This window comes from Melopsittacus undulatus, chromosome Z, assembly GCF_012275295.1.
Source record: "Melopsittacus undulatus isolate bMelUnd1 chromosome Z, bMelUnd1.mat.Z, whole genome shotgun sequence".
NCBI lineage: Eukaryota > Metazoa > Chordata > Aves > Psittaciformes > Psittaculidae > Melopsittacus > Melopsittacus undulatus.
In genome coordinates, this window is record NC_047557.1 from 36,434,822 (window position 1) to 36,537,482 (window position 102,661).

A 102,661-nucleotide genomic window follows, 5' to 3' on the forward strand; every position below is an offset into this window, starting at 1 on the left:
AGCGGAGTGCTCAGCTTTAGTACTGAGTCTGTGCAGGAGAAGGCTGTGCCATGTCCTTGAGTAGCCTCTGGCTGTGGGAAGAGGAGATGGATCCTTGGGGCTGGCAGGAAAGGAGCAGTAAATGCCTGCTGCTCCAACCAACACTGTGGAAATTCCCAGAACATGAGGTGCTTCATCTCATGTACAACCAGGTCTGCTGCCACAGCGAGAATAAGGGAAGATACACGGCGGAGGCTGCCAGAGAGCTTCTTTTCACTTGCAGTCTATGTCTGCTTCACTGGATGGATTTAACTCTGTGTCTGACAGTGATCTTGGAGCACTTTCTTTTGGCAAGTTCTGCCTGCAACGTTGAAGACTCCAGACAAAACACATGTTCATTTGAAAAGGGGATGGTCTATTAACTTTCTGTCAGCAGCTGACCTCGAGATTTGGTGCTTCTCAGCTTACAAGTGAAAACACCCCTGTACAGAGCTCTGTCCCAGTCCACAAGCACTGGTAACACCAGGATTCCCTCCGTTTCAGGAGAGATCACACAGACGAAGAGCGCATGCTTGATGATCCTGTGCCTGATCTTCTTAGCCGCTGTTGGTGAGCACTGACCACCCCCCGCTTGTGGTAGCACAGACACACTGGGTGAAAATTTCAGATGAGGGAGAGGTACAGGAACCTGTGTGGAGGCCTCCAGCCTCCCTCTTCTGCAGCTCTGGGACCTCCCTACACACGGATCAAAGCCAGCCCAAAGGCAACTGTGGATGCACACAGCATTAGAAAGCGAAGTGAGTAGGGTCCCATTCGAACATAAGAACCAATGTTCAAAAAACAGCAGTAACCTTGCTGACTTGTGCCCTGGGCCACCTGAGAATGGACCTGGGGGGCATAAAGACCTGCTGTGCTCTGTCTCCATGTCATGTGATCCAAGGCAGGCAGGAGCTGCTGGCCCAGAGATCCTGCTCAGGAAGTAGCCCAGGGGAAAGCTCCCAGGAGACGGCCCCTCCATGACCCAAAATGAAGCAGAAGCAAGGCAGTGCAGCCATTTCCACCCTGTTGTCCTCTGCCCAGGACACTCTGAGCATCACTGGGATTGTGCTGGGTGCTGGTGCCCCACACTTTGGATCACAGGCTGAGATGGCTGTGCCTCCTGTGCCAAGGCATGCTATACCTTGGGTAATTCCAACAAAATAGCACATCTTTCATGCCTGCCAGGTGCCTCTGTGTGACCACTAGGGCTTGTGGCTACCCTAGTCACTATCTTTTCTCCTGACCCCACAGGTTCCCTGAAGATCCCTGAGGTTACCCAGCTTGCTGTACTCTGCAGTGGAGTTTCTTCCTGGTTGTACAAGAAATTTCTTGTGGAAAATACACTGGGCTGTGCCCCTATCCAGCTCTGCACACAACTCTAGGGCCTGCCCAGGTTTCCCACTATGTCATGGCCTGGACTGCCTGAGAACAGGTAAGTCTGTGGGGCAGAAAACCAGAGAAAGCCCTGTTCCGCTCTGTCTCCATGCCATGTAATCCGAGGCAGGTGGGAGCTGCCGGCACAGAAGCCCTGACCAGGAGACAGGGCTGGGGAAGGCTCCCCGAAGACGGGCCCGCCATGGTGGGGGCCAGGTGGTGCAGCAGCAAGGTGTCACAGCCGTTTCCACTATGTCATCCTCTGCCCACCGGGCCCTTCTGTATCGGCCTGGCCTTGGGTGGGCATTCCAGGGGCCCTGTGCCGATCAGAAAGAGGGCACAGGCTCCTCCAAAGCCCTTCGCCTCTTCCCAAAATCCCGGCAGCACTAAGAAGTCCCCTGGGCTGCTCTCTGCATCAGAGGCCCAGGGAGAGAGACTGAGCTGTCCCACGGCTCCGCTAGAGGCTGCCCACGCAGAGTTGCACAGTGTCTGCAGGAGGCACTCTAAGACAGCTCGTGCAGAAGACCAGCAGGGATATCCCCGAGTGCCCTCCCCACCAGGACCCCGGGCTGGCACTGGCAGCAACAGTGCTGGAGTTGGACTGGGGCCTCATGGGGCCTTCCAGCGACTTCCCCAAGCTCCACGACTCCTGCTCTGCATAGAGCCCTTGTCAGCTTTTCCACCGTGTCCCCCACCAGCCCCGAATTAGGCTCTGCCAGTGCTCACAGCAAGCTGAGGCCCCCAGGAGGAACAAATCCTCCATTAACACACCTAATGTCCACGCTGTGGGCAGCTCTCCTCTTGGAAGGGGATCTCGGTGCCCCTTGCGATTTTGAGGGAGCCTTTCTCTGCCACGTGCTGGGGAGAAAGCGGGCTTCTCAACCCCAGGAGAATTGCCTGTCCAAGGCACAGCCGCGCAGGCAAAAGCTGAAGCCAGTCCCTGTCAGAAGTGCTCCCTCCACAGCCACAGTGCCACAGGACAGCACGACCTGCTTCCAGGCAGGCAGCCGTGGAACTGACCTCATACCAGCCCCGGGAGACAAGAAATGAGGTTATGGCTGTGACATCATAATAGGGCACGAGGCAGAATGGGAGAGACACTGCTGTTGTCCTGGTGCAGCCCATCTGGAGCCATCACAGCCCCGACCTGAGAGGCAGAACTCGCTCCTCTGGCAGCTGCTGCGGGAGCCAGAGCATGTGAGCTCCTGAGCCTTGGGGGGCCTGTGCCGGGTGCTGCTGCCTTACTTTACACCTCACACCTGGGCCCACAGGCCAGGGGGACTGTGGCTCTTGTGCCAAGGCACAGAATCATAGAATCATAGAACGGTTAGGGGTGGAAAGGGCCTTACGATTGTTTGTTTCCACACACACACCCCCCACACCACACCCCACCCCCCCCCGCCCCCATGGGCACGGACGCCTCACTCTAGACCATGTTTCCCAAAGCCCTGTACAACCTTGTCTTGAACACTGCCAGGAATGCAGCATTTACCGCTTCTCTGGGCAAACTGTTACAGTGCCTCACCACCCTCACAGTAAAGAACTGCCTCTGTTTTAAGTTTGAACCCATTACTTGTCCTACCACTACAGTCCCCACATGCTGTCCCTTGGGTGACTCCACTAGCACGCCATCACGCCACCTGTGCCTGCCAGGTGCCTATGTGTGGCCACCAGGCCTCATGGCTGCCCTGCTCCCTACCTCCTTTCTCCTGACCCCACAGGTTCCCAGAAACTTCCCTGAGGTTTCCCACTGCCCATTCCTGGGATTCTCGCTGCCTCAAGGCCTCCCTGACCCCTGGGACCCCTGACTCCTCCTCCACAAGGCCCCCACAGCTGGACCAGAGCAGGCAGGCCAAACGACGGTGCATGGGAAGGCCCCACAGGCATGGGGGAAGCATGGCAGGGGGCTGAACCAGGAGAGCTGAACCAGGATCTCTCTGGAGCTCTGGCTGCTCCTCGAGGGAGGCTCCTGTGTGCAGCTGCCACATAAGCGTGCATAGATCACACTGGAGGATCCAGCAGCCTCAGCAACGGACAAAAGTGCCCGTCACATCAGGCACAAGCCACCTGAGCAGCTTGCTGCGCCTCTGAACTGCCCAGACGAGTTTCTCCCTGCTTGTGCAAGGAATTCCTTGTGGGTAGTGCCTTGGGTTCTGCCCCCTCCCCGGTCTCCACACACCTCTGGGGGCTGGAAAAAGTTATCAAGATACTGGTTTTGCAACCAGCCATTGAATGAACGTAACGTTCAGAACAAGACCACAAGATGGCGGTTAGGACACCCGTTTTTGCAAAAACGTGTAATAAATCACTGCTTCACTGCTGTGTCTTGCCTGGGCCTTTACAAGAAATGTTTTTAAGTTTCCAACAGGCCTGGCCACGTTTCCCGCTATGTCTTTGAGCCGGCCTGTGGAGCAACATTGCTCTGCTCCACGCTAAAAACCAGCCATGCTCCTTGGCTTGGAGGCTTTTCCTTCCTTTTGTTTCTGGAGGAGGAGGTCTCCTTGTCCCCTGCCGGCAGCATTCATTTCCACTACCTTCCCATGAACCTTCACTCGATAAATGCAGGTGTTGGACGACTCACCCCAGTTGCTCCGTATGGCAAGTCTGATAAACTGAAAAGCCCTGGAAAGCTCATTCTGCAAAGCAAACATAGCAAAGAGATGTGTCACTCGTGGAGCTCAAGGAGCAGCAGGAAGCCCCATGCGTCTTCCTCTGCCAGCCTGGCCCTTGCTCTGGGAGGTGCACTCCCACCCTGGCCTGGCTGACAGCTTCTCCCTCCTTCCCTTCTCCCACCCCTGTGCTTCTGCAAAGCAAAGCCCTGGACCGAGTGAGCAGGCTGAGCCGCTGCACAGACCTGAGGCTTGCTGGGTCAGGGCCAAAATGGAGCCTGGGGAAAGTGCTGCTGCTGCTGGGACAAGGTGCTGCTGTCCCCCCCGCCACTGCCTGCATGGCTGAGGCTCGGTCCCTGCACTGCCACCCCTTCCCTTCCGAGTGGCCTCTGTGCTGCAGAGTGGCCTGGGAGCACTGCTGGGCAGGGGCTGTGGCAGCACCTTGAGGCTCCTCCAGCTGCATACCCAGCAGAGCTCAGGCCCAGAGATGTGGCCACCCTGCAACTGCCGGTGGGGCATTCCCACGGTGCTGCCTGTTGGCTTTCACCGCCTGACACTGTATTTTAGGGCAGCGTGCAGCACGTGTGTCGCTGGCAAGGCCACAAGAAGCAGCAGGCACAGGTGGGGAGCTCTGGGCAGCTGCACCTCCAGTAGGGTCCATATGGGTCTTACTCTGCTTTTGCTACCCTTGCTGAGGGCTGCTTCGCCCAATCCTCCATCTCAGCCACGTCTGCCTCAGCCAGGATGGGAGCTCTGCCCCTTGAGGGACCGTCAACATTCCTCCCGCCATGGACTTGCTGGCAAATGTACGTTTCTGCCCTGATGTGTTGCCCACGCACACTTCCCAGACCTGCAGAGGGAAGGTCTGGATCGGCTGTTCCGCTATGTCATAGGTGAAAGTCCCGAGCAGAGTTTCCTCTTCCCCATCCATTCCCTTGGGAGAGAAAGCACAGGGTAGAGGTCAGGCTCATCTAAGCCATGAGAAAACATGCATGCCGGGTCTGTGCCTGCAACCCAGCCCTTCTCACATGGCACCAGTGCATGCTGGTCCAAGATATGGTGGAGATGAGCTCTTGAGCTAAAACGCAAGCCTTAAGATGGGATGACACCACCCTGCACGTTCCACCAAATGTCCCCCCCTTGGGGCACAGCAGTGCTTGGGAGAGACCACAGAAAGCAGCAAGCCCCCATTACAGCTTTTTCCCATGGCTGGAGCCCAGCCCCCAGTGTCCAGCAGAGACTTACAGAGACGGTGAAATCTCGCAGGGCGCTGCTGATGCCCCCAAGCCCAGAGGACACCTTCAAGGGATGCTGCACAGTGATCGCTGTTGGTTGGACTTGTGTGGGCAACCGAATGTCCACCTGGCTCTGAGGTGCTTGGAAAGGCCAGCAGTATCCTGGGGAAATATCCATCTGCAAGCAGAGGGCAACAGCAGTTACTGGGGAGGGTGTGACATGGCCCGTGCTGCTACCACTGCAGCCAGTAGTACTGGTGGCAGAGCACTTGTGCTCAAATGAGTGGTGAGTTGGGAAATGGAAGAAGTGCCCAGACGTCTTCCCAGATGGGAAAAGAGGACTTGCTCAATTCCCTGGGAGAGGAAAACATCCATCTTGAAATGTCTGATAACCACACACCTGAGCCAGACCTCTGGAGAAAGCTCTCTCTTTGCCCAGCGCTCTGCATCTCCCCTGACTCCTGCCATACCCTATCTAAAAAGTGACGTTCGGAGCTGGGGGAGGCAACTGGGATTGCTAAGGGAAATGAGAGCATCCTAGAATCATTCAGGTTGAAAAAGACCCTTGTGGGCTACCAAGCCCACAGCTGATTTAAGTCCCTAAGTGCCACATCTGCATGCATTTGAAATACCTCCAGGGATGGTCACTCACCCTTGGCAGCCAGTTCCAGTGCTTGACAAGGCTCTCAGTGAAGAAATTTTTCCTAATATGCAATCTGAACATCCCCTGATGCGACTTGAGGCCATTTCCTCTTGTCCTATCACTTGTTACTTGGGAGAAGAGATGGACACCCTACCTCGCTACATTCTCCTTTCAGGCAGCTGTACAGAATAATAAGGTTTCCCCTAGGCCTCCTTTTCTCAAGGCTGAAAAACCTCACTTCCTTCCACCACTCTGAGAGGACTTGTTTTCTAGACCCTTCACCAGCGTTGCTCATCTCCTTTGGATGTGCTCCAGCACCTCAGTGTGTTTCACATCACAGATGGGGCCATGAGAGGGCAGGAAATGGGGAGAGCCCCTGCTGTTGTATTGCTGCAGCCCAACTGCATCCACCTCACAAGACCATGACCATCCCTGCCCTGAGCCAAATTTCAGGTGACAGAAAGATAAGCACCTCCCTACAACCTCTTTTCAGGTAGTTGTAGAGAATAATAAGGTCTCTCCTCAGCCTCCTTTTCTTCAGGCTAAACAGCACCCTAGGGGCTTGCCCTCCACCTTACTAGGGGGCACAAAAGCAGCACTGAGGCTCTCTGCTACCATACCTGCACAAAAGTATCCAGATGGTTTGAATCACAAGCAAAACGGAACACACTGCAGGGCCACATATAGCTCCTGGGGGATCTCTGCAGGTCGATGACGGTCCCTGAAGGGAGAAGAGGGCAACTGACTGTGAGAGGCCGCAGGCTCCAAGGGTCTGGTGGCTCTAGGGTATTTCTAAGGCTGCCTACCAGTCCCCCAGCCCTGTGCCCTCAGAGGTGATGCAGGCAAGAAGGGCATGCCGATGACCAGTGACAGTGTCTCTCTCACAGTGTGTGCACTGAGAGGAGGTTTGCAGGTGCCGGGAGACTGCGAGTCCCCATGGGAAGGGCAGGGGGCCGAAGTTGAGGCCCTGCTGTGTGGAGCACAAAGGACACCCTAACCACTTGCTTTCAGTCCCCAGGAAAGCTCGGTGGAGTCTGCAGCATGGCCTCATTTGGGAGTGCTAAAGAGGAGCGCAGCACAAGACCTGCCTGCCAGCATCCATACCTTTGCTTTTCAGAATCCAGGCAGACATCTGGATGCTCTCTTCCAAAGGCATTGCAGACATTGCCATTCTTAGGTCCTGAAGTTCCTGGGGAAATGAAACGTGCCAGACAACCACCTCAGCAAGGATGTTCAGTGTGAGCGCGGAGTGCTGGCACAGAGCGAAGGACGGAGCCTGAGTCAGGAAGCACAAGACAAGCCTTGTCTGAACAGCTGCCAGGCTCAAAGCCTTCTCAGGAGAGTGAAGACCTGGCAACACAGTTCGTGTCCACAGGCAAGGTGTGGGTCTGGGCCCAATGGCCTTTTCTCCACCTCCATACTGTCCAGCTCAGCCTGCTGACAGGCTCAGACTTGCCAGGGCCAGATACTCCTGAGAGGACATACAATGTCACTGCTCTCTGGGGCCAGGACAGAATTACTAGAGGCTCCAGTGCACCGGTAGAAGGATTTGGGCAGTTCTCCACTGCCAGACATGCCCAATTAAACTTGGCCAGGGGAAGGGGCATTACAGCAGAGAAGCTCAACCAGTAGAAGCTGACGTTACAGCAGAAACTCAACCAACCCTTGGTGAGGTATGGGGTGCAGAGTGAGGAGGAAAACTACACCAGCAGTCCCAGGAAAGCATCCTCTGTGGGGTCCTGCCCGTCCCAGCCCTCTTTCCCACGTGCAGGATCACCTTCTCCACACTTCTCAGGTCTGCAACCAGGCTTGTAACCGCCGTCCTCAGCTCTTGCACCCCCTCCGCTTGTTTCCCCAGCATGCTGAATGAGTTCCTGCAGACACCAGAGCGGATCTTGTCAGAGAGCTGCTCAGCCCCTCTTGCACCTGCAAGCTCAGAGGCAGGCAAGTAGAGACGCAGGTGCTCGAGCCGCCTTTTCTTTCCCTGCTTTGTGAGTGCTTCCCTTCACCTCCAGCTTGAGCAAAAGGCAAAGAAAGGGAAAAGCACAAGCCCTGGGTACCACACTTGCATGGGAGTGCAAACAGCACAGGCCCAGCTGCCACTCCTACACCAAATGAGCTTTGGAACGGGGGAGGGCTCTTACCGCAGAGACGTCAACTCATTCACAGGCTTGTCTGGCATGACCTGAAAGGGAAAGACTCTCTGCTTGAGTCCCAGAGCTGCAGGGGCCCTGCTGAGCCAGCAGCTCTAGAAGGGCATAGCAGAAGCTGCTGCTGTTTCTCTGGCTCACGGCCTGGAGACAGAGGGTTTGGTGATTCTACCCACCCACCGTCCACAGCATTCCTCTGCAGGACCTTCCTGTCCCACAACAGTCACTGACCTCTGACACCTCCTGCGGCAGCACCATCCATATTGGCAGAAAGGTCCCAAAGTAGGCACCAGCTGCAGTTCAGCATGAGAGAAAATTTACTATTGTTTCTAGTGATCCCCATACTCCTGCTGTCTCCTCCCACACCAGGGTAGCAAGAGGTTCTCTCTGGGGTGATGTGAGCACCAACATGGGGCTCCATGGGCTGCGAGACAGCCATCTCTCTGTCCCTCCCCCTGATTGGCACTGCCGAGGAGCCTCAGCTCAGCTGGCGCTGCTTCCCAAGTGATGCCCAGCTCTGGCCCTAGCTGTCACTATCTCTGGTTCCTCCAGCACACCTCTAAGAGTAGAGCTACAGGAGCAACCAGGTTCTTATTTCTGTGAAAGACCCTCTCTGGCCTCCATTCACAGCTTTGCAGGCTGTTTTCTCCATCTAGCTCTGCCCATCTGCCTTTTGCACACACACGTCCTGATCATGCAGCTAGGCTGGAAGTACATCCTGCCTCTATGCATGGGTCTGCAGACTAGGCAAGTCATTCTGGGGCACCTTGTGCACAGCCTGTCCGCAGACGAAAGCTGTACAAAAGGAGAGACCTCTGTTCAAAAGGGTCCTACTCGCTTAGCCTTCTCGCTGTGTGCATCCGCAGTTGTCTCTGGGCCGGCTGGGACCTGCATGTAGGGAGGTCCCAGAGCTGCAGAAGAGGGAGGCTGGAGGCCTCCACACAGGTTCCTGTACCTCTCCCTCATCTGAAATTTTCACCCAGTGTGTCTGTGCTACCACAAGCGGGGGGTGGTCAGTGCTCACCAACAGCGGCTAAGAAGATCAGGCACAGGATCATCAAGCATGCGCTCTTCGTCTGGGTGATCTCTTTCCTGAAACGGAGGGGATCCTGGTGTTACCAGTGCTCGTGGACTGGGACAGAGACCTGTACAGGGGCGTTTTCACTTGTGAGGCCATGGCACAACCTTCTACTGCACAGGCTTGGCCCTGACGCTGAGCACTCTTCTGTGCTCAGGGCAACCCTGGTGGCCGAGCTTTCGGCCACTGACACATGCAGCAAGTGGGGCTGCTGAGGGGTTTTGCTTTCACTGCTTTCCAAGCAGCTGACCCAGCCCTGGCAGCTGCCAGCAGGAGCTACGCTCTTCTGGTCCGCAGTACTGCCAGCCTCCCCCAGCCCACCGCACTCCCTCCCAAAGTCCACAGTGAACACGTGCTGTACTCACACACTGCAGATGCAGGCACTGAGGTATCGCTGGGGGAACAGCAGAGGTAGCGCCAGATGACCAAGAACGATCAAGACCACACCTGGCAAGTAACCAGACAAAAGCCTGAGGAGCCTGCTTGAGCACACCCACTGGGATGAGCGGCAGACACCGCAGGAGCTGGGCACTGTTCCCAGGGCAGGGCGATCTCTCCCCAGCGCGGTGGCTAGGGCAGGGCCAGAGGGGGCAGCTGTGTGCACTGTAGGAACAAAGGAGGGAGGGCCAGGCAGCATCCCTTGCAGGCACATCACAGACGGTGTGTCCCGGGAAGGAGGGCAGCGGGAGGTTTCAGGCTCTGGGCTCCCACCGTAGGGGTGTACCCCATGGCCGCTGGAGGATCCCAGACGGATATGGAAACAGTAGCCAGCGCTGCGGCAGTCACATAGCTGAGCTGGTGCAAGGCTGTCCTTGGAGCAGGATGATGCCGGCTCTGCAAGGATGTTGTGTGCAGCCCCAAACATGGGGTGACAGGCGGCCTCTCGACCTCACCTTCTTTGGCTCAGTTAACATCAGGGGGAGGCAGGAGGGAGCGGGAGGATCTTTGGCATCTTTCCTGAGAAAGTTGTCCACCCTGACTGTGGTCAGGTGCTAACAGGCTGTGAGCGTTCACACTCCCCTTTGGATTCATCTCCCAGCAAAAAAATGCTGGGCAGATGCACACTCAGAGCCGGGCAGCCTGCAGTCCCCAGTCTGCTGCAGTCATGCCAGCATCATCTCCTCCAGCTCCAGGGGAGTCCAGAGCACTTTGCAGGGGATAGCAGAGTTGCACTTACTCTCATCGTCTTGTGAGCTGTCCCCGCAGCATGCAGGCTGCTGCTGGGTCATGGCCTGGACCGCCTGAGAACAGGTAAGTCTGTGGGGCAGAAAACCAGAGAAAGCCCTGTTCCGCTCTGTCTCCATGCCATGTAATCCGAGGCAGGTGGGAGCTGCCGGCACAGAAGCCCTGACCAGGAGACAGGGCTGGGGAAGGCTCCCCGAAGACGGGCCCGCCATGGTGGGGGCCAGGTGGTGCAGCAGCAAGGTGTCACAGCCGTTTCCACTATGTCATCCTCTGCCCACCGGGCCCTTCTGTATCGGCCTGGCCTTGGGTGGGCATTCCAGGGGCCCTGTGCCGATCAGAAAGAGGGCACAGGCTCCTCCAAAGCCCTTCGCCTCTTCCCAAAATCCCGGCAGCACTAAGAAGTCCCCTGGGCTGCTCTCTGCATCAGAGGCCCAGGGAGAGAGACTGAGCTGTCCCACGGCTCCGCTAGAGGCTGCCCACGCAGAGTTGCACAGTGTCTGCAGGAGGCACTCTAAGACAGCTCGTGCAGAAGACCAGCAGGGATATCCCCGAGTGCCCTCCCCACCAGGACCCCGGGCTGGCACTGGCAGCAACAGTGCTGGAGTTGGACTGGGGCCTCATGGGGCCTTCCAGCGACTTCCCCAAGCTCCACGACTCCTGCTCTGCATAGAGCCCTTGTCAGCTTTTCCACCGTGTCCCCCACCAGCCCCGAATTAGGCTCTGCCAGTGCTCACAGCAAGCTGAGGCCCCCAGGAGGAACAAATCCTCCATTAACACACCTAATGTCCACGCTGTGGGCAGCTCTCCTCTTGGAAGGGGATCTCGGTGCCCCTTGCGATTTTGAGGGAGCCTTTCTCTGCCACGTGCTGGGGAGAAAGCGGGCTTCTCAACCCCAGGAGAATTGCCTGTCCAAGGCACAGCCGCGCAGGCAAAAGCTGAAGCCAGTCCCTGTCAGAAGTGCTCCCTCCACAGCCACAGTGCCACAGGACAGCACGACCTGCTTCCAGGCAGGCAGCCGTGGAACTGACCTCATACCAGCCCCGGGAGACAAGAAATGAGGTTATGGCTGTGACATCATAATAGGGCACGAGGCAGAATGGGAGAGACACTGCTGTTGTCCTGGTGCAGCCCATCTGGAGCCATCACAGCCCCGACCTGAGAGGCAGAACTCGCTCCTCTGGCAGCTGCTGCGGGAGCCAGAGCATGTGAGCTCCTGAGCCTTGGGGGGCCTGTGCCGGGTGCTGCTGCCTTACTTTACACCTCACACCTGGGCCCACAGGCCAGGGGGACTGTGGCTCTTGTGCCAAGGCATAGAATCATAGAACCTCCAGAAACCTCCACACCTGCTTGCTCTGCACCCAGTGATAAGAGCACAGAGCTCCTTACCAGCGCGGCTGGGGCAGGAGTTCACAGCCACCCCGAGCTCCTCACCTTGCCTTTTGGTCTTCACTCCCCTTGGGTCCTTCCGCCCCGGGCCCAGCATCTGCCACTCCCCCCTGGCACTGCCACTGTTTGCTGGCCAAATTCTACCTTCTTTTATTTTAAAAGAGCATTAGAAAGCCATCTTTTCTATTGTATTGGCTAAAAGAAATTTCCCTCTAACCCTTTCAAGAATTTTTCGTCCATGTAGGAGAATTACAGATAAAGAACAGGAATGGGGAGGCAGAAGTTAATACTCTAAAAGATAAGTTTCTTGCGGGAAGTCTTTGATTCTGCATCAGTTTTCTTTTAAATCACAACAAATTTTAAAACCACATTCAGAACACTGGGAAGCAACATCAACGGTAACATTTCCTACTACTTGAACAGCAGGAGATGAGACTCTGAACTGAACAGTGTACTGCTGTAAGTATACTCATGAAAGTCAGAGACTGGAAAACTAATACTGTTCAAAAGAAAAATAAGATACATAGTATTTGTCTAGAATATATCCTTTATTATTTGCAGTCTGTATAAATTTTAATACATGATTGAATTTCTACATCATTATCTCTGTTTAAGTACAGCCTGGTCTTTTCCAACAACCCAGTCAATTGCACCTTTATGATGTAAAGTCAGTATTTATGAAATATTGCATATGCATCTATGAACTTAGAAAAATAACATGCAAAGAAAACTATTACTGTGAAGCTGGTAAAAAAGACAGGTAAAACAGTCAATCCCCTTTTAGTGTGTTACGGCTTTGCACTAAGTGTCAGATGTCAAAACAGTTTAAAATGCTTCTTGTTAAAGGCACTTACTGCTGGTTGAACTTTCAAATTTAGTTCTATTGCATGAAGACATGTATCTCTGAGATCATACTTTCATAATACAACAGTCCAAAAAGGCAGCAAAAAGGGAAAAAGGGTGTTTATGTTAAAAGTATGAAAATACTAAAAATTAACACAACCTTTCAGGATTTGGTCCTTATAAAACAGGCAACAGCATTCAGGCAGTAGGAGATTTCTTCTGTTATATGCTAACAAAATAATTAATATCCCCAAAAAAATGAACTCTTTCAGTTCCAGTGTATAGATATGTTTAAGTAGAATAGCGTACCCTCCAACACTACCCCCAATAAAAATATAACTTTTCAAGACTAACTACTGCTCCACTTTGGCTGTGAAGGAAGAAAACTTAAAAGAGCATTATACATGCACATATTAGCAAGCCTACAATTCTGTGTCCCGGTATCTGGATGGCTGTCCATAATAGCCCTTCTTAGAGTGGTCTGATAGCTGCCGACGGTACTCCTCCTCCTCCTCTGCATCACTGCCATAACTGCCACGGTTCTCTAGGTAAGGTCTAACAGGAGGTTTCTGAGGTTCTGGAGGTCTAGAGCTAACAGGGAGTGAGAGAGAGAGAGAGAGAGACTCTTTACTTCTAGTTTGAAAAATAGTTATGCTTAGCAATGGCTTAATGGCCATGCACAACAACCTAGAAAGGCTCATGAAGCCCCTTCTAGACCCTAAACAATTGCATGGTCATGATAAGCCTATTTGAAGAGATATTTCCATCAGGAATTTCATGTTCAGATTTGATCTATTCAGTCTATCTGGAGGAATGCCAAATGTAGTATTACTAAACACCACCGCACACACACCCACGAAGTGCTTAACAGAACTTTATTCCCTGAGCACAGAAGTTTTCAGCCACTCCTGCTACTTCAACTGACATTTTCCTCAATTACTTTTGCATCAGATTCTTTCTATGCCTGCTGCTTCTTTTGCATCCCCAGTTTCCTGTCTCAAAGTCTTCTCATCTGACATTTCTTAAATTGGCAGCCTTCTCTCCTCACTCAAGACTCTCAGTAGAGCTCTTATCCTTAAAAGTGGGCAGAAATAATCCACACATTTGGGTTTTGTACACTGTGGTGCTACCCATTTAATGTGACACTAAGCAGATATATAGAAATAAAGTCTGCCAGGGAAAGGCATTTTCTCAGTTTCAAAAGCCATGATTTTTGCAATCCCTGGTGTACAAAACCAAGACATAATCCTCCTTCCCCATTATCCCAATACTTAATACTCTCTTGAATCAATCATTAACATTCCCATAGAATGGCAATAGCACTGATTTCTGTATGTAAGCAAACATTCCGTGTACGTGGTTAAAGATTACACTACTTCTAAAAAGCTTCTGAACCTATTAAAAAAAAGACAGTTTTCTGAACCCACCAAGAAAATCTGAAAATAATCACTTAATTTTTGCATTTTAGATTATATATTATGACATCATCATCTATTGGCTGTTACTAAGAGATGAGAAAAACAAAGTTCTGCAAAGCAGAAGACATCATACAGTGTGTTAGCTTTTGCACAGGTGACTGCTCAAGTCAGAAATAGAGTGTGTAGGGTAAGAAGACACCATGGTCAAGCTGTCTAGAGGTCACTGAATTTTAATGAAAGACTGCTACTACGATGAGACTTGATGAGTGACCTCAGACAAGTTTCATCCTCACTTTTCATACCCAGACATCACATCTGTAACTGAATGAACATTTAAGTGTTATTAAGTAATTAAACCAGCAATTTTTGTTAGGATAGACTAACAGTCATCAGGTGTTCAGCACAGAAAGAGTAGATATCAGAGGATGTGAATGCAGAAAAGCTGAGTAATACTGATCTCGGAAAAAATCTAGTTCTGCATGTAGTTCAAAAAAGAAGAGGTGACAGCACGAATGAATAGAAATTAAAAAATACTCTGAAAAACAAAACGAGTTCACTGAAGTTTTGACCCATCTTACAGTAATCTTTGAGGCACAACAACAAAGCAATATACCAAGCAGGATTATTTGTATGACTGAAAACTGGCAAGATCAGCCTTCCTCCTCCTGGTGAACAATCACGACAAAATGCTTTAAACTGGGTACACCTTACCTCATAGGCTGAGGCCAGTTCTGTTCTGACTTCTGTGTTTTGATAGGGACAGCATAAATATCTGGGTGCTTCTCAGCTATCTCAAGCTTGAAAAGAAAGTATGAGAAAAATAAATGTTCTTTTTAAGTCTAACTATTAGGGACCCTAGACGGTACATCTAGCAGATCACAGCTAGATCTGAAACAATTAAAGCACAAATTGATAACTATGTTATTCATGTTCCTACAATTATATGATCCTTTGCTGGAGTTGTAATACCAAGTGCACGTGAAAACAATGAACTGCCAAAAGCAACAGGATTAACAGAAGTCAGCTTTCTATAGTTACAGTAGGAAGCCTTAAAACATGTCCTCTTTTTACATCCAATCCACACAAGAGTATGTCTGAATGTGTGGTTTCCCAAACTTTGCTTCCCAGAAGCAACACAATGCAAGGGCATGATTTGCATTATTCAGGATGCAGGCTGTTCTATCTGGTGGAAAGCACAGCAGGGGGAGAATGCTTTTCTTCATACCCTGGCATTCTGGGCCTCTTGTAGCTCTTGCATTCTTTGCTTCCTTGCCTTATGATCCATCTCCTCAAATATTTTTACTTTCCTCAATACAGATTTTGGAGTATTTTCTTGTTCACTTCCTTCCTCTTCCAACTTTGCCTCCTCCTCTGCAGGTGGGACTGCAGGCTGAGAGCTTCTCAGGACGGGACGCCCAAAGGCAGGTTTCACAGAAACAGGTGGTGGTGCTGCTTTAGCTGATACAGATGAAGTCTCACTGCCGACAGCAACATTACTTGATCTGGAGTCATAGTTCTTGGGGAAGTCATATAGATCCTCTTTGTTTTGTAACTTTCCCTGTAAGTATAAAATAAGCAAAGTTGACATCAGCAACTTCATAACTCTCATTTCAAATTAAGGCTTTGATCTGAAATTAGTAATTTGTCTATGCATTTCATAGTGTCAATCTTCATCCAAAGAAACACTTGCAAGTTATTTGAGCTGCTGCAACATTTTGGGCGTACGCTCATATACTACACATCAACCTACAGAAGACTAGCACATTTAGACATGTTTGCCCCATTTGTTAAGGATTAACACAACTACAACATGTGCTAGGGGAGAGCACAGAGAAAACTGCCCTCCCAAATTATTTGTCAGTACTACCTAATGTAGAATATCACTACGAGGAGAAGTGCACAGGACCCAAACCTGTTTTCTATTGCATCTTTTTTAACTTACACATGTCCTACTCTGCTCAATCTCTGTTGTTAAGTCATACTTCAATATATTCTGAATATATGCAGTATGAAAGGGCACCCATCCTCATGAAGAAAAAACTTTGGGTTCAGGGTACACCAGGAATTGCGAAAATAGAATTTGGTGTCAATTTTTCCCCACTGTGTCACTATTCCTGAGCAAGGTTGGAATAAACAGTTACCATGAGTTTCTAGTGGTGGAGACTGATTTCAGAGGTGGTAGATTCTGATTTTGTGCTTCACAATAATGGCCATCAGATACACTTTTCCTGATGATCAGCCTACATGTGGTCTTGTTGAATTAAAAAGGTGCCTTTGAAATTGTTAACAGACTTTCTTATTGTATAAAGAGACCACATATATTTGAAAAGAACTGTTATCCTTTTTCTGTCTGATTTCTGCTGCAACACCCCAGTCATTCCTTTTCTCTGCACTTACAATGTTTTCTAGACTCTAATCACTACTGTTGCTCTTCCTGATGTCCCACCTGGAGAGTTCTCTGGGAAGAACGACTTTGTATTGAGGTTTGTTTCTACAAGTTTACCTTAGGTGGTTCTGGTTTGAATGCTGGAGGTGGACTTGGTTCTCTAAGGATCTCCCTGCTACCAGCTTTTCTCAACTGTGCCCTTGGTTCTGGATTAATATTTTTTAAGCTCTGTGAAAGAAAAAAAAAAGATATAAAAATCACTGCAGTACCCACTAATTCAATAATTTTTACCCCTCGCTCAAGTTTACTATTTTGGGAACAGTAACCAGGAGTCAAATGACTGTCAGCAACCTGACCAAAATCACTGCAGATATAATTGCAAAATTCAAGGTGATGAGACCTCATCAGAAAACCTAGAGTTAGGCAGAAAAGCAGAGCTATTGCCATTTTACTCTACACAGTGCAGCTCTAAACACTAGCAGAGTTAAGATAAAGCTGCAGTTTAAAAAACTCACTTTTAAGCCATATGTACAGGGCTTTCACAAAGTCCAAAGTACATTCCTGTTGAAAATCCAGTCATCTCGGGGGTTGGAACTAGATGATCTTAAGGTCCTTTCCAACCCTAACTCTTCTATGATTCTATGATCTCACCTCCTCATGATGTACAGGTTCAGAGGATCGGTTTACAGATGAAATCCTTGGTTCATCCAAAGGCTCATCAAGTTCATTGTCAGTGTATGCACCTCCTTCTCCATCTGTATCTTCTAGGTCACTGATCAAGCGACTGTCACAACTCAAATAGTCAGCACCCATTGCAGTAAGGTAAGACATACGATCATCTGCATCATCTTCCATACTGTCCATCTACAAAATAGTAAGAATTAAGAAGATTAAATATATAAGAATTAGACTCTAGTTAGGTCTTAGCATCATGCTGAACAACTCCTTAATAACAACTTTGCAAAACTGAAAATAACTCTAATGCAGAATCAGAAAGGAAAGTTCTGTAAAAGTTTATCCTTCCTAACTATTCTCCTCTAGCCACAGCACTAGAGATGAAAGCTCCAAAGGTTAACAGAAAGAACAGTAATAAGTAATCTTTTGTTACCAAGAAAGACATCAGCAAATTATATGTCTAACCTATCCGACATTGGCAAACAAAATTTTGAAGAGTTTTACAGGCAAATAATGTCTAGAGACATCTGTACAGCTTAGTACAGTATGGACTGACTGCTTACCTTTCCTTCTGATACCCATACTGCTTCTCCTTGTTGTTGCTGAATTGTATCTTTCAGACTACCATACCAGCTATCATTGGCTGAATTCAGATTGATGGTGGCTGCAAGAATTGGAAGGAAAAAGTATATATACACAACAAATGCCATGTGATCCTTTATCCAGTCTTTGCTGTTTAACATTTTTTGTTCTAGTTATGTGAGAACAGCCATTTAATTTAGATCATTGAGAAAAGCATGATATTCCTATTGTTTGTCCATTTCCCAAGCTTATTTAAGTCACTTATCATTTGATGACAGTATGCTGATTCACAGTTTCTTTTGTATTAGAATCTGGCACAATAAGGAATTTAGGAAAAAGCCAAGCAAGGGACTGCTTATGATCATACCTTCACATCCTTTCAGTTCCAGCCTACATGAGGTAATATACAGAGTAGTAAGTGATATCTCAAGACTTACACAGTCACCTCCACTACTCTCTGGGTAAGCAAGTTAGACACATATTCTTCCTTACCTGTAAAGAGGTGGGAACAAGTTTTCTTCAGTTTGTTTGCTTGCTCATAAAGTTTTCTAGAGCTCTTGTTAGATGTAGGACACAGCCTTTGTCTCATGGTTTTCACACCCTGCTTACTATCTGGGTTAAAGAAGATTACAATTGGAAACCACTGGGTATAATTTAGCAGGTCCACTGCTTTAGGAGTTACATCCAACAGAGCATGTTTATCCTGTTAACAAGAAAGGCCTATCAGTGTGCTGCTTGTGGAGAACAACAGGAGGTAGCTGGAACATAGTATCTTAGAAAACAAGATATTTTTTGTCCAAGTAAGAACAGAACTTGGTGGAATTTTCCCCCACAGTTATATGACATTCAGAAGCCACAGCAAACAGCCTTTTTCTTTCAGCTCAATTTTTCTGAACAGCTTTTGCCTGGATGTCCACATTCTTACATTAACTAATTCTTGTGTTAAGTGCACTTATTCCACTTTTTTTTTCTTAATAGATAGTGAAAGTTCCCTGGCTTTTCTCTCTACCTCCCCCTACCACACATTCCACTACCACAATAGTTCTGTTAACTGTAAGCTTTTATCTATACTTACTAGCTGAAGCAAATCTCACTTTTTTTCCCCACATTGATATTTCCTTCTCAGATATTTCTAGTGCAAAGATGAATGGGGATTTCAAATATGTGTTCCAGTGGGGCCTGAACTCTGAACAGGCTTCTACATGACATTCTAACCCCTCTGTCATTGGTTTTATTGGGCGCTGGGCAAGCTGTGGAGTACATTCTTTTTGCCCAAGCTTTTAGGCTTCTGGATTAATATCTATTTACCTGATCTTTAAACAGTACTAAAAAAGAGCCAATGCAGTCTCGGTGGATGCCACTTAGTTGTCATAGTCACTTCCTGTTCAGTTCAATAGTAGTTCAGTTCAGTAACTGAGGCAATCTAAACCATTAAGTTTCTGGTCACAGTAGAGCAAGAGCACTGCATGACAGTAAAGCCTCCACGTCAAATTCAGAAAGCATGCAGTACACAGATGCCCAACTATTCAAATTTAAAATGGACTTAAGATAGGAGAATTTAATTTCTAATACTGGGTTCACCCTCCTATTTGGAGGATAGCTAAGAAAAGTATAAAAATCGTTGCTGAACAACTCCAAAACAGATGCAGTGAAGATGTGAGGACTCTACAAGTTTTAAGAGCAAACAAATCAAATGACATGCCTTTGATCATAAGCAATTTTCACAGAAAAATACTCCACCTGCTCAATGATTTGCATCACAGTGTTCAAGCGCACCACCCCAGTTGACTTCTCTGAACCTGCATCTCTGGGCTCTGTCTCTGCAAAGAGAACATTTTAACTTATCTAGAGTGGCCAGGCAGCTGCGATTATTAAGTTATCCCTTCTCTCAGTTAAGGATGGTAAGAAAGCTAGGAGGACAACTTACTTGCTGTCTGGTACAGGTGAGGCAAGTCATTTGACAACTTCTCCATAGCAACATCTGCAATAGGGCCAAATACTACCACAGGTCTCTTAAAACCAGCTGAAAGAAAAATATTTGCAGAAAAGCAAAGTCAGATAAGACTGGTTTGATACCACAACCAAAGTGGCACAGGTGAAACCCTCAATTACTACACAAGGTTATGAGTAAGTGGAAGATATTAAAAAATATATTTAAAAAAATCTTTCAAAAGTTTGTGCAACAGCATAACTCACACAGAAAGGTATTTTTATCACCTGAGAAAGCAAAAGAGATTGTTTTAACAGCTTCCTTATTCTCCCTAATGAAGATGTATTGAGAGGATTCTGCATTCTGAAAACATGCAGATCTTCAGTAATGTTTCCATCCAGCAAAATAGCATGAACTGTGACTAGGAGGCTTTGTTGGAATAAACATACAAATGCTAAATCAACTGTAGGGCAGCTTGAAGAAGCAAAGAAATGCAAAATTCTGTTATGCTTTTGTCAAAACAGGCACAGAGACAGTCTTCAAAAGTTAATGGGGGATTGCCATTCTGTTGCCCAGTCTTCATCTTGACATCTGGGAGCACCTTTAAGATACTTTATATTATTTATTTATTTTCACAATAATATCTCGTGTGAATATCCTGAAAATTATCTTGACTTGCTCAACATCACTAGCAATAGACCTAGTTTAGAGTTACAGATAATGGACTACATTAACCTTGATTACACTTGGACAATCTCCTGAGAATACTTGGCCTTTATTTGGCCTCAAGGTAATGTGTACTACCTTGCTATTTATGAGCAAGCTCATTTTTGTGATCATATGGATTTTATTTTCGGAGCTAGCCAAGGGGAAGCTGAGGAAACAAGAAAATCCTGCTCATTTTTTTTTTCCTTTGCTAATTTTTAACCTCAAGTTGCTCAGATATAACACTGAACACAAGTTGTTCAAAATCACTTACTCAGCTAACCAAGTATTTGTACATGAAATCAGCCAGCAATAAATAGGCAGCTAATTTACAACACTGCCACTTACCCTCACGCAACTGAACTCGCTCGTAAGCTGGGAATTTTGTGCTCACAGATACAACAGCTGTCAGATCTTCACGACTCTTCCTCAGATTCTTCTTCCCTCCAGATCGCTGACCACGTGTTCTCCAGAAGTCTGCCCTATCACTTGAGCCATCTTTTTGGGCATTTTGAACACTAGCCATCTGCTCAGCTCTAACAGAGAAAGCACAATGTTCATTTCTACAGAACTACTCAAAAAGGATAAAAGTGCTTTCACTGAAGAACAACACGCTTTGAATTTGCAACAGGTAATTTTCCAGATGGCCATGAATGGCTGAAAGAATGGAGAAGTCCAGGTTCTTTTGGCTTGGAACAAAGTGTCAGAAAAATGCTCTGACTTGCCACAGCTACAAGACTGGTGGGCAGACATGAGTCCCCTTAAACTGGTAACTCTCAAGCATAAATAAAAGAATGCAGCTGCAAAGAGGTGGTGAAAATCCAAGTCAGAACTGAAGGCCTAAGAAATTACTGTCACTCTTTTATTTTCTATTAGGCCTTACAAGTCAAGTTACTACAGCATACAAACAAAGGCTAGTTTTATGAGATCAATTAACAGAGAGGACAGAATGTACTGACTGAGAAAGAGGTGGGGGAGTTGCATAAGCAGCATATTTTGGGAACTTCAGTACAATGCAATTGTGAGCATTTTTCCCCTCCATGTTCAAGTTACAACCATCCTTAAGAATGGAAAAGCTATAGTCTAAAAATACTGTGATTTTTTTTTGTTGATGAATTAATACTTTCATGCATTGTGCACATCTGAACACTTTCTTTTCCCTCACATGAATTCTGACTAGGAAAGCTATTTAAGCAAACAGTATTGCTGTGCTTTACTCAGTATTTCACACAATAATAAGGACTACAGCTACCAAGAAATTATTAACCTTGGAATAAATTTTTGAAACATTTTTCATTAGGATATACAAAAGAAATTCAAGCACTTAAGTTCCTTAAAAAAAAGATTAATCAGAGTATTCCTGCACACACAGTCATGAGCTTCCTAAGGTATAGGCTTTTTTTGTTTCATTTTATGAGATTTGTTTGGAAAAGGGGGGTGGGGAGGAGGGAAGGAGGGAAGGGTGTGGTGTGAGGGGAAGAAAACTAGGGGAAAGGCAAAAAAAGGAGCCTGCACCCATTTTCTAGAAGACGAACTGAAGCAGCTGGTCCATGCTTCGTTGATTGCTGAGACAGGAGCTCTAGCTCTGTGTCGCAAATACCTGATCTACTATATGTAGGTAATGCCATCTTCTCTCATCCTCGCTTCACCTAATGCCATGGGGTTCTATAACCTACAGTTTTACAGGCCTAGTAAGGAAGAAATATATGCCAGGAAGAAAAAACTTTTGGAAAAAAAATAATCTTACTTCTAACAAGGGGTAGGAAAACAGGGTGCCACCTTACCTGCTCTTATTTGGAATGATGCCCTTTTCCAGATCACTTCCAATTCTTACAGCCAGCCAGTTTCCCAGTTTGCCATCATACAGTGTATCAACTACTCTAAAGATCTCGCCTCTGGTGAATGCTAAGCTCTGTGGTGACTCTTTTTCACACTCAAAGTGAGTCCTGATGAAGAATGAATCTCCTCTGCCACAGGCCATGATGTCTCTGTAGACTAAAACAGGAATTCCCATTTATTTACTCTTTCAAGTATGAAAGAGTATAAAGCTGTCATTCTAGAGAACAGTTTTGAAGTCCTCCCACACACACACTTAAAAAAACCCCCCAGAAAGAGCCTTCACATCCATTGCCCTTACACATACTTTATCCAGTGTTCTATACTTGAACACATATAGTCCTTAAAGGTACTTGCACCTTCCCAAAGCAAAAGGCAGCTTCAATATTACAGTGGGCTCTGTCTCCAACAGGAAAGCAAGAGGCTTTGCTTGCTTCTTAACTGTTCATCCATAAACCTGTCCATTTGCTGCTGTCTGACTGAATCCTTTATGACTGCCAGAAAAGGAATGCTAACATCATAAGATCTTAGGCCAGCTGGTACAGACAGAAAAGCAGAAGGAACAAGCAGTAAATTGCCATGCTTCAGGATTAAGCATAGATGCTATCTGCTAATAATGAGAGATGGAGAAGTGCTCTGAAAAACACATTACGCACGCACACCTGTATGACCCTCATGGTATGGAATATAGCTATCTTCTAAAGGACTGAAAAGGAGGATAACTAAATGCTATCAGGAATAAGCACAACAGAGATTATTGGTGGTTCACTGACAAAACAGCTTCATAAATATACACACATTTTGTTCAAAGCACCTACCTTCATATTTACTTTGAGCCAAAATTGTTACTGTTTCACCTTTGGGAATTTCTAAGAGATATAAAACAGCGTCTTCCCGAACAATGCCTCTGAAGTCTTGAGTGTTTACCTAAGTACAAAAACCAACAAATTATATATCAACACCTGAAATAAAAGGAGTAATGGTAGATTTTTGTTTCATGTTAAAAAAAAAGAAATCTTAAATACTCTTTTCCATTATTATACTTTATTTTTTAAGGCAATATTGATGTGCACTGCCATAAGAAATATTTTATTACAGCAGTTAACAGCAATCTTTCTCAAGTAACAAAGTCTCGAATGTGTACAGCTAGACTGTTTCTTTAACAGGCTCCAAAAGACCTTGAAAAATCAAGGCTATCACAAGAGAAAAGAGCCAGAAAAAAAATACATTAGTTTCCTATTTTAATTTTCAGCAAAAAAAGAATGTAAGAGGACAAAATGATGTAGATTATATAATTCAGAAACTGGGAAAATAAATAACTGTTTCCCAAGGAAACTGGAGAAAGATGAAAGAGGAAAAATATCCTGGGCTCATTTTTTCCCCTTATCCAACACTAGGAAGAAGCATTGTATAGAAAATTTATTCTCCTATCGTGTATAGAAAATTTATTCTCCTATCTTGGGACATTTTTCTTGATTAGTATTTTTCCTACTTATCCCTTTCACAGAATCTTTTGAACAAACTAAACCTTGGCATGCAATCTCCCTCAAAAACTCTTTTCTTCATCAGACACATACACTTCTAAAACAATCACTTGACTTCGTAAGATCATAATTTCTTCCATATTTCCACTAAGAAGAAAACAAAACACACAAAGGTGATTTGCATTCCAGACACATACTTCTACTCATACCTTAAGAATCTGATCTCCTTCCTGCAGTCCCTCCTGATCAGCTGAGGTGCCTTCTTGAATTCCAGCAATAAATATCCCTACATCATTTCCACCAGCCAGTCGTAGACCAACACTGTCCCCTTTCTTGAATCTCACCATTTTTGTATTAGGACTACAGGATTTACAGACAGGAAAAGGAAGTAAGGCCAGATGTTAGGCATATGACAATAACAGGTTGTCGAGAAAAATAACTGCAACCCATTCAACAAAATCAAATTAATAATATTCTTGGTCCCTTTCTTTCACTCTTTAGGCTATATTTACCCAGGTAAACACTGAAGGAAGGAAGCAGAGAATTTGCGTTTTTCAGAGTGCAAACTTAACTAGGAAGAGGATCTAAGCAGTATACACAGACTTGACAGAGCAGAACAACTCCCTGTTCTTGAAGTCCCAGAATAGTCCCCTATGTACTAGATCCTCTCTCAGAGGTGTTTTTTATTGTGAAAACACTTTGAGTTGCAAATAATCATACTTATTGTTCTTTCCTCTGTATGCTTAAGAACTGTCATATGAATTAGATGTATACCTATTTTATTTGCAGTTTAACATGTCTGTTACACGGAAGTCTTAAAGTTCTCTTGTAATAAGAAGTATTTCCAAGTACACTCTATTGGTGTGTTAACAATCAGTCCTTTCATATTGCAGTGGGAGATGGCACTGAACTAGGCTCAGCTTTTTTGCTATCAGAAAAGCTGTATGTCTGAGTGACCTTCCAACACAGAGGACAGTACTTATCTGTCAGCCTTTCTCAGTAATACCCTAAGCCTGTATTATAAATTCCCCTTCACCAAAATAATCACTTGATTAATTTGCACATCAATGACAACATACGCAGAGTCCAACCCAGAAAAGATCCAAGAAGACAACCCATTTAAGAAAATACTCCAAGCTACAGAATATGCTCAAAACCTTATCTCTAGGCTTCTCCTTACAATCTCAGTGCTCCTCTCCCTTCTTTATTCAGAAACTCTCAAAGGAAAACATGGAAATTGATTTACTATTAATACAGTTTGAAACTTTCAGTACCTAAATTATTAAAGAATCAGCAGTACTAGGTTCTATCAGAGAAAAAGCCCCACGCGAGTAAATTCTGGAAGTAGCATTTGGTTCGCTTCTAAGTAGAGGCCAGAATTGCAACAGGCTTGCATCTGAAGAAAAGTATTTCTGCATAGAAGTTTCCAGCTTGTATAAAAACACACGTATGTTTGGCTTTGTCTTGCAAGAAGCTAGTTTACAAATTAAATGGAGGACATTCTCTTTGTATCTTAGTACTGTGGGGAAAGGGAGGTTTGTCTTTTGTGTACACATAAAATAACAAAAGAGGTGTAAAATACATTTCCATAGAATTGCACAGGTTAGAATGGCCCTCTGCTCACAACAGGTTGATCAGGACCTTGGCCAGTTATGTTTTTGAGTATTTCTGGCTGAGGATATAAGACAACCTACAAGGGAAAGATGTTCCAGTGGTTAATGACCTCATAATAAAAGCTTTCCTCTTGGTATCAAGTCAAAATTTGCCATACTTCAGTTTGTATCCCTTGCTCTTTGTCCTACTACTGTACCCCACTGAGTATGGCTCCATTTTCTCTACACTCATTACGTATTAGTTCACTGAAGACAGCAATAAGATGCTCCTGCAGTCCTCTTCTCCAGGCTTAACAAACCAAGTTTTCTCAGTCTTTTCTCCTATGTCATACAATCCAGTGTATCATTGTATTTCTCATCTTGGGGAGCCCCAAAATGGACGCAGTACTCCAAATACTATGCTTCAAGTACTGCCAAAGAGAACAGAATAAAAATATACCATTGTGTATGTTCCCATGCAAACCCAGAAGCACAGTTCTGTATCTTCTGGGTAGAAGGCAAGTCTATACTTCCAGGCAGGTACTTCTAAACCTAAGTTTAACTCAAATTTGGTTGGTGAGAAACCATGTAATCTCTTCTTGGCATTAAGCTATAAAAGGAGTACCACTCCAATTAGGCAAAAAGCCAGAACTTCAAAACCAAACCCATGCAACTAACAACCAGGCAGACGTCACTGGAAAAACACTCAGTGCAAAACACAGCAAGTGCTGCCTTACCCATATATTGCTTCATCTTCAGGGCTGGGTTTAAGAATCGTTCTTGTAACTTTTGGTTGAGATGCTGGATGTAGAAAAGCCAACAGAAGTTACTGAGCTATTAAAAGAAGTTGTAAGTGGCAGCAATTTTTAACTATTTGATAGCAACCAAAGCCCTCCAGGCCAGATTTCAACTTCAAGCATCCCTTTGACTAGAACAAATTTACTCCCCTTTTTTAATTCTTGAAGAAGAACAAAGTTCAAGGGATGAATACACAACTCTTTCAAGTCAGATAAGACTTCAGGTATAGCTTCATTTGGTTGCTTACAGCAATAGGCTAGTAGATGCTCTAGTAAACTACTTGCTTTTTGAGGTGGTAATTCTGATAAACAACTGCCTTCAAACAATCTCAGGTGTTTCTTCTCTTCCTGCACCACTAAGCAAAGACAGACCTTGTCTCTGTGAGTAAGGATAGGGTTAACAGGAAAAGTATACTAGATATGTCAACATGACTGGGTAAGTAGATATTATGTGGCTAGGGGAAAAAAACAACCAAAAGCTTCAGATTCTGACCTGCAGGGTCGTCTTGGTACTTCAGTTCTTTTTTTATGTCTACAGCTGTAATAGTAGGAGTAGCAATGTCACTAGTCGACTTGAATGGTGTAGGCATTGCTCCCATCCTGGACATCCTACTAGATGGATCATCTTTTGCACTAAAAGAAAGAAAAAGAAAAAAGTGTAGTGAAATTGTATAAGAATGCCATGTATTTTAATAATTTCTTTGACAAGCATTAGAATAGTGGATTACAAAAATAGTAGAAGTCACTTCTTACTTTGCTTTCTCTTTCAGCTTTTCATTGGATGAATGCGAATCTAGATCAGAATGATGTAATCCATCATCTTGAGGGGAGAATGATATGTTAGACTCTACTTCAGAAATGTCTGTGGAGAGAACAACAAATGAAGAAATGCAGGATTGTTTTAAATTATCTGCACATGCCTCTGATTCCACATTATTTACAAAGCTTTCACATTTAAAATAAACTGAACCTTTAAACTTACTCTCATTACAAGTTGGATTTGACCAGTATTCATAAAGTGCCTCTTAGAGCTTCCACTCCCCCATCACCCTGCAAATATTTCAGGAAGGTTTCACACAACCCTTAGGAAACACACATCACAAAACTACCTTGAGCATAACACACACTCATTAACTAGTGTTAGGAGCCTATTATTTGGGGTCACATATAGGTTCCCAAGCAGAAGACCATGTTCACGTTAAGAGTCACCCATCATTGCTTTTCAGTGACAAAAGAAACAGAGTAGTCCTTAGACCTGAACCGTACCTGTCTTCACAGTAAAACTTACAAAAGTTGCACCCAGTTGCAACTGACTTGTTATTCAGAGAAGAAAGATTGACTTTGCTAGGCCCAACAACACTGCTTCTATATGCCTCTCCCAAAATATAATCACGTGATTACTAAAAAATTTTTCTTTCACCTAAAGGAAGTAAGCTTAATGCTTAATTGACCATTACTTAGGTTTCTTTGTGTTTAGTTATATTTATCAAGAACCTAGTTCCACTCTGCATAGAATTCAGAACTTTTTATCCACATTGACCTCACCATCCATTTCCGAGTCACTGTCGTTCAGTGAAGGAATGTTGAGCAGTGTCTGCTTTCTGTCCCTAAGGACAACCAGTTGGAGCTTTCCCCGTGACTTTTCAATCAATTTTCGGGCATCAGCTAAAGACATGTTCTCTGTCACTGTACCATTGATCTGGACATAAAAAGGCAACAATAACATGAGCAAGTAAACGAACAAATCCATACTGTGCTCAAGTTTAGCAGTGAACTTAAATATAACATGACTTTCTCCAAAGTAACCACTATAACAAGTGCCTGCTAAACAGCTAGCAGTAAAAACCAGAACAGACCTTGAGAATGATATCTCCTTCATGAAGGTTGCCATCTTTGGTCGCTAGGCCACTACAGGTCATTTCTTTTATGAAGATCTGACTTCCAAGTCGGAGACCGTACTCTGGAATCAGGGAAATAATCCACTGTATTTTAGAAGATGAGTGAGGATGCATTTTTTTAAGACAACAGTGTATATGCAGCACACTTCATTACACCATGAGAAAATTTAAAAAATGTAGATCTAGTAAGCCCACTTAACCCTAGGCTAAGTCTTCTTTCTCAGTGCTGTCACTATAGTGAGAACAAACAGCAGTCCTAAACCAATCACAGATGTGTGATTAGTCTGTACCTTCAACAGCATACAATGCCTTTGTTCTGGAGGTGCTTATTAATATGCTGGACTAGATTCTCTATCATATTTTGCATGGTGTAGAGAGGGAAAAGGGTAAAAAACTGCTAAAAGAAGAGTGATTTGTTTTTTTTTTGTTTTTTGCATGCTGACCTGTCCTATCTGTAGCACAATAAGTGTTTCAATTGTTTCAAGCAAAGGGCATTCCATGCCCCCTTTATTCAATTTGATCCAAGTTACTTGGATCAGTATATTTACTATTCAAAAATAAAGGAAACAGTCTTAAAGCACATGATCCTAGAACAACAGAAAAGAAACACTTATCTTCACCCAAGTCTTGGGATAGGACAAGGGGTAACGGGCTGAAACTTAAACAGCAGAGGTTTACACTGGATATAAGGAAGAAATTCTTTACTGTTAGGGTAATGAGGTGCTGGAATGGGTTGCCCAGGGAGATTGTGAATGCTCCATCCCTGGCAGTGTTCAAGGCCAGGTTGGATGAAGCCTTGGCTGATTTGGTTTAGTGAGAGGTGTTCCTGCCTATGGCAGGGGGGTTGGAACTAGATGATCTTGAGGTCCTTTCCAATCCTAACTATTCTATGAGTCTATGATTCTATTATAAGGTGGACACAGGGACTGTGAAAACCTAGACCTTGGGCCCACTGTACAAGAGGATCTGGTTCAAGACCATCTTAAGAACCTGAACGTGCACAAATCCATGGAACCTGCTGAAATCCATCCGCAGGTCCTGAAGGAGCTGGCGAATGAATTTGCAAAGCCACTGGCCATCATATTTGAAAAATCATGGCAGTCAGGTGAAGTTCCTGATGACTGGAAAAAGGGAAATATAACCCCCATTTTCAAGAAGGGGAAAATGGATGACACGGGGAATTACAGACCAGTCAGTCTCACCTCTGTGCCTGGCAAAATCTGGGAGCAGATTCTCCTGGAAGGCATGCTAAGGCACATGAAAAACAACAAGGTGCTGGGTGAGAGCCAGCATGGCTTTATTAGGGGGAAATCCTGCCTGAACCAATTTGGTGCCCTTCTATGACAGGGCTACAAAAGTGATGGACAGGGGTGGAGCAGTTGATGTCATCTACCTGGACATGTGCAAAGCATTCGACACTGTCCCACATGACATCCTTGTCTCTAAATTGGAGAGACATCAATTTGATAGGTGGACCGCTGTGTGGATAAAGAACTGGCTGGATGGTCACACTCAAAGAGTTGTTGGTCAACACCTCAATGTCCGGCTGGAGACCAGTAACGAGAGGTGTCCCTCAGGGATCCGTGGTGGGACTGGTCTTGTTTAACATCTTTGTCACTGACATAGACAGTGGGATTGAGTGTGCCCTCAGCAAGTTTGCCAATGACACCAAGCTGTGTGGTTCCATTGATACGCTGGAGGGAAGGAATGTCATCCAGAGGGACCCTGACACACTTGTGAGGTGGGCTGATGCCAACCTCATGAAGTTTAACCATGCCAAGTGCAAGGTCCTACACCTGGGTCAGAGCAATCCCAGGCACAGCTACAGGCTGGACAAAAAGGAAATTCAGAGCAGCCCTGTGGAGAAGGACTTGGGGGTGTTGATTGATGAGAAAATGAACATGAGCCAGCAGTGTGCACTCACAGCCCAGAAAGCCAACTGTATTCTGGGCTGCATCAAAAGAAGCGTGACCAGCAGGTCAAAGGACGTGATCCTGCCCCTCTACTCTGCTGTCGTGAGACCTCACTTGGAGTATTGAGTTCTGGTGTCCTCAACAGCAAAAGGACATGGAACTGTTAGAACAAGTCCAGAGGAGGGCTACGAGGATGATCAGGGGACTGGAGCATTCCCATATGAAGACAGGCTGAGAAAGCTGGGGCTGTTCAGCCTGGAGAAGAGAAGGCTGCGTGGAGACCTCATAGCAGCCTTCCAATATCTGAAGGGGGCCTACAGGGATGCTGGGGAGGGACTATTCATTAGGGACTGTAGTGACAGGACAAGGGGTAATGGGCTGAAACTTAAATAGCACAGGTTTAGATTGGATATAAGGAAGAAATTCTTTACTGTTAGGGTGGTGAGGTACTGGAATGGGTTGCCCAGGGAGGTAGTGAATGCTCCATCCCTGGCAGTGTTCAAGACCAGGCTGGATAAAGCCTTGGGTGATATGGTTTTGTGTGAAGTGTCCGTGCCGATGGCAGGGGGGTTGGAACTAGATGATCTTAAGGTCCTTTCCAACCCTAACTATTCTATGATTCTATGATCTGCTTAAAAAAAAAGAAAAATTAAAATTGCATTTGATATATTCTTCAGAGTATCCATATGAATGACAGAATCCTTATGGAATTACTACCTATATATAAAACTTTACAAAGACACCTTAAGTTTCTCCTTATCTGGATACCTATCTGTGTTATCTTTGAAAGCAGAAACATTATACACAGGGAAAAAAGAGGAAGGAGGGAAAGGGATCCTTGCAGGAATCCGTGAAAAAAAAGGTTCGCTCTTGTGTGCAAAGATTATGTGAGCAAAAAAGTCTTACAAATCATAACAGATTTGAAAAATAAGAAAAACACCCACAAAACTTCCACAAACCAAGACACTCCTGCCAAAAAAACGCCAACAAAAACAAAACCAACAACCAACTCTCCCCACCTCCAAAAAAACCCAACAAAAACAAGACACAAGAAAACCCCCCAAAACAGAAAAGACGTACAACTTAATCTCAGATACACTTTACAGCACAAGAGTATTTCACATCAAATGAAAGATTAGGCTTTTAGCTTTCATTTACACACTCTAATACTCAGCTTGGAAAGGCTGTTTCACCTGTTAGTATTTCAGTATTCTTTAACTACATCCTGAAGTATGAGAACCAAACAACTCAACAAACCTTGGAACTGATTTAATTATACTGAAGGACAGAAGTGCATTATTCAAGACAGAGCCTCCTCTTCACCCATTGTAGCTGACCCTTTTATACATGTGCCAGCTGCAATCTGAATCATGATCAGATCCATGTTTCCCACCAGAACCAGAACAGGGCAGAGATAATGGAAAATGAAAGGACACAGTGGCTTGAACGGACTGAAATGATGTGGGTGAACAATTCTGTGTTCAAAGGTAAAGTTCAAGGTGCTGGGGCAAAAAGCACCCCAAACCAGCCACAGAAAATAAAAGAACAACCTAAGCAATCAGTTTGAAAACTCAATAAAAACAGAGAATATTCAGCTCCTTTCCCTCCCTGACAAAAGTAACATGTTGTATTACAAGACAGTTCCTCTCTTCCCCTACTGTACCTTCATTGTGTCTGCCTTTAGTTAAGAGAACACTGATTGGTCCATTTTGATCCTGTGGTCCTACGTACTCATACCGACGGTGTATTTCAGGAGAAGGACTTCGGGAACGAAGTCTGTCCTGACTTCGACTCCTCACTTCCCTCTTGTATCTAGGATCAGGTTGAGATCCATGACTATAGCTGGGTGGGCTGTAGTCTCCTCTGTAGTTCTGTTCATAGCCACCATCCCTGTCAATGCTCCTTCCCCTGCTCCGATCTCTTCTATAGTCTTGATCCAAGCTCCTGTCAATGCTCCTACCACGACTTCGATCACGGCTGTAGCTGCATTCCCTATCACGGTCTCTGCTTCGGTTACGTCCTCTGTCTTGTTCATCTTGATAGCTCTGATCCAGGCTGTTTCCCCAGCTTTGGCTGCGCCCTCCATTACCACTATGCCAACTTCTGTCACTGTAGCCACTTCGAGCACTTTTGCCATCAAATTCTGCATGGTCATCTACTACATCTAAAGTTCTGTCCTCATAATCAACGGAGGGGAATCTCTTCAGTGCAGCAGCCTGCACTTTCCTTGGTCTTTTCACAACCTGTTCAGTGCAATACAGAACAAACAACCAAAAAAACCCTCTTATGGTCAGAATGTGAAATTCAACAGATGAATATTCTTCACTCTTCAAATGGGGGGTAGACAGGAGGGTGAGAACAATGTTCTACCTACAGAACAACCAGTAAATTAATTATATAGATGTGTGAATATATAGATATGTGTAAGAGACACTTACTAACTGGGCGGCTAAAGAATAGTAGAAGAAATAAAAAAAAATCAGATTAGCAACCGCATACTTTTACCTCTGCAAGAGTATCAGTAATAAATACTTATTTTCCTTTTTAGATGACTTGGAAAAAATGTGACAAGCCCCCATAAGAGGGAGCTGTAGATGCCTCTCAACTAATGAAAGCCAATCTGAACAGTGAATTCTTGGACAAGGTTTGTTATGCAGGACATCATTTGCCTCACATAACTTTTGTTTTTTCTAACTACCACTCATTACACACTAAAATTGAAGATTGAGGATATACATTTTGCAACAGAATAACTTTATGATGCTGTTTAATTTCCACTTGTTTCACTTGCAGAAGCTGTGTCTTTGGGCACTATATTGGGCAAAGGCTTGATCTGCTTTATGTACTTACTGTACAACTATTAGAAGAAAACCAAAATCTTACACAGGTACATACCAACGTAAATTGAACACATCCATAATTTACTTACAATGGTTGCAACTTTTCCACTTTTCCTAAGCTGCTGAACTGCAAAAGAATGTGGAACGTTTTCCATTGGGGTCCCATTAACTATGACCACCCGGTCATTTTCTCTGGAACAGGAAGGAGGCAAAAACCAAGAGAATAAGAAAAAAACCCCAACAACAGAAACAAACAAACAAAGAAAAAAAACAGAAAAATATTTGAGTCTTCGTGAAAACTGGAACAATCTATCTTTTTTTCCAGGGGAACCTTTAGATTCTGTTCACTTTAAGAGGGAGATTTGTTTTAAAACTGTGTTTGTTATACAAGCACTACAATACCTGAATACTAGAAGAAGCTTTTAGTATGTTTAGAAGCTAGACTTTGGTAAGGGAAGCAGTGTCTATCTTTGTACATGTACTATGCCCATCTTAAGTACTTTGCCAGAATGTCAAAGAAGATTCTCTTTTAAAAGTATTGTGACGACCATTAATTTTTTTTTTTTTTAGTTCTTTGAAAACTCCTTGTCTTTCACACCTAGTGCTAGGGGTTTGGTTTTTTTTTTTCATATTGACATAAGAATTTCAAGAGAGCTTCAAACTGCTGTGGCCATAGTATCGTTCAGACAAATCCCGCCAACTATCACTCCAATACACTTTTCTGAAAGACTGGTGTTCAGGTCACATCTACTCTGAAGAAAGGTGACTGAAGAAGGAGAAAGGAGGAGAGGGGAGGAACAATGACACTATAACCCACAAAAAGTCCGCCATGCTCTAAAACATAGGCCAAAAGAGATTACTAACTGGGCAATTCAGACCTCCTGCATGTCAAATAGACCACTAAGACTTAACTCAGTCACCCCCAGGAGACAGTCCCACAATGAATGATTAATTGAAAAAACATTTTCTTCCAGAATGGCATTTCAGCACAAGAAATGAAGAAGATGAAAAAAAAAGATAATTAAAAAAGCTACCACTCCTTTATTAGTTTATTCTGGTTTCTACTCAGTTACTAACCTTACAGTCAGACCACTAGCTTAACCAACTATTGGTTACTGTACTGTTTTATGCTAAATAAAAGAAACCTTTAGTACCCATTATTTTCTTTTCATTGTAATCAAGTCACATCACAATTATCTTTTTAAATAGATTACATTCTTTAAGCCTTTCTTTGTAAGGCACCTTCTCCAATTCCTGAATGATTTTTGTGCATCTTTTCATACCTTTCCAACTCCTTTTACTGAATGAGTATGCCAGAACAGCATGCTTTATTCCTGTATCAGTTTCATCTGTGCTTAAGTGAGAGCTAAAATAGTTCTCTTCTCTGTCCAAAGATGGTATCAAATATTGTAACACTACCTCAAGAGCTCCCATCTCCGTATGCTTACAGCAGGACTGCAGGCTTTTAATTCCCTCTCCACTCTGAAGGTTAGATCTATATTCCTTGGTTTGCTGGAGGAATGGCTTTGCATTCAGTTTTCTTCAGAATGTATTTTATCTGAATGTGCCCAAACTGCTTGGTATTACCTTATAATCAATTTACCTAGTATCTTTCATAATTTACCAAATCCAGGTAATTATAGAACAAAATGGATGATAGTGGTGTTGTGTAAGGGTTACTGCTATAAACCAAAGAAATTGCTTACAGAAGTAATCCATCTGCTGGACCACCTGGGAGAACATCCGAAATGACTATTGATGTTTCACCATTTTCAAAAAGAGGGTTATCTCTGCCACCAGAAACTGCAATCCCAAATCCTCGTTTTGAATCCTTTACAACAAAAACAAACACAACAAAAATCAATCCCATCTGTACGTATTTTGATAAGGAGAAACAAGAGTAACATGAATGCTCCTGTAATGGCACCCTACCTCAACATTATTAAAAAATATGATAGTTGTGTGCAGAGAGTTGCAGGAATACACAGCACCTCTAGATTTAAAAAAAGAAATGCATTTACAGATCCATGTAACAAGACAGTATGTTCCCATGTTCCAAAACCTCAGTCTATAGCCTTGTGATAGTAATTAAGCAAAGGAATCACTAATTTAGCCTGCATTTTGTTCCACCATCCCACTAGTTATTCATATCAAATTTACTGTCAGATAAATCTATTTTGTTAGTGATGCCTGGAAAATTCTAACAGCTTTTCCAGGATCTCATCTTTATCAATAATGCTATCTAGTTTGTAATAACTACTTACTCTTTGACCAGACTAAACAAGATCAGGGCTGATTACATAAAGCAATCAGTGAACTTGTAAATTCTCTATAATTATCCTCTATCACAATCAACTATTTTAAATACATAATTTATGCCAAACTTATAATCATAGAAATATCAGATTCGTAGAAGCCCTAAAATGGCATTCATAAAATCATTCACAGAATCAGGGAAAAACAATTAGGGTCTGAAGGAAGCACATCTGTAACACTAGAGCCGAGAACTGCTAGTATAACTGAACTGCAGACAAGAAAGTGTGTGTAAAACCATACATTTTGTTAAACACAAAGGTTTATGTTTATCAGTTATTTAGCATACACCTCCTATCACTATAACATACAAATTATGCTGCATTTAACAAAATGTTTTAACACAGTGCCAAAGTAATACACCAAAATAAAGTGGTGCTTTTCACCTAACTCACACTTAGTGTGCAGTTTATCAGATACCAACTCACGTTTCACCAATGTCAATACTAATTGGTTATTCCTTTGAGGAATTTTAAATAGCACTTCACTTACCACACCTTTGTTTTACAGGAAGCAGCTTGATGCTTTGAGCCAGAACAATACAGATTCAAAATAACAGTAAAACTCAATGGTAGTGGCTGAGGCACCAAGTCCAATAGTCTTTGCCACTTCAGTAGTTTAAGCCTGTCTCTGAGGCAAAGAAGTAATGCTCATTTACACAATATTCAAGATCTGAAAACTTGGACATTACAGGAACTAAGGTCCAGTTCTGCCATGTTTCTCCTATCTACCCCTGTAACCTAAACAACAATTCTTTCTCAACAATTCAGCACATAAAACAAGAAAGATCACTATTTTACCCTAGGTCATCCAAGTTGAGTTCATTGCAGAACATGTGAAAAGATGGAAGGAGCACAGTAAAGGTTACTCACTGAACTCAGATCACCAGAACAGTTGAGAAGACCATCACCACCAAAGTGTATATCCTGTGCCACTGTGTGGCAGCCTAGCCATTGTAAACAAGTGGTCTACTATGACTTAGAAGGACTCTATACAATGAAATGGTTCCTCTTTTCTCATAAAAATTGCTAAAAGTGACATCTGTAGCTCACACACTTTAGAATTTGGCTACAGTACTTTTCTGCTAGATTCTACATTGGTAGATATTAAAGTATATAAAAAAGAAAAGCAGTGCAAACATGTTCAGTTATTATTATAAGCTTGGACATTAACTACAACTGCTTGATAGAACCATCTGCTATATGGCTGGCATGTGGTACATGACATTGTCACGACCAAAAATCAGCAAATATATTAACACTTAATTTGTTAATTTAATTTACGCTCAACATTAAAGAGTCACACTATTGTATGAGCAACTAACTGGCAATTAGCCTTAAAAATGGAAAACATACGTGATCTGGACAACAAATTAATCCTATTCCAGACTAAGATATGCTAATAACATCTATCATAAAATATACTTAAGAGTAAACCAGGGCTTGAATATTTGTAAACTAAAAATATAACAGGCACTCACTCACCTTTTGTAAGGTCACAGTGTACTGTTCCCATATCAGTTCTTCCATGCCTGGGGCCTGTTACACACAGAAACCAATTTGTAAAACACAAAGCATACAACTATCTCAATTAAAATGTGAAATATCCTATTAAAACATAGGTATAGAAATAATACGCATACTCTGATAATTTCATAGTTAGTATGAAATCTATGTATTTCAATTAATTATGTTTTTTTTTAAATATTAATAGGTCCAGAGTGGTAGAATCCCTTCACATTTCTCCTATTTAACAGCTCATTCCCATTTTCTGTAAATGTATTAATTAGGAAAAGCATTTAATTCAGATCATACCGGCATTATACAGCCCCACTTCAAATAACACACAAAATACTCTCCACTCCAGTATGGAGTAAGTTTAGCAGTTGAAAGTGAGGCTTTCAAAATGAACTAGCCTTCAAATCTTTTGCTTCTTGTTCATGTGGATTTAACAAAATGTTCCTCCACTATGAATTACATAACCTAGTATTTAGGTTCCACTTGAAAAATTAAATTTTACAGGAAAGCAGTGTGTCACTATATAGCACTGGTATATTCAGTTTTGTGACACTTCTCAGAAAATTCTTTTCCACATTTCCAGTTAAAACTGATCCTGAACTCCTCAGTTTATCTGATATAACCTGAAACGTTTCCAACATCACAGCTTAAAATATAATACAGAATAATCATATGGTGATGCATCATATAGTATACAGCCAACCCCTTCAGTGCCTTTAAAATGAAAAGAAAAATGAACCACAATGTTTGATGCAATGCAAACATTTCAAAATCCGAAGCATCCACTGCAGAAAAAAAATCCAGAAATTACATGAGTACGTACATGCTATAGGTTTATCTGTTTCTACTGCCAGAAGTGGTAATCTCTTTCAGAAATTTGTTAAGAATTTGCTTAGAAAACTGAAGTTCAGACAGAAGCTCAGTTTTGACTTAAATGGTCTTTTTAAAGGCATTAAAGGAATTACTGGCACTAAACTCAAAAACAATAGACAGAGAAGTGGCACAAGAAGGGTATGCCTGTACTTTGAAGCACTCCCCCTATTTCCAGAGAAAAAGCCTTCTGAAAGTACACAGCATTTTAGCAAGCTATGGACATTGTCACTGGAATGCAAAGAACCCTACGGTGTATTCTTCAGTGGATTCTGAGCACCTCAAAGAGGAACTAGGTTTACATTTTCCATTGCACATTCACTGTATTAAAAAACAAACTTAAAACACAAGTCCTGGTCAGAATTCCTGAGGGAATATGCAAGTTATTCAGCATTCTTCAGGAATTTTGTAACGCTGAACTGTGTTAAATTTCCACTGTTCTCTCAGAAAATGCACAATGCTCTCCAGTTTCCAGAACCTTCTGGATGTTATTAAAATTCATTAAAAATAGCGGGAGCAGAGGATGGATTGTATTAGAAATATCAGAAGTATTTCTAAATTTCTGCTTGTCTAGACCAGACAAGTATGAGTCACATCTATAATTGTTAGCGTTATTATTATATTAGTATGTCTCAGGTCAGGGAATTACTCTGCTGAAGCATATGGTGAAGTTATTTTATCCGATATTCCCATTTAACCAGTTGACATGTCTAAACCTTCAAATTACTGACACTGAACTGTCTCACTAGATACATTCCCTTACAGAAAGATATTTCCAAAAGTAAAAATTTTCTCCTTAACTAAGCGCTTTTTCTGAGCTGCTGTCATGCTGCCATAAATAGAAGTGACTAGGCTTGCTCGTCCTGCTTGTATGAAAACCTGTAAACAGTTTACTTACTAGTGACCCGTAGCTCCACCATCATTGTCCTGCTCTTCTACACGATATATTTAAGCTCTGCAGAAAACCAGTCTCTGCTAAAGAAGGGCCTCAGAGCCTTTTTAAATTCTAGCTGACTTAATTGAAGAAAGTTTTAGAAATGAAAGAGAGCATCAAATGATGGGTAAAATCTGAAGCACAAGCAGGAGGGATCAAATTTTGTAGAAGCAGGGGAGATGGAAAATCTTTTCTATCCTTCTCACTGCATAAAAGCCTCAAAAATTTACATATGTAACAAGAACATCACTTATATTCAGTTTGTACTGTATGCAGTTCTTACCAACACTACCTCCCAGCCTAGAATACTCAGTCCAGCCCTGTGCAGGCAAAATAGCAAGGCAGGCAGGATGCAATAGACCAGAGCTTACTACCTGTGGGGACAAAGAGCAGCATAGTTGCCTTACTCTTCCAGGAACTCTAGCATCAGGTCTTTCAATATACTACCTACTGAAAGAAGGCCTGAGAAAGGACAACTTGTTCAGTACAGTACTGCACTGAACAAGCAGTCAATACTGCTGTAGTCAATACTGCAGAAAAGGAGTAAGAAAAGCACAGTAAAAATGTCAGAGACAGTTTTAAGGGTATGAAACAGGTAAGTTTACAGAAATTTTCCTTCCAGAAAACTAGGCCTGCCACGAGAAGTGGCAGAAGTAACACCTTCTGTACAATTTGAGAGATGTAGTAAATCAAAGCATCTTAAACTAACAGGCTTATTCTGCTCAGACAAATAAGTCTCTTGGTATCTAGTAGGAAAATAAGCAGTAAGAGAAACTACTCTCTACAGACACTACAATTAAGATTTTGCAAGATGTTGAGCCCTGTAGTTTCATCTCATCTGTGCCTAGAAGAAGTTCCTTAGTGATTACCTCAAACACTTTAGGTATAAATTTTGGGGGTTTATTTTTAGCTTGAAACTGTTACAGACCATTAAACAAAGGTTAATTAATTAATTCACTTTTAAATTCATAAGGGATTGTTAAACTAACATTCTCAGAAACTGATCCTTGGGAAACTCTCCCATTTGCTGTATGCTATGTTAGTGAAGGGAAGTAACACAACCTACTTGCAAAGCTGATTTTGTGCAACAGAATTACCAAGACAACAGCACTAGTTCTGCCATACTGATAAAGCTATGCAGGCGCTGTAACATAGTTCAGAGAACAAAATGGTCACCTTGGAAGCCCATAAGGCAGAAAACACATCTGTCGTCCCTCAAATCTCGAAGCAATAATCTCTTTAACATTATAAAACGTACTTCTGCTTGCCATTGCCACAATGCCAACCCATACTGACAGATTAATGGAGAAGATTGAGAGGGAGGAAGAAACAACAAATGCTACAAATCATCAGTTGAGGACTCAGTCATAGCTAAAGTTTAAGTCTTCAACACAATCATGGTATTTCTGTATTTCACATCTAATAATATGACTCTCATCTGAATGCATCGAGTGATGGGTCACAAAAAGTCTCCATCACCTTGCCAATTTCTTCATATTTCACAATCATATTTCACAATGTGTTTTTTGAGGAAACACAAAGGGGTCTTGAGCAGCCTCTGTATCCCTTTATAGGATCACAATTTCACTGCGAGACTGCACACCAAAACACTGGAGAGAGAAAGGCAGGCAAAATGGTTATGAACCCCTCCTCCAGTTGGTACTAGTAACTGTCTTGCAAGTCTACCCAGGTTTCACAAAGATATCAAGCTACCTGCAGTAAATGCGTATTACTAGAATTAGCTAGTCAAAATTCATTAGGGACTAAAGTCAGTCTATTTCTAATTAGAACACTGTAGCCAGGATTTACTTAAATCTGCCTAATGCTCATATACCGAAATGACAGGTGCTTTCTACATACCCAAAATAGACTGCTTAATAGAATCTTTGGCAGGAAACTAGTCAAAGTGCTAAAATCATCTGTGTGCTATGAACAGGCAGCTGTTGCAACTCCCACTGACAGTCATCAGAGAATTATGCAATTACTTGCTACCACGGATCACCAAAACCAACTTCATTCACACTGAAAGAAGAACAAAACCAGAAGACCTGCCACAACAGTTATCTGGCTATAAAAGTGAACTGGAGAAGGAAGAGGTTTAGGAGGGGGAGAGGGAGAAGATTTGGAGCAAGATGCAACAAAAAGCAACTCACGCGCCCTTTCAAAATCCCCAACTTTTTGACTGCATGTGACCACATTCTCTGCAGAGCTTGAGCTGTCTTCATTGTTGCAGAATATAATCTGTGAGGCGATGCTGTACATCCCCGCCTTTTCATCTGTTTCCACCACTCAACCTGGTTATGTAATTCTAATACAATAGTGGCCTACATACTCAAATCCTGCCCTCAGTTTCACACAGAAACACATCAAAACCACAGTAGAGAAATCTACTGGGAATTTATCTCTCGCTTTAAGAGACCCCAGGAAAAAGCAATACGGTAACCTTCTGTTAAAAAAAAAATCAGCCTCAGAAACAGACTGATGTGTAGCAAGTTGTCTTCTTCCAAGCACATAGGGGTTCACCCCATCAGGAACCTACTTGAAGTTTTAGAGAAAAAAAGCTTAAAAAGCACAGTGCAGATTATTTGAAAATTCATATGCTGGCTATAATATTCTACAGTAAAAATTATCATTTGACTCTATTATCTTGAGTAACACTGTGATTTAGCAGCCTCTACCAAATAGCAAATCTTATTTATTTAACTGCTGAATCCAGGAAGTCCTTATGCAGAAATAACCATACACATTTGAGTAACCCCTTCAAAACTGCATATGTAAAATTAAACACTTGTGAACTGCGGACTTGGCTCCAGCAAGCAAAAAGGGAAAGAGAATAAAAATTACAATAGCTACAAATAAGAGACATTCTCTCTGACCTTACACTTTTAGTAAGTTATGTGTAAAAATGACAAGCTAATCACACAGCCAGACAGATGACTTTATTGAAAAATAGGTGATGCTATCAGTTCCAGCTGTGCTGCATGAATGCTGTGAAATTTAATAAGCCTTAAGCGAACTTTTCCCTGGACTTTATGCAAGTTTCACAGGCTGTGAACAGATAGGAACACACACCAAGATCAGTACATAATACTAACCAAAACCTCCAGTCATAGATTGCCTTTTTCATTAGTGGAACAAATTTAACTGTTGAAGAGTAAGAATTCAGAATGCAATGGAAAATGTGGAAGTTTGGGAGGTGGGTTTTTTGTTTGTTTTGAGGGGGGCTTTTTTTAGGTTTTGCCATTTAAAATCAAGTTTGAATACTACATCCTGTGTTTTGACTGTGACCTCATCTCTGCACTAGCCAGAAGAACTAGGATGAACACAGGCTTGCACCTTCAGCACTAACTTGCCAAGGTGAACTCCATTCAGCCTGCACCAAGGGGGTCCAGGAAAAGCACACCAACACCAGCCTCTGATCAAAGCTTCCCTCTTCTAGAGCACATATCATATCATATCATATCATAGAATGGTTTGGGTTAGAAGGGATCTTAAAGATCATCCAGTTCAACCCCTCCACTCAGGTGAAAAACCAGCTTCCTTACCTAAGCATAGTCTCCCCAGCAAAAAAAGTAGTCAGAAGTCTTACACCTAGCATTGTCTGTTTGATCTCTTCCTCTCTACAGATGTGCTTTCATGAAGTATTTGGTACAGCAGATCTTTGCTTAGGATGTAGGAGGGAAATATGATCCCCCTTTTCAAGAAAGGGAAAAGGAAGACCCAGGATACTACAGTTCATGTGAGAAACTTTTTTTCCCCAAAAATGCATTTAGAAGCAGTAATCTAAAGATAAGGATTATCTAAAAAGACCTATTTAAAGAAAATATAAATTCAGCATAACATTTCTAATCATTTGCTCCTCATAGACATGGTGAGTTGAATGTCATTACACAAAAACACAAATAGAACTGGTTTTAATGCAAAAGAAATTATGTAACCAAAAACTTCTAATCATATTTCACTTGGAAGTTACACTAATCACTTTGTATAGTTTATAAATTCTATCTACAACAGTTTGAGCAAATGCTATGCAAGTATGACATGCCTATTCCAGGCATTCAAAGACCAAACTTCTTGAGTTGCACAAAAACTTTTAAAACCATCAAATGAGAACTGTTTACTAGGCAATTATTACGGGTTTTTTTGTTTTACTTCTTTTGGGAGGTTTGAATCTGGCATGACAACAACACCCACAGTCATCACTTGACACTGCTCAGCACTATTTGACTGTGAATTTTTATTCCAGTTAGCAAAATGCTTTCCTGAAGAATACCCAGTGCCAAAACTGTCAGCAGAGCCAAGAGCGCAATTCAGACTTCTTGACTTCAAGCTGAATAGCCTTTCCACTGAAATGTGTTGTGCAAAGAAGCAAACATGCAGGCTGGGAGTTGGATTTGATGATCTCCAGAGGTCTCTTCCAACACTAACAATTCTGTGACTTTGTGATTTCCTCTGTATTTATCAACCAGAAGTCTTACAACAGCCCCTGCCATAGGAAAACAGGGGTCAACCTTCTCCCATTGTGGGACTTTTAACCAGCCAACAGATGAGGAAAAATTCCAGGGATGTCAGAACTTGTATTCATTTCTACCTCTCATTGTACAATGACTCCAAATGCCTTCCAGACTGCAAACTGAACTAAAATCCAGTCCTACGCAGAACTGATGAGATGAAGGGCAACAGCACCGCTCACCAGACCATTGAGAACATTAATCGACAAACACTTCTAGGTCTCATTTGCACTGTAACTCTGCTACTAACATTTGTTGCATAATGCCCAGATTTTCTAGTGCACAAGGACTGTTGAAAAAAATAAGAAAAGGAGATGGAAAAAATGCTGCATATGCACAGAAGACCTCTGCTGATCTGGAGCTCTGACAAGTTGTGTGCTTTTAAATTCAAAATATATCACTTAATCCAGCTCACAGCATGCCAGTGACAAATTATGCTTAAATGTAACAAAGGGTACCACGCAGTAACCCCACAGCAGCAGACCTTGAACTAGCATTCTTTGAATGGTTCACCCACGAAATAGCATCTGCAGTTGAAGAATTTTTGCAGAAATTTGCAACATATCAAAATAGAAGTGTGTGGCTTGAGTTTTGCAAATATTCAATTGTTCCGCAATCCCCAAAAAATGAAAGGAATAAGAAGTAACCTGGACATCAGTTACTTCTATATTCAGAACCAGTACAGAATGTGGCAGAAGGCATCCTTTTGCTGGATTACTGAGTAAAGTGCTTAATCTCTGAATACTTTTGTTTCAACTTTGTATTAAAGTAACACCTAAATAAAACTGGGGAGGCTGCATGTATACATATCCGAGTAATGCATACACTAGTCTCACCTGAGTTAAAAAAAAAACAACTGTTTTTTCAAGGGAATTTTTACCTGTCCATGCCAGGAAGATACTGACTAGGAAAACTGTGCCTCCTATATATTTAAAGCCAAACATTTACCAATTACATTGAACATTTTGATAATGCAGGACAAGCACTTTGAAAGGAAAAGGGATAGGTTGGAGAGTATGGAACTCTCTCTGGGGACAGGTGAGCAGTTAGCAGAGAGTTTGTGGGTCAGGGTTAAAGGGAGAACAGCGATGGGGGACATTACTGTGGGGAACTGTTACAGACTGCCTGATCAAGAGGACTCTGTGGATGAAGCCTCTACAGACAAATAGGAAAAGCCTCACACTCACAGGCCCTTGTTCTCATGGGGGACTTCAACCACCCTGACATCTGTTGGGGTGACGGTACGGCCTGGCACAAGCAATCCAGGAGGTTTCTCGATTGTGTGGAAGACAACTTCCTTCTGCAAGCAATAAAGGAGCCGACGAGGAGAGGTGCCCTGCTTGACCTCGTGCTCACCAACAGGGAAGGGCTCGTTGGAAATGTGACTCTCCAGGGAAGTCTTGGATGCAGTGATCACGAGATGGTCGAATTTGAGGTCCTCAGGACAGTGAAAAGAGCATGCAGTAAGCTCACTGCCCTGGACTTCAAGAGAGCAGACTTTGGGCTCTTCAGGAACCTGCTTAGCAAGGTTCCATGGGATACAGCCCTAGAGGGCAGGGGGGCCCAAGACTATTGTTTGATATTCAAGGATCACCTGCTACAAGCTCAGGAGTGTTGCATCCCAACTAGAAGGAAGTGCAGCAGGAGGGCCAGGAGACCTCCTTGGATGGATAAGGAACTGATGAGGAAACTTTGAAGGAAAAAAGAGGCTTATAAAAGGTGGAAGCAAGGACAGGCAGCCTGGGAAGAATACAGGGATGTTGTCTGGGAAGCCAAGGACCAGGTTAGGAAAGCTAAGGCCCAGATAGAATTAAACTTGGCTAGGAATGCTAAGGATAACAGCAAGAAATTCTAAAGGTATGTAGTGAATAAAAGACAGACTAGGGACAACGTGGAACCTCTCCAGAAGCTATCAGGAGAACAGGCTACCCTGGACTTGGAGAAGGCTGAGGTTCTGAATGACTTCTTTGCCTTGGTCTTCACTGGCAAAGACTCTGACCGTACCACCCAAGTCTTGGAAGGCAGATGCAGGGACTGTGAGAATGAAGACCATAGGACCACTGTAGGAGAGGATCTGGTTCAAGACCACCTTAAGAACCTAAACATGCACAAGTCCATCGGACCTGATGAAATCCATCCGCAGGTCCTGAAGGAGCTGGCGAATGAAGTTGCAAAGCCACTGGCCATCATATTTGAAAAATCATGGCAGTCAGGTGAAGTTCCTGATGACTGGAAAAAGGGAAATATAACCCCCATTTTCAAGAAGGGGAAAGTGGATCAGCCAGGATGCTACAGACCAGTCAGTCTCACTTCTGTGCCTGGCAAAATCTGGGAGCAGATTCTCCTGGAAGGCATGCTAGGGCACATGAAAAACAACAAGGTGCTGGGTGAGAGCCAGCATGGCTTTACTAAGGGGAAATCCTGCCTGACCAATTTGGTGCCCTTCTATAATGGGGCTATGGAAGTGATGGACAGGGGTGGAGCAGCTGACATCATCTACCTGGACTTGTGCAAAGCATTTGACACTGTCCCACATGACATTCTTGTCTCTAAATTGAAGAGACGTCAATTTGATAGGTGGACCACTCAGTGGATAAAGAACTGGCTGGATGGTCGCACGCAAAGAGTTGTGGTCAATGGTTCAATGTCCAGCTGGAGACCAGTAACAAGAGGTGTCCATCAGGGATCGGTGTTGGTACCGGTCTTGTTCAACATCTTTGTCGCTGACATGGACAGTGGGATTGAGCATGCTCTCAGCAAGTTTGCTGATGACACCAAGCTGTGTGGTTCCATTGATACACTGGAGGGAAGGAATGCCATCCAGAGGGACCTTGACACGCTTGTGAGGTGGGCTGATGCCAACCTCATGAAGTTTAACCATGCCAAGTGCAAGGTCCTACACCTGGGTCAGAGCAATCCCAGGCACAGCTACAGGTTGGGCAAAAAGGAAATTCAGAGCAGTCCTGCAGAGAAGGACTTGGGAGTGTTAGTCAATGAGAAAATGAACATGAGCCAGCTTCAGTGTGCACTCACAGTCCAGAAAGCCAAGCGTATCCTGGGCTGCATCAAAAGGAGTGTGACCAGCAGGTCGAAGGAGGTGATCCTGCCCCTCTTCTCTGCTCTTGTGACACCTCACTTGGAGTATTGTGTGCAGTTCTGGTGTCCTCAACAAAAAAAGAACACGGAACTGTTGGAACAAGTCCAGAGGAGGCCACAGGGATGATCAGGGGACTGGAGCACCTCCCATATGAAGACAGGCTGAGAAAGTTGATGCTGTTCAGCCTGGAGAAGAGAAGGCTGCGTGGAGACCTCATAGCAGCCTTCCAATATCTGCAGGAGGGCTATAGGGATGCTGGGGATATACACTTCATTAGGAACTGTAGTGATAGGACAGGAAGCAACGGGTTAAAAATTAAGCAGGGGAAGTTTAGATTGGATATAAGGAAGAAATCCTTTACTGTAAGGGTGGTGAGACACTGGAATTGGTTGCCCGGGGAAGTTGTGAATGCTCCATCCCTGGCAGTGTTCAAGGCCAGGTTGGATGAAACCTTGGGTGGCATGGTTTAGTGTGAAGTCCATGGCAGGGGGGTTGGAACTAGATGATCTTGAGGTCCTTTCCAACCCTAACTATTCTATGATTCTAATAAAGGGAAGAATCAGGACATTCTTAAAACATTCAGAGTTCAAGCCATGATTTATCTTAGAAATAGGTAATGAAAAACCAAGGTGGGGTGGTTTTCTGCTTTTGTTTGCATGCTTTCTAGAGGCTTTCTTAGGCTCACTAAGTTTTCTTGACTCTAGAAACACACCTTTAGAAGTTTCACAGAAGATCAACACCTATTTTTATCTTTGGTAATGCAGGTTTCTCTTCCCAAACACACATCTACCTGTGTATGGTTTAGCAAGACACTAACTAAACAGCTTCCTTTTGACCTCAATGCTCTCCACACTCCTCCTGCTCAATTACATGTGGCTCCCTGACTCTCTCCATGAATTCTGCTGTTTAGTTCTTCAAAGTAAGCCAAAACAGCTTCCTAAAACATCAACAAGTTGCTAATCTTTTCCTACTGGATTACTCTATTGCTATATCTACACATTTTTAAACTGTCTTTTAAATGTCTCCAGGGATGCCGATTCAACCATTTCCCCCGGGCAGCCTGTTCCAACACTTGTCAGCCCTTTCAATTAAGTTTTAACCTGATATCTAATTTAAACCACCCCTGACACAGCCTGAGGTCATTTCCTCTGTTCTATCACTTGTTACCTGGGAGAAGGTAACTGGAGAGAACAAGGCACCCTCAGACTCCTTTTCCTCAGGCTAAACAACCCCAGTTCCTCTGCCACTCCTGAAAGGACTTGTGCTCCAGACCCATCACCAGCTTTATTGCTCTTCTCTAGACACACTCCAGCATGTCAATGTCTCTCTTGTAATGAGGGGACTGAACACAGGATTTAAGGTTAAGGCTTACAGTGGCTCACCAGTGCCCAGTACAGGGGGATGATCACTGCTCTGGCCCTGCTGGCCACACTATTGCTGATACAGGCCAGGATGCTGTTGGACCTGAATGCAGGACCCAGCACTTTGCCTTGCTCAACCTCATACAACTGGCCATAGCCCATCAATCCAGCGTGTCCAGATCCCTCTGCAGAGGGTTCCTACCCTCCAGCTGATCAACACTCCCAGCCATTTTGGTGTCATCTGCAAATTACTGAGGGTGTACTTGATTCCCCATCCATATCACTGCTAAAGGTACTAAAAAGAACTGGGACCTGTACTGAGCCCTGGGGAACACTACATGTTTGCCAGCTGGATTTAACTCCATTCACCACAACTCTTAGGGCCCACCCATCCAGACAGGAGCAGGGAAATAAAAGCAACACACAGAAAATTTTTAATGGAAATATATGAAAAAGTGGCTTTAAGTCACTTTATGAGAAAAAAACATTAAAAAATAACATAATAAACATAAAAAAACGTGCTTTTTATTCTATCTTTGATAAAACAACAATTACTATCCTCACACGTAGATTTTACCCTAGCATCCTCATCACCATTAACAAGTTACGTATCTTGTCTGTTTGCCCATATTCCAGAAGAAACATTGATGAAGGCTTTTGCAGGTATTATTGTAATGCCAGGATATAATCTGATAAATATATAAATTAAGATATAGTAATACAAGCATATTTTATATACATATATACACACACAAAAAAATTATCTTCTCTGTAAAACAGATGAGCAGATGATATGCAGCATGAAAGGGGCAAAGACACAGAAGCAGCAGGAGCTGCATTTCCATCTCCTACTGAATTTGCAGGGGACTTAAAAGTCTAGAACAGACTGGAAAAAGAAGCAGATACATCATATTACAGAAGAAACCCCCAAGGCTTATGGCAAGTTATTTTTGCACAATAAAGACAACTCGTACAAGCCAGAAAAACTCAAGAGCAGAGATTCGAAGTGTACAACTCGAAGCTAGCCCAGAGAGACACTAGGTGGTGCAGTGATGCTGCAGCTGAGGCACACACCGCTCCCCGCCCCGGAAGATGTTAAGTACAATTTCTTTAGAGATTTAGGATGACGACTTCAGGCTTTTGCTTCGGCACACAGTATAGTATTACTGCTCGAAAGAACTAGAATCAACATTATACAGTATCTTAATTTATTTATTTCTCAAACTGGCATTTGAGTGATTTTTGTAAATATGATTTGTGTGAGTTCAAAAATTCTGAGAAAGGTCCAACAAGATGTTAGGCCAAAAGCCCATTTCAAAACTTTCCTTTCACACTACAAACTGCAGGAAATGTTATGTTAAAGCACAGTGTTAGGTGTATGGGTTTTTTTTTTTTTGTTTAGTTTCTTTAATCTCAAACATATATCCCACAATCAGATAAGTGGATATTTTTTTAATGCCAGCTTCTTTAAGTTAAAATGCCTTTATTATTTTACGGCACTTAAATGCAAGAATTTATTCACTGTTTATACAAAGGAAATAAAAATATGATTCAAGCAGTTTTATGTTCTGAAAAAGAGAGAAACTTTTGGTACTCCAAAGATAAAGCATGCATATTATTCATCAATCATACCAAAGCACCACCGAAATGAGTAGCTGAAAAATCCTAAATGAGATTTTGAACATGACAGTGGCACCTGAAGTCAGAACGCTACATTTTGGCACTAACAATAAAAAGGAGTATAATTGATTATAGTTATTTTTGGAGTCAAGCCTCTACTTCCAGGCTACTTTTAACCTGAACATATGTTTACACTTTCAGGATGTAAAATGAGGTCCTTCAAGGCCTGTGTTTTGCTGACATACAGTCATAATTTATCATCATACCAGAAAAGTCAAGCAACATCACTCAGAATTTTCATTCTTTTGTACTTCACAGTACTTCTGATCTCCACCAGTAAGAGCAACAGTTAATCATTTTGCTTCAGGATCCAGAAATTACTTAGGATTGTGTGGTGCCTTCTTAAAATGGTGATGCTTATTGAACAAACTGTCTTTTTTAATAACTGCCTGTTCCTTCTCTAACTACTGAAAGGGAGTAAAGCAGCCACCTGAACTGCTTTAGTGGTATGCTACAAGGAGCTGGTCCTCATTTACTACTACCCAGGGTAGGGAGGTGGAATGGCGAGAAGAACAAAAAGCAGTATTTACCCAGAAAAGTGTGACAAATTCAGAACATGAAACTCAGCATCAATTTACACATTTGCATGCTACACAAACTAAAATTATACATGCAAAACTTCCAAACCTTTCTGGGATGAGGTGGAAGACATGAGCAAAGTAGTTTACAGCTGAATTCTACTGAACTTAGATCCATACATACCCATCATCAGAAACCAGTACAATATCCCATTACAAATTAAATAAAAGCCTGTTCAAGAAGGGTGAAAATTACATGCAATTGTTGCAGTACTGCCAGCAGGAAGCAACCAATTGTTAAAAATTTGTGAGGGAATAACTACAATTGAAGTATGAAATTGTAATTTTTGAGAAGAAAACAGATTCATTTCCATGCCCCCTGACCAAAAAAAGTTTTTAGAAAATTATTTCTGCCTCTTAAGAAATAACACCTTGGGAACCAACATTTTGGTATTTTTTTACATCAAAATTTTCTTCCTTTTCCCACGTTGCTTCACAGAGGAAAGCAGTAAGCTGGTCTTCCCCAGGTATTCCAGGATGTGCAGCACCAGTCCAGCAGAAGAGCCTTGGAAACACTAATTTACTCTCCCACAGGTGATGAAAGAATTCTAAAGAACAGAACAAACCTCACCCCTCCAATCTTGTACTAAAGCAGATTTTTCCAGCACCTCTCCTTTCAAAAAAACACAGCAAGGATTCAGGAGATAAAAACCTGTAAGCCAAGCAATTCCAGTCAAAGATCAAAACTAATCTAGGTAGGATGCCAACAGATCAGTGTAGCATAGGTACACACCCACTGCAAAGTAGAGTTTACTTCCTGTTTTGTGTCCTGAATGGTTTTCCTAGGCTTTCATCTTGTCACTAAGCACCTTGACAGACTAAGGTGCTAGTCAATTTTTTAAAATACACTACAGGGTAATGCTACCGAAAGAGCACTAAACTTTCAGTTCACCTAATCGACACAAGCTTTAAAGGCTGTCTCTGACTTAACCATCCCCATTTACTTTAACTGTAAAACCTACCACATTTCTTTCCAGCCACACTTGTTTCTATACCTTCTGCTTCTTAAGATAAAATCACGGAATAGTTAGGGTTGGAAAGGACCTTAACATCATCTAGTTACAGCCTCCCTGCTGTGATGCCCACGCAAATGTAAGTCTGACAATAAAAGTGCTTGAGCAGTTTGTGCATATGCTAGGTTCAAGAGGGCCACTTTTTGCTTGGCATAATAATAATAATAAAAATAATAATAATAAAAAGTAGTTCCTATATACTTGCAGGATCAGGATTTGATGGGAAGGTATATTAAATTCACTAGGTATGCATAATCAATTTCATGATGCTAAACAAACCAATAAAAAAAAATTAACTGTGAAAAATATAAGTGGAGCCATCACTCCTCAAGCCTCATTTCAGAATCAGTTATTCTCTGCAAAGCATAACTTTTACTCTTGTAGCATCTTAAAAAATTTAAAGAAAAAAAACAAAGCACCATACGCATGATACAGTGCAAAGCTCCGATTACAATTTTATTCAACTTCACTGATACTACTTCTACTGCTACTGTTCTTGAATGCCTCAGCTTCCTGCACCCATATTCAAATAGCCAACCAAGCAGTAAAGCGACCAATGCTAGTATCAACTACTGTAGGAAACTGCATTTTTGCTATGCCATGGCACTTACAGAATTGCACAAATGTTGTTATTCAACACCTACACCTCCTGAATCTGAGAAAAACAAGCTGGATAGCTGTCTACTGCTTCCTGTCACCTCTTTTTAAATGGCCAATTAATTGCTGGGATAAAATCCAGTCAGGTCAGCATATATATTTAATCATGTAGTCACAATGAAGACAATTCAAACAATACAATTGTTAGCTTCTGAGCTTAATCCCAAACCAGATTTTCTTCCCCTCTTAAGGTTTCCAGTATCCTTTGTTCTAATTCTATTAATAGAAGAATGGTATGCTGTATTCCTGGAAGCATTTTAATTTTGTTTGAGCATTCCTGTAGCAGCAGGATTGTCACATTAGCTTTCTTTTCATGACCAATGGAAATAAACCTGAATATGGGTCTGTGTTAATACATAAATGTTAATAGCACATTTGACCACATTTAAGACTAAAACTATATACAATTAAAACAATACAATGCAAAATTTCATACAACTATCAATGCCATATCACTAACCCCACAAAACATAAATGTCAAACAGAATGTCACTGATACAACACAATGTAGATAAACAAAAGCTCCAAATGCATTTAAACCTCCATAATGGTAAGAAGCTAATTAAAATTTCTGTTAAAAGTTAAAAATTGAAAATTCAAATTATATCACATCTCTATAAAATTAAGCTGGTTTGAGCTTTAAGCTTGAAGTTCAGCATCATGCCACATTGAAGTTCAACATGCCACAACAGACAGCTTGATTTATTATCAATCTCTATGTGTTTTTTAGTCACACCAGTCACAGCTCTCTGCATTCTTTTTCTACAACCATACTCCTGCTTGCAGGCTTTAAAATCAATTCACCTCTCCCTCTCAAGATGTCTCAACAGCCCACTCAGTTGTGCCAGAAAGCGTAGCTTAAGTTCACCCCTAAGGCATATGCAAGACATGATAAAACTAAAGCAAAACCTGTTGCAAAAGGAGGTTCAGTAATTTTTCCTGTCATACAGAGTGGGATGCACAGATGCATATAAAAATCTGGGAATTGCGTATGAAGAGTAAGTCTTATATTGATACTCCTGCCAACACGTTCAGAATAACGGGAAAGAGCAAACAAACAAACAAAACATCAGTAAGTCCCTCCCAGCATCTCAATTACTATGAGACAGAGGATTAAGCCAGCTGCACTTGCTCCAGTAAAACATTCAGAATCCCTTTGCTCACAGCATTTTCCGCTTCAGGGCCTCCAAAGGAGTGCAATTACTTCTTCAAACAATAAAACTAAGCATAAATGCTCCCCTCAGCTCTGAAATTTTCTGGGACAGCATCACCAGCAACCTGTATACAGTTGTGTTACACTGAAACTTACCATTTATCTGACGACACTTAAAAACCTCTTTAAGAGAACAACACAAGGGCCGATGACAGTGGTAAAAGGAAAGTAAAATTCACTCCATCCTTTTGCAGATTTAGATGTGAAACTGAAGTATCCCATGCAGTTACGTGCATGACTTTGCTAAATCTCAACACGTAGTTATGGAAACCATTTCAAACACCCCCCAATTTATGTAGAAATTATTCCTACCAATAGCGTTAATGACAGCAAACAGTCACTTACAGATCAACATAAGGTGCAGGGAGGTGAAATCAGCTACCTCTTTGTCTTTAGTACTGAGATAGTAACTTTGCTGATTCATTCCCAAAGCACTAATCCAAGTCTATCTGCAACCATTCTTGCTTTACTTGAAAGCACACCAGCAGAACTTGAAAATGAAGCCCCTGACGAAATCTCTCTACCAAGTCAACACTTCTCAGGCATGTAATGTCAATGTAAGGAAACTCTGGGCTTTGTTTCAACCACTAAATGAAACCAAACTGACACAGCCCTATGGAACAGTGCCATTTCCACTGAACTGTAAACTGAAGAACACAAAGAATAAACTACCAGAAACAAATAAGCAAGTGACAGATCAAATTTTATTCCTCCTTTTGTAACTATTAGTCACTTTCATAAACCACATGAGGCTTTGAAAAGAACTGGAAGAGAAAAACAAGAGAATCCATTTGCATATGTGGCTAAAAGGAAATTAAACATCTCAGAATCATAAACTTTTAGATTAAGCTACCACACAGAGCAAAGCTCACTTTGGTAGCAACTGAAAGTTCATTCTCAACTGAGATTCACACCAGGAAGTTTTCTTGTGGTTTGAGCCACATTTTAAGGGCCTTCTGATACATAAAGCAGAAGCAAACCATGACAACGAAGTGCTCTGTTTTTTTCCCATCTGAAAAAAGTTACATACCTGCCTACAAACAAACAAGCCTTACAAAAAGGTAAGAGAAATTTAATTCTTTTTCAAAGCATTGTGATCCAACAGTTTTAGTTCATCCTTACTGCAGCAGAAAACATTAGGAACGTATCTATTAGCTTCTACAAGGTAAAGCAGGAAAAAAAATTGGGAAAGAATGGAAAATTAAGTCAAATTATTGTAACAGGCAGAGTTAACGGATTAAGTTTGATGAATGAAATTCTATACTTTAACACCACAGCAATGCTAAAATTAAAAAGGCATCATAATAAACTGAAAAAAAAATTAAAAGCTCTATAAGAAAACAACAAAACATACTCAAGGCATCCCCTTATGTCAGATTATAAGAATTTCACATACACCAAAGCAACCAACAGTACTCTGGTACAAGGCCTCTCATGTTTTACCAATAGCTTGACAAGTGTGTCTAAGGCAGATGACCAAAGATCTCCCCAACTTCCTCTCCCATCTTAACCTATATATCCCTTAAATCCTTTAGGTGCATGGGGCACTGCACACAAATAGCCAGTGAAGCATAATTGCCAGAGGGGCACTGAGTACATAGCAGCTATTGCAAAGGTCAGTAATCACCCATCTGCAATCAACATCACATCTTTAAAAGTCTGAGCCTTTTTGTTTGCAATGAGACCTACTGTAACATCATACTGAGGTAAAGCACTACAAGGGAGCTCCTGCTGAAGTACTGGGTCAGAAACAACGTCCCTGCTTTGACACTAAACTGCAAGACTTTCAGGAAACTAAGTGCTAGAAAATAAAAATTCACAGCCAAACTGTAATTATTAGCCAACAGACAAAACAATGCAAGTAGTCTGGTACATGAACAGGAGTTCTGATGGCATCATCTAAGAAGCACACGCATACATGCTACCAATCAACTGTGCTACTTCAATTGCTTTAAAAATATTGCAACTTTATGAACAGCATAATCAAAACTACTGACACTTTTTATTTCTGAAATAAAGTTACTTGGCAAAACAGTGTAATAGAAAATGTAACCTGTTTTTCATTCTGCTCTGCAAATTTTCAAAAAAGCTTCTGCAACACTGGCAGAACAGAAGAATCCTCAGCCCTGGCCACTAGAAGAAACCCACAATATCTGGCAGATTTTTGCAGTGCTAGAAGGTAGAAAGAAGAACAACTAGTGCCAAGCATTGGCCCTGGCAGCAAGCTGCTCAGTTCAGGCAAAGAACAATTTGCCTCTCGCAGCAGCTTTGTTTGTGGAGTCTGGAATGACAGTTTAGCTGGACATTCTGCTCATACTAAGAACCATAAAGGGTGAGCATCTGAAATGCTTTCCCATCACAGAATAGGCATGCATGGTAGGCTGAGTACATACATTATTATATAATAAATAAATAACGGATAGGTGTACTATTTTTTGTAGCTGTTTAAGGAAGCTGTTAGTGCACAGCTATTTTTCAAGATTTTTTTTTCTTTCTTGATAGCATGGTTTTCTAACAAGAAACATTTATCCAAACTGCACTTGTAAAACATTAATGCAGTATTGTTAATCAGATCTTACAGGCTCAAACAGTGGAATATATAAAGATGTTGCTCTCATCTCATGGGCACAACACAAGGCACTAATACCCATAAAGCTGCTGACAATCATCTGCCCGCTTAGTTAACTGCTACCACTGTCAGCCTTGAAGGAGCATTTTCATCTTTACTGTATTAAGTTACTAGATAAGATAAAGATGCCTGGAGGGTTCATGAAGGCATCTCTCCTGCTGTTTACTAAGTTAGATGATGTTTAATTCTTACACAGCATCAAGAATAATTGCATGTACATATTAGTTTCCACTGTACATTCCAGTTAAGATACATTCAGAACATAATTCTGCCTTAAGGCTGGTACTTGTAGTACAGGTCTGTTATCAGCACAGATCACAAAATTCTTGGCAAGTTCTTCATTTTGATGGTAAGAATGCATTCCAAATATGTTTTCAAAATGCAAAGTGATTAAGTTTACTTGCAATTTTAACAGTCATGAATTACACTATGCTATTTGGCTCATAAACCATATACAGTTCAGGTCATTCAAAAAAAGACTCCTGCAGCATCAGTGACATCAGCTTCCTAAGAAAATACTGCAACTTGCCACTTTCTGTTACACAAAGAACTCTAAAAATGTTTCCAGAGTCAGTTGAATCCTCATTTGTCTACAATTCTAATACTCAAAAGCTGTGAAAAATGGAATTCCTAGTATAGTAATATATTTTACATTGTTTGCATAACTTATTAAGAAAAACAAAGAGGAAACTAAATATTGCAGCGGCAGTATCTCTCTAGATTACTTTTCTATTTGTTTGTGTTTTGCTTTTAGGTTGTTTGCTTTTTGTTTTGTTGCCCCCCCCAACAAACAAATAAACATACAACAAACCCCAAGCTTTTTAACAAATGGTTGCCTTTATAAAATAAACAGACTCGTGTTTTAATATTAACCATAATATAAGTAATATAACCGCTGCAGGAGCCATACTGACAATTTCTCCCTACTTAAATTGTACTTAAGTACAGGACGCATAAGAAACATGAGCTTTCTCACAGTCTCAAAACAACGGGCAGGAGGCAAGATCAGCCAAAAATCCCTTTTTGCTGATCAGAGAAGTTGCCACTGAATTCATAGCTAACACAACCTACTTCCATATTGCATGAGCTCAGATGTGAAATGAAAAGCAGCATTTAATTCTTCTTTCTTTACATGAAAGGCAGACCCTAAAACACTTTGAAGAAACCTCACGTGCTCAGTAGAGACCTGACAACCCACATTTTTTGAATCAAGCCAACAAGCACTGTCATTACTTCAAAAAGGCAATATTGATAAAAGCAGGTTCAAAAGATATGGGTATGTGAAACACATGCAAGGAGACTGACAGCATGTCTATCAATACACTGCTTGCTGATATATGCTACAAGGTGTCTTACTTAAGGAACCATTCCATACTCACAAGTATTTAAGCAGTAGTCAGTTAAATTTTACATCTAAATTGTACACCTATAAATACAAGCTCTGTAACTACTACTATAGCTCACACACACAGAGTCAGGCTTTCCATCCATCTCAGGTCAACACACTTAAACCCCATCCCCCTGCAAGACAAGTCACCAACACATTGCCATGGATATTTTTCTCTCACCAGAACCATCAGCAAATGATTACACCTACTTACTAAATGTACTGCAGCAACATGCAGTTGCTCTGTCTCATGGGCTCTGTGTCAAAAAGCTAACAAGATGGATTCAGAAGAGATGAAACAGACAAGTACAATAGAGGAGAAAGATAACTGAAAGTTAGAATAAGCATGGGATAGTTACTCGGATCACCTGCAGAGGCTTTGTGATATATTAAAGAACAACAACCACCAAACACGCAAAATGAAACCCCAAACACAAACAACTCCTCTCCTCCCAAAAAACCCCAAACCAACCCCAAACAAATAAACCAACCCTCAACAAAACAAAACCCCCAATCCCAAACCAAACCACAAAACCAAAAAGAAAACTAACCCCAAACCACACACACTGGAAATAACAGTATGAAAGAATCAACTGGTAAGTCCACTAATGGCCAATAAACACCCATGAGATGTGCAGTATGGGATACTGGTTAACACACACAGCTCTCGTATTTAAAGGACAGATACTTACAGTACTAATTATTCTACAGGCCAGAAGACAAACTGTGACGCACAAGTAAGGTCTGTTTATAGCTTCTATCCAACTTTTAATGGGGTTGGGAAGATAACTATAGATAAACCCAGTTTCCTGCACGCTGGCATGCACACTGCACCGCCTCTCCAGTCCTGACACATGCTGCTGCCTACTCCTAACTGTAGCTCCTTTGTAGCTACATAGATTGTTCAGCAACAGGACAGCATGTTTTCTCATAAATACTAAACAGTCTAAAAAAATAAACAAAACAACAAAACAAAAAACCCAACAAAAAAAACAAAACCAACAAAACAAATTAAGTGACAGGGACAGGAAGAACAGGATTTTCCTTTTCCAAACCTGGTGTGTTTCTCCATAGAAAAAGATATTTTCGACTAAAACACTGACCTGCGTGCCGAGCACAACCCGTATTTAAGCTATAAAATCACATTTTCTGTTCCAGTGTTCAAAGCGTGAGGCACGGGCCCGCGTTAGACTCAAGCGCCTAACGCATCTACTCCTGCCCTCCCCGGATTTAACCGGAAAACCCCGGGACTTCCACCGTCCTGCGGCTCCAGCAGCGCTCGCAGCGCGGCCAAAGGCCGCGTTCCTGGGGCCCGCAAGCATCGGACGCCCCTCACACGGGCGTCCCCGGATCGGCCACAGGTCAGAGCTAAAGCGGGTTTGAGCCGCGCCAGCCCTGGCACCTGTGTCACGAGCACGCTGCCTCCCTCCGCAGCTTCGCCCCCCTTGGCTGCGAGGTCCCTGCCGGAGAGAAGCTACCACGGCCAGGACGGGGGGTGCCTGCGGGCGAACCCGGCAGGAGGAGAAGCGCGGTGGGCGACAGGGAGGTTACCGACCTGCTCCGCCCCCCCTGCGGGCTCCCGTGGTTCGCTCCCGGCGGAGCCCTGCATCGCTCCCATAGTAACATCGCTGGCCAGGCCGCTGCCGCTCCTGGCTCCGGCCGCTAGCCCCGAGCACGCTTTTTCCCTCCCTTGCCCCTACTGACCAGGAAAGGCTGGAGGGAACTGGTCAGGCCGGTGGGGGCGGCCGGGGCCCGCCAAGGACAAAGCCGGTACTGAGCAACCCACCACAGAGCGACTTTGTACTGTGGGGGCCCGGCCGCTCTCCACTGCCAGCCAATCAAGCCCGCGGTCACCCCGGGAAGGCAAAGAAACATTTTCATTCTCCTCGGGAAGAAAAGAATTGTTATTCTCCATTTACAAAAATATTTCTTATGTTCTTGGCCTTGGCAGCAGATAGCGGCTGACGCCTGTCACGGGGTAAAAGGGAGAGATGAGCCCCGCGGCCCAAGACCAGGCAGCATTTCTGACAAAGGGAGGCTTTCAAGCAGCATCCACAGCCCAGGGTTGCCTCACAGAAACACACCAGTCATTTCTCCTTGTTCCGTTTGTGTGTTTTTAGGAAGACCTGATGGCCTCCCCAAGTCCACAGCTTTGGTTGGGTTTCCTTCCCACCACCTAACAGCCCTTCCACACTAGTCTCCAAGTCCACATTGCTGCTATTAATTCAGAAGCCGAACTGGATGGTTTTCAGGCTGTAATTACATACTTCCAAAAAGCACATACTTGAGGTAAGTATTCTCAAGAGCTTGCAGAAATGACTGGTCACAAAAAGCACTAAAGAAGACTAACAGAAGCTCAGCCACACCTGTATTCAGAAATAAAGACTTCTTTCCCAGTGCTACTGTCTTCCTGGAGTAGTATTATTTTGGGTGGATGAGTCAATACTTGAATCAGCTCTTGGAAGAAAAAAATTAAGAATGAGGACAAATTGCAAGGGAAGAGCTTTCTTAAGCCAATGCTTTTAAAAAAGAACACAAACAGCATATTACTTCATATGTAATTTGGAGGGAAATTTGGAGGGAAAAAGGCACAAAAATGCTAATGCATGAAGTTTGCTCTTCTTTCAGCTGGTGGGTCCCTCCTCTCATTTTTACAAGTGAGTGGTACCATCCAGTTTTTCTTGCAACACCAGCAGTTCAGTGTACAACTGAAGTCAAGACCACTTGGACAAATGAAGCACAAGGGGCCAGACTCCCCACACATGAGGCTCTGTGACAGCATCTGGCATCAAGGATTTATTCACAAGACTCAGTAGAACAAGGCAAAATAGCCACCACTCTGCACTGCTGAACACTTCTGCACAGCTCTGCACTCCGGAGGCAGCTTGACAAAAAGCTATCACTGGTTGGCAACATCAGCACAGGACATTACATCGGACGTAGGCATCAGCACTTGCCTCCTTGAAATGACAAGATGTGATGAAAATAGGTGTTTTCACTTTGATTGGATATGGTAGGATTTTGCTGCAGGTGATTATGCAGTTTTTAGAAGCAAGATGGAGTTTCATGTTTAGCCAGATGGTAATACACTTCTTCCAAAGAAAGCAGTTGTCAGACGTAAGGTGGGACGGGAAAGAGGAGCTACTAGATCCCTTTGACTGCAGCCTCGTAACAGAAATGCCAAGTTTGTAGCAGCATAAGGTAGAGCACCAGCCTCCTACAGCCACCCCTCTTCACACAGGCTCTGGAAGAAGCCAAAGGGCTAGCACTCAATTACCCAACTAGACACAGCCTTGGGGAGTGCAGGAGTGCCAGTCAGAGCAATGCAGAGGTCCACACATCCTGGCCAAAACCAAAGACAATTACTTCTTGTTCCAGACAAAAGCTGTGCCTTGGCCAAAGCCTCCTTTTGGCATGTTCTGTGAGCTTATCAAAGCTACACAGTTTTATCACTAGCAGTGGGGTTACCAGGCTATACTTCTCTGAGCTATGTTCCCCAGCAACCAAAGATTAGCACATTTAACTAGCCTGAGGTAAGTGCACCACAGATGCAGGCAAAGTAGGCTGGTTTTCAATCCCTTACCACAAATCATCACCTGATAACGGCCCACCAGTTTGCCTTCACTCAGTTTCTTGCAATAACAGATTGAAAACAATACATGTGGCTTACCAAAATATTTTCCACATTTGTCCATAAAATTTCTCACTTGTAGGAGTACAGAGAACACATTTTCCTACTTTCTTACTTCTTTCTCAAAACAAATAGCTACTCTGCCACAATGGGCAGATACATCATCCCATACTAGCCTGCAAATGTGAGCAGTAAGTGACCTCTAGTGCTCATGCTCACACTAAGGCTTGGACAAATGCCCAGAAAGCCATACTGATGACATGGACTGATGCAATTATTCATATAATAACAATTTACAGGTTACTTATCCTGCAATTCAACCACAAAGAACAGCCTTTCAGGACTTCCTGGATACTTTCTGTCCTTTGACTGAACTATCCTCCCAAGGTAGATACCAAGTAGACCTTGTGAGGGAAGCATAATGCCTCCTAAACAAAAAATGTCAGGATACAAAATAGCAGTGTAACCACTGACAAGAGCTGCAGGAACTCCTCTGGGACTACAAGCTCTTTCCTCCTGTGGCAGCAAAAGGGAGAAAAGGTACTCAAATTACCTAATTGATGGAACAGCTACTCTACAGGAGCATCTCCATTCTCTTCCCAGGTTTTTTTCTTGGTTTTGCCAAAGAAACCACGCCCCTAAAGCGCAGCTCAAAGCCGCACGTCTTTAAATGTATAATTAGATGTAACTTCTCCTGACTCAGTTTCTCTTAACCACCACAAGACTTCGCATTGTGGATCATGAATGACTTACACAGAATACCTACAAACCAGACAAATATGACCTGGGACAGCAGTACAAGCCAAAGAGCAGCGGGGGACTCAGCAAAATGGTCTGTTCTGTCTGTGCAGGTCTCTGCACACTTCATGGTGTATGGAGGCATGGCTGCATGCACTTTTCACAGTGTCTCTCTTTGAAACAGGAGATGCAGGTACAGTTGTCATCAGTCCTGGAAGGGATACTGCATCATGAAAAGTAGAGGCTGGGTACTAACACCATGTCGGAATCACATTAATTGGGTTATAAATGTGCAGCTGTGTTGTCTGCAGTGTTTAGGACCAGCTACTCTGCATGTGCTGTAACTGTATACATGCAGGGGATTTCATGAAATGTTATGCGGGTATGTAGAGATTTTAAAATTCACTTCCATGGAAAGATTAATTAGTATTAACTCTATGAGAAATATGCAAATAATTTCTAGTGACCCTATTTCCCCACTGAGATTTTCAGTTTAAGTAATCAATGCAGACATTGTTTGCCTACAATCAGATTCAGTCCACAGTCTATAACACTGATTTAGAAAGATCACTTGCTGTAGCTTGAGTCATACAAAACCTAGGACATACCCCTGAAATTATCTAGCGCTACTGTGAGTGAAGCAGTTGTGCGGCTTCTAACATCAGCAGAGGAAACAGCCATTTAATACTACACTACAGGATGCAAATTTAAAACAAGCAGCAGCCTCTTACAGTTACTCCTGCCAGCTAAGTAAGGCTATTTAGCAACTTGCCTGCAGCAACCAAGACTGCTGTTTCACTCCAACAATTTAGGATTCCCCGTGATTCATGTTCTCTCTGCTTCCTCCCCACCATCAAGCCTTTTAAACTGGCCACTTTAACAAACAGGGTGTGGGTTTTTTGTTGTTGTTGGGTTGTTGTTAAAGTTCAACACTTAGTAGTGCTGCTAGACAACACCGCAAATAGGCAACCTCTTTTAAAAAACTGAGAATGGATTTCAACAAGAGATACTGGGAATGTAGGCTGCTTGTCCAGTTGTGGAACTGCCTGTACAGAGATGTCAGGTTTGCTTTTGTTTTTACGCAACTGTTCATGATCCTCTGATGAAAGGCACTGTAGAAGTTTCTAAAAATACCATGTTGCCAAACAACCTTTCTCCCTTCCCTTCCAGGCAATCTCTTTAGACTGCTGTTTTTCATCAGCCTGCAGAATCACACAAGTAAGTCAGCCCAGTCTTACTTAAATGATTCATAAATCCAATTATGTCTGCTTCTCTAGGTAGTAAACAGGGCTCTAACAGATTCCACATTCAGGATTAGAGGATGTGTAGGTACCTGACCTCTGACTCTTGAACTGCTCAGGAGCTACATACAGTTCAAACATGCAGCTCTCCACTGGGGTTTAGGCACACATATGGCACAGTAATATCTGCCTTGAGGGTACTTAAGAATTGAAGCCATGAATACTATCCCTGCACTTGTTTCCATGTGTAGAATTGAATGCCTTGGAGTGCTACCAAGATGGGGCTGACAGGAGGAGACTAAGGAGATGCAGCCAGGTTCTTAACAGTGCTGCATGGTGGGATGATAGGAGATTACAGGCCAAAGTTCAAAAAAGAGAAGTTCAGATGTATGTAGGGAGAAAAAAAAATTCCTCATGAAAGTAGCCAAGCCAGGGACCCAATGCAGAAAGGTTGTGCTGAGTCTGTCTCAGCAGGTTTGCAAACCCTAGCTGGCTGAAGCCTCAAGCAACCTGTTCTGATCTAACAGCTGACCCCATTTTAGGCAAGAGGTTGTGCTAGAAACCTCCTGAGGTCCCCTTTCACCTGAATTAGATTATCATTCCTGGGTTACTGCATGACTCAGGTGCCAGCTTAAAGCAGAGTGACACGTTCATTATCCAACCCCTTGTCTCCACTTCCAAAGTACAGCTTGTAGCTATGCAGCTTGGAAGGTCTGGTATAGTGGCCACCTCTGGCCTAGTCTAAGGATGCACAGCTATACACACTTTCCAAGCTTCAAAGCAGCAATTCTAAGGATATTATTTTAGACAGTACAGATGACCCTGGAAGAAATAGAGACCAACATATACAGCATTCCCCACTTCATGTAATTTCTTCCCCGGTAATCAACAGTACAAGATCCTCTCTGGCTCACACGGACACCTATTTTGATATTCTCATTGTAAGATTTTTTTTTTGTTAAACCTAGACATACAGATTTACCTAGACACTTCAACAAAATTTAAAACATGCAGACAAACACTGTTATATGCTGAACAACTAGAAAAAACACTAGAGATAGTAACAGTATGAAATACAGTAACACAGTATATTTTTTTCAAAATCTACTAGGTCTCATAGATCACAACTTTATTCTGCTAAAAACAGAAGACTGTTTTGTTTGATGGTACTTTGCAAAGAATATGTGAGTTAGAAAACAGCTGTATAGCACATTTCACAGGATAGATAGGTAGTAGTGTAAGAATATGCAGAGGTGTTTGATAATAGTCAATAAAAACTATACTGGAGTGAATAAGAAACAGTCTATTTATTCTAAACACATTTTCACTTGTACAACATTTGAAATTACACTGCAGTGTCTTAAAAATTAAACTGATAAGGCAAGCAAATGAAACAGCATGACTTACTGCTAGAGGGTGAAACAGGCACTTAACAGTGACATTAGAGTATAGGCTATGAAAACTGAAGCAACTTTCTCTGGCACAAGCACTCTGACCTCTATTAATTTAAGAAGCTAAAATACCCTAATAGTGCTATTCTAAAGAATGAAATAATGAAGTAGTTTAAGCAGGTCCAAATCACACAGGTGTGTACTGCTTTTCTCCTCAAACACAATAAAAAATTGCATATTGACACTTGAAAGAAAAATCTTTTCCCCACCCCCAGCTTGCTCATTTTAAACAGAAGGCACTGCACTGAGCACATTCTGTCTGAACATTCATTTTGCTTGCATCTAATTTCCTTCCTGTCTTCCCCATGCTTCTTGATTTCTCTTTTCAAGGCTGTGAAACAATCCTCTGCTTTAAGCAATTTATGTGCCTTTCCTCACTTGAAGTCAAGCCCTACCACATCAAAAACATTACCAAGTTAAGTAACCAACTGTTATGGCTCAAATTAAGGTAACAGAGCAAAGAAAACAAAGATCTCATTCTCATGCAGATCATTATACTTAAGAACAAGCAAAAGAATATGCAGAATGCACAAGACATTACACAAAACTTCCCTGTTATTTTTTTTCTGATACAGAGGTTAATTTAAAAAACAAAGCTCCAGACAGCAGTTCTTCGGCCAACTTAGTCCTTCAGAACACTAAAACTGGGCTTCAAAGCTCTGCCTCTCTCCATCTTATTTATACTGGCAAACCTCCTGCTGATGAGCTCATTAAGAAACAAAGCAGTTCTGCAGCCCTATTCAGTAATAGCAAGGTCCCAGATAGAGGTACTATGCTCACTTTTGAGTGCTGTTTTTCAGGAAGGGCTTAAATTAGCTGGTCAGAGTGCAAGGGAGAACAGTGACAACAATCATCAGTGCAAAAGCAGACAGACGCAACCATTCACTCAACAGTTCCACAATTCCTGGGGGCCCACAGGCAAGGTGTTTAGCTGCAGCTTTTCTAGTAGATACTTGGTTCCAGAGTTTCTTTTGCTAAGAGCTGGTCTTGCAAGTATCCACATTCCCTGGTATAAGGCTGGCATACCATACTGTATCCTTGAAAGTTTTTCATTTTAAGGGGAGCTTGCTGGAGATTTCAACTGGGACACTGTTGTTCAGCTATACTTCACGAATATTCTTGTATCACATTTTCCCACACACAGTGCCCTAAGTGAACAGGGCCTGTTTGTTATTTTATATAATGACTTTTTTTCCCCTCCTTTTTATCATGTCTTTAGATTTGGATTAATCTCAAATTAATATTTGGATTAATCTAAAATTAATAAATCTAGCATCCTCTCCCCTCACTCCCAGAACACTGAACTAACAGATAAGTAGATTTGATTAAGTGTATCACAAATTAGAAAGACAGTACAAATGATTTCCACATTTCAAAGTAAATTACTAAAGCAGCAATAGCTATTAATCTCTCAATAATAGAAGTCAATTACAGCTCTGTGGCACACCACCATAAACACCTTTAGCTCTCTTAAAATTGTCATCTGTTAATGACTTACAAAAACAAGCCAAGCATGTTTCACCAACACATAAAACTAAGGATGCATTTAATATTCTCTCTGGAAGCACTTGAGAAGGTTTCTACAGCAAGGTTAAGATGGCAAGAGGATTATATTTACCTTAATGATACACTGTAAGAAAATATGCAGTACAACAACTCCCCTGTGTGTGGCTATTCTGTTTCCCAGGACTCTACTGAGTCACTAAGCAATTCCTATTAATACTACCCTCCATGCTTGAATTTATTTATCCCCAAATCCATGCTAAATATTTATATTTGCTGTGGACATCACCATAGATTGAATCCATTCTTTACCAGTGTTTAACTAAAAAATGAACTAGTACAGTTCCGTGCATTATTATTTGCATAACTTTAGCAGAATACTGAGTTCACTGCAGGAGTCTCTCCTCTGGCAGCATGTTCTACATCACAAAGCTTTCAGCAAATATGCATGTGATCATTCTAATTGGTCTGGGAGTCCAAAAGAATTAGTTCCAATTTCAATATACTACCTTATTAATCACAGTTTCTTAAAAACTTTAAAAAATGTAGCTAAAGGAATTAACATTCTAGCCAGAACATGATTAGAATCTGTTGGTTTAAACTGATGTCCAGTTCTAAATAATGTCCAGTTCTAGCTAATGCAACTAGTACCTTCTGAGGAGTGAAGATTTTTGAATGTCTCTGTCTACTCTCTGTGAGACGCTTTGGGCTCGATGTACAGCTGCGCTCCCAGTCCCACTCACAAGGAGATGGCAGTGCAGTAGTTTGCTCCCTGAAAAACAAAGTCTAATTTCAGTAATACATAAACACAAAAGAATGACTGTTAAGCCTGGGGCACTGAAGTCCTAGATATAAAGAAGAGATAAAATACACATCCCTGGTTAGTTTGGCATGCTTTAGCTTCCCTGGAAATCAAGTGGTAACAGTGCCTAAAGAGAGGAGATACTCAGTAATATTTACACTTGCAGCAATACTGCAAACTTCCATTCAATCACTATCCTTATGAAGCATCCGCACAAGCCTGCACACCAAGCAGCAATGCATTTTTAGTCTTAAGTGTCATGGCTTAGTTTGCACTGAATTGTACAAAAAACTGGTAAGAACATCGTTCTTACTGAGGTTATGCTCAAGATACAGATACATGCACTCCATTACTTCAACTGGTAACTTAATAGTTGCCAAATGATAGAAAAGAAGCAATTCCCAATGTAATTGTCAATTCCTCCCCTTGCTCAACCAGCCTCAGCTACCCCTCTTCTGTACAAGCAGTATGTTAGATTCCATTCAGCATCCATGTCACAGGGCTCCTCCTCCACCCCATCCCTTGTCCCAGCCCTTGATTATCCCATGTAGGAAAACAGAAAATAGATGGTTTAAGTAAGATGAAAGAAGAACTTTTGACAGAAATAGAAACATAAGCCAATAGTTAGGGTTTGCTCTTTGGGCTTTGTTTTTAAAATAAAACAAACATGCATCTTGATCATCCGAATTCCTCTCAAAGAACACCTTTCCAAAGTCTTCTATCTTCAAAGAAGGACATAGCCAGACTTTTCTGGAAGAATATCCTAGCTGTACTTGTAACAGGATTGGTTTAACCTTTATTTCCCTCCAATGTATATGTTTGGCTTTAGTTTCAGGGTGCTTTGATTGTTTTTTAGTTTTGTTTTTTGGGAGGTCTTGTTTGGTTGGTTTTGGGGTTTTTGTGCTTTTTTATGGGGGGGGGTCTGTTTGGGGGTTTTTTGGTTTGGTTTTTGTTTTTTTTTTTTTTTTTTGGATGGAGGTGGTGTTTGCTTGCTTGCTTCTTTTAGTCTGGTTAATACTCCATTACCCATTTATAGATAGCAGGAGAGCCATAAGAGATACTGAAAGTATTCTGTAGAACTTCACCAATTATCTGCAAGTCTACCCCACAATTTACTGATGCATCTTGTGTGCGGCACCCCCTTCTTCCTGAGCAAAATCATAATGAGGTCCAAGATTAAAAAAGCAAACTTAAAACTTCTAAGATATTTTTTAAAATATATTTCGTCATTTAAGAAGTTAATCTAAAATTAACTTCTTAAAAACAAATGTAAGCACTTGCCAGACATCACACTGGTGAAGCTAGGAGGTCTCTTCCGCTATCTGCTGCTTCTTCCAGCATAAAAGCATCTTTCTGAAAATAATCAACTGCTGTTTTAAATCAAGGCATGATTTCAGAAGTCTCACAACAAAAGCGTGCTTAATATGAGTTTCTGTGAACAATAAAGAGCAGCAAGAGCTATGCTGTATATTATGAACAAACATCAGCTTTATTGTTCAGGCTGTGCATGGAACACTATTCTGGAAGCTGCAGGAAATTTACACAAGCAAGCCAAATCCAAACTATTCCGCCATCATTTTGCCCCTGCATGAAGATGCCAAGTTATGAAAATTGATTTGTCACAGAAATCTCATCATTACTCCAAGGAAAATGGAATGCCTTTTATATGGAAATGGAAAGGAATGCCTTAGCAAAACAAAGTATTTGCCTTTCTGGCTTTCTTTAGCACCTTAGTCTGGGTTTTTAATCAGAATTTTCACAACTTTCAAGAGATGGCACTGAAGCTAGCATCACACTAATGTTTTAGTGTTTTTTTAATTTTAGGAGATGACTAAGAGAAGTACAGGAAGCATATGAGTTAAGCATGCACCTGGATTTGTGCAGTGGGATAATGCAGATGAGGCCCTCTATATCCTACATTCAGTATTAGGCTTTGGCAACTGCCTCGTGTTTTGGTTTTTTTTTCCAACACATACACACTTTTAAAACACTTTTTTTTATATTAGCATGGCAGGGTACCTCCAGAAGTCAAGCGATAAGCTGATGCTTCGCAAAGTGAGTTATTAATTTGCTTATTCGTTATATAGAGTAAGCATTCTGCAGCTGCAAAAAAAGAACAGCACCTTTTCTTCAACTCACAGTTTACCACAATTGTTGGTTACCAACCTCTAGTTCCCTGAAAGCTTTAATGAAAATATAAAAGGGATCCCTATTACAGTCCAGTGACAACAGCTTTTCTGCTTTTGTGAAATGGCTGGAATGGCAAATCCAAACATAATCCACATACATCTTAACCAGTTTGGAATTCCAAGTGTGCACAACAATCACTTTAACTAAACCTCTCCCTTCCTGAAAGGAGGGAGATGCCCAATTAAGCATGCTGGAAATAAATCCAAAGATTAACAGGGTAGTGTCTTTTGCATTTTTGATACTGACTTACACTCAGTAGTAGGTGGAAGCCAAGCAGTCCCAGGCACAAAACAAAAAATAATGAATACTACAGTTAGCAAGTTTCATTTTTAGACAGTTTTTTCAAGCTGTGACTGTGGCCAAACAAAACTACTTGAAAACAAAGAGGAATTTTGCAGGAATGTACCATTACTTTCCAACCCAGCTTTTCGAAGTATCAAGAGCAGTCATGTACCATTTAATCAACATGCACAGAGTGGCTGCAAAATTCAAACAGATTGGCATGTAGATAACTTACATGAAACAATTAAAGGAAGTCACAGTCTGGGACACTCCAATGTCCTGTGTCCAAATACATTGTACTAAGAACTCCTTTTAATGGACAGATTTTTAACAAAAAGCCCTGCAAGTACTCATTAACACAGTATCAGAAACTTAGGACCAACTTAAAGAATGCTTATATTCATAACAGGCTGGAAACTGTTGGCATTGGCATATTTTCTAAACTAGTTTTTGTTGTTTTGGTGATAAAACTAGCAAAAGAAAAATCATATAGTGAACTGCATTTTAATTGCTCCTGCTGTTGCTGCCAGTGCTAAGAGGAAGTGCTCTTGTGGAAAAATTACAGGACAAATCTGAGTTCAGTTATAGCCAAACAGTCAATGTTACTTCTTTGAAGTCTTACTAAACATAAAACTATTCCAAACCAGCAGAAACATTAATTGTGCTTGAACAAAAGCCTCTGACATTTTGCACTCCTCTCTAATGTCTGAGAATTATTCTAATGTACAACAAAGAGACTGGAAGGGCTGTAAAGAAGTAGCATCATCTATTGATGCTACTTATAGAGGAGCAAGCAGGAAAGAGCGACAATCCCCTTTCACACATGTAAGTTTTTGAGGGAAACCTTTGTGAACAGAAAGAACTTTCCAAAGCCTAATACTCAAGTTGTGTGGTACAAGAAAGCACTCTTGATTTTTTTTTTAACGAAACAAGAATGCTTGGTATTTCACATTTTGAACAGTAACAGCATTAATTTACTTCTCTCATAATAACTGAAGCTTTCGTTAGTGAAACAGTATTCCTAAATATGATGAACTCCTTTTTCCTGGCAAAGAACAACAGTTGCACACACAGAGAAAACCAGTCTTCCACTTTTAGAAGGTGCTAGCTCTGTCATGGACTAAATTATGTATTTCTTAAATGACGGTGAGGGAGAACACACATGTACACACATCAGGTTACTAGTAAGCAACAAACACAAACCAACCATTTAATTTTCATTCTGATGAGTATACACCTGCTTATCCTTTCCATTCTTTAGCAAACTTCTGATTTGGAAACAACACATTCTCCTACTTATTCTACTGGTCAAGGACAAGAAGTACACATAAATCTCCAAAGAAACCACCAAGTTCAACCACAACTGCAGAAGATACACCATTTCGAAGGTACAAAAAAAGATTAACTGTTTTACAAATGACTCAACCCTCTTCTGCTAACAAGTTTTAAAATTGCATGATTCAAGGCGAGGACAGGTTTTCCCACAGCTACATACTGATTGTTTTTTAACACTTACCCTGGATGTTGCCACAGATTTGCATGTCTACCCTCAGGAAGTAGCTCCCTCTTGTTAAGGGGAGTAATACCTATCGCTGCTTCTAAAATAGTTATGTATTTCTTGTACCTCATCCTGCCTCTCTCAAGAGTTCCACCACGCTAAATTATCATCCAAATGTAGACGCTGCAACTGAAGTCATGCCTCTTCACTTATCTGAAGCACTTATCACTGGTGCTTTTTAAAACATGCTGTGAGTCTGAAGTGTAAAAGTAAAGCTTTTTTCCTCTCCCGGACTTGGACAGTTACTAGAAGAGAGAAACCAAAGAAAAACTCCTACCAGATTCCCCAAAAACGTCACTGTTACGTAACTCAATCTTTGAATAAGACACTAATGAAAATGATTGAAGAGACAATCACAGTTCTAAGCCTGGCCGGATAATGCACACTCTCCAATTGACTAATCCTTTGCTAAATCTCCACTGTCTATAATCTTTCAACTGCTAATGGAGCACTAGGTAACTCCTCTGTAAAATCTGACCAGGGAATAAGAGAGATCTGCACAGAAAACTTGAGACTGTATTAGACATTGTGATGGGCAACAACAGGTTTTGTTTCAACTTTTTTGCTCAGCACCACAAAGCTCTGTACATCGGAAGCGTTACAAGACATTTATCTGATCTGTTCAAAAAAAGCAAGGAGAAATTTCCTTATGCAGCTTGCAGAGCATTATGAAAGACAGAGATTTCCATTATGATACCTTGTCATTCAAATATGCCTCACACAATGCCAAAAACACTTCCCATGTCAAAATTGTTCTAGCCATGAGGTAAGTAACTGTACATGCCAAAGACCTCAGGCACTAACTACAAAGGAGAAGACAGATGTACATGTTGAAGTAACAGTGACATTTTGGAAATCCTGCAGTACTGTCAAACTGCAGTATTAAGAGAGATGTATTTGATTGCAAAAAGACTAAGGAAATTGTGTTGTAATGCTACTTAGATCTGAGATAGTAAGATATGAATGATTTATATATATTACATAAATACTACATAGTTAAGCAGTACTATAGATAAAAATGTGAAAAGAACAGATGGGACAGGAAGACTGAAGACTTCAGCCACAACTCCCTCTGTTAACTGTGCATTTTAATTATTCCCTAGTATTATTAGGCATATTTCTGTTGGGGTGACTTAACATTCTATGCTACTTTAGAAATGGTGAGACGAAATCCACTAGTTTTCATTACTTATTTGGTAGAATATACAGCTCTTGCAATATCTGTATACCACTGCAGGTCCTGTATTACTTAAAATCCTGTGTTACCTGTATTTGGTGTTCAATATTCATTCACATTTATAGGTTAACATATACACGCATGGAACTATTTCAAGTTATTACCAAATAATAATTTGTGAGACTCGTCTTGAAAGAGCAAAATAAAATTGAGTATCTTTTAGATTCACAGAATACCAATAGGAACAACTGTCACAGCAGAAAAAAATTAATTTTCACCTGCATAGCTGCATGCTAATATGTAAGGAATATGCAGTCTGAAAATGCAGTTTTACTTAACCACTGATTTTTTTTATTAAGATTCAGTCTTTCCTCGGGGTCAGTTTTGTTATCAAGATCAGTACTACCATAATTTCTCCTATGATAGTACTTCTTTCTTTCCATCCCTCCTCTCCCCTGTAACAATGCTCTAAGACTGTATTTTCCCCTCACATATCTAATTAACAGTTCTTGCAAAAACTTTCCCAACGTATTGTTCAAAACCTATGCAAAGTCTAAAAAGCATTCAGTACAGCTCTGGTCCATCTTTTGTCTCTCTGGGCAAAGCGTATAAATTCTTACTAAAATAGCTGCCCCACAACTGCTCTTCTACACAGAAAAGCCACACTCACACAATAAGCACACATTACTCCCAAATACTGCTTTTGATTAAATTGTTCATGAAATCTCCTGGTATCTAGAGGGACTAAGACTGACTCACAGTTTATCAGCTTCACAGAATCATAGAATGGTTTGGGTTGGAAGAGATCTTAAAGATCACCTAATTCCAACCTGGCCTTCTACTACACCAGATTGCTCAAGGCCATATCCAACTTGGCCTTGAACACTTCCAGAGATGTGGAAGCCACAACTTCTCCGGGCAACCTGTGCCAGTGCTTCACCACCCTCATAGTGAAGAATTTCCTCCTAATATCTAATCAATGAAATAACCTAAAATGTAGTATGTGTTTTCAGTTATGCAATTACCTTGCACATCTTTATCTTACAAAAATCAGATTGTACCTGTATTGTCTGCAATCCAGGTTTGTATACTTTAAATTCACAGTAAAACAGGACACGTGCTCTAATACAGTAGACCTTGCATCAGCATTCATAGAACTTCAGGTTGGAAAGGACCTTAAAGACTACCCAGAACTTCTCTGGGCAACCTGTGCCAGTGTCTCACCGCTGTTACAGCGAAGATTTTTTTTCCCCAATATCTAACCTAAGTCTCCCCTCTTTCAGTTCTTTCATTCCCCCTCATCCTGTCACTAAAAGTCCCTCTCCAGATTTCTTGTAGGCCTCTTTAGGCACTGGAAGCTGCTCTGAGGCCTCCCCACAGGCTTCTCCTCTCCAGGCTGAGCAAGCGCAACTCTTGGACAGGAGAGGTGACCCTGCGCTCTGATCATCTTTATGGTCCTCTTCAGCACTTGCTTCAACAACTCCGCATCCTTATGTGGCGGCCCTTCAACCGAACTTCCTTTCACTTTATTTGAAAACAGAAACTCAAAGCCTCTAGTACATCCATTGTTAGAGTAGGGTGGCTTTTGTAGAACTAACAGAAGGTCTAAAACACACAGTCTTCCTGTTGGGGAGTTACCATCCACTCCCCTTCTGGCTTTGTATTTTTTCAGGAAGAATGAACACCAAGTTTTATTGGAAAGAACTCAGTGTCATTTTCCTATCTGAGAACACAGAAGTGATCAAACATCTAAGAGTTAAGGTGTAAGAAAATACTTGTGGCAACCTCAGGAATTCATGTTGCTCAGCCAAATTTCAAAAGACAACAGTAAGAAAACACCCCACAGTTCAGCTAAAAAGATTCTTGGCTTATTCACTATATTGGTATTCTCCACTAATCCTTTTCCCCATGAATATCTCACATTAATTACTGATCAGTTTACCAAACATGGAAAAACCAGTTACATGCATATCTATCAAACAGGTACAGCACATTGTGGCAACATGCCATGAGGCTTTGAGCACTTGTCATGGCCTTACCAAGCTACACTAGTTACAGGGAAACAGGACTCCATAAAAACTGACAGCTTTTCTTTCTCCATTCCAAAACTCCCTACTCTTTTCTGTGCTTCCACAGCTGAAGTAGCAAGAAAAACCCCACCAATGTTCCAGTATTAGCGCAATGATTTCAAAGCAGCTGAAATTCTACAGATGACTTTTGCAAAAGCAGTTCTGAAGTTTCCTTACTTTCAGTCACCCTGTAAAAATTGTAAATTCAATTACAGTGGATGGTTTGGAAAGCGATACATATTTCCAGGAATGGGGAAAGAATGACAGAAACCCTTTCCTCATTAAAGAAACATTTATGAGATCGAAGCAAAAGCTGCCTTTTGCTCTAATCCTTGACAGATGAAAACAGTCATACTCCCCTTAATGAGATGTAGAACATACTTCATGTAAACTGATGACAGAAGCATGATCACATCTTTAGTCACTTTGGACCCACCCACAGAGGAGACAACCATTGCTCAACATAGCCACAAATTACTTTCCATCTTTAGAAGGTGACAAAATCCTGTTCTTTCTCATTTCTCAGCAAAAATAGATGTAAAATGTACAGACCAAAGGATTTTCTTATGAAGAAAGCAAAGGAAAAAAGTTTTTTTCTACACGTTTTTTCTCAGGTTGCAAGAATATGACAGACAATTGTTAACTTCCAGACCATATGTGCCTCATGTGGGCCATATAGCTAAAAACAACAAAAATTGAAAAATCAGTCAATACATATATCAAGCTTGATCTCTTGAAACAATCTTGAGACAAAGAAGCATCAAGGATGAGACTGGGGGCATGGGGATGGGAGTGGTTTCATGGAAAGAGAAGGACCTGGAAACATCTTTCACACAGCATCACAGGTTGCAGTCACTTTTAGCCCCTCCTTAAGAGATTGCCCACTGCCTGAACAGTCCATATGTTCCTGGAGATTCTCAGAATCAGCTTACACAAAGTTGTGTTAAGGAGGCTAGAGACACTAGCAGTCAAATCTGCTGGCTATTAAGCAGAGCTAGATGATGAAGCAGATGTTAGAAAAGAGAGAGCAAGCCAGACTACTGACAGCCTTGCTGTTAACAGTAGCAGGAGAGATTCAGGGTTTTTCTCTAATGTCTCTTAAGGGGGACGGAAAAGGAAAAGAGAGAAACCGTGGGAAAAAAAAATAAAAAAACCCCAAACAACAAAGCAGCAAAGCAAGTAACAAATAGCTCTAAGAAATATGCAAAACTGAGCCAGTCGTTATTGAGTTCAGGCTCAGTTTATCAATACAATGCAGGCTGATGTTAAAGAAATAGTTTTATTTGACAGAAATGACAACAAAACACCCTGGGGAGAGTTACTAAAGCCATTCTGAGGAAAAATCCAAAATGGCCCAAAATATCTGAACTCATACCTAGCTTCATGAAAATATACCTACACCTAACAAGACATCCTAAATCTGACATTTCACATGTGTATAGACCACACCTGAGATAATCTCCATACCATAATATGCATTGAGAAATAAAAAGAAATTTCTCAAAAGCAGTTCTGCTTTTTGAGAAAGCTTGTGCAAGACAGAAGCAAAGACAACAGCATAAAAATGGAGCAGGCATTGGGGAGAACCAGAATAAAAGGGGATTTATATTTTTTTAGCTTGCACACTTACTGGCCTTACCACTGTATCACACAGTATTTTTGTAAATCATTTTCACGTTAACACATGAAAACACAGCACTAACTGAGTTTCATTTTCTTTCTAGATCAGAAACCATGGTTATACGTGGATTCAACACTCAGATGCACAATGACAATGCTGACCTCAATTCAGGAAGACTTAGGTAGCTCACGTTTCCTAAAAACAAAACCTGAATATACATCAGTGCAGATGCCATATAAGATATCAGACCAAACCTGCCACAGATCACAGGGTTGTTACCGGGCTTGGATTATAAACATTCTAAATACATTCACATCTGAAAGGGTCACATAACACTGGACAGAAAGGAGTTGCCACAGTCCGTGTTCTCATTTAGAACAGAAATCTACAACACTCCCTAGCAACAGGTACTTACAGAAAATAATAATTTTAATCAAAAGAAAATAAAAAACAACAACAAAGCAACTAAAAAATTACACAAACATTAATAGTCTAAGTTGTTAAACTACGTGGTCTTTACTTCTGCATGAAGTTGTTTAATTCCTATACTGCAGTAAATGCCTGTGTTGATGATATGATATTTAAGGAAAAAAAAAAACCCTCAGCCCTCTACTGTTAAATATAGGCTTTGTTTGGCAATACACACGCACACATAACAACATTAGGTTCTAAATCACAATTCACCTATTCAGAAAATAAAAATTCTGCATCAGGACCAGGATAACCGTGGTACTGATAAAAGGACAATAAAGAGCAACAGAAGGCTCCAAAGGCTCTGGGACAAGAAATAAGCATAGCTTACAATGCAGCAGAAATACATATCTAGTACAGCACTGCTCTTTCTGAGGAAGAGGATGGTTCAGGTAACTGAGGAAAGCACCCTGGCCTTGAGCAGCTCTATTTTGTCATAGAATCTGAGAAAGAAATCTGTGTAGAAATTAAACCTCAATACTTACCTGGGAATTTTCAAATAACTTCCTTGGTCATGGGACTGAAACCAAACCTTTAACTGCGAGAGACAACATGCACTGCTGTGCATATGACAGCATGGCCACACAAAACCAGTCATACCCATGCTGGGGCTGCAACCTCTTTTGGTAAGTAAGTCACCATTTGCAAACATTCTTCACTATGGCAAGATCCATACTGAAGACAGGCCTTATAATTATGCCCTATATGCTTATTGCCATAAATGTTTGTTTTACGTATAGATTATCTCACTTTTGAGGAATCTAGTTCTAAAAATCACAGAAATTCACTGCAATTTCATATTAGGTTTCACAGACATTATGCAGCTGATGTCAAGTAACAGTTGTCAGATTCAATATATTTTTTATCAGCAATGAGTATTTTCACACCTGTTTGAAAATAAATCGGACTTGAAAACATCTAACCTCCATAAATTGTAGCTGTTATACCATGCTTGCTTTCCCCGGTTAGAATTAGATGGGTTCCAGAATTACTACAGCAGGATGAAACTGATGCAGCCAAAGCATGACAAAAGTTACACCACCCTTGAGAATGTAAATACTGTTATTTCAGCAATTAAGAGTGAACAGTCTTGTAACAAGAGATTTCTTTTACCCTACACGGAAGTTCTGGAGACAGACAATGTTTGTAACCGTTAAAATACACACACAAATGCTATCTGCCATCTCGATTTGCTCCAAGTTAAATGCAGCTTTGAAGTAATCCTGAAAAATTAGGCCATTCCCCAGTTGAGGATTACTATGATCCAGGAACTTTCTGATGCTTTCAAGCATCCAGGTTTTCATGATCCAGGAACTTTCTGATGCTTTCAAGCATCCAGCTTTCATAAAGGTACAAGGCATCCCATTTTGTGAACCATGTGACTGCCTAAACATTATTTTAATCACTAGAAAAGATCTCCTGGTTGTCCTTAGAAGGCACTGAACCAGGAAAGTGGGGATTAAGCAATCAAAAAAAAGTATCAGACACTTAATTACTTTGATGCTTCATTCCGAAGAGCTCTGTTGAGATTATGTTCATGCAAAGTACTGAGATCATCCTAACCCCACTGCATAATTCTCAGCACTCATCTTTAGTCTCAAAAAAACCAGTGTAGTGGCTCTGAGAGCAGCAGCCTTTATTGACATTGTGATACAGAGCAATAAAGAATGCAACTGAAGGTAAAAGCGATTTCTCCAAGCCAGAGTGACTTCCTTTTGCAAAGGGAAGAGGAATCACTACCACTACCTGAATGCAATGTTCAGGGCATACAAGATGTTTGCATATAACAGCCTGGAAGCAATTATAACAGTAAACTCACTGAAGAGTCAAGTACATGCAAAAGGCTTCCCCAGAAGCCTGATGAAAGCCCTCATAAGCACTAGGTTACGCTAAGTATAAATCCTACCAAGTCTAAATGGCATACAATGCTTACTAAATGCATTTCAAAGTCTCTTCAAGCAGCCTGGTTATCTAGCAATGAATATCAACTTACAGAAGCAAACTTCCCATGCTGTCCAGTACTGATCCTTGCTATGCAGGCCTCATAGGACCCTGACAAGGGTTAGCATTTGGAAGAGTTTACAGACAGATCCTTAAGATTATGAATCTTCGGAAACAAAAGGAGCTATTTTATCGGCCATAGCACATGCTTGTTTTCTCTGAACCACAGCTGAATCATAGTCCTAAACCTTTAAAATAAAACTCTGCTGAGCAAAATAAAAGGTGAGTCATGTTAATTTGTTTCAAACCAACCCATCTTATAACTACAGCCAAAGATTAAAGCAACGCAGACCTTTGCTGGTCTCTGTGGGAGCACAGCTGTGGGGCTGAAAGCTTTCAAACACCATCCTAGCTGTTGGGCTCAACACCAGGTTATAAATCAAAGCCAGGGAGCAGATTATTCAGAGATTCCAGCTGTTTAAAGTGAGTTATTATTAGAAAGCAACATTGGAAGTACGTTTGCAGATAATCAATCTGACAGATGAGTGTATGACTCTTGCACAGGTATGTTCAGCCAGGATGTACGTTTTCACACTGGAAAAATATGCAGAGGACACAGGTTTCAAGGAGGGGGAAAGTAAGGGCAGAGCTGCTTAATAACGCCACTGGTAGATCAACCTTAACACTCCACAATTCGAATCTAATGTACCTGAGCTTCAGCACCGCAAACAAGGCCGATGCGAATGCACTTTAAGGAGAGATCGAGCATTTGGCCCCTCGAACTGCCCGTTCCTTTGTTTTACAGTTCCTTGTTAACTTGAAACTTCCCCTGACCCAGTTAGCCAAAGCCCAAGGCACGGCTGGAATCCACTCAGCATGTGCCAACACACAGACTTCAGGCATTTCGTGTATGAGAAAGGCAGACCCAACCCCCCCCCCCCCCCCCCCCCCCCGCCTCCGGGTGTACACCGCTCCCGAGGGTAAAAACCGGGGTAAACCCACCCCTGATCCCCCAGTGACATCGCTCCTGCTCTCCACGCAGTATCGCGCTCTCCCGGAAAGTACTTACCACGGGAAAAGTCACCGAGAGCCGCTTAATCCCGTTAGGAAAAGCTGATCCCCGGCTCGAACCCGCTTGTTCGCTGGCCCCAGGGGCGCTCCTGGCGCTTGGAGCGGGGCCACTCCGGGGGGTGTAAGCGTTGGGAGCGCAAACCCGCTCCGGCTCTCGCGGACAAAGTGTGCCCGAGGAACCAACCGAGCAGGGGACAGACGAACCCGGAGCACACAAAGGAGGGAGCGGGAGAAGTCCCGCGCGGCTCTTCCCGCAGCGCGGTCCCTGGAGCGTGGAGCGGCGGCAGCGGCGGGGCCAGGCAGGGAGCGGTGGAACGCCGCACCTGCCCGAAGGGAGGGATGAAGGGGAGCGGCGAGGAGCGGGGTGCAGATGGCGGGGATACTCGCCTGCTCGAGGAGGTAGCCCCGGTGTGGCGGCGTCCGGCAGCTGAGAGGTCCCTGGAAACGGCCCGGAGCTGGCACTGCGCACCCTACGCTACCCTCAGAGTCCCCGCCGCCCTGACGGCTGTCACAGCGGCGCCGAGTCCGAGTGAGTGCGGAACCAAGCGCAGAGCCGGTGCGGCCGCTCCCGCCGACTCAAGCGATTTCCTGAGGGGCGGGGGAGGCGCGGTACGGCCGGGCCGGGGCTGGGCGGGGTCCGGCTGCAGGTGCCAGCCTCGCCCCCAGGTGGGGTAGCCGGCGGTGGGAAGGAGTGACCGACGGACAGGCGCGGGGCCTCGTCCTCGGGCGGGGCTCCACCTGCGCCTGGCCCCGTCTGAGGGGTGACTCGCCTGGCGCCCCCAGCCCTCGCTCCCTCACTAACACACACACACACACACACACACACACACACTCTCGTTCACTCACTCACTCCGTCTCTTGCCCAGAGGCGGCGGCGGGCGGGAGAACAGGAAATACCGGTCGCAGCCCGGTACTCAGCGCCGCTGAGTCACCGCGGCAGGGCCGCCTCGCCCCCCGGCCTTTCTCAGCCCGTTCCGTCCGCCGGGAGGGGGCTGCGGCTCTGTTCCCCGGCTCCGTCCGAAGCGCCCCGCGGCGGGCCCGGAGCGGAGCTGTTCGGCCACTGCCGCTCGCGGCGGGCACCGGCACCCAGCCCCGCATTTCTGTTTGTTTCCGTTTACATCAGGTTTTGTTAGGAACCTGGGATCGTTGCCCAGCTAAACTTCTGTAACCGGAAGACCGCTGAAACAGCTCTAAAAACCACCGCACAGTGGTGGTTCTGCACGTATGCTTCTGGATCGTGTTCTTTCCTGCTTTTTACCGCAGAAGAGCCACGGCCAACTTCCCTCCAACTTGACTGGTGCTCTCTGGCAGCTCCGAGGAGCTGGGTGTTCACATCATCACTCACAACTGAAACACCCAAGATTAGCAGAAGGCAGAGGAGCTCCATTTCCAGGTGAGAACATGCAGTGTCACCGTGCGAGCCGTATCGATACTGTTCCCCAAACCTTAACTTCACAAAAGGGAGCTGCACTTAAGACTGGCATTCCACAGGTATCAGCTTTCCAGCATCACTGATGCCCTGCAGCTGAAATGAGAAAGACAAGGCCAAGCAGCCCTGACAGGATTCTTTGGAGTCATGTTTCTTCTGCACTGTAAAGCACTAAATGTCACCAGGAATTCCTTATCTGCGCTCTTAGGTGGTTAAATCTCACAGGAGCCCCTCTGAAATCAGTGTAATCCCCCAGCACCAGGCCTGTGACACAAAACCTACTGACAAGTTTTGTGGTTTGTTGTTAGTTGCTGGTGAGAAAGGAAGGATCATTTTTCGGCAGACACTAAATACTCTAGATTCCCACAGCATTCTAATTCAGGTTGTTTTCTTCCTCATTAGGTGCAGGTGATGTGTGTGCAATATGCCTGATGCAGGAATTAAGATAAAGAAGGCAGTGTTCCTCACAAAGGCACTGGACTTTGGAAGGCTAGGCACCGAAAGAACCCATTTTAGTGACGGCAAATACGAAACTGCGTTCAGTCGTTGTATTGAAAAGGTCTCCTTGTAGTGTTAATAATTAACATGCCTGTGCATGGCATACTGTAGCCTTCAAGTGACAACTGCAGCCTGAAAGTTCCAAACAGCAAAACCAAGGAGGGGGCAGAAAGGACTAGTTCCGTAACTCATCATTTTCTGTCAGCTACAGACAGGCTCAAATCATCAGCACATAATAGAATACTGCGTTCAGGCAGAACCAAAACATGAGGAGCAGAAATTCAGCCTTACTTCCAGGTGTGTGTCAGATCACTCAACTGACACTGTGCTGGGTGCATGTTTCCTTACAGAGTGTTTAAAAACTTCATCTCTCAGTTCTCTAATTTTTTTTTTCTGAAATTACTTTTGTAACAGTGGCCTTACAGTGCCTGGTTAAGGGTTCTAAAATGCTGTGGAGTGCTAGTATTGGCATTTAGTGTATTGTTGATTGTTTTAGTAGGAGAGAACATCGATGGGTAGCAGATGAGCCTACACCTCGAAACTACCAATGCTTACACAATTACTCACTGTAAGACTGATCACATAGCATACTTACCATGGCTCAAACCATTTTTAAAACAATTCAGCAAACTGGAGAAGGCAGCAGCAACATTACATATCTTGTTTTAAACACCTATTGTTTTCCTTATCTAAAAGTGTCTCCTTCCTTAACCTGAACTCCAAAAAATGTTTGTAATTTGTAATTGTTAAAAAAATCTTTAATTGTCCATAGCTCTCTGTATTCTATCCCCAGCAAAACAGCCTCTCCTTTGGTGGAGGTCATGAACCTTGTCTTTGTTCTGCCTGCCAACAGCAGAGTTTACACAAGCGACAGTTTGGGACAGAGGGGGATGTAACTCAAGGATGACTTTTTCTTTAGTTTAAAGAAAATTTATTTGATTAGCAAAATGGACTGAAGCATGTTTGATTGGTTACAATTATAAATAGTGGTGTACAGCAAATTTAAAATACCATCTCCTGAGGGGCCACACATGATGCTGCTTGCCTCTAGTCTTTCCTTGCCCTGCCAACATCTGCCTTTGGGCAAAGTTAATCTCTTCCTGATAGCCTTTGCTTCTGCCCTTCCCATGCTTCCTCTTCTATTTCAAATGTTCTTCCAGGTATTCTGGCAAGCCTCCACCTTCCTTCCCAGGACGCCCACACATTCCAGGTTGTTAGCACAATCACTGCTCAACCATTAACCAGGAGCTAAAAGCAATTAAACACAAACATTACTACAAATGCCCCTTCCCCTATTTGTCTACCACCTTTTCAGGACAGGCCTTTATCCTATTTATTGAAGTTGCTAAAAGACTTCGGGAATTTTAAGGAACAAGACAGGATGATGGAACAGTCTTCCAAGGAAGAGGTAATATTTCTTAAGGATAATGCTTCTTAAGAATTATTAAGTGGAAAGGAAAATGAACCAAGAAACACCAGAAAACCATTTAGGCACGATTCCTGTCAATCGTGTCTTATTTTGTGAGCAATACAGACTGTGAGTGGTTGCTGTAAGCTTGACTACTTGAATCAACTGAGACTTCCAGAGAAATCACTGGCACACATGAAACGGAGTTTTAGCAAGGTTAGACATGCTAGGACTTTCAGAAGTAGGCCAGAACATCACAATCATCACAGTGACTGGCTATGCGTGAAAACTCTTCATATACCCCCCAAAACCCAACACATTCCACTCTCTCTTCCAAGCCTCAGCATCCAATAAAGCTACAAATGCCAATCTTGTCTTTCAAAAGCACTTCATATGTTTTCCTTCACCAAAAATGGAGTAACTGTCTTGTGGGAAAAATGGTGCCAGCCCCAATATGAACTGATTGGTTCCTACCAATACTGACCATAGTCTGTATAAAATTATTTTAATTATTTCTTCTAGGAGAGGCAAAGCAAGAAACTATTGATGAGATGTCAGATCTGTAACCATAAAACAATCTGAGTATTCAAGTAAATTTGACGTTAGGATTAGAGCTCATCCTGAGCCTCTCTGCAGAAGCATGAAGGCTGACAGTGTCCTTGCCCTTAAGTTATAGTTTGATGCAAATATTAGAGCAAAGAATGATTAATGGTGGGAATTCTTAAAGAGCCAAGGCCACATAGTGAGCGATCCCAATACCCTGAGCCTTATTACTGTAAAGTAAGAAGATTCTTGGCAGGCATAAGCAAGTTCAATTGTCTTGTTAGGCCTCTGTAATTTTCCACTAAAAACGAGCAGAGAATGATCTCTGCCAAGGTTGTCGTTTCCCACTGTATTTTTAGAGTAAGGTATTTAATCGCAATTATAACAAGTTGTAAACATTAGCTCTGTAAACGACAGTAACCTCTAGACTAACCAATTAGATCTCAGTATCCGAGGCTGTTACATAAGAAACCTAAGGGTGTAAGGGTATAGAAGGAGCACTGTATCTGAATAAACTTTGGCAATCGCTTGATCACATTGATCGTCTCTGCGTTGTCCATGACTCCTGCATCAACAATTCATGTCCTATGATTCATCATGTACACAGAGATAAAACTCATTCGAAATTGCTGACACTATTTATCTTTACTAGTTAGGTTAAATCCATTTGTTACTCAGATACCTAAAAGCAGGAAATTGCACAAATAGCAGTAGCATTATGGATGAAGTGCAGGGCACATCAAATGTGAAAGCTGAAGTGCTCTTATAAAATCCACCCTAACTGGCCAAATTTTGAACAGAATCTTTCCAGTACGTGTTTCAAGAAGCACGAAGAATTCAAAACAGTACATAATGCTGCAGTCTTAAGCATTATCATCATGGCATGAAATCACACGTTTACATAATGAATTAAGATTTCCACATGCAACTTTATCTTGGCATAAACATTTGCACATGAGGTAAAGGAATGTAGAATAAAGTCCAAATATGACTCTCATGAGTGTTAGTATGCTGCATGCAAGTTACCTAAGAAAATGACTTTTTGAAAAGTCAACCAGAAAAATAATTACACAAGCTGTACTTGATGAAGCAAAGGAAGAACCAGGAGAAAGTATTCTTGAGTAAAGTATCAAGTCATTAACTTCTATGCAAATATGTTTAAATAGCTATTTTAACTATTAGCAGACTGAGCTAAATACTACTGTTTTCAATTTCTGTGAATTATTTTCAGTGTTCTAAGTTCAAAGCAGTAAAAAGATGTTCTATCTTTATCTTTCCTTTGTTAAAAGAAACAAACCAAACCAAGACAAAAAACCTTTTATTCTTATAACCACATGAGTTGGTAGTCATTGTATTTACCTCATCCAGTAAAGTTGAAATTTCAGGTATTTGCATATTTTTTAATTCTGATTGAAAAACAGGTGAGTGGTATGCACAATTAACCAGGAGCTGCTTCGAGTGAAACATTACTCTATTTTAATGGTGGAAAATAGCAGGTAACAATGCTTATATTTTAAATGCAAATACTGGGCAACAATAGCTATATAGGTACTGTTTTTCAATGACAAAACTAACCACATCTGTAATAATTCTAGCTAGCCAGAGAATCATGTAAAACTAACCACAAGTGTCAGAGGAACCAAGAAGAAAAATACCTTGCACTGAGTATCTTTTCATACAGATAAACAATTTATAAGAGTATGGTATAACTGTTTCCTCAAGAATTGGTCAACAACTCTTGAGTGTCCATTTCACAGGCAATTAAAACCTACAAGTGGTAATGACCCACCAGTGCAAGCATTAAAGTGTTCTTTTTGCAGTTCCTTATTTCTTGTAAAGCTTTTTGGTTGAAGATTTTAAGTACATAATATATTTCATCCTTATTTGTTTAGCAGCTTGAAAAACACATCATCAGTCTAAATATCGTATTTGATTCTGAGACGCAAAAAGGCAAAAGTTTCTGAATCAGCATGGTACTGAGGGCAGCCTGGTTGTGAAATGGTGAAATAGTATAATCTCAGCTTAAATTTAAGAAATGCAGAATAAAAGTAGTGCAAATTTTTGGTACTGTGAATCTTAATTTTGCCCAACTAAAAAAAGAAGTTCATACGTATTTTTACGATCGGAAGAACAAAAGGGAACAGAAAGGGAAATCCATGCACATTCACACAACAAATTTGCAGAGATGCTGCTGCACAGCTTAAACTTGACATACCAGCTTTTACAGTTCAATATGATGCTTACAACCATACAGACCTCTAAGTAATTTAAAGTTTAGCTTAAAAAAATAGAAACTCCAAAACCCCACCAAAAAACAAAACATAATGTAAAGAAACTAGAATTTGGAAAATACGGAAAATTCAGCAGTAACAACAGAAAAGCTCCTCTTTTATATGCATTACACAAAATGAAAAGTTTTTACTGTGGCAGCCATTTTGTTTATGACATGCTCAGTCTGACTGTGATGCGTTATTCACTAGCAATAGCTACAAATTTTTAATGTGATGTGTTCACAGTACCACAACTTACATCAATGTAATTCATAGATATTTCTTTTGGGTGAATGTCTCACCAAAAGAAGTTTAGCACTGTGCGCTGCTCAGAAGTCACCAGGTGGGTCAGTCCTTACATCGAACAAGACTACAGACAGTAAGAATTCAAGTCTTCTGCAGTAAGAAAGTAAGGAATGCAGTGACAGGAAGGGCAACCTCCTCTACCTGTACTACATGGACAGAGAGTGAAGCAGTGACAAAGAAGCCCTAAGACCAAAGCACTAGAGAAATATGTATTATTTTCATTTTTGTTGCTCAACACAGTGATGTCAAGAAAAAAAACAACAGAATTAAGCTCAGGTATCTTAGAAAACAAGGAAGGGCTTGGCTTGTGGTTAAAGTTTTTAAATTCCATGAGGTAAAATATCATCAAGTATCTTCTTTCCCAGAATATGCTAAGCAGGACAAATCCAACTTAGTTTTTAACGCTGTTGAAAGTTCTTTTGATAGTAAGTCATGAAGGGATACTCTGTCATGTGAATACACCCAATTCCGTCCAGTCCAGTCATAGCGCTTGGGCCCACTAGAAAACAAAGCACACACTGCGTAAGTACAGATTATTCATGGGGAGCTGCTGGAATCCTGCATTTATTATGTACCCCAGGAAAAAGAACAGACAGCACAGAGAAGGGCTAGTGGGCAGTCTAGGGCAGTGGAGCAGAAGACAGATACTGCTGAGCCATATGACATATATCCCTGAATGGAGAAAAGATGTATTTGTCGCTGACATAAGCTCCTTCCCTTCTTGGTTTTGGCACAGATTTCCCCACTTTCTTCCCTCACCCCCTTATTCCCTCACCTGTATAATCTTGCACACAAATACTACAAGGGATATTGTGTGTAATGCTGAATGAATGGTATCAATTAGCTCTTGCAGCAGCCACATGCAGATATTCTAAACACAGCAGAACACAAATCATCACTCTCTTCTTAGATACAACAAAAGAATTTACCAGCTGAAAGCAAATATATTGGCATGTATGAGATTTGTATTTAAAATGCTGTTTTCCTCTGTGTTATCATGCAGTTGTTGGTTTGACTCTTCAGGCCTACATTAAGTATCAACACAGAAACTTGAACACCTGGGTTCTGTTCCAGACCTCTCTATGTACCCAGTTCTCCACACTGGAAACAAGAGAATGACTGAAAGGCTCTCATTACAGTTAACATTAGCTAAGAAACTAAGGGAAAAAAAATGTTGTCTAGTATAAACAGACAAATGATCAGTCTTATCCTTGAACTCACAGGACAAAATGCCTTGGAATGGAGACAAACCATGCACAAGATCTGCTGGAAAAGAAACTATCTTATATACACACAAGAACAATCTTCAGATTTTTGACAAACATAAACACTAATCTGAAACTTGGATATCCTGAATTACTCACAACATTCAAATGAAGAAATTTCCAACTACTAAACAAATTAGGAGGAGTCAAAAATGCAAGCACAAATCAAAGTCACTTCCAGTGAATTCTCACTTCCTGTATGTTAAGTGGTAACTACTTGGAATCAGGATTATGTGCTCTAATTACTACAGATTTTTCACTTCTTTTGTCTGTGCAGCGCCAGCCTAATGCCAATATGGTCCTGCACCTAGGGAATGACACAATGAGATGCTGCCATTCATGAAAAGTGGGCTAAGACAGGCTAATTAATTGGTAACAAAGAAAAGCGTAAGTTATTTAAACTGTTTTAAAATGTTACATAGTAAGGATCAGTGATATGGCTAGAATGCCTCCATTGTCCTCTGAATTTCAAAATGCTGTACAAATGTGGTTTTTTATTTAAATTGATAATTTAAGCAAGGATCATGTGACTTCCATAAAATGCCTACAAAGTTAAATATAGACAAAATATATTTCTCACTGAAAGTCTGCGTACATTTTTAAACAGTAAGAGAGAAGAATTAAAATATTCCATTACAGTATTATTAAGAGATACTGTGTAAGGTTTAGAAGTCTTTTCAGTCAAAGGAGCTACATGAAATTACTGCAGTCACACTGCTGGCAGGTTACACCCACCCCGGAAACCCCCGTTTAAAATTGCTGACTAAGTAAAGCTTTCCAAAGGCAAGCTTAAGTGCACTTCAGTGTATAGATGCAGGATAGCAAACTCAAAAAAATTCAAGAAAATGTCTCTCAAATCTTAAGAATTTGTCTCTCAGAATATGTTCTTAAAGACCCAAGATACTATATTTACTGTACAAATAACATTCAATATAAGTGACCATCAGCTGGCATATTTGCTTCTTTCAGTTCCTAGTATATTGCACTAAGGTAGTATGTCACTCCAGATCATACAGTGTCTGCTGGAGTAGCTTTTTAGAAGTTAGGAAATAAACGAACATGCACCATCGTATTTCAGGAAATACCACTGTTTACCATAATACCAGGTGAGGAAGCACAAAAGTTAACATTTGTAGGTGACTCATTTTTCTTTGCAAACGATGGAAAATACCACCAAGAGAATTTTTGAGTTCATCTCTTTCCTTGTGTATTTTTATTCACAATAAAAAAAAGGAAGTTTAATGTTTATCCACAAATTCCATATTCTGGAGCATTAATGTCTTAGCTCAACTAGTGTTAGCTCTAAACTGATTAAGAATTCTCTGAATTTCAGAAATACATGAAATCTGCATGTCAATGACACAAAAATCTTACAGTCATCTTAAACAGAATCAAGGTTCAGAAATTATGCTATTTCAAAATATACTGAATTAATAAATTCTGACACTCAGCCTGCATCTGTCTAAACAAAACAGTTTGTTTAGGTTGCTAGACCTGTACTTTAGCAAGTCACATACCTGCTAAGTAAATTATTTAATAAAAGGATTCTGGGATAGGAGTTAGTACAAAAATTACTAGCCTGGTGTGCTGTGTAGCAAACAGTACATAAGTACACTAAAGCAAAGTCATGTTTGGAAATATTTGATCCCAGCCAGATTTTGCCCCAAGGGCATTTCCTACTTTCCAGTGGAAGTCAGTCAAAGTTAATAAGTACCCAGGGTTTGAGAAATGCCATCACGATATTGTTAACATTTATTTGTATAAGCTGTTCAAAGCAGGAATCCTTTATAGATGAGAAATAAAAGACAGCCCTGGGAACAGCAGTACCTTTTTTCTGAATATCATCATGGGACAAGGATAACACCACTCTTATTCAGAGACCAAAGCAGAGGGACCAGAACTGCTGATGTCAAAAATGGAAAACATAGCAATGGGAGTTCAGTTTCCTCCAGTTTCACTGTTTACAGAACATGTTTGTTTACAAAGCTTAAACAGTAAAACTCCATATTATTGAGTGAAACAATTTCGTTTTGCAGCAACAGCCATATACATAGGTTTTAACACATCAATTGTAGATTTAACAGAAGGCAACAAGAAGTTTAAATGTCCCACAAGTCTTTATATTATTTTAAAATCATATTCAGTTCCTAACTGGATCTTCTTGATTACTTGATGAGTCTTCATCCATTAATCTTCAGGTATTTCTACAGTTCTGTTTTTAGTAAGTATCCCAAGACTTTTCCTTAGATAAACTTTATGAAGTATCCCAGACTTTACTTTAGGTAAATTTCATGTCTATTAAAATTGTTTCTCTTAAAAGTCTTGAATTCCATTGTGGGTTTTTTTCCTCAAGACACAAACCCTGCTACAGAATTCAAGTATTGCAAAATTATTCCCAGTTTTGCAATCAATACATTCTTTCTGAACAATATTAAAGAGGTATGCCTGTACAGTTACTGGGAGTGCTCATACTTTCCAGCTAACTGGTTCATTCACCAGCAACACTGACCAACTCCCTTAGTCCAGACAGTGACAGAGAACACAAATTTTTGGGGGAGACAGCTACAACATTTTCCCACTTAGCTGCCTGTCCTCCCTGCTGAAACCAACCAGAAAATCTGGAATGGACCAAAACACGGCATCAGAGAAGGCAGAGGGAACAGCTAGCCAAGGCTTGGTAAAGGGCAGATGCTTGACAAAAACAACTAGTGGAGAGCACATAAACATACAAAGCAGGAAATCCCACAAGTTTGAAGGGGAAGGAGCCACCCTGTTTAAAATACAAAGAGAAGTTTAGATCATATCATCATCATCACTCTTTCCAATAGAAGCTTTGGGTTGTTTTGTTTGTGTTTTTTTTAATCATGCTGTTTATTTTTTCTGTGAGCAGGCTATCTTCCTGCAGACAGTGGTTTTGGACCAGAAAAGCATATGAAAATTCTGTATTACACATTTCTTGGATTAATTATATGTGTCGGTATACTGCACTGTGCCTCAAATCTCTGTAACAAATTATTACTGGTTAGATTATATCATGTTTTGAGAATACACTGAGCAAAAGGATTACTTATGAAAAGGATATTACATAGTCCATGCTGCACTATAAAAGAAGGGTCATTACATTTCAACCTAGTCTGCAGACATTACATAGCTAATTTATATGTAACTTACCTAGTGGGTGAGGACAGCCAAATCTGACGGTTTGGTGTTTGCTTATTGATAACATATGTTCCCATGTCTCCACCTAGTTTAACTGTTAGAACTCCACTCTCAAAACACAAAATAAGAGAGAAGTTAAAAATTAGTCTCCTGTTCCTTGACAAGAATGACAGTATCTAGTGTAGATAAAACAGAAACTTACATTTCTGTATCACTTTCCCAAATATTTTCCTAACAATAATAGTTTGGAAGAATGATCATTAGGTATCAAAAACTTGTATTACCTAGGACAACCTGCATATCTTTCAGTCTGGTCTAGACTTTAGACCTTCTGGTCAGTCTGATTTACTGCATTTGCACCATTCAAAATGGCGCTGCTTAAATAATATTCTTGAGCTTTTGATCTGTCACCTTGGAAGGACTGCTAGTTCATTCTGCAAAGATTAAAACATCATCCAATAACAACATGTTCTATTCCTGAATAATCGAAAAGTGGTGTGGTTCAAAATCAGGAAGCTTTATGTGTCACTGCTAGATTCCTGAGCAATTTCACCTATCTTTTCTTGAGTAACTGTAACAGTTTCCCAGTGAATAAACACAATTCCTTCTCCAGTAATTCTGATGAAGTGCCTATATCCTGAATCATACCTCAAAAATGTTCCACTTCTAAAGTCCATGAGGTCTAGTTTGTTTTAGTTATGCCAGCTTTAGACCATTATACTAATAAGCATTTGTTTTCTTTTTCTTTTTACTTGCATTTCTTACTGACATGATTCATGTTTCTTGGACATTTTCATAAGTGCATTTGAATAGCATACGTTAACTCTGACAAAAATATTTATGTCCTTACTTTAAAAGTAAAACATCAACCCTACTTAGAAAGGTAACCTACCGATGATCCAAATTATGCTGATTAAAAATTAGTTTGATGATTCAGGTAACAGGTTAGTCGTATTTTATCTACTGTTTCTCAAATACTTCATACCCTATAGCATTCCATTTAAACGAATGATACTTTTCATGCTTTAGTTAGGATAGTCACTATCATTACTAGGGCTATTTGCTATGTATAAACACTTACTGTTGGAAAAAAAAAATTCATTTATGAATACCTGCTGCCTGCAAACTTAACCCATAGCACAGGCAGCAGCTTTTAAGACGTTAAACTGCAAGATACTTTTACTGTATTTTGTAGTATGTGTTTCATACTACTGGATGTATGTTTGTTAGCTCCTGGTAACAAGAATGTTCGAAGAAAGGTATTTTTTCTCCTGGACACGACAACCTTTACAGGTTCGTTCCAACCCAAGCCATGACCTATGATCCTATATAAATTGTATAAAGAAATCAAGTTCACAACATGTCATGGGCAGAACAGAACTTTATCACGTTCGCCACCTGGTGGCGCTACAGTATTAGCCTTTGGAATTCGGACTCTTAAAACCTTTCACTTTCCTCTTTCAAAAACAACTTATTATGTCATCATACAGTTTACGCAACAAAAGAGTGCTGCTAGAAATTAAGATGGATGTAAAAATAATTCCTTTTGAGCCTCACAGAGAGCCAATGTCAAACACAATCCACTCTACAGCTGCTAGAGGTAAAATTCTGACATCTCACCTTCACATAATGAAGTGTCTAAGAATATTAAAGAGGTAAATCATAATCTTTTTGCTAATTTTTGTCCGAAGCTCTTTAAATCAAGCTAACAAGTGCTAATATGCTAAAACACACCAAACAGTAATGGTGAATGTTTTGCTCTTCACCAGAAAAGCAATTAGCTGTAACATTAACTCCTTAATTTAAGCAACAAATAGTATTTACTAAGGGCAACAACAGAAACCTACTGTTATTTTGTTATTTTCTATCCTAACTATAAGAAATAAAGAATGAACATTTTGATGACAAAGCTAAGCAGGAACAAGTCTGAAAACTACAGGGGTCTGTCTGTGGGGTGTTTTTGTGGTTTTGTTTCAGTGGTATTTTGTTGTTTGGGGTTTTTTTGTGTTTGTCTGTATGGGTTTTCATTTTTTTTTTTGGTTGGTTTTTTTCACAGTGCAACCTAGACCATCTCTTCAAGGTCCCTGAGCATAAAACCTTAAATGACAGGGCTCTTAGAAAGCAACCTCCTAGTGGCAAGACATGAACAGGAAGCAGAAGTTATGTGACCTCAAAAAAATGTGCCAGTGAAAGACCTGTGTGGCAGATGGCAGTGTAGGGAGAAACTGCACTCTCCTCCAAGTCATGTAGAGAGCTGTAACATACAAACCACTTCAGGGCTTGTATATAAACCTAATAAATTCCTATATACAAATCGACAGCACATTTTTAATCTATCACTGCTCTAACAGAATTTGACTGGCCAACCTATTAAATACTCCAATTACTAGGCTAGCAGCTGCCCAATGTCTCCCATGCCAGTAGCTTTCTTTGATCTCACTTTTGCAACTATCCAAACATTGCATCCTCTGTTGCTTCTCTCCACCACAGGTTGACATGCGTAAGGCCAGGATAAATGTACTCTGCCTGGCCAAGACAAATGTACTTCTTGGTATTCAGGGCAACCAAAGAAACTGTTGTACCAACTACATGTCATGTACATGTACTATGCCACATAGGCCTGTCCTACGGGAGTATTTACCAGGGAAGAGTGACTGCTGATGTCAGGTGCCTATGCATGCTTAGAAAAATGTATAGACCAGTTGCTGTCTCCTCTTGTACTCATTTGTTATTTTACATTTTACACTAAACATTTTAAATCCTCAAATCATACAGCAGCATGTGTTACTTTTCACCAGAACAGTTGCTCCAATCAGTATAAACAGGCATACTTTTACAATAAAGCTCTAAAACCTGACTGCATTCTAAGTGTTAGCACTAACGTGACCGATTTAAAATTCTTCCTCAAAGAAAAAAAAAAAGTACAGTAATTACATTGGTAATAAAATGCTTAGAACATACCCCTAAAGAGACATCATAATCTTCTGGGGTAAAAGGCTTATCTGTCAAGTCCTCAAAGAAATCTGCTAAGGAGTCCAGTGTCTCTTCAGCCAGTTTTTCATAGGTGGTCTCATCTAAAGACCTAAAAATAACATACAAGTTCATAATTAGGAGAAATCTGTAGAACATAATATTTTCCCTATAATAAAAACATAGCATGACTTTGGAAGAAACAGTAACCATGAAATGAGCATATAAAACAAGCAGTAAGTTGGGTTGTTTTTTTTTTTTGTAGGTAACTATCCACCTTATAAATGGAGGTAGAATTTTGAAATTTTGATAGTAGAGCTCTCTTAACTGAGGAGTATGTATTTTTTTCCTCATATATACTGACTTCTGTTTACCAAGAGGAGAGAGATAGGAGAAAGTTAGATTTCAAAACCAGGCATTTTCATAAAAGGACTTTGTGCAAGAATTACTTAGTTTTGAACTTTATGAAGAGACAAGCACCTCTTGTTCAGAAGTGAATGTCACTTGACTGTAAGAAATTTGCCATAGCTATAAGCAGGTTAGAAACATCATTATCACATGCCATATCCACATACGGCATTTGACTTCTCAAATTAAATTACCAACACAGCCTGGTAATTAGATGTTATTTAGAGTGTGCTTATGAACTAATACATACAATTACCTTCTTCTTCAGAGAGTCTTAAAGCACCTTTGTAGCCATTACGTAAGGCTTACAGCACCTGTGAGACTGCTTCTGTTATCCTCTTTAAATAAGTACAAAAAGTTAGTGGGAACAAAGTCTAGGTTAGTTTAATTAGCCAAATGTAATTAAATCACTTAAGTTTTTCCACCTGTATCAGTGTTAACTTTTAACAGAGTGTGGAGGTGGGTATCTCTAGCAGCAGAAAATTCAATAAAATCATTTCAGTTTTTGCTAATGGGTACAGCAATATAACAGTTACTACGGACTATGGTGACTCAGTATCTTTCAGTTGATAATACAGATGTTTTATTTTATTTTTAAATTTCTTGCTTAAGTTACTGAAATGTACTCTATGCCACTTACGTGAGGAACACCACAGAAAAACCTAGGGGCAAGTAGAATGGAAGGTCTCAGAATTAGGCAGGATTCACATACTGGTTCAAGGTGCTGTTCAGGTACTTAAGAACTATCTTAGATACCTGCAGAATCTTTCATTTGGCCTCCAACAGCTGCATCAGATGGGGAGAAATCTCTGACAGATACTGTGTCACATCCTCTCAGCACAAGTAGAAATTTCACATATTCTGACATATGTGAAATGGTGGTAGACACCTCTGTTTAGGTACATTAATTATCCCTTAAGTGACTTCCCAAATTCACCCAAAATGCTTTTTGTTAAAACTGTTCTTTTCCATCATCACGTCAACATTACATTAGCTGATAACCTTACTATACCTACAGATTATTAACATGCAGAGACAGCACTGTTGAATATTTCAAAATAAAATTTACCCTGTCTCATTCAGAGTTCCTGCACTTCTTAAATTCATGAACCAAACAGTCTTCCTCTTCACCTCTGAAGCATATTGTAATTGCTGTTGAAAGTAAGGGTAAGTAAAATAGAATTAAAAGTTAAACTACAAAGAATTATAAACTACCTATTTGTCACATAAATTAAGTAAATCCTTGAACACTTTTCCATCCTCCCCAAGTAAAATACTCATGCTCTGTGTCACAGAGCTAATAAGGGAAAGAATTATGTAGTTTTAGTCTTTGGATGACTGAGACAATCTAGAATATCCTTGTTTTCTGACACAAACTAATGAAAAAAAGAAGAAAAAAGAAGAATCTTATTCACAGAATAGTGAATTAGGAAAGAGAACTGTTTTCTTTCCTGTTGCTCTCCTACAGAATTACTGAGCAACTTCAGGCAACCAGCTTAGGCCAAGATTTTCACAAATATCCACTACTCCCATGAGTAGTGGATGACATGAGCAACATGGTCAGTGGGACTGAGTGCAACCTCAGCAGGTTTGTTGATGACACCAAGCTGCGTGGTGCAGGCAACACACTGGATGGAAGGAACGCCATCCAGAGGTACCTGGACAGGCTGGAGAGGTTGGCCAATGCCAGCCTCATAAAGTTCAATAAGACCAAGTGCAAGGTCCTGCACCTGGGTCAGGGCAATCCCATGCACAGCTACAGGGTGGGCAGAAGCTGGACTAAAGGCAGCCCTGAGAAGGACTTGGGAGTGTTGACTGATGAGAAGGTCAACATGAGCTGGCTTCAGTGTGCGCTCAAAGCACAGAAAGCCAACCATATCCTGGGCTGCATCAAAAGGAGCAGCAGGTTGAAGGAAGTGATCCTACCCCTCTCCTCTGCTCTTGTGAGACTTGGAGTACCGCATCCAGCCCTGTGCCCCTAACACAAAACGGATGTGGACCTGCTCGAGCGAGTCCGGAGAAGGGCCAGGAAGGGGCTGGAGCACCTCTCCTATGAAAACGGACTTGAGGGCTGGATTTGTTGTTCAGCCTGGAGTAAGCTCCAGGGACACCTTGTAAAGGCCTTCCACTGCCTGCAGGGGGCCTACAAGAAACCTGAACAGGAACTTTTTACAAGGGCACGAAGTGATAAGAGGTGGAATGGCTTTAAACTGAAAGAGGGCAGATTTAAACTACATATTATGAGGAAATTCTTTAACGTAAGGGTGAAGAGGCACTGGCAGAGCTTCCCCAGAGACGCTCTGTGATTCCCTCTGACAGCTCTCAGCGCAGAACTGGTGTATTTACATGTTTTCGGAACGGCCGAGACCGCCGGCCTCACACTTCTGCGCTCCCATGCTCCCGCGGGGGGGAGGAGTACCGAGGCCAGAAGCTACCGGAGCACTGGTCGGCCCTGCAGCTTCAGGGAAGCGGGGCAGCCTTCTCCCGGCCAGAGAGGAATGACTCCCCGCTGCCGGCCGGCCCGCGGGGAGCACCGTGGGAGGGATCCTAACTAGCCCCAGGGGCCTGCAGCACTGGCTGGGGACCAGCGGCGGAAACTCCGCGGCCGCCCTTCCATCCCCTCGCAACGGCAGCCTGGGCCGACGCTGCTGAAGCTGCCCCGGCCGCCCCAGGGCAGTGGCGGCGTTGCCACTTTGCCTCCTCCCTCCCGGCATTACAGGCCGCATCTCGCTACCCTGCCGCCTCAGGCTCACCGTCCGCCCGCGGCCGGAAGCGGCTCTCTCCGCCAGCGGGGAGCGCCCACGGACTCCGCTCTGCCGCCGCGGCGCCACCGCCACCACCCGCTGCGCGGCATTAACCGCGCCGGCCGCCCCCAGTCTCCACATGTCGCCGCTGCCCGCCGCGGAACAGGCCGGGGAGGAGCCAATGCGCCGCGCCAACAGCGACCAGGAGGCGGTGCGGAGCTATCGCTCTTCCGCCGGCGCCGCGGCTCTGGTCTGGGGTGTGGGCGAGGCCTAGACCAGCGGGCCGGGCCAGGTGGGCAGCGCTCTTGGTCCTTCCCGGTCAGAGGCAGGACGCCCGGGCGGGACGGGTCTCCCCCAGGTGTTGCGGGTCAGGGGACTGGCGGGTGTTTCTGAGGGGCGCCGCTCTCTACCGTCGGCCGGACCTTTCGCCGGTAACACAACCTGACCACAGGCGTGCGTGTCGGCAGGGTGCTGCCGCCGAGGAACGGGAGCGGTGGTGCCGCCCTCTGCGTCCCCGCTGCTGAGGAAGACGAGGAGCATATGTGACCCCGCAGCCACCGCTCACTGCGGCGCAGTTCAGCCGCCGTACACTTCACCGGCGTGCGGTGTTGCTGAGACAACAAAGCTGTGTTGGGGTCGAGTACGGTCTTTCCCTACGGCGTGCCTTTTCCCGGCCATGGCAGTTTCCCCATCAGTCCGTCCAGTCGAGGGGGAGGGTGTCCTTCCCGCGCCGTTCAGCACAAGCATTGTGCAGCGAGGCTGTGCCTGGAAAAGAGAGGTACTGGGCCCTACTGTACTGCTCAGGCTTTTTCACGTACATAGGAGAACTCGGGGACCTCGGATCTCGCCGGGATCATAACGACAAGTAGCTGTGATGGTCACTCAGTAACATGACTGCAACCTCTGCGCACCTTCAGGTCAGCTGCTGTTCTTGGATCAGGGAGTCATTGCTCCGGGTGAAGCTCTGTAGGGATTTGCCCAGGCACAGTGATCTTGCCCGGTAGGTGTACAAGAGGCTGGAGCCTGGAAAGGACAAAAATTACAAGCAAAGGTACCCCCCCTTTCCCCCCCCCCCCGCCGTTCACTGACTTAGAAAAAGGAGCAGACCCAGGCAGGGCAAAGGAAAGTTGCTATTTATGTTGCTATTTATGCTGTGTTAGTGATAATAACATACATAGCACACCACACGTGCTGACAGCAGCCTCATTTCAGCAGCCTGAGCTACAAAGCAAAACGTTTTGAATTGAAAGCATGTTGTAATCGCAGTCATTTCCTAAGGTGCATGGTAAGAATCTACTTCCTGTGGTTATGCTATTCTACAGTTTCTGTCGTCTTTTCAAAGTACAGTATCTAGTTTTTCCAGACCGAAGCAACCATAGTGATTCCCTCTTTCTTAATTTAGGGCAAGAACTGTAGGACACACTAGCAGTACAGAGAAGAAGCAATGGGACAAGGACCAGGACTAGTATTTTGGGTTCAAACTAGAAAGGCTGATTGGACCATGGATTCACCCCCAAAACTGGAGTAGCTGCAACTCACGCACGAAAAAACTGTTGACATTCCAGTTCGCATTAACTGCAGTTTGAGCAATAACCCAGGTTACTGCACTGATGTGCGCAGCTAATGCGGATCACTTGGGATAAATAACAGCCAACAGTTTGCCCGGGAGCTATTTTGGCTGTGTGAATACCTCTGCCAATGGAAAGATGCATTGTTACAGGATAAAGCATCCACTTGAGGACTTCTAGGATGGTATTTGCTCTGCTAGCTAGTATTATGATCCATTACCTCCTGTAGGTAAAATATTACCCTGATCCAGTAAAGGAAAATAAAGCACATAATTTATCACAACTGGTATGTTTGATAGACCTTCTGATGATGTGCTTTAAAAAACAGTGAAGAAAGAGAAAGGAAATTTTGTGATTCCTACTGATTTATTTAAATGCTGGTGATACTGTACCATTAATGATATGTGAAGATGTCAAAAGTCCAAGCTCAACATCTTTTATTGTTACTTAAACTGAAAAAAAAACCCAACAAAACAGGCTTGCCAGGGAGATGAGAGATAAGAAATCATTCTGATGAAAAAGTTTCTTAAATAAAAGCACATTCAGTGGGAGCACAGACAAATTTAATTTCAGATCCTTCCACAGGACAGGACTGAAAGGTACCAGTTGCAAATAAAACTGTAAATATGTAAAGTATACACGTATTGTATTGTTCCCAATTCCTATACACTCTTCATGCTTTGTTCTTCACTCCCGTCCACATTTATTCAACAGCCTATCAGTCCTGACTGTGAACATGTCTATTCCCACTTGTTTGCCTGCCCCAGCACCCATCCCATGCCCAAACTCAGGAGCTGTGCGTGAGCTCCCCTCCTTTTTCCCCTTGGTTTTCCCCTTTATTCTCACAGTTGCTTACCCTGCTCTGCAGGTAGTGCATATGCCTCCCTCTGCAACAGCACTTCTGGTTTAATCCTTTCTTAACTCTGAATGTGAATCTGCTGCTTATTGCCAGTGACAGCAATCTCTTCCTCCTTACCAATATCTGATAGGACAGATACAGAGGGTGCTCCTCTCAGAGGTACCTGTGGTATATAATTTTCCTACTTATTTTCCTGATTACTGTTTAACTTTAAACATTTTTCCCCCAATATCACAGGCTGAACAACATCTCTCCATCTTAACTTTCAGTTTGTCCTTTTCCAAAGCCAAAATTAAGGAATCTGGCGGAGCTATATTAATTTTGCATTCAGTCTGTCACTCAGGGTGGTCTCTTAAAGTGAAAAACATATCTGCATACATTACTTCATCCCATTTTCCTTGCTGCCTCAAAACAACATTAATTGTAACAATGTATTATAGTTCAGAGTTCCATTTTTAGGCCATTTTTCCTGATCTTCCAAAGTATACAAAGGCCACGATTGGTTACAAGACTTTACCAATATTTTCTTGTTTACCGAGCCCCCAGGAGAACCTCCCAGTTCTTTCCAAAATACATTCTGCCAAAATGCAACCCAATGGGCTTTTCTTTAGAATTTCCTTGCTTTGACTGACTCCCATTTCAAACAATCTTTAACAAATCTCTATAGCCTCTCTTTCCCAGTGCTCCTTGGATGCAATTATAAAAATAATATGAGAGCACCTACACACAAGTTTTATGTTATTCTCAGGGGATTCAGTAAAATAATATCTCCGGGTTCTGCAGATCAACTCCTCTGTTGTTAGACCGGTTTCAGTTCCAGCAAAATTTACACTGTCCTAGTATCCACAGCAGGTTTCACTGTTTAAAAGTTATTATGCACCCATACGTGAGGCTGTAATTTTCTGAGTGTAAAGTCCAGGTCTCAAGAACAGGACCACAAATATTAGAGGTTATACTTCTTTTATACAGCCACTGGGCTCTTAACCCCCACCCCCAGTTAGCCACGGTTTACTTTCGTCTACTCCTCCCCCACCGCTGTAATCTTTAACAACTGTAATCTTTAACACTAACAACAGACATGTACACAAGAACAAAAAGACACAACACAAGACAAATATGCTTTGTCCTTCTCCTGCTGCCCTCCTTGCAGAGAATACCAAACCGTGGATCACGACTCCACACTTGCTTCGTAGCTATGCCACATCTCAGTCACACAAAACACTTAACACAAAAGTTCATCTTTCAGTCACCCACTTCTGACATTCACATGGGATCCCACAGACACACTCCACCCAGTGATTCCGCTTACTGTTCTCCTGCTTCCTACACAGTCATTAGCAGGTCCATCCTGGCTCCCAAAACCTGGGATGCAGTGGAGACCTGGACTCACCTGGTTTATGGCCGCCCTATTGGTTGATGAGTCCCTGGACTCACCCGATCCACCCTCAGAATCAGTAGCAGCTGCTCTTATCAGTCAACAAGTCCCCAACCTGCTTGCAAGCCCTACCTGCCAAAGGGAACTACGCTGTGCCCCAGACGTCTCTGCGTAGTTTACCAGCAGCCCCAGGCCAAGTGTATGACTTACAGGCCCCTAAATTATAAATGTAAATTCCAAACATACCGTTTTCCACAGCCGGCACAGGTTATCTCCCCCGGAGTGAGCAGACAACAAGCGGAGGTCCTGAGGCAAATGGCCTGGAGTGCCTAGGATGTCCACCCCTCAGGTGATCCTGCAGCTGAACAGAGGTCTCCTGCCTGGCTCGCCAAATTGATACGCAGATAGACTCCACAACTTGTTAAAGTTGTAAAGTAGGTATGCTTTATTCAGCACTGAGGCACATGGGGGATCTTTCCTCCAAAGGCATGCGAGCTGCAGCCTTGTCTCTTCCCTCATTTATTCTCTAAAATTATACATATTAATTAGGTTACATAACATGCCTATACATATTCATGTCCTATCCCCACTTCGTATTATAATGAGCTAAAAGGTCCTTTGTGCTTGTGCAGTACCTCCTGGTGGTCATGGACAAGGGTCTCAAGATTAAGTAAATGAGTCTTTCTCAGGTTGAATTTTTTACCTCTAATAGTTGTGCATGCTCCCTGGTGACTTGGTCATTGTCCAAACCACAAAGCTGGTTTTAGCCAGTTTTAGGGCCCAAAAAGTAGGAGCCAGGTTACTGTTCCTTCCTCTTACCAGTAGCCTTGTTCTCCCATCCTATTCTAGCATGGCATAATAAACATGATAAATGTTTGTTGAGTACGGGCAAGCAATAACATCGTTAAGCAAGCGGCTTAACCCTAACCCCCCTGTACATTGGTTAATAACTCTTCACATCATAGTCACCCTCTTGCATCTTTCCAGCAGAGCCCTGTGTGTTTCTTTGTCACCACTGTCTTATCTCAGACCTTGTAGGAGTCTGTGTTCTTGCTGATTTTGCAAGGAAAATTTCTACACATTGAGCAGATAAAAGATACTTCAATTCCTTGATGAGCAGTCCACACTCTTTATCACTTCTGGAAGGAACTAGTTATGTGTGTGCAGCTATAATGGCCTACATTGAGATAAGGCCTATAGGGAAAAATAACTTTCATCAGACCACAGAATACATTAGTAAAGCAAACAGTTCCCTTTTCATACCTGGGAGGGGAATGCAGCAGGCAGAATAGTGGAATGCCTGGTATTTTATGTAGCATTTGATTTAGTAAAAGCTGGTGCTTTTTTATGTATCTTGCCATTCCTATAAAAAGAGTGTCAGAAGATATTTTCAGGTATTATTCAGGTAGTTCCTGGAAAAACAGTAATTTTCTCTAATCATCCAAAACCATATGCAGTTCTAAACAGGAAATGTGCATCTCTTATTTCTAAGTTTATGACAGATCAATGAATTGCTGTAATTAGGTATTTTCTCTGATATTACCAGTCTCACTTACAAAATTGTTTAAAAAATAGTCAACATTGTTCACGTTCATGAACTTTACAGGATGTTACTACCAGTGAGGATCATTCAAACAACTTAAAAATGGCCTGAGTTTGGGGATTAGCAATTTTAATGTATTAATAGATGTTATAATTAAATATGTTAAATAATATTTTAACTTTTTTTTTAAATTTTGATCCTTGTCCCTGAGGTTAATGTTGTTCATATCACAACACTTCAGTATCAGTATCTTTTAGTCTGGTGTAAAGTAACTGCAAAGCAGTTCCAGATGCGAAATTGCTGCAGTCAGGCCCCACACCTGTGAGAGACCGTATCTTAAGATGACTTTCTCAAAGCTTGTTTGCAAGCCTGGTGAGCTTGTTGCAAGACTTCCTGACAGCTTAACTGAGCTCAGCTGCTGTGAACAGGTAACAGACAGCCACCCAAAACCAGTTTCCACTGAGGCCAAGAACAGTCATGTCGCTTTGTGGGATATGCCTGAGCATGGGTGACCACCTCAACCTGCCAAGGCACGTGCAGTCCAGGGTAAATAATCACACAGTAATGTGAGCTCCATGGCAGCACTGGGCATGCACAGGAATGCAGTAATACTCTATAAAGGACTGTGTGATCAAATGGCTGGTGGGACCCTCGTCACCAAAGGACATGGAGGCTGCAGACCAATGGAACATTGCTGGACCCATGGTGGTGACTGTCCGTTGCAACTCTATCCCAGCTGTTTGCTAGATTTCCTTCTTTTCTATTTCTCTGCCTTTCCTATTGCTGTTTTTTTACCACAGTAAATAAATACTTGGTTTAGACAAGTAATCAATAAATTTCTTTGATTAGCAGCATTTGGCCTCTTGTGTCTTAAGCTCACTCTGGGTATAACAGTGAATCTCCCTGATTTAGGCCCTCCTGGACCAGGACATCACCTTCTGTCTGGAAGGACCTGATAACTTTCTTGTTGCATGCAGATGCACACACCACTGCAAATGGGTCAGCAAATAGCATCTATGAAGAACAGGTGGAACACACTACTGATCACTTTTTTGTCACTGTGTTAAGGGTTTGAGAAAACAGCATTGAGTTATATGAAATGAAATCGTCTGAAACATAAGCAAAGTCAACAAGAAAACACATCTTTGGATAGGTGTTAGTATTTTCAAACCATTTTCAAACCATGTACCATGTCTAGTACAAGGACATAAAATTACTTTTTGTTTTGTTGGGTTGTTTTGTGCTTTAGAACTGAGAACAACTGTTACATGCCACCACAAAAGGCAAAACCTTCCCTCTGAATACTGTATAATTAATTCATAGGGTCAGATTTACAGATCTGGAGTTATTCCCTACCTTTCTCTAAGCAGACAGCAACCTGTGCTTTATCCTTCTAGGCAGCTTGCAGGGCCAGAGTATTCAGTTACCACTGCACACAGATTGCTCATGTCTGTGACCTAGTTCTTTAAAAGTTTGCTCCCTGTGGTAAGTTCCATCTGTTTAAACCTGGAGAAATAGACCAATACATTACCTCAGTACCACAGGGATTTGATTATACCTTCTGTATGTATTTTATTTCTACTTGACATGCACTGCCTCCTTAACTTCATAGGTATATTTAAAAGTCTTTAAATTTTCATCAGAGTGCTACCAATAAAAAATATCAATGCAAGATGAAGAAAAACAGAATACTTACGCATGAAACATAAGCATCCTTATGAGCTCCTGTACTCCTTGATGTTTGAAGCTTTACGCCGTTTTGTGTATTAGAGAAATGTGTTCCAAGTTACTGATCATTAACATTGCTTAGTTGTAATCGCTTTTTCATCACAGTTGAACAATTTGGTCACACACACACACAAAACTACCAACCTCCCACACACCCAAAATAATGAAAACAACAAACAAAAAACCCTTATAAGTGCACATGCTTTGGAGAAGGTTTTCCCAGGATGCACCATAGTCTATACAGGATTTCCTTTTTCAAGTGTTAAATGACTGTTTTTATTTATAAATGGATGTGCTAAAGGGACTGCATACAAAGGATGGCTCAGAATCTGGCAGAATTGTTGCAGTGAAATTGTGTGTTCTGGGGACTTCCTAAGGTCAAATGATTCAGACACTACAGTCAATAGGTAACTGGCAAAAATGACACGTATGTGCTTAACGGTTAATCTGGTGTTTAAGAATTTTCATGGTTTTCTAAGAATTTTCATGTTTTTCTAAGAACTTT

At 42.1% G+C, this 102,661-nt stretch overlaps 3 protein-coding genes across 8 annotated transcripts; all 3 read right to left on the minus strand.

Annotated features, from left to right (window-relative positions):
* Nucleotides 1-3,716: 3,716 nt before the first annotated feature.
* LOC115947423 (SUN domain-containing protein 5-like) lies at nucleotides 3,717-9,972 on the minus strand. The gene is made up of 10 exons (XM_034073089.1): nucleotides 9,473-9,972; nucleotides 9,054-9,121; nucleotides 8,261-8,322; nucleotides 8,024-8,064; nucleotides 7,657-7,753; nucleotides 6,984-7,068; nucleotides 6,500-6,600; nucleotides 5,247-5,414; nucleotides 4,852-4,935; nucleotides 3,717-4,028 (listed from the first exon to the last, which is right to left on the minus strand). Exons 1-10 carry the CDS (start codon nucleotides 9,970-9,972, stop codon nucleotides 3,825-3,827), a joined length of 1,410 nt encoding a protein of 469 aa, XP_033928980.1. The 3' UTR covers nucleotides 3,717-3,824.
* A 2,235-nt stretch (nucleotides 9,973-12,207) lies between these two features.
* TJP2 (tight junction protein 2) lies at nucleotides 12,208-78,872 on the minus strand. 3 transcript variants are annotated; one of them, XM_031054150.2, is made up of 24 exons: nucleotides 78,471-78,544; nucleotides 65,553-65,673; nucleotides 36,375-36,428; nucleotides 34,284-34,408; nucleotides 32,667-32,769; nucleotides 31,401-31,980; nucleotides 27,783-27,886; nucleotides 27,472-27,625; nucleotides 26,680-26,788; nucleotides 26,420-26,559; nucleotides 25,867-25,930; nucleotides 23,747-23,897; nucleotides 22,872-22,980; nucleotides 22,002-22,212; nucleotides 20,566-20,753; nucleotides 19,510-19,605; nucleotides 19,323-19,402; nucleotides 18,075-18,285; nucleotides 17,564-17,664; nucleotides 16,977-17,189; nucleotides 16,443-16,553; nucleotides 15,165-15,497; nucleotides 14,651-14,736; nucleotides 12,208-13,112 (listed from the first exon to the last, which is right to left on the minus strand). In XM_031054150.2, the coding sequence occupies exons 3-24, from the start codon at nucleotides 36,417-36,419 to the stop codon at nucleotides 12,944-12,946; spliced, it is 3,483 nt and encodes a 1,160-aa protein (XP_030910010.2). In that variant the 5' UTR covers nucleotides 36,420-36,428; nucleotides 65,553-65,673; nucleotides 78,471-78,544; the 3' UTR covers nucleotides 12,208-12,943. The 3 variants fall into 3 exon arrangements, with proteins under 3 accessions (XP_030910010.2, XP_030910008.2, XP_030910009.2); XM_031054148.2 differs by lacking the exon at nucleotides 78,471-78,544 and adding an exon at nucleotides 78,082-78,218; XM_031054149.2 differs by lacking the exon at nucleotides 65,553-65,673 and having other exon boundaries at nucleotides 78,471-78,872.
* Nucleotides 78,873-83,262: 4,390 nt separating this feature from the next.
* On the minus strand, nucleotides 83,263-99,381 carry FXN (frataxin). 4 transcript variants are annotated; one of them, XM_031054153.2, is made up of 6 exons: nucleotides 99,132-99,381; nucleotides 95,902-96,106; nucleotides 93,409-93,491; nucleotides 91,923-92,043; nucleotides 88,974-89,071; nucleotides 87,001-88,572 (listed from the first exon to the last, which is right to left on the minus strand). In XM_031054153.2, exons 2-6 carry the CDS (start codon nucleotides 95,938-95,940, stop codon nucleotides 88,365-88,367), a joined length of 549 nt encoding a protein of 182 aa, XP_030910013.1. In that variant the 5' UTR covers nucleotides 95,941-96,106; nucleotides 99,132-99,381; the 3' UTR covers nucleotides 87,001-88,364. The 4 variants fall into 4 exon arrangements, with proteins under 4 accessions (XP_005155025.2, XP_030910013.1, XP_030910014.1 ...); XM_031054154.2 differs by lacking the exon at nucleotides 99,132-99,381 and adding an exon at nucleotides 97,508-97,619; XM_005154968.3 differs by lacking the exons at nucleotides 87,001-88,572; nucleotides 95,902-96,106; nucleotides 99,132-99,381 and adding exons at nucleotides 83,263-85,036; nucleotides 95,093-95,293.
* Nucleotides 99,382-102,661: the final 3,280 nt, after the last annotated feature.

What these genes read in the sequence shown, in the direction of transcription:
- LOC115947423 (XM_034073089.1), bottom strand. Translation starts at nt 9,972, where the DNA reads ATGTTTGGGGCTGCACACAACATCCTTGCAGAGCCGGCATCATCCTGC. An exon ending in AGTGCCTGCATCTGCAGTGT is followed by an intron (nt 9,122 to 9,472) that starts GTGAGTACAGCA and finishes CCTCCGTTTCAG; the next exon opens with GAAAGAGATCACCCAGACGA. An exon ending in ATCTGGATACTTTTGTGCAG is followed by an intron (nt 5,415 to 6,499) that starts GTATGGTAGCAG and finishes CTCTGCTTGCAG; the next exon opens with ATGGATATTTCCCCAGGATA.
- TJP2 (XM_031054149.2), bottom strand. Translation starts at nt 36,419, where the DNA reads ATGGAAGAACTGATATGGGAACAGTACACTGTGACCTTACAAAAG. An exon ending in ACACTGTGACCTTACAAAAG is followed by an intron (nt 34,409 to 36,374) that starts GTGAGTGAGTGC and finishes TTTGTTGTAAAG; the next exon opens with GATTCAAAACGAGGATTTGG. An exon ending in AAGCTGAAAGAGAAAGCAAA is followed by an intron (nt 26,560 to 26,679) that starts GTAAGAAGTGAC and finishes TCTTTCTTTTAG; the next exon opens with TGCAAAAGATGATCCATCTA.
- FXN (XM_031054151.2), bottom strand. Translation starts at nt 95,224, where the DNA reads ATGTGGAGACTGGGGGCGGCCGGCGCGGTTAATGCCGCGCAGCGGGTG. An exon ending in CTTCCGGCCGCGGGCGGACG is followed by an intron (nt 93,492 to 95,092) that starts GTGAGCCTGAGG and finishes TACTTTCAACAG; the next exon opens with CAATTACAATATGCTTCAGA. An exon ending in GGAACTCTGAATGAGACAGG is followed by an intron (nt 92,044 to 93,408) that starts GTAAATTTTATT and finishes TGTTATTTTTAG; the next exon opens with GTCTTTAGATGAGACCACCT.